Source organism: Cupressus sempervirens, chromosome 2 (genome assembly GCF_028749045.1).
Source record: "Cupressus sempervirens isolate cs-2001-9-10 chromosome 2, ASM2874904v1, whole genome shotgun sequence".
NCBI lineage: Eukaryota > Viridiplantae > Streptophyta > Pinopsida > Cupressales > Cupressaceae > Cupressus > Cupressus sempervirens.
In genome coordinates this window covers 317,967,116-318,111,294 of record NC_143119.1, presented here as the reverse complement: position 1 = coordinate 318,111,294, position 144,179 = coordinate 317,967,116, and the positions used below count along the sequence as shown (strand labels likewise).

The window sequence follows — 144,179 nt, the reverse complement described above, 5'->3', positions numbered from 1 at the left end:
TTATAGACCCTGAAATAGTAGAAGGGTCTAGCCTTATAGTTGACCCAGTGTCTGAATGGGTATGTTAAAGATGGGAAGTAGCTGCCCCCAGATGTATCTTGTTCTCATCGAGGTAATTTGAAACTGCAATGTTTCAAAACACCAAAAATGCCAATATAATTTTTTTCTAAGTGACAAAATATCAATTACAATAATTGCAAAATAATACAAGTAGCTATTTCAACATTGAAGTTGATGCACATTCAAAAATATATATAAATTAGTAGATGGTATCGAAATTTTTTATAAATGATGAATTATTGTACAGGAGAAAGTGCTCTTCAATAATATATTAAAAATTTAATGGTTAACATAGATATACTAGGGAAAAGATGGTGGGAACAAAAAATTGTTAAATTATTTTAAAAAATCAACTTTAAATAGCTATAATAGACAAAATATAAAATAATTTTGAAATTTTCTTTTTGATACTTCTAAGTACATGTTTCATTAACAATATTCTTTAAATTTAGATGGAAAAACATTTATTTGCAGTTATTTCTATGGTGGGAACTATAACCCTTAATTTGTTGGTTTTTTAACACTGTCAAAAAAGGTCATTGAAAATTATAAAAACAAATTTTTTTTTTATTTTTTTTAAATAACAGACATAAAATTCATCCTCTTATACACATTTTGTCATTTTACACTTTTTTTGTTGTTAGCCTTTTCCTTTGTAAAAAGGTGACACATGTTTGTACTTTTACCCATCATTATGTCAATTCTCTTCATAAGATATGCAATAAGATCAAGTTTCCAAAGGCACTATTAAATACCAATACTAAGAGTCCTTAATGACTCATCTCAAACACAAACACTCCCCCACAGAGGAAGCATCAAGAATCTTGTCCAAATAAAAGAAATAGTGCTCTGTTACCATTGGATTAATGCAATATGTGCATCAACTACTCAAAAGTAGGTCGGGATGTAACCCCAAGCATACCTCTCAAGTAGTCAAATGTATCTTTCAACAAATGTATCTTATCCTTTGTGCTAATATACTACAGTCTGATCTCTTTCTTTATAATTCTCTCTCAAAAAGTGATAATAGATATATAATTTTTTTTAAGTAAGACTAGATTCTTTGATATACTCATTGTAATTGTGTTATCAAAATATATGTTAATAGACTCTGTAAATTCAATCCCAACATCTTTCAATTTTTTCATCCATATAATCTGATTACAATTTTTTTTGATGCTACATACTCTACTTTTGTCATACTTTGTGTAATACACTCTTATTTCTTGCTTAGCCAAGAAACTAATCTTCCTCCCAAAAAAATGCTCCACTACTAGTGTTCTTTCTATCATCTACATTTCATTCCCAATCCTCATCAGTGTATGCACATAAAGTAAAACCATTTGATTTGTCATACCATAATCCCAAATTAGGTGTACCCTTCAAATATCTAAAAAATCTCTTTACTACTGCATAATGTGACTCTTTAGGTACGGCTTGAAATATTTCCACGATTCCAAATACATTAGATATATCAGGTCTAGTGTGTTTCAAATATTGCAATCCTCCAATCATAGATATGTACTTTATTATCTCAACAACAGGTGTTTCATCTTCGTTAGATAGTTTATGATAAGATACCATTAGTGTTCCAATAGGTTTACAACTTTCCAACCTAGATCTTTTCAACAAGTCTTTAAGATACTTAGCTTTTGATATGAAGATCCCATCTTTGTTCTAAATTACAATTTGTAATCCCGAGGAATACTTCATCTCACCAATCATATTGATCTCAAATTCCTTCTTCATTTATGTTGCAAATGCTTCACTTGCTTCATCATCACCTCCAAATATGATATCATCCACAAATACCTCAACAATTAGCAAGTCATTGTAAATCTCCTTGAAACATAAATTTCTATCAGCATTACCTTTTGCATATCCCAAACTTATCAAATACTTAAATCCAATCTTGCATACCAGGCTCTAGGTGCTTGTTTCAATCCATACAATGCTTTCTTTGATTTGGAAACCATATCTCCTTGATTTGTCAAAGTAAAACCATCAAGATTATCTATGTATACCTCTTCTGCTAGTTCATCATTTAGAAAAAATGATATGACATCCATCTGATACACTTTGAAGTTTTTCTTAGCTGCATATGCCAAAAATATTCTTATTGCCTCTATTGTAGTAACAAGTGCAAATGATTTTTCAGAATCAATTCCTTCTTTTTCTGAATAACCTTTGCATACCAGTCTTTCTTTATTTCTCACAACTTCACCTTGTTCATTAATCTTATTTCTAAATACCCACTTAGTTCCAATAAAATTATTGTCCTTAGGTCTATGAGCCAATTCTCATGTATTGTTCTTTTCAATATGCTCTTGTTCTTCTTTCATAGCTTTAATCCAAAATCATTTTTACTAGCTTCATCAACACTTTTAGGTTCAATCTAATAAATCAAACATGGTTCTTCTTGTACCTTGTTTCTTGTCATAACTCCTTTGTCTTTGCTTCCAATAATCTAAATAGCAAGATGATTCTTTATCAAATTTTTGTTAGGTGTCATAGCTTCAACCCTAACTTCAACTATAGGTTCAAATATTGGTTCGTTTCTCTATGCTTATTTTTGAATTTCATTATGCAAATCAGTGTTAGTCTCATAAAATAATTCTTGATCAACATGTTTTCTGGTAGGCCTTGGATTAGTCTCTTCATCAAAATTTTAATCAAATATTCTTTCGTGAATTCTAAACTTCTCATCAACTCTCACATTTGTTCTCTTGGCTATAGTCATAGTTCTCTGATTAAAACATCTATATGCTTTACTTTTCAATGAATATCCAAGAAAGATACCTTCATCACTTCTAGAATCAAACTTTCCAACATGACCATCACTCTTAATATAACAATTACTTCCAAAGATTCTAAAATACTTAATTGAGGGTGTATGTCCAAACCAAAGTTCATAAGGTGGCATACCAGTGTTTTTTCTAATTTGTACTTTATTCATAGTATACATTGTTGTATTTATTGCTTCTCTCCAAAAGATCTTAGATACATTATTCTCAAGCGTGATCACTCTTGTTGCTTTTGTCACTATTATGTTCCTCTGTTATGTTGTCTCATTTTTTTCAGGTATCTTAGAGTTTGAAAGTTGTCTTTTAATACCATTTTCTTCACAAAAACTATAAAACTCATTTGAAGTAAACTCTCAACCTGTATCAGATCTCAAACATTTAATCTTCAAACCAAATTCATTCTCAACTCTACTCTTAAATATCTTGAAGTTCTCAAAGCCTTCAAATTTGTCTCCAAGAAATGCTATTCACATCATTCAGATTTCTCTCCAAGAAATGCTACTCACATCATTCTAGTGAAATCATCAACAAGAATCATAAAATAACTTTCACCATATAATGTTTTTGTCTTAGTAGGACCACTTAAATTTGTGTGTGCAATCTCAAACTTCATAGATTTAGTGAATTTCTTGCTTGAATATGAGATTTTCTTCTATTATGGCATCACACATTCCTTACACACCATGTAAGCAGGTTTTACAATTTTAGGCAAATCTCTAACTACAAATGTAGTGCTTACCTTCACAATGTTATCAAAATTGATATGACAAAATCTCATATGCCACAAACAACTATCATCCACCTTAGCAACTAAATATGTCATCTCAGTAGGATTAAACAAAAATACATTACCTCTTGTACTTGTACCAATACCAATTAATGTGCCATCTTTGTCTTGATAATACTAGTCTTCTCTATAAATGTCAACTAATATCCCTTGTCCACTAGTTGTCCAACACTCAAAAGATTATGTTTCAAACCATCAAAAAAGTAAACATCATCAATGTTAGTCTTTCCATCAAGCTTAATAGATCATTTTCCTTTTATATAATAGGATGCATTGTTTCCAACTCTAAAAATTCCTCCATCATAGCTATTAAATTCAACATACTTATTCATATCTCTAGTCTTGTGATCAAAACAACCACTATCAATAATCCAATCAAATTTCTTCTTTTCAACTTGAGATACTAATTTTTTTCTTCTCTAACTTCTTTTTTTTAGGGATTTCTTCTTTAGTAGTTGCAAATCTTATTTCATCGTCACTTTCACTCAAGATTATGCCTTGCTACCAAATCTTCCAATTAATTTTATTTTACACACATAATTAATTGCTGTAAGTCAAGATTTCTTAGTAGAAGTTTCTACTAAAAAAAATGTAAAATCTTACTTCAATGCCACTATAATTCTCAAACCCATTATGGCCTTCACTTCTTATGAGCCATGATGCCAAAATGTGAAAAAAGAGGTTTCAACAAAAATTATGAAATCATGAAATGAAAAAGAAATATCAAAGTATTTGGTTTTGAAAATTTGTGAATATCTTTATTGATGTTATGTATGCCTAGCAAGAAATAAAGCAATGTTCAGTCAAATTTTAGCAATAATCTTGTCAAAGCTATGCATGTTTAATTAACAATTAAGCAATATCCAAGATGTTTTGGAAGTAACATAATCTAACGTGATGTGATGGATTCTAGGAGCATTTCTTCTCAAATAGAATGAATAGGTTACTTTGGTAATCAAAGACAAAGGGTTTTCATCATAATTATCATTTTTTAGACGCTTGATACATTGGAAAGAATATTCCAGATATTCAAAGCATGGATTGAGTTTTTATCATTGAGATGTTTATGAGCATTTTCCCAATGCAAATGGGGACCCCCTCTTTTTTTGGCTTAGTGACTTTTTGTGTGGCTTTGTTTATTGTAAGTGTTTGTTACTTTTTCTCTAGCTTGGTAGTAGTTTAATTCTCGTCGTCTCCTAGGTAATTGTGAAGTATTGTCAAGACCAAGTAGATCTTTTATCAATTTTAAAAAGCTGAATTTACATTATTTATCAAAAAAAAAACTTCATCTTTTCCAAGTTACAGTAACCTAAGTTCAAGAATTTCCTTCTAAGAGTTATGTACCCTCTTGTTTGAGGATAAAGAAAACTACGAGTCAAATCATGGAAGTTTATTTCCAAGTATGAAAGTGGAGTCTTCCTTGTCACAAACAGTTTTCCACTACTAAAGGAAATTTATAAGGTGAAAATAGGATGGGATTTCCTTGTACTTTAGGAAGTTAAATGTTGATGAAAGATGAAAGAAAGTGAAATCTTCATTGTTAGGTTAACTTTTCCACCCTTTTCACACTGAGAGATTCATCAAGTGAATTGAAAGAAAAGAGTTGAAAGTGGAATGTTTCTTCTCAAGATTGACTCTCCTCTCTAACGAAAAATTTACAAGCCAAAATGAAAGAGAATAGTGGAATTTGCTTGTCCACCAAGATATCCACCCTTAAATTAAACAAAATTTCCTTTTGTGCTGTGATTTTTTTCCCTCTAAGAAAGATAAGAAAAGCAAGAAAGATGACGAGATTATAATCTTCCAAGGGTCATATTTCCACCCTTGAAGTGCAAGGTGTTGATGACAAGTTAAGCGATGATAAATTGAATCTTCCTTTGAAGTATCAAATGTTTTCCCTTCACAAGTTTAAGAGCTAAATCAAAATTTCCTTGTGCGGGTCAAATTTCCACTCTTTAAATAGAAAAAACTCCCTTGTAGAGGTACATTTTCCACTCATTGAACAATAAACTTTCTTTTTAAGGTGGATTTTCCACTTGAGCAAAAAACACCTTGTGTGAATTGATTTTTCACTCCTTGAACAAAATATTTCCTTGTGGAGGTCAATTTTCCACTCCTCACACTAGTTCCTTGTGGGGTGTGAATTTCCACTATATCTAGGGTGAAATTTAAAATGCAAGAGCAAAACCTTTCTTTTATCGGTCGAATTTCTACCTTGTGTAAATTTTAAGGCAAAAATAACTAATACAATCACCTTCATTTTCTTTTGAAAATCAATTGTAATAACTAGTCAACCTACTTGAAGAAAAGAAAAAATTAAAATCAATAGTTTAGATGATGTACAAGGTCAGCCTTGAAAGCCTAATAAAGTGTGCCCTCCGAGGAGAGACCTATAGCAGAACATCGAATAAAACCCTTGCACTCATATTTGAAGTCACATATCGATTATAACCAAGGCAATGTTAGTATGCATGCAACTTCAATCTATTAAAGAGACATCTTTGAACTAAAGAATAGAATCCTATCATAAGGCCTAATCTCCCAAGGTATGAAATTAGATCAAGAAGGAGTGAGCATCATATATAAGCACAAAACTTTGCCTTAGAGGAGTACAAATCGTAGAAAAACTTGAGCATTTTTGTAAATAGAATACAAGGGGAAATGTAATTCAAAATAGGAATAATATGAATTTGATGGCACATGTCATATTAATGTTGAGTAGAGGTGGTTTTGGAGAATTTGTGTGTTTTGGGTTGACCTAGAGATTTTCACCTTATATTTATAGTTTCAAACATGAAAAAGTTTTTGATCAAGGTGGACCCACCTAATCATTAATCATGTGAATTTTGATCAAACGTGTAAATTACACTCTTAAGCCAAATCATGAAATTTCAATGCAAAATGAAAAGGAAAATAAGTCAAGTTGGTTGTCATGGGTAAGGAGGTGTGAACATGGAGATAGAAGCCCCTTACAAATAAACCAACACGCTAATTCAAAACATAAATCAATATCATTTCAAGGCAAAAAGGAAGAGTTCCCAACAAGAAGGTGAACTTAACAAAATTAAAGTCTAGATTGCAAATCAAATTTCAAGGGGAAAGGTAAAGTCATCAACAAACCATAACAAACTTAATCAAGATTTTCTTCAAGACTAGAAGAAAATTTCCAAATTAGCAATCATGTGCAAAACTCCTTGGCTTACATTGTGAAAATTTCTAATTCATTTGCATATGGGTGTGAAAAATAGAAGTAAAATAAAAAATTGAATCAAATTGAATGGGACAAATATGTTATCAAGAAAATGTTTCAAGTCTGCAATTTCACTTCATAAACTTAACACAAGTACCTTCTCTTATTTTGTAATGATCAATGCGTGGATATGTTAATAGAAGGTGATGCTTAAGTGAATGGACAAAGGGAGATGAGTTTGAGGATAAAGCTTGAAGGAGGAACCATTTCAAGGTCAAATTGTCATCAAGGAGAGACAAAGTTAGTCATTAGATCATTAAAGCAACTAGGAGTAGGGTAGGAGACAAAAAAATATTGCCAAGACTATGATGAAGTTAGTATACAATTTTCATTAAAAACTTGGTGGATCCTTGTGTGTTGCTTCTACATTTGCATTGATGCAGGAGCATCCTAGGGTAGTGGGAATCCTATATGCAAGAGCATCAAGCACAAATTTTGTGGATCTATGCTTCACACAGTTAGGGATATGTTTGAGACATAATAATAGACCTTGCCCTATGTGCACATAATGTTTGGAGTAATCGTGTTGGAGTTAGAGTTGTTTAGGTGACTATTGGTAGTGTGTTCCTATTTCCTAGGCAGACTTTGGAGATTGTTTCCACGAGCTTTAATCCATGCAAGTTATCTTGTGCACTCTTGGATTTGGATTGTTGGATGCCTCGTAGACATATACGTAAGGGCATGTACTGTTATGTTTTCATATGAGTTAGTTATGCATTATAAACTTGGGGCTTTTCCTATGTATGTATTTAATTTAGTTTGTCAAGCCGACTTGTGGCTTGAGTGTTTATTTAATGTAACTTGCTAGGTCGACTTGTGGCTTGGTTTAGTATAAGTAGAGAGTCATGTGATGTCGAGACGCATTCAATTCAACATGGAGTGGAGCATGAAGTAGATGAGAGGAGCAAAGTTCAAGAGAGTTAGTAGCTAAGTGTGGATTTGGGAAACAAGAAGGTTGCTTAGTGACTTGCAAGCACAAGCTTATATTCTTCTTGGGGTTTTCTACTAGATTGTGGACCTAGGCTAGCTAGAGTTTGGATCTTGCGAGGTCTTACAGAACTTTTATAGTAATTGCTGATATATTTGACCATAACTCAAAAGGCCTTATAGTCGGGCATGTTAGATGTAAATCTTATAATTCTATTATGAGAATTGGTGTTGTTTAGGATCTAAATCTATTTGATATTATTGAGTATGTTAGATGTAAATCTTATAATTCTATTATGAGAATTGGTGTTGTTTTGGATCTAAATCTATTTGTTATTATTTATCTTCCCTTGTGTGGTTATATTTTGGGGGCTAGGACATCTCCTTTGGGGATTCCCCTATTGTGTATTGCATCTTGCATGCTTTTTGCTTCTCATAGTTTTGTTAGATATCATTGATTGAAATGGAGAAATGTGAAGATGGATGATGAATTATCCAAACTTTTTGTTGCTTGTTAATTATAAGACACGTTGTAAGGTTAGTTTTGACTTGCTTAAATATTGTTTAATTCTAGATGTTCATTTAGATTGCACTAGTATTAGGCATCTGAATGAATGATTACAATATGAAAATCTTTGACATTCCCTTTGAAGATTGCATCATCTTTGTGTACTTGTTTCATTTAGTAAAACAAATCATCCAAGTATTATTCATTGATATCATTGTCCTTAGGAATAGAGTAAATTTGTCTAAAACCTTCATTCTTGTTGTCTTTTATTTAAAGATCAAGTCAAGTTAGCATTCCAAGTTCCACCTATTTTGAGATAAAAGAGTTGATAAATCAACGAAAATGTCAGTCAGTTTCGTCCTACTTACCAACAAGAAGACCCCATATTCATTGAATTATATCTAGAACAATGTTTCTAGTTCACATTGTAAACCTTGGGGTTGCTTCATTTGATCACAAATGTCATATTGTTTAGCATTCGAAGTTTTCTTGTCCAAGAGACAATAGGATACTTAGCATTTTATTTAGCACATTGGAGTGATTCCAAAACACACATCAATACTAGGTTGCTATTCAATTTCTCTGTTATATAAGCAACTTCATAAGTTTTTATTTTTCATCATGTTATCAAACAAGCACTTGTAGTTTGAGCACTTGTAGTCTAAGCACTTGTGTTCATCTATTGGATTTGAAGATGGAAACCGCTTGCTTTAAAAATCATAGAATAAAACATATTTGGTTTCTTGAGGAAATTTCATTAAAGAATTGTATTTGTGCTAGATTTTATCATTTTTTATTTAATTTATTCTAATTTATTGTTTATGCAATTCATTGCATAATTATTTAATTACATAAACTTCAAGTCACATGAAGACATCATTGATAATAATAAACAGATGCTTATTAGAATGGAATTTTGGATTGCAAGATGTTATAGGTATGTTAATTTGGAAGAATCCCACCACCTATGTATCTATATAATGTTCAAATTTAAATGTCAAGTTTTTTAATCTAAATAAACTTTAGTAGAGAAGGTTAAATGCACTCCCTAGAGTATCTTTATTATAATAAATCATTGTTCATTGAAAACTAGGGTTCTTAACCAAAAAAGTCATAAACATGTTAAGTATTTGTTACAACCACTCTTAGTTGCTACTAAATTCTTTTACTTAGCATTGTTCGCTAACTTAATCAACCAAGTAACTTTTATTTAATCTTGATGCGGTATTTCTACAACTCCATCATTCACTATGGTGGCAAATGCTCAATATCACAATGTATATTTGTTATTCCCATGAACAATTATGTTGCCAACTAGTGTCAAAAAGATAGTCAAGGTGAAGTAAATATGTTAGTCGAGGAACATAGTAATTGAGTCACTATGTTGCACGAGCAATGAAGGAAGTGATTGATAAGTGAATAGTTACCGAGCAAAAGACCTCAACTTGTCTCTAGACATAGATCATTGAACGGAGACTACCGAATGACAGCATACAAAATAGAATATTTACCGAGTGGAAAAGAGACCGCATATAAGTTTGATTTGGCACAAAATCTTATGTGAGACAAACATTCCAAGCAGGAAACAAGATTCCCACGAATCGAGACAAAGATTTGAAAAGATTTTTGAAGAATGTTATTTCATTGGTTTAAGATTTCAAGGCAAAAATTACCAATGAAAATATCGAAGACAAAGTATGGAATGATGGACTATTCTAGATCGTTGATTTCGATCGTATTCTAGAGTATTCCTAAACCCTAATTAGGTAATAGATCAAAGAGGCAAAAGGAAACTATTAGGAGACCTAACTAGAACATATTTATGTTTCTATTGAGAAGAGTTTTGAAGCAAGAAACAAGTGTTAATGACATAGGAAAGTGTTGAGCATATTAGAGGTTAGAGATTCAAGTAGTGGAAAGAGGAATTGCAGAACAGTTACAAGAGGTGATAAACAATTAAGTAGAATAGGGATTTGATCAACCAAAGTAAGTTGCTAGCATAGAAATTATTTCATGCTATTTTCTAATCATTGTAGTTCTAAATCCTTAAAGAAAGCAGACCTAAAAGTCTATACGTAAATCTCATACCAACTACACACTTAGAATAGTGTTGGAAAATTCCTTGAATAAGGTAGCTCTTAGCAAACTTGATTGTATACCCCTTACAGAGTTTACAGAGCAAGTCACCAGAAGTGACAAAAACATTGTAACCCTAACAAGGCATCCTCTTATTGTAGTGGTGATCGATTTGTGGGTACCATCCCCACCGCAATTTTCCCTCTGACCAAGGATTTTTGCGTGACCAAATACTTGTGTTATATATTATGAGTTTATATTTATGATTACATGGTTGATGCATGTTAGATTAGATAAGTTATTCCATTTACAAGTATTGTGGTAAATGTTATATGCTTACCGAGTTGTAGAGGAATCAAAGGTATTATCTAATTTGTTTAAGGTTAACAGTTTTAGAGGATATTGATTCACCAACCCCCCCCCAAAAGCATGCTACCTTTCCTAATATTAAAACAAATGGTATCAAAGCTCAATTCTCTTGTTAAAGGTTTTACAGTCTAAGAGTAAAGATCCGAGCCATGGAGAGGTATAGACTAATTAGAAGCTAGAATTAAGGAAGGCCATGAACCAAACCAATGAGATTAAAGAAAAACTGAAGCAATCATTGAATAGAAGGAAATTGCTCATCAAACCAGTGAAACAACATATCAGGAAGAAGTGATTGAAGAATTGTCTAATGGAAACATGTACCATAGTTGATCATCTAGTTGAGAAAAACCACAACCTCGCTGAGAAAATAAAATCATTAAAGAGGGAATGAGAGTTGCAATCTACAAGGATGTGTGAAGTAATGGGGCAAAAGAGAAAAGTTGAGGATTACAAGCAAATGATTGAGGAAGATAAGAGACAAATCACTTCAAGAATGGATGTTAAGGATGAAGAAATCACAAGGTTGACACAAAATCATTATGATATGGTCAATCAATTACTAGGTGAAAATCATGAGATTGACAGGAAGTTGGAAGAGATTGTTGAATTGAGAATAGAGAACAAAAAATTGAAGAGAGGACTAAAATTTGAGAAAGACACAAATGAGAGAATGAAGAGATCAAAGGAAAGTATCAAGATACATGATGAACAACTTAGAGCACAGAGGCGATCGTGAGACACATCTAAACTAGGATAAGATAAGATAAGATAATTTTATTAATGTCCAATAGGAGACCAACGAGAGTCTAAGGGACTGGAAATAGTAAAAAGGGCAAAAGCTAGCAGGGGGAGCACCAAACGATGTCCGCAAAAAGAGCATGAAAGAAAAACAACAAAAGAACCAAGAAAAGGAAGAACAATAGGCAAGAACTTCTCACAAGCGAGAAGAAGTCTAGAATGGAAAGGTGTGCATTAGAGCAATTAGGTGCTCTAGAAGATCGTCTCTGAGGTCTACAAAAAGTAGTAGTAGTAGTAGTAGAGAGACGTTGTCAAGTGTGATCTCTGCGGGGTCTCACAAATCAAGTGTGAATTGAGATAGTGCACAGAGACTACTTCAATCCTCGGTAAGGAACCGAAGGATTGGAGAAAGAGGTGATGAGTTGTGTAGGGATCGATGTCAAGCAAAGCTGGAGCTGTATAGTGTGCTCGCAAAGCTGCATGGTCTCTTGAAGGTAGAGTGCAAGACAATGTTGGTCAATATATCTAAAAAATGAGGGAAGAGACTGGCACTCTCTGAACAGACAATAGAATCTCTCTCGGATCTCATAGTAAATGGGACAACGAAAGATAAAGTGAGACTCGGTCTCAACCTCTCCAAAGTGACAAAGTCGACAGATCTCGTCCTCCCTCTCAATTTGGTAATCAGTCTCAATACGTAACCAGTGAGATCCCACTCTAAAAGATCCCAAGGAGATGCGAAGAGTGTGAGTCCAACAATGAGTGAGGTACAAGGGGTGTAAGATGATCCCGTCATGGATACCAAGGAAGTGTTTAGCATAGAAGGCCATACACGGAAAGAGCCCCCCTGGGGGATTCCTCCAGCTCGTGATAACATACTATCTATAGATGTCAAGTCTAACATGCTTGTTCAACTCCTTCTAGGGTGGAAGAAGGTGTGTTGGAGCATCCAGAGAAAACTGGAAGGGGGGAAGACAATCCAAACTAATACCAATTGAGCCCAAGAGGGTAAAGACCTGGGTGTACTAGCAACGAGACATGTGACTAGAGTTTCAATCCGCAACCTCCTTAGAGGAATAGTAAGCCAAGTAGGAATATTCATGACGACCGTTGGGGTAATTAGTGAAGCTCCAGAGTTAATGAAAAAGCCAAACTAAATCAAAGATAGTCCCCAATTTGAAAGGGTGGGCTCAAAACTTTGCCAGAAAGATGTTGGGCAGTGTGGATCGGTGACATTTGATAATGCGCCGAAAGAAAAGAGTTTTGACTCTCTCAATAAAGGCCTAGTTAGACTCTAAGAGGGAGGGGCCCCAAATAGTAGAGCAATAGAGGACAGTTGGCTTGACTAGGGAGTCAAGAAGGAACATCTTAGTGATGGTGTCCTGGACGTGGTGTTGAAAGCACTATCGCTCAAGAATAGCGAGGGAGTCGAGCCCCTTGTTGACTCAGGGCTACATGGCTAGTCTCAAGCTTAATTGAGGTCCAAAAAACTTAACCCCTAAGTAAGTATATGGAGATGCAATCTCAATCTCGATACCCTAAAAGTAAAAATGGAGGTGTGATGTCTTCAAACAATTGAAGACCATGACCAGAGTTTTGTCCAAATTTACAACTAGCTCATGTGAGTCATAGAAAGAGGCCAAGCCATCAAGGAGCCGCTAAAGACCATTAGGGGAAGATACTAGGAGAATCACATCATCAAGGAATAGGAAAATAGAGATCAACACTTGATGTAACAACCATCGCTAGGGAACGAGCAATCACGAAGAAATGCCTCAAGCTCATTGATGTAGATGCCAAAGAGAGTGGGGGAGAGAGGGGAGGCCTATTTCACCCCAAAAGTGCTCTAGATAAGGTCAGAAAAGCTCTATGGAATCCTGAATCTGCCCACAACTCACTCATATAACCTCATAATAGTTGTAAGGAGAATCTCTAAAATCTCAATGTCCCTAAGATGCTGAAAGAGAGCCGCTCAAGGAACAAATTCGAAGGCTTTATGAAAGTCAACAAAACAACAATAAACTTTCGTCAAGTGGTGGCGAGCCACCTCAATGATGGCCCGCAAGGTCAAAATGTGATTAGTGGTCTGAAAATCTGTATGAAACCCAGCCTAACCCCTAGTCCGGCAATATTGTTGATCGAGCTCTCTGGAAAGGATACCATTTAGCACAGTCACATACAGTTTGGTGAAGGTATGCCCAACCATGATGGTCATATAATTACTAGGGTCAGAAGTTGGCCCAGACTTATGGATCAGACAAATAATATGTCGTGATCAAGAGTCAGGGAAGCCGACGCAAACCACTCAATTAAAGAACACCGTAAGAAAGGGACCCAAGATAAAGATACCCAACTTGAAGAATTCAACTTGAAATCCTTCCTCGTCTAGTGTTATGCTACTGTTCATAACTCTAACTGCCTCACTAATGTGGGAGAAGGAGAAGAGGTGACAACAGGTGGGGGGGAGGACGAGACGGAGAGGGGGTTGGCCAAGAATATCATAGAGGGTGGAGGTATGGGAGGCAAGGGAGTGAAGGTCCAGAGTAGAGGGAGGGGGGTGGTGAGGAAACATGGGGCACCAAAAGAGCTTTGGAGACTGGAAAAACATGGCACAAAGGGATCTACACTGCAACAAAGTGAACTTTCATTTCTTGTGGCAAAGAAAGCAGTAGTAGTCGAGACTTAATTGAGAGGGAGAGGAGGAAGAAGTGGGTGGAGTAGAGCAAAGCATGCGGTGAAAGGATTTGCAATCCTCATCAAACCACTAGTTCATGGGGCAAGATTTGCAAGTGAGGCGAGAGGTGAGTGAGGAGGTATAGTGGGGAATGGAGAGAAGGGTAGACTCCCATAAGGCGAACGCAAGTGAGTAGAACATGGAGGTGACGTCCCCAGAGTCGGAGAAGGGATCCTTGAAGAGAAGTCATCTAAGGTGACAGATGAAGAGCTCTGTGTTGCCATCGGTGAAGCAAAAAGAAGTGAGAGTTGGGGGGGGGGGGGGGGGGGTAAGAAGAAGGGAGAGGTGGTGTCAAGGTTCCCTGAAAGGTGATGCTAAGGAGGGCATGATCAGCCACAGGAAGGTGAGAGATGGTAAAGCGAAAAATGAGAGGGATGAAGGAGGCAATAGATAGAACAAAGTCTGCAAAGCTAGCACCACTACCATGTGGCCAACAAGTAAAGAGCTCGGAGTTAGGAAAGCAAGAGAGCCCATTCAGGATCACTAAGCATGAGGACTCACAAAGCTATAGCAAATTATGACCATACAAAGTGAAGGACCCCTGACAATCGTCGAAGAGCCAATGCAGGCCCACAAAACTTGGATCAAAAGTAGTCGTACACATGGGATCAAACCTACGATCATGGAGGGGAAGTTATAAGTCTCTGGTCTGCGCATTAAAGTCTCCCAAAATGATGATGTCCTCTATGGCAGAGAATCTGGTAATGTGTTCAAGAAGGTCCTCATAGGGGTCCCCACCCTCAGTGTTTTGAACTGCATAGTACGAAGATGCTGGCAGGAAGTAGCAAACAATGATATAGGTATCTCTATAGAGCGAGGTCCCTCAATCAATGTGAATCCACATGAACCTGGAATGGCTGTCAAAGTGAACCAAGGAAATAGTATTGAAAAGGTGGTCCTGAACAAGACAGGTGACCCCACCAGAACTTCTAACCCCACCAGAGCAACTGACCTCGTCTCTAAAAGAGGAGAACCAGCGATAGCCAGTAATACTAGGAAAAGGATGCATGGGGCTCTCATGTGTCTCTATAATAAAAAGGTCGGCAGAACCAATATCATCAATAAGTAAGCCAAGCAAAGACCAGAGGATACCATTAACGTTTCAGCAGTTGAAGCACAAAGACTTTGTGCTCAATTGTCGTTGAGCACGTATTTGGCCTTAGAGGCCACCCTCAAAACCCAACCTATAGGAAAGGTGTCGTGGATTATTGCTTTAAGATTTTTGATGACTACATATTTACCCTCTTGTTGAGCAGCCACAATGAGGGCATGAGCTTCCTTGAGTTCTACCACCTATGATCGGGTGAGCTCCTCATCTAGGTAGATCTTATGGGAAAGAGAGAATAACTTTCTCTTTGCCCTAAGAGCTCGCAACCTATCAAAGAGGGAGAGGAACCAGATGAAGAGAGTGTTATCTGAGCCTAACCAACATCTGTCAAGTGTGTTGTCTGAAATGTCCAACGAATCCTTGAGGAAAGAGTATCCAGTAGTCAAGGGATCATCAATGGAGGAGAGACCACGAACCCGTAGTTTTAGTAACTTCTAAACACCTCAACACTTGAAAGGGGAGCCTCAACCGCAGAGTTGCATAAAGAAGCCCAAGAATTCACCTTCAATTCAATTTAAGTTAATAGTGAAGAATGCCTATCCACGATCTCCAATTGTTTCTCTTTGATAGTGTCTAACTCCCTGAGTTGCATGGTAGCAAAGTCCAGATTATCCTTGAGGGCTATAGTTTTAGCGACAAGAAATTGCACAGTATCACGTAGAGTGTGGTTCTCTGATTCCAACAAAGCCAACCGTTCGACGAGTTTAATAGAGTGAGGTTGACTGAGCAACAGCACTCTACAGGACAACATTAGTGGACTCCATTATAGTCAAGCAATTAATGAGCTGCTAGAGTGTAATTGGATCCGATATGGGTATCATGGCTCACAAAGAAGAAAGGTACGCCCGCAAGAAGAAGGTGCTCTTGGAAACTCACAACATTACCACAGACCAGGCATTCTGTCAAACAATTTACAGGCAGCTAACCATTCCAAGAGTTTAGTATGTCATGTGTCGTGATTCCACAATAGATGTATTGATGCACAATCCGTCAAACAGTTGGCACCCAATAACTTGTTTGAAGACGTTGGCAGTTAGCACCAAACTAGAAGTTGGCACAGAAAACATGGAAGGAGTGGTGTGGAACAACAATGGCAACTCCCGAGTGGATCACCGCTAGGGTGAGCAAAGCAGAGAAGACATCAATAGCTCATAGGTGGGTGGCTCGCGAGCGGCAACAAAAGGCATCGACAGCAGAGGGTAGAAGCTCACAAGTGGGTGGCTTGCGAGCGGCGACAAAAGGCAACGGTGGCAAACAGTAGCGGCTCACAGGTGGGTGGCTCGTGAGTGACGGCAGAAGGTCGCAACAACATAAGGCAACGGCGACAGAGGAAGGCTTGCGAGCAATCTCTATATGAAAACCTAAGAGAAACTCTAAGAAAAGCCATCCGCTACACCGAGCATTCCACTATCGAGAAAGGAGAATCATCCAAGCAAGTTGAACAGAGAAGTTTGTACACCAATCCCAAGCCAGAGAAACCTACATTTCATCATTGTGGTAAGCCTGGCCACATAGCACATACATGCAAGAGAGAAATTGGTAAGCCCAATGTTACTCCCAAGTTTGATGGATATTGTTATAATTGCAATAAGTATAGTCACCAAGCATATGAACGTAGATCCAAGTTTAGACAGTCACCTAAGAAGTATAAGTTCAATGTATATTGTTATACTTACAATAAATTTGGACACCAGTCACAAGATTGTAGATCACAGATAAAGTCTAATTCAGCACCGAGAAAGAAAGGAAATAAAATCAATTGGGATTGCAATACATGGTATTCTTGCTCTGCATGTGAAAAGTATGGCCATATGTGTTGAAGTTGATGAACGATCAACCCCACAACTCCCAAGAATCACTTGCATGAAAACACCTATAACAGAAAAAGAGAAGCAAAAGCTATGGAGGCTGAAATTCGCCAGATCCATAGATGAGACATTCTTGATAAGCAACAAGAAAAATTGTTATTATCAAAAGTGAATGAATCTCAACTGATGTTTATAGTGAGAGACTGTCCTTATAAAGGAGATCAAAACCTTAAAGAGGTTTAACCTAGGTTGTATCAAAAATAATTGATAACAAGAATTAATTATTAGATGCTTAAAGTTTAGCTTAAGCAACTAGAGTTAATTAGGAAATATTTAATTACTCTAAAACCCCCCCTTAAGATAAACTTAGGGAGTAGCTAAAACCCTAGAAACTACTACTGAAAGTAGAATTCGATCCCAACAACTAAGCCTGATGAGGTACCCAAGCACAACCAAATCTCTGAAAAGAGGAGAAATAGGGAATACCACATGGGAAAAAACCAACTCCAAAAAGAGATGGAAAAAATGTTGAAAGGAACTAGTGAAGGACTAAAGAAGCCTCCAAACTAGGGAATGTCCTAGAAGATAAAAACGAAAGATGATCACAAAGAACACCACTGAAGCATGTAGACGTTGCAAAGCTCTGTCAAAAGTAATTGCTGATCTGAAGAGCCTCCACTAAAATAGAACCTGACCAGGTAGAGAACATTGTAACCTACATCGAATTAAGATGCATAGAAAGGCAAACAATTGAACTCAAAGATACAAATGGAATAAAACACCAAAGCCTGAAAACTTGATCAATCGAACCAATGAAGCATGAGAAACAACAGAAGAACACCCCCCCCCCCCCCTAATGCAGGTAAGGGTGAGGTGATAGGCAACTGGAAAGTGGGCCAAAAGAACTGCATGTCAAGGAACCACAATCAAGATGCACAAAAGAGTACATATGTGTGTACTGAGGTGATCAATCTCAGACACATCATAAGGTTAATGTCACAGAAGGGACACTTACTAGACAAAGGAAGATGGCAAACAAAGGAAAAACATGAACCCCCCATGGCACTTTATCAGAGTAGTGAATGTACAATAAAGCACAAGACATAATGAATCCTAAGAATACATTAATCTGCATGAGTGTCCTCAAATGACACTGCTAGAATCAGAAGGCAAAATAAGGCAAACAACTTAAACGAAAATATAGATGCAATATGGCACTTTATCTCAGTGTGTTTGCAAGAATGCATACAAAAGATGTCTAAATAGATCAGAAGAGACATAAGACTAATACAAAAGATAGTACAAGTCATTATGAATCATCTGAAGTAAAGAAATTGATCCCCAGACTTGAAACAACCAAATTATCTACCAAAATGCAAAAAAATGTAGAAGACTAAATAAAATGTGCTTGGAGCAAGATCTGAAAAAACAACCAGCATCATTGGAAAGAGCTCGAAAAGTCCTTTCCAACAATATAAAGAATTCCCAAATCGGAGATCGGATGCTCAAGATAAGTCCCTCGAAGTGCAAAACTGAACTCCTGACTTTAATAGCAGAAAAAGCTATCAAAAAAGCATCAAAACTTAAAACTAACTATACCATTATGACAGCCTTGGAACCAGCTATCTAACAATATCTCGTTTGCAAAAAATGGAGTCTGTATGCACAAGATATGAGCAAAAAAGTGAAGGTAGGTCCAAACAGAGGCCGAGAAGGTGACAGTATATGTTGATGCAGTGCTGACATCAGCAAGTGACAAGCATAAATTTGATCATCAAAAAACTATGGAGGCAAAAATTGCCTGAAAAATTAATCACTTTACCAAAAATACTCACTGGAAAAAAATCCCAATTTGACGAAAAAGATAGGCGACACTGGAGAAAATTATTAGTACCCATAAGATCCATGTGACCAAAAAACATGGGTGATCCCACACCACATACTTCCATGCATAAACCACTCAATAGGAAACTAGTGGATTGATGATGTGAGCATGTCAAGCACAGTAAACAAGAGGCTCAGCATGTTGATTGGAAGCCACACATTACGTGTGCTCCAAAAATTTCGCTCAAACCAAACAAATCGACCAAACTTCAAAATTTTCGCCAATTAATTCCATGTCAAATGTCAAAATTAATGGCACTATTGACGAAGGGTGAAGTGTCATAACTAGTGGGAGCTTTACCAAACTCACAATGTGCATCCTCCAATCAAGAGAACAATGTCTCCATACTGCATGCAGTAACCAACCTGGGGGCCTATGAATCACCAAGTAATGGACAGAGTTCAATGGAAAACCAAATGCACATATCCATCGCATTTAATAAATCGATAGAGGCTCCAAACACGTCAGTTGATGGAGAGTCCAAACTCTCAAAAAATTGGTTGGGGTTGTCACCATGGGCAAGTGTCGTTGGGAAAAACATTGCCAAAGGATTAGATACAACCTACATGCACAAAGGACCCACATAAACATTGTCATCCCAAGAAAATTCATGTGATTGGAGAGTGTGATGCAAAGAGGTCACCAAGATAGATGCCCCATATACGTCCAATAAGAGCAGATAGAGGTTGCAAAGCCCTCAGGGTCCAACGCATTATAGGGGAGCCGCTTTCCCAAACAACAAAGGTTGCGGAGGAGCTGGAGACTGCAACAACAGCAGCAAAGCCTTTTGATACCATCAATAAGAACATGTGTTTCCAAAAACAATTGCACATCCATTAAACCATCAACCGCTAACCAAGAATCTGAGTTCTTCAAAAAACAAGTCTCTCCAAAAAAGATGAAGTCACTGATGGAGTTTTAAAAAAATTGCGCCTTAATTGGCATTGTCAAAGTTCGCATGTAAAGCTTGAGGTGCATAGGGCTAAAGAAACACTGCAGCATATACCTAAACTGAAATTCACAAAGACTACAAGAGAATAATTTGTTCCATTACCAAACTTGAAAAAGAATGCCATGGCATCACAAGAGAGGGCGTTGATTGGGCACGACTAACAGGAAGGAATAGGGATCACCAATAAGCCTAGGTTGGGATGAAGACATAGTCGCGAAGCCCAATAGCAAGTCACTCCTTCCAAGAAAATTGCCACCAAAAAAAGCTTTTACCAAAAATCATGCCAGTAATGTCAAAAAATGGAAAATTAGCAATCGAAGGGCATGCAAACTACCAATTCGACCAAGACCTCCGATAAAAGACTGACAATCCTTTGCTTGAAGCTGTGTTGGATGTGGCAAAGTTGACATGAGCAGAGCATATGGAGGGCCCAAAAACAAGAACTCCAAAGCCCATCCATAATTCAATAAATTGAGGTAGAATTCAAGAAGGGCATGCTAAAGCCAAAGTCAAATTGGCACGGGGCTCAAAAGAGCTGCAAGTACAGAGGGTGGGGCCCAAGCCTTTGAGAAAGATGATGACATGGGAGTCAATCTTGACCATGCCTCCTTTTAAATCACAAATTGCAGGATTGTTTCCAATAAAGAATTACAATCCCTCACACAAAAAAGCCTCCTAATTTTGACGACATACTTTTTTACAAAAAATCAAAAATATCATTGCCTCGATTTGCATGCCCATGGCAATATACCCTGGGTGCAAAATAAAAAATTGCCTTAGAAGTCAACAACGTCCAAACTGGACATATTTTATATGGAAATGGGGCTTTTCAAGCGCTCTGAGCTCAACGATGATGTCTGTTTGAGCTCACAGTGCTCCAAAAAATAGGTCCTCCCCAAATCCAATACAAAACCCTTTGAAAGCCACATATTTGAAAACTGATGCCAAATCTCTCAAGAACAAAAAAAGGGGCATGAAGAACTGGAGCTTTGATACCATGTTGAAGTTGATGAAAGATCAACCCTACAGCTCGCAAGAATCACCTGCATGTAAACACTTGTCACAAAAAGAGAGAAGCAAAATCTATGTATCTAACAATTTTAGCCTCCATAGCTTTTGCTTCTCACTTTATATGACAGGTGTTTCCATGCAACTTTTGCATTCTTGGGGGTTGTGGGGTTGATCTTTCATCAACTTCAACAATATTGCTACTAATTGCATGAGATTCCACATTGGAGGTAAACTTGGAAATTGGAGGAGTCCTGGAATGGTTTGTTATCATTGTCAAAAGTTAGGTCACTTAAGCAAGAACTACAGGTACTGAGCATCAGCACCTAAGGAAGACCCAAAAGGAAAAGGAAAAGTCAATGTTGATGAAGTATGAGAACATATGAAGAAGACATGAGGAAGAAAATGAAAGAAAATGTGACATCAAGTGCTATAGTTGGTGACACCTCATCCAATGAATTAGGTGAAACCTCCAACTCCAACTAAACCTTACAAGAAGGTACAGAACTACATTATCATTGATATATCTTACATTAGTTCCTAGAATATAATGGTATGAAGTCCAAATCTACATGATGAATGATGCATAAGGACAACTCATGGAGTTTGGTAGTTTTGCAAAGTTGGCAAGTCACACCAAGATGGTGAGTAACTAAAGCATGGTGTTTACCGAGTAAGTAATGTTGCAAGTAGAGATGATGTATTAAACGAGCTTGAGACAACTCTATAATGTTAACCAATAGTGTGATGGAAATGTTGTGACATATTAACCGAGCTTGAGACAACTCTATAATGTTAACCGATGGTGTGATGGAAATGTTGTGATTGAGTTATTTGTGGTAATCGAGTATGAGGTACAAAGCATATATTATACCCTAATATGCATTAACTTTTTTAGTAACTTTTTCAATAAAAAGGGGGGAAACAACTCATTTGGTAACCCTGCATTTCTTAGAGTAAAGAGCAAAATTGAGTGATTTATGTGAGTGGTTGATTGCAGAAGATTATGCATGTGAATCTATTGAGTAATCGAAGTGTGAAAGTGAAAATTAGTGTGAACTGAGTGAAGTGTAAGTGTTTTATTGTCAAAACCCTAACCTGTGTCAATGGCTTCAAGTTCTGCAACCATGAAATGAAAGACAAAGGTAAATTCAGTAAAATTGATCAAGAATGAAGCATGTGAAGAGTCAAAGTACAAATTATATCCTGAAGTCATAGTGCAAACTAACAAGGTGGGTGCATTATCTTCTATTCCACTTAGGGTTTTGTTGGAAAATGATATTTATTCTTTTTATCACTGCAAATTGGAAAATTTTGTAATTATGAGCTACAAGAATTGTATGAAAAAATGTGTTGATGGGAAGTTGAAAGATGAATTCAAACATATGGAGACCCAGGGTCTCACTCATGCCCTTCATTTCTGAGAGGAATTTAAAGCAGATTGGATTTGTATTATATTGAGTCAAGTCCACAATATGCAAATGTGGATGGATGAACCAATTAAGATTATAGGAGATGTAATTCACATGGTCATGAGTTATCCCATAAAAAACAAGGTTAAAGAAATTTGTATGAATTCCAAGCACAAATTTGAAAACAACATGAAAGCAGAGTGGGATACATGTGGATTAAAGGTTGTACCAATTGAAGACTTGGAACCGAAATTTGGAGTTTATGTTGTGGCGTACAAAATCCTTCAATCATGCAAACCCAATAGTGTGTCATGTGTAGCAGTTGACCTAGGCTACAAAATTGTAAAGAAGGATCACAAATATGACTTGGCCAAGTTACAGTTGAGGTAACTTGCAGAAACATGAAGACAATTAGGGTTACAAGGTCTAATACTTGCAAATTTGGCTCATTACTAGTATGCATTTTCTTTTACATGCAAAATTATTTTCCCTCAATTGGACAAGTTATTAGAGGACAAATATTCATGTTATATATCAAATCAACGAGTTTATTCAGACACTAGCTAACAACTTTGATAATATTATGACCAAGTACTTCAAAAAATTTAAGGAAATGATGAATCAAAGGTACAAAATTCCACCACAACTAGTTTAGAAATATTATGATAATACTTGTTTCCCTATTGCTACTGACAATACACTTGTGAAAGCAGTAAATCCTATAGTAGCATGGCTTGAACCCATGGATTACGAGATAAACATTGATCGGGCCACTAACGCTATAGAAGTTTTACTGAATGAACAAGCTAATAAGACAACCCAACCATTTGGAACATATGAACAAACTAAAGAGAAGATCAAAATGGATATTGTTGCACCCAATGTGCTTAAGAAAACCAAAAAAACGATAATGATGCATCTATTGGTTCATTAGACACACTAGTTGAGACTATTCCTATGATTACAAATGAAGAGCAAAAAGATACTAACATCGAGCAACATGCTCAAACAACATAAGGACACAACATATAAGAGAAACAAGACAATGCAAATACCGAGAAGGATGACATTGAACTTGACTATAATGCATAGATATAAGGCGACTCAACTGAGTCCAATGCAAATAAGTCTACTACAAGTGATGGAGCACCAACCCACGAACCTCCAAGTGAGGGAATTATTGGCCAATGCCAACAAAGAAGAAAAAGATGGAGGATTTGTCACTTTCGACATGTACACTTAACTACATATACAATCCTATGTTGTTATATCTACCCTCCAAGGAAGAACTTGAAAACAACACAAAAGAACAGTGGGATACACGTGGAATAAAGGATGTAACAATTGAAGACTTGGAATTGAGATTTGGAGTTTATGTTGTGACGTACAAAATCTTTCAATCAAGCAGACCCAACAGTGTGTTGTACATAGCAGTTGACCTAGGCCAGAAAATTGCAAAGGATCAAAAATATGACTTGGTCAAGTTACAGTTGAGGCAACTTGCAGAAAACATGACAACAATTAGAGTTGCAACATCTAATACTTGCAAATTTGGCACATTACTAGTATGCATTTTCTTTTACATGCAAAATTATTTTCCCTCAATTGGACAAGTTAATTGGAGGACAAATATTTATGTTATATATCAGGTCAACGAGTTTATTCGAACACTAGGTAACAACTTTGATAGTATTATCACTGAGTACTTCAAAAAATTCAAGGAAATAATGAATCAAAGGTACAAAATTCCATCATAGCTATTTGAGAAATATTATGATGATATTCTCTTTTTTGTTACTACTGAGAATACACTTGTGAAAGCAGTAAATCCTATGGTTGCATGGCTTAAACCCATGGATTATGAGATAAACATTGATCAAGCCACCAAGGCTATAGAAGCTTTACTGAATGAACCAACTGATAAGACGACCCAACCATTTACAACATATGAACAAGCTAAAGAGAAGATCAAAACAGATATTGTTGCACCCAAGGTGTTTAAGAAAACCGAGAAAATGATAATGGTGTATCTATTGGTTCATTAGACACACTAGCTGAGACTATTCATATGATTATAGATGAAAAGATATTGACACCAAGCAACATGCTCAAACAACATAAGGAGGACACAACATAGAAGAGTAACAAGACAATGAAGATACCAAGAAGAAGGACGACACTGAACTTGACTATAATGCACAAATACAAGGGGACTTAACCGAGTCCAATGCAGATAAGTCTGCTACAGGTGATGGAGCACTGACCCACAAACCTCTGAGTGAGGGAATTATTGGGCAATGCCAACAAAGAACTGCAAAGAAGAAAAAATGGAGGATTCGTCACTTTCGACATGTAGACCTAACTACATATACAATCCTATGTTGTTGTATTTGCCCTCCACACCAATAAAACAGAAGAAAGAAGAGAAACTAAGTGGAGAGCCTAAGAAAGCTAGTGGTTAGTACTCAACCGAGCATGGCTCTTGTACCATGTGCATAGCCTACAAAAGTTTATGTTGTTTAATCCATAGAACAAGGAGGATGAAACCAAGGAAGAAGTTGAACCTAAGAAGAACAATCTAAAAATTCAAGTTCCTATGCCACAAATAGTATCCCCAAGCACAAGCAATGTTGAAACAAAAGAAAAGGAGTGACAAGCATTCAGGGCCAATCTTGTAACTTTAGATGAAGTAATTGTTATACCAGTATGGGATCCAAATAATTTGGATAAAGATAAAAAGAGTATATACTTATGTGCAAGGAAAGCCAAGCAAGCAACGTTAAGGAAGGACATAAGAAAAAACAAGTATTGCATGATGTGAAAGATATCCTACTAGAAGTTGTGCCAAACATCACTTTGAATGAAAAGCACCAATATTAGATCAACTTGAACAAATTGTTGATAAGCTCAATGACCCAGAGATTGACACTCAATCAAAATTGGTGCAAATAGTTAAGATGAAGATTGAAAACAAGATGTTAGATAAACTTTCAACTGAAATTGTAACAAGAGATAACATAGCAGAGGTTTCTTGGCTAGAATTGGCATATGCATCTGGCTTTGGCTCCCGCATTCGGCTTCAGCTCCCACGTTTGGCTTCGGCTCCCACGTCCGGCTTTATGGCGATCGTTCTAGCTTCCGTTCCGACTCCAGCTTCTACTACTTTTCGGGCTAGGGCTTCTACTCCAGCTTTTGCTGCTTTTCGGGCTAGGGCTTCTCCTAATCCTAGTGGGGATATTTGTTCCCCAAGAGCTGTGGGTGGTTCAGCCATTTCCTATGCTAATGTAGTTGCTTATGAGACCGGTCTTGGTGGCCAAGCTATACATCCAGGGCTCTATGATGTTGTGCCTGTTGCAGTTAGTAACCCGATAATGATTGATTTAGAGCCTGATATTGTTGATGAGGTCTCTGTTTATGTGGATGATCTCTCCTCCAATGCTGTTATCTTTCGTTTTAAGGGTTTCTAGCCCTCTTGGTTGGAGCTATAGGCCTGGATCACTCGTGTTTGGAAGCCCTTCATTTCAGGTACAACTCAGATATACCCTATGACAAGGGGTTTTTTCATTGTGAAATTTGAAACTTTAGAAGATAGAAATGCAATCCTGCGTCGTGGTTTCTCAAGGGGGGGAGAAGTTTCCTTTGATGGCTAAACCTTGCTATAAGGAGTTTGACCCAGCAACAGAATCATTTAATAAGATTACTCTGTGGGTCAGGTTGTCGAATCTCCCCCTTCACCTTTGGGTGGATTCTGTCTTGGAGGTAGTCGGGGAAGCCCTCAGGGACTTCTTGATGGTAGATACTACATCTTCCAATGTGTTTAGGAAAACGTATGCTTGCATCCTGGTTGAGATCGATGTCTCCAAGGGATTGCCTAAAATGATTACGTTGAAATCCTTGCATGGCCCTTGGATTCAGCCTCTTGATTATGACGGAATCCTCTTCCGATGCAGGATATGCCACAAGACCGGCCATCTTGATGCCTACTATTCTGAAAAATCTAAACCGAAGAAGTCTCCTTCTTAATGGAATGGGGTCTCGAATGATCACTACATAGTTCAAAAAGATTCCTCAAATGTGAATGGTGACTCTTCTCAGGACACTGTGGTGGCGGACTCGACTACTAGTTCTAATGGCACGATTATCCCTACAATGGTGACCTCTTCTGATCACCTTCTTCCAAATTATGTCTCTAGCAATTTGACTGTTGCCCCACCTGTGACTTCGTCTCTAGATTTTGCAACCCCATCTGTTGTTGATTCTTCTATTGTGGTTTGTTCCCTAGTTGCGGGAGTTTTAGGGGATGGTTGTGGTGTTGTTGACTTTGCAAGGTAGAGGGCAACTGGTTTAGTGGATGGATGGACCACAGTAAAACGTAAAAAGGCTAGGCCCTCCATTCCTTTTGATATAGCATTGCATTCTCAAAAGTTGGGAATGAAAGGGAAAGCTTGATTGAAGTTTCCCCTTTCTTGGGTTTTCCTGGCTCTTTTGGCATGTTGTTCTTTGTTGTCTGACATGGTAAGGGACCTATTGTATATTCTTCTTTTTACCATGGGGTTTCATGTGCCCGTTCAAAACCTATTTGTATGGTTGATGAGTACTGTGTTATTTGCGATGCCACCCTGGTCACCATGTCTTATTGGGTGACCTATTTCACCTTTGGATTGTAGTTTTGTTTGGTTTGGGCTTCTTTGAAAATTTTATGATTTGTAAAGAATTTCAAGCTCCCTTCAAAACCTATTTTTCTTATCAAAAACTTTCAACTGAAATTTCAATTCAACAAGTGACATTATCCACTTATGTTACCAAGATGGAGATGATTGTACATAATATTATTACTTTGTTTTAGAAATTGTGTGATATTATGTTGTAACGATTTAGAATAACTGAGAAGGGGGGTGAATCAGTTATCCTCAGGTCCAAACATACTAATTCATCTTTTAAATACTTCACACAACTTAAACAAACTCAGATATCCACTCAATCTCTATAGCATATCATCAGTGATTTAACAATGCATGCAATATCTTAACTCTTTATCTCTATGTGTGTCAACTACTAGTAAATAAACTACTGTAAAATATAGCATGCAAAACAATAACATCCATATTAAAAAACTATTAACTTAATATCGTGTTCCCATTTGAAATTTGCATGTTCCCGCTCGCCACATTTGATCCGCCCAACGCTCTGCGCTCAGTCCATGGCCCCTCCCAGAACCCCTCAAGGGTTCCACTTCAGTCGGCTTCAGGGTCTCGTCCTGCTGGAGGAAAATCCTTTGCAGATGTGGTTGCGTTCAAGGCTTTCGTCCATGGTTTGGGGGTTCCCGCAGTGGAGCATTCGATCTTGCCCTCGGTGGTGAATCCCATCGTGGTCAGCTGTCTAATTCGATTGGTTTTGGATGATGAAATCACTGATGAAAGCTCTCTCACAGCTGCGGACTTCTCTCGAGAGCCACTATCTTCAAATTCCAAAAATTTTGGTCTTCACTTAAGGCTCTTCACGCTTGGATTTCCAAGCACTGGGAACCTCTAATTTTGGATTTTGTCCATATTTTCCCTGCGGCTAGGGGTTTCTTCATCGTTAAATTTGATGATGTTGAAGATAGGAAGGCTATTTTATGCAATCGCTTCAGTTGGGAGGGGCATTACCCTATGTTGGCCAAACCCTGGCACGAGGGTTTCTACCCTGCAACAGAATCATTTGCTCATATGCCTCTCTGGATTAGACTCCCTAATCTCCCCCTTCACCTGTGGCTGGATTCGATTCTTGAAGCTATGGAAGATGCGATTGGTGACTTCCAAATGGTGGACTCTAAATCTTCTAATATCTTGCATTCTACTTATGCTTGCATTCTTGTGGTGGTGGATATGTCGTAGGGACTACTTGAGAAGATCAAACTTGAGGCCCCTAATGGTTCCAGGATTCAAACTCTAGACTATGAAGGAATTCCTTTCCGTTGTAGGGTCTGCTCCGGGACTGGTCATGTTGTTGCGTGATGCCCTGCAAAAGTTAAGATATCAAAGAAAAGACCCTCTTAGTGGTCTAGGGCTTTGGTTCAGCATTACTTGGTCCTTAAAGATGATGATCTTAAGGATGTCCCCCAATCTGTGGCTGTTGAGGGCGATAGTTGCCCTGCTTTAGCTAGTCCAAACATTGATTTATTGGAGGATATGGCAGCAGTAGGTGACAGTTGTCTTGCTTTGGCTACTCCAAATCTTGATTCGTTGGAGGATATGACGACAGCGTGCTCCCCTTCCTCTGTCGTTCGGGTTACGTCGGTCAATAGTTCAAAAGAGATCTTACCTGCTTCTCTGGTTGGGTCAGTTGGCAAGGCTTTGGTTTGGAAGGAGGCTTCTCGAGTGGAGGAAGGTTGGACAAAGGTTAAAGGCAAAAAATACAACCATTCCCAACATTCCTCTGACCATCTTCTTAGATCTCACTCTTTTGGCGATAAGAGGTCTTAATTGTTTTGAGTTGTAATTGGTGGCAAAAACACACTATGTTATCTGTAGGGCCGCCTTGGTCCCCCTTTGTGGGTTGGGGACCTATTTCTTCTTTTGTCTTTAGTCTCTTTATTAGGGCTCCATTGAAAATATTTTGTGTAAAGGGTTTCAAGCACCCTTCAAAACATGTTTTCCTTAATCAAAAACAATAACATCCACAAATGATAATAACACTTTTGACACCAGGATTTAACATGGAAACTCAATTTGAGAAAAAACACCAAGTTACATGCTACCAAATTTTCACTCTTTTGAAGTGAGCTCAGTTAAGAGCCAACCATGTTAAAGGTTATACAACACGTTGTTAAATGTAACCCTACTAAAAGATTTAATCACCCTATTAGGAGTGGCCTTGTTAGAGGACTTTAGAACATTCCATTAAAATGTCACATTGATTAAAGGATTTACAAAATGATTGTTAGGTCAACCTTGATTAGATGATTTTGGATTGATACAATGGTTAGAATGTACTAGTGGCTTTGATCGGTAAAGTACAACTCACTTTGCAAATTTAGATCTCCATTGGCTCATATGTTGGTTCACTAATTGGCCTTCATTCACATCTCCATCATTGATCTGCTTGCTTGGCACCTCCTCAAGTAATCACACTTCACCTTTGTTGTTCTCCTCTTCACAACTTCTCCTTAAGATCACCAATCAACAACCAACCAACCTAGAAATTCATTCCTTATGCCTCCTTAAATAGGTAATTTTGATCTTTTGTCGCTTAAACATTACTGTCGATCTTAGGGTTAGGTCAGATTTCTTGAATCCTTCCATATTGTTGTTCTTCTTATTCTGGAAACTTTTGATCAAATCCTTGCCTTTGATCATGTAACAAGCTCTCCTCATGCATTAAATATGCCAACTCATCAATCCTTATCTTCCACACACTTTGACTAACTCAAAATTCCAACTGTGTCGGCCTCAAAATCAAATCTTTCTCAAACTGTAACTTTTGTTGTCACTCGGCAATCATTGTGTTCTTCAGCTTGATCACCACTGTGTAGCTCAACAATCACTATACTTTCCTCATTTGGCATCAACATGCTCGCTCGGCCATTACTACGCTCGATCACAATTACACTTCTTCGTACATTTGCTCTGCAATAATTATCACTCGGCTTGAATTGTTTCGCTCGGCTTCTACTTAAGTTCCTTAATCTTTTGTTTCAATTCCTTCATTGACCGTACAACACTGATACTCAATCAAGCTTATCTTTTGACATGTTTCAACTCTTAGCTTCATCCAATTGTCTTCTACTCTTCATGTATTGATTGAACAACACATTATCTTGTCAAGGACTAACTTATCAAGTGCCCGTTGTATTTCATGATACTTAACACATCTCAACTCAACCTTGCACCAAGTCATCTCATGGTCTCTTCTTTTGAAATCCTCTTCATCAATCAAATGATATGGCACTCTACATTGTTAGTAAATGTCTCTCCAGTAGGTTTGACACGATGTCTTACCAATAGATTTGACATAAATGACAACATAACATTTGCTCCAATGTCTCATATGCATGATATGAAGGACAAAATTCAAAAGGTGAATGAAGATATGAAAGTCAGTGTTGATGCACTAAATGTTGATCCAAGTGCAACATCATTACACTATTCTTGGTAAGATTTCTAACAAGTTTTCAACATTAATTGATGGAGAAAGAGAGCAAACTTAGAGCAGAAATTAATGATGTTCAAGCTTTGTTATTACCTTATTTTGAGGTTATGCAAAATCATGTTAAGATCGCTAAAGAGCTCGTAGTTGCCCCAAGCTTATCCATTGTTGAACACATGACAAATCATAAGGAGTTTCTTGATCGCTTTGGCTTACATCCAAAATAAGTGTTTTTGGTTCCAGTGTCGAAAAAAGGGGGGAATTATATGATATATGTTTATATGTTTGAATGTATTATGGAAGGAGTTATAAGGAGCCAATACTGCACACACAAATAGTTTTGAAAAATATTTCGAAAAACACAAGTTATACTGAGAAAGCACCTGTATAGGGGGAGTTATATAAATTTTCAAGTTATTTTGAAACATAAAATTTTTGCCAGTAATGTCAAAGGGGGAGAATGTTATTCCCATAAACAATTATGTTACCAACTAGTGTCAAAAAGATAGTCAAGATGAAGTAAATATGTTGGTGAACATAGTAATCGAGTCACTATACTGCTCGAGCAATGAAGAAAGTGACTCATAAGTGTATAGTTATTATCAAGTTCAGTACTCACCAAGTTACTCTATACTTATCGAGCAGAAGACCTCACCGAGCTATACAGAGATCACTAAACAAAGACACTACCAAGTGACAACATAAAAAACAGAGTATTTACTGAGTGGAACAAAGACTACATATAAGTTTGATTTAGCACAAAATCTAATGTGAGACAAACATACCGAGCAAGAAACAAGATCCCACAAATCGAGACAAAGATTTGAAAAGATTGCTTGAAGAACGTGATTTGATTGTTTTATGATTTCAAGTCTACAAATGACCAATGAAAATATGGAAAGAAAAAGTATGAAACGGTGGACTATTCTAAATTGTTGATTTCAATCGATGATGTATTCTAGAGGACTCCTAAACCCTAATTAGGTCAGAGATCAAAGAGGCAAAAGAAAATTATAAGATGACCTAATTAGAACAAATTTATGTTGTTGTTGAGAAGAGTTTTGAAGCAAGAAAGAAGTGTTAATGACAAAGGAAAGTGTTGAGCATATCAGAGGTCGGAGGTTTAAGCAGTGCAAAGAGGAATTGCAAATCAGTCACAAGAAGTGATAAACAATTAAGAAAAAGTGAGATCTAATCAAGCAAAGTAAGTTTCTATCATACAGATCATTTGTTGCTACTTTCTAATCATTGTAATAGTCTAAATCTTTGAAGAAGGTAGACCTAATAGTTTGTATGTAAATCTCCTTACGGAGTACACACTAAGAATAATGTTGTAAAAATCCTTGAAGAAGGTAGATCTAAGCATATCTAATTGTATACTCCTAACAAAGTAAGTCACCAGAAGTGACAAAAATATTGTAGCCCTAACAAGGCATCCTCTTACTGCACTAGTGAAGGATTTGTGGGTACCATCCCCACCACAGTTTTCCCTCTGACCAAGGGTTCCTGTGTGACCAAATACTTGTGTTATGTGTTACGAGCTTATGTATATGATTAAATGGTTGATGCATGTTAGATTAGATAAGTTATTACATTTACAAGTATTGTGGTAAATGTTATATGCTTACCAAGTTGCAGTGGAATCAAAGGTAATGTCAATTTTGTTTAAGGTTAAAAGTTATAGAGGATACTAATTCACCCCCTCCCTCTCAGCATCCTACCTTTCCTAATATTCCAACAATGTTTACTCTCAAAAGTGAGCTTCCATAGGTAGGATCATCTCTAGCCCCATACCTAAGCCTCGAGGGTTCACTTTCGATGAACCTGCCAATTTATCCTCTTGTGGGAGGTCAGAGGCTTCGTAGTTTTCCCTAAGAAGAAGCTTACTCTCTGTTCTCAATGAGATCTTTGATCTCTCTTTAGACAGATAATTAAGTATATGTTATTAACTTAGTTCGATCACTGTAAAAGATACCAATTGCCAGCAAGTGTTAGTTCAATACCCATCTTTACACAACTTATAAAAATGTACACGGTTGTATCAAAGAACACACATGTACGACTATCTCAAGCATACATCAAATATATGCAAAGGACTAGCTCTTACACACCATATGTACACAAGATGGATAGCTCAAGCATGCATCACATACACATACACCAGATTACAGCCAACATACACCATAATGAGAACAGTGGTTGGATTATATATTAATCACAAAGGCAATAGTAACAAGCTAATACAAGCATCAGAAATAACATAGTGATGAGCTCATACATGAATCACAAGGAAAATAGTTATTATTTCAAATATGCATCACAAATAACAAAGTGACCGACTCATACGCGATGGCCATCTATACCACATCTTGGAGAGAGAGGGAGGGAGGGAGGGAGAGTGCCAATGCATTGCACACTACACCGTGGGTTTCATTCCTTTTTCCTGGTCTTTTGTACTATTTGATACTTGGGAAGGGGACTCAATGCATCCCATACTGTACCAAGGATTTTTCCTCAACCCAATAGGGTCAAGTACACCATCAAACACCTGGGAAGAGTTTTCAATGCATCTCATATTACACTACAGGTTCATCCTCAATTCCAAGGATTTCCACAAATAGTGAATCAACGTAACCCAACGAGTTCCAACTACATTCGCCTATAGGTCACAAGCGGCAACTATGTCCAACCAAGAAGTAGCTTCTGACACATACCACTTGGTGACTTTAGTGATATTGGCATCTATGTTCTTCACAATCCTAAGTAATGCCTAGCATTAATCACGCCCATGATACATGTGACTGTCAATAAACCCTTTTAATACCATGATTAGCTCCAATTAGTGTTGCCCACATTCTAAGGTAACTACATGACCAACTGTTATTATGTCAAATCTCAGGTACGCCTAGAAATCATCCACTTTGTAAACCAAGTGAACGGTGGTTAATTCAAAAGACAAATCAGTAACTATAGAGATATGCCATTAGCATGATTCAATGATAACCTGCTAATTGTTATCATATCATATCCAAGGTAGCCTTGGTGACTTCACCTCTATGAATCAAGTCACTGTTGACTAATCCCTTGCAATAGCCCAAACATCTATCATTGGTATGGTCCAATGATTGTCAATCTTTGCATTAAAATCTTAGTACTTCACTCTTGTAGGGGTCATACATAGTAAGAATCATGGTGCTAAACAAATGGATATGTATAACACATTCAATTAATTCAAGATTGTATGCATAGATTTCTATAAGCCAAGGGTTAAGCTTCACAAACACATAACAGACATAGAACCAACACAAGATGGCCTCCCTTAAAGCCTACAAAAGAGAGAAGGTTAAACAAGAAATAATTACAATCTCTCAAGTTAAATCCCTAAATCCTCCCCCTATGGACTTGAGGTCACAAGGGTATCCTTCAACCGTCGCCTACGTTCCTGCTTCTAAACGAGTCAAAGTTACATGTAGCTATCCTTATAGACTCACTCAAAGGAAACTTACCACAAGTTCCTAAAGTTTGATCATATTGATCTTGCATAGGATTAGTACTCAACACAAGATTACCACGATTCCTATAACCCATTAGATTAAATGAAGATGTGGACTAATTTTATACCACCCTAACCCATTTTCCAATGGTATGAGATGCTAAAGTTCTTGTAACCGATGTAATAGATAGCTATTTAGTTATACTCTTATGACATTGATAAGTTCTCTAGCTTGGTTATTATTACATATTTATCTTAATTTACCTTTAAACCAACTTCATGATCATTTGTATCGAATAAAAGTCAAGTTTTATCATTAGCCACTTTCATATCCCCATAAGCTTTCTTTGAGAGTTTTTGATATGAGATAACATTTATATAGCTATCAAGGGCATTCCCACCTGATTCTTTGTTTCTCAAATCGAAAATACAACACTTCAACTAGATACGCTGAAATCTCTTATTACAGCTTGCCACCTTAATTATTCATAATTTAACACAAATATCATAAAACCTATTATAGATTCATCTATATCACAATGATAAAACTAGTCATCTCGCTCGATGTTTGACATAGACTTGGTGCCACCTAGTTTTCATGAAATCTCTAACACGCCAATGTAATCAACTCAATGTCTGCTTGAAATCTTGAATTGTTAGACACTCAAATAATGTATTCTTGACTCAACTAAATTTTTTATTTAAGAATTTCTCATAATCCCAACTTCTCAAGTTCTTCAACTCCAAGCTTGATATTATTTGACTCTAGATTATGACTAAATTACCAAGAAGTGTGCCAATTTTCATTTTGGATCAAAAATAAATTAAGATTTAATTTGTAATTCTCTCCCAATCACACATAAGCACAAACCGCTTTTATTTAGTCATTTTAGCTACAACAAAAGATAATTCAAAGTTCATGATACATCTTTCGTCTGTACCATCTTTTATTCCTTTCCAGTTCTCTTCAATGCAAAAAGAAAAGTGTCAAGGGGATAGGGTAGACATGGCAACTACAACTACATTCCTAAACCTTTAGTCGAAGATTGCATGATTTACATAACGTGGATGTGACGAAAAGGCCTTGTAAACTTCTAGTAAATGTGACTAGCACATAAAAAGCCAAATTCAACTCCCTTGTCCACACATTCTCTGTGTCTGAGATAAAATGAAAGCTTTGGAACTATGTATGGACCTCCATCCAACATTATAAAGGTGAATATTTGTCACCTCATACACCTATGAACCATGTTGGCCAGGCTCTTACCAAAAAAAAAGACAACTAACCACACCTCTTCGATAAAGATATTCATTTTTTATTAGGCACAAATGGCGTAAAGAGGAAACGTAAACAGTCAAAATTCTTAAAATATTGAAAAGATTACTCCTTAAGTGCCAAAATGCAAAATAGGCCAGCATTCCGATCTTGCCAGATACAATAAGGATTAATATATTGAAAACTAAAATATACGAATAAATCCATTTCAACTTCTCAGGCAAGCAATTGGTTGATTTGCACATTTTAAATAATACGTCAAGTACAAAAGGTGGAAAATTGGTAATAAAAAAAACTAGGAACCAGAGTCGCCCCATTATAAATAATTTGTGGATGCAATTATTAAAAATAATTTCAAGGCATTATATGAAAAAATTTCACTTCAAGATCTTGCATGGAGAATATATTCAAACAAACCCACAAGACCAAAATAGTTTTTTCTATGAGGGCTACACAATTGAAAGAAAAGCTAAAATTTAGCATGCAAAAAACTCCATAAAACCTTCATTTGATAAACTATCAAATAAATAAATGAATGAAAGATTTTTAATGACGTCCACCAAGCCATAAGCCTAAGGGACCCACATAAAATTCCTAGTCAGTCTGATGTGATTTCTCCAGACTGTCTCTTTTGTTGTGAATCTGTGTAAGTGGAATGGCCCCCTTGAGCAGTCTTAGAATCTAAATTATTAGATTAAATAAACATTCTTCAAATTCTATCTACATTATAGCTAGAGTAGATATTTCAGTGTCTACTCTGTGAGAATCCCACACCAACACCAAAAGTAAAACTTTGCAGCGGGATTTTTGAGCAAGTCATGACAAAGCAGTACACCTTGATATCAATTGTAATCATCAAAGTCAAAATTTAGTATGGAATAGAACTAAATGATCCCTATCATTTGGTGTGCTGTTACATAAGGAAAACAGAGTGCTAGCAATAGTGTCATTGCATTGAATTGAATCCCAAGCATCATTCAAATTTTTCTATACCATCGCCGCAATGAACGTTTCAATTTTTTAGACAGTGAAAATCCAACAAAAATACCAACAACAAAAGTCGCCAATGCGATTTTTGAGCATGTCCATACTGAAACAGTATACCTACAAATTAAATGAAGAATAATCAATAACCATTTCTGGAAGCTAATACCTGTCTATGTACTTGAACTTCTATAGGAAAAGAAATTCTTATATAAAGTAGACCACATTACCATAATGGCAAAAACCCCATAGAACAAGTCAACTCAAAACATAAAGTAATCAAAGGCATTTCTCTGTTAACCGTAGATGTGCAAGATAGATCTGAAAAAACACTAAGTTACCAGATTCTCTTGCCCAGTGCCTGGATGCAGAAGCAGTGGTGTTCAATGGAAGAGCGGAGTCAGATGCATGGGAAGCTCACAAGAGGGATTGCAGCTCCCTGTGAATGCACATGGATACACATCCACAGTGAGCTGTAACACTCCCTGTGAGATTCCCTTAGAGTTTCCAGCCCTAATCACACGAACTTGGTCTTTGTAATATCATTGCTGACCTGATTTTTATCTTTGAGGTCTATTGTATTGCCGATACACAAATCACCTTTTTTACTTTTACTTTAGGGAATGCTATTTATCTTTGAAGATAATTGCATCATATTAATGGTCATATTTTGTCCAGTCGCTGAATACTGGGATTATGGCTTTCCATTTTATATTCCAGAGTTCCTTTCATATTATCGCTGCATTGATTTGCTGACTGATCTATTAATGAAATCCTTCACTATCATCGCTTGGTGAATTTAACATCGATGTATGTCTCCAATTGTTTAATCGCTGGAACCATTACTTGCTATGACAGTTCATAAAAGAAATCGGCATACTTATAAATCTATAAGTATTTCCTTGATTTGAATCCTTCCTTTTTTGCAAATCATTCTTTTGCCGTCTAACATAGATTTTCCTTAGCAAATCATTCTTATGCCGTCTAACACAGATTTGGCATTTAATATTGATCTTAATCAATGATGATATATATACTATCAAATGTAATAATTCTGTATGTTTCTTGCATTTTCTTTTGTGTATATATATATATGCACCCCGAAACACTTTAAACAAAAATATTCACGCATCCACATACCAGGCACCCAAATCATAACTTCTGGAAAACATAAACAACTACGACAGATTGTCCTCTCCAAATGAAAACAAAATAAATCTATATGCAAGAGGTCTAGAATGCAGTTGTAACATTGACAAAAAATATCTTATTGATGATTACCGTTCAACAATCACAAGAAAATCAACGACTTTTAAAGTTGGAAAAATTAACACAGATTTGGCATTTAATATTGATCTTAATCAATGATGATATATATACTATCAAATGTAATAATTCTGTATGTTTCTTGCATTTTCTTTTGTATATATATATATATATATATATGCACCCAAAACACTTTAAACAAAAATATTCACGCATCCACATACCAGGCACCCAAATCATAACTTCTGGAAAACATAAACAACTATGACAGATTGTCCCCTCCAAATGAAAACAAAATAGATCTATATGCAAGAGGTCTAGAATGCAGTTGTAACATTGACACAAAATATCTTATTGATAATTACCATTCAACAATCACAAGAAAATCAACGACTTTTAAGTTGGAAAAATTAACACAGATTTTGATGGGGCTAGAGAGAGCTCTTTCTAAATAATGATCTAAACATCTAAAAGTATTGCTGCTTCAGTTAAGGGCTTGATGAATCATTAGAGAATAACCAGATTCTTCATTGTCTCGTAGTTGTTCAGAACGGCAATGTCTACTACTACAGACAAAGTTTTAATGATTCAGTAATGGATCAAATGAATAGAATTTGGAGACTGACAAAAACTTAGTGCATCATCCAAGGTGAAAAACAATAACCATGCCAAAGACAGCATAAGTTGCACTGTGCCATGAATTCTGTAACAATCATCCTCAATCAGCTCGGAACACATGTTCTGCTTGGTAGTGGCTAACTCCATTTTTAACTTGTTAATAAAATCAGGTGTGCAAAAACATCTTTGTTATAAATCTTGACCAGATGGAAATATCAATGTAGATGCGTAACGAGCTAGGAGAAAGAAGAGGTAAATGAATGACAATCTTGCAAGAATTCCATCTAGAAATGCAATCTATGAAACTATTTAGAAGGTGGAGTCTTCCCAAAACTTAGCAGAGTTTGATGGGCAACTAATTTGTCAACAATGCTCAGTAGAAACAATCACCAGTGATAGCATTTCACATACTGATTTTTTTAATGGAGAAAGTGAGTTGGAAATCCAACCCTGGTGGGAATGCTGCAAAGTGCACAGGGGCTACAGGCACAGGTGCGTCAAGTCAGGGTTTGCAACAGGGACCAGGTGATAGTACCCTGATCACAGAGGATGCTGATGGTGGCAAGCCTCCTGGGGATCCACTAGATGATGTGGGAAAGAAAGGGCATGAATCCCATGACCGAGCAGAGATTTCCAAGATGATTGGTTCACTGGCCAAGCCAAAGAAATGGTCTGCGCTATTCGGAGTCAAACCAATGGGGAGGTCCTCTTTTCCTGAAGTTACAGTTACGGCGTTTTCAATTTTTGTCCCAGATCACTCGGTTGACCACTCTGTGCCTGCTGTGGAACTTTCATTAGTTGGTAAATTTCAGGGGGCTCAACCGAATATTGAGGTGGTCAGAGCTTTTGCCAAAAAGAAATGGCAGCTCAAGGCCAACTGGATATCGCTGCCCTTCCTAAAGGGTATATGTCCAAATAAGGAAGACCGGGAATATGTTTTATGTGGGGGTCCTTGGATGTTTGGCAAAATGGCAGTGGCTTTCCAGAAATGGAGCCCAAAATGAGATTACAATGATAATTTTTTCATTTCAGCTCCTGTTTGGGTTAGGCTCCTTGGTCTCCCACTTGAGTTTTCGAATGAAGAGGTGTTCAAAGGGCTGGCTTGATCCTTTGGGGAGTTGTTGTCCATAGATCCTATGACAGCTTCAAAGACAAGATTAGTTTGCTAGGATCTGTCTCAATGTGTGTCAGTTAGATAATCTCCCTTCACTTATCAATATTGACTCTAAGCTAGGGAAATGGGCTCAAGAGGTTGAGTTTGAAGCCCTGTCACTTGTGCGCTTTGTTTGTAACAAAACAAGCCACTGGACCAAGAACTACCCGAAGGAAGTTAAAAAGGTGGATAAGAAAGAGGTACCTAACGAGAAAATTCAAAAACCAGAATTAAAGAAAATCTCGAAATTGAAAAAGGATGACATGGTCATGGCTGAGAAAGTCCAGCAAGGGGAGGGGTCGTCAGAATCGAAGGAGGGGGAAAATGCTGAAATCCCTTTTGCTACTGATCACTAATCAGCAGGGTGGGGATCAGAAGGGTATCCAGAAAGATAGTGAAGAACATACTATAACCCCAGCTCCGGCCAAATTGATTGGCTTTGCTGGAAAGATTGAAGAAGTGAGCAAGGAACAACATAAGGAACATATCAATGTGCTGGAGGATGAAATAAATGAAAGCATTGGATCCCAAATGGAAGGCCCTCTTCATGAACTTTGCGTCCATTCCTTGATGGTTGGAAGTCAAGTTCCCTCAATGGTTGAAGAAACTCAATTTTCATGGGAAAGAAAGAGTCTATGCATGAGCAGAAGCGATAGTGGAAGAATCATTTCAAGAAGCTCAACAGTGTAACATGCTTGTGGGGGAATTTGTCCCTCTTTCATCAAATGACAGGCTGAAGGAGGAGGAAATTTCCTCAATACCAGATACTATTTTCTCAGGAAGTTGGGAAGATGAAACATCAGACAGAGATGTGGAAGATCTGCCGATAGAACCAGGAGAGGAACAGTGGCACAAACGAGGTAACAGAAGAAGAAAGAAGAAAGCTACCAACAAGGAAGACTCGCTCTCTGCACCCAAAGGCAGGCATTACTACTCAAAGTATGAAACCTGATGTTGGCTCCCAGAAAAGAGGCCCGGGTAGAAAATCTAAGATGAAAATTAGGGAGTCAGTGAGTAAGCAAGATATTGCAGATGGAAGGCAACGTTACCATCCAAGAAGCTTCTACTAGAGCTAAAAAATGAAAGTTATATCGTGGAACATTAGGGGTTTGAATGCCCCACATAAGCAGAATATTTCAAGGAATTTAGTTAGAGATTATAACCTGACCTGATTCTCATTCAGGAGGCCAAAAGGTCAAGAGAGAATGTAGAAAAAATTAATCTTTTTAAGAACTGTAGTGTTGCTGGATGTAGTTCTGAAGGAGCCTCTAGGGTGTGATTGTGGTTGGAATCAACAGTATATTCAAGGAGACACTTTGCATTCTGAAGGAAATTTAGTAAGTATCAAATTTATTCATATTTGAGATGGTTTCTCTTGGGTTTTGTACAATGTCTACGCTCCTAATACTAAGTCTGGTTGGATTAAGTATTAGAGATGGCTAGAGCAGAACAAGACTTCTTTTCTGGATTATCCTTGGCTGCTAATGGGGGATTTCAACTCTCATCTTAAGGATAGTGAGAAATTTGGAGGGATTGGGTCTCAAAGTCATTTGGAAGGCAGGCTTGACCTTATGGATTTTATTAATAGACAAGCTTTGTTGGATGTGGATTTGCAGAGTTAATTATACCTAGTCTAAGAGGACTGGTACGGCTCTCATCCAGGTATGTTTTGATAGAGCTCTTATTTCAAGTGATTGGTACAATACTTATTTATGTTTGTTAACTTCCATGACTAAGGTAGGATTAAATCATTTTCCTATCTCCTTTGTGGCTGACCCTATTGTGGTCAAAAGAAATTTCCCGTTCAGATTTGAAAAACTGTGGCTTGATCAACCAGATCTCATTAACAGAATATAGGAATGGTGGCAGATTGAGGTGGAAGGTCTGCAATGTTTAGGGTAGCTAAGAAGCTTAGATTTATTAAGGCAAAAATTGAAGTATGGAACAAAGATGTTCATGGGGACATTTTAAAATTGAGAACTCCATCAAAGCTCAACTGGATGAAGTTCAGGAAACTGTTCAGAAAGAAGGAATTCCCTAGGAATTTAGGAGGAAGGAAGATGAGATCTTAGTGAAATATCATAATATTATTGCCAAGGAGAAGATTTACTGGACAAAGATCGAGATCGCTTTGGCTGAAAGCTGCTGACAAGCACAGAAGATTCTTTCTCATGACAGCTTTAAAACATAGGGCTGCGAGAATTTCCAGTATCAGAACTGAGACTGGCAGGCTTGATAAGGAGAAAGACATTTCAATTGCTATGGTTGACTATTTTTCTTCATTACTATCTAAGGATAGGAATCTTGATATTAATAACCAGGAAGATTTTCTCACGGCCATCCCCTCTCTTCTTAATGAGGATCGTAAAAAAAAGCTTGCTGAAATTCCTAGTGCTGAAGAGGTTAAAAAGGCGGTCTTCTCTTTTGAAAGTGAGAATCTTCTGGCCCAGATGGCTTCCCTATGTTCTTTTTTCAAGCTTTTTGGCCAATTGTATGTCTGGATATCTATAATGCTATTAAGGAGCTCTTTGGATCTAGATCTGTGCTAATCCCTAAGAAGCCTAGTGATGATACCATGGATGCTTTCAGGCCTATTAGTCTCTGCAATTCTGTTTATACAATATTTTTCCAAAGTGCTTACGATGAGGTTGTTGAACCTCCTCCCCGCAATTATCTCGCCTCAACAAAATGACTTTGCGCCTAGGAGACAAATTTTGGATTCTATTATTAAGGTGCAAGAAGTGATTCACTCTGTGCATAATTCTGATAATCAGGGTTTCTTTCTCAAGCTGTGTTAATGTTTTAGCATCAGTAGAAGTAAATGATGCCTATCTGATATACTAATCTGTGTTTATGTTTCCAGATAAATGCTCATTATATATATATATTGTTTGGATTAAACCTATGACATTATTGGCTGAGAGAACATCGACTGATTGTGTTATATATCAGCGGAGATCATAATATATATGTATGAGTGTATGTATGTATGTCTATGACTTACATAAGCTACGGGACATGACTTTGTTGTAGCCTCTGTTGGATTGAGTTTATTAAAGCCACCTCATTGATGATAAATTGTCCTTAAGATAAGTATCTTGTATATATAATATATATATTATATATATGTGATATATGTAATATAATATGTTTTATGCATTATATATTATTATATAATAATATAATAATATTATATATATGTTAAAAATGAGTTATACATATAGTTATTTATAAACTAAATGGTGATGATTAACTTTAGAGACATTTCTCTTGAAGAGACATGTTTCCTCCTCTCATATTTATATAAGATCCAAGTCTGCATTTGGAAATTATCAATTACAATTGCAATGAAAATACATTTGCAGAAACGATCTTAGTTATTTTAACATGGTATCAAAGCCAAACTGCAAATACATAAGTAAATAAAAGAGCATTAATAGTTAATAAAGATAATATCAGGAATTTTCAATTCCAGATGTTTGGAAATAACGAACAATGTACAATATTAGAAATATCATAGCACAAAGCATACAAGCATCATAGCATAGAGCATACAAGCATCTTCAGATCATCGACTGGAAATTTATATCACTGAGGATAAAAGTCACGATACATACAAAAGATCAAGATGCATATTTTATCTTTATCGAAGAGGATATAATGCAGAACACACATCATACAGATCAGTAAGCAATCAATTAGGGGAGAGCATTTAAGAGATACTGAACTCCCTTACCATACGTTGAGCCACCGAATTAAGGTTACTCCCATTGCATGGGACACACAATGAACGAAGGATGATCACGTGGATTCTCTGAGACACGTCAATTGGTTGGTCAAGACCCAAGTCACGTCGCAAACCAGCCTACCCAAGCTATAGGGTCACATCAGGGATGTAACATTGGATGATCCACATGAATTACGCACTGACAGGAAAGATACGTTGCAAGGTCTAACACTTCTTGCATTTTCGGAGGCAATAGTAAGAGATCATAGTAGATACACATCATAGATACAACAATGTGTATTATCATAGAGAATAATACACACAGTTTGAGATTACAACGTTGCAGGGGTATCCATATTGAGATTGCAACATATACAACATCACTCCTTGTTAAGTCGAAACCTTATTGCACAGTATATAGCCACTGTAGGGAGATGGGGACCCATTGAAAGGGCAAAGATATGCATATGTCAACATTGATTGACACATTCAATCAATTGGGAAATAAAATTGACTGGTATAAAAGATGGAATGACAACTCATATTATCACGGAAGCCACCATGGATGATATGAGAAGGGAAATCAAAACTTCACTTCACATCGGGGGCAATGAAGAGTCCCAGTCCTATGTCGTTACCTCTGCAGGAACGCATTGTGGCCCTGGAATGGGCTTTGCAACTCAATCTCTACCCGACATCTAATCCCTGGTTGTCCAATCGACATATATAACATGTATTCAATGGTGTCACTGTTGTTGACTAGAATATTGGGATTGAATGTGGTACAAAGAAGTACAAAATAGAATAAGTGACAAGACGACGGTTAATGAAAACCACATCGAGCAAATCGTCTCTCAACACTCCAAGTCAGCTCATCTCTCACAAAAGATCATACAAGGGGAGTAAATGATAGTAAGAAGTCGGTCTACAACCTACTAAACTTGAATTGAAGGGGCAAGGATCGATTGATATAATTATTACACTCAGTCTAGAATCATTATAAGGAGGGATCTATGACATAACCATCAAGGGTAACTCTATCGGATCAAAGGAAGTCAATGGGCCTTATACTCCATTCAACTAAACTCTCCATTACGTATAGTGACGTCATTGGTAAGGTATGTATAAAGATATGTTTTTAGACATTTTATTATATATTATATATTTGTTACTATACCATATGAGATGCTATAGTTGAAATTATATGTTTGATAATATATAATATGTTCTATATATAATATTTTGAAATATGATATTTATATATATATAGATATATATTTATATAAATATCATATTTCAAAATATTATATACAATCATTCGAAATGATATTTGATAATTTGATAAAATGTTTGCTTATTTATATGAGAATATAAAAAGTAAAATTCAAGTATAGTTGTATGATTAATTTTAATTTTATATAAATGATGAATTAACATAATTTTAAATATTTTGAATTATACATGTGCTTATCTTAATTACATAATTGCATGGATTGTAAAAATCATATTACATTGAGGATAGAGAAAATATTATGTAATTTCTATTATCATTATGGGGACTAATATATTATTCGGTTATGTAAATTTTTTCTTTTAGCACTTCCTTATTCATTTTTTGAATTTCATACTCATTGTTAGTTATTTGATAATCAAATAATATGTTTATATATAGATTAAAATATATATATTGGAAATTGAGTATATATGTTCTAAGCATATAAGATATTTATCTATATTTTATTAAATGATCTTATATAATTATTTTTTATTTTTTATCATTATCGTAGTCTCTCTTTCTTATTTGTATGCAACCAAGAGCTATGTGCCTTGATCTTTTCCTTCGAGATTATTATTGTAGGAAGAGAAAGAATGACATTTCAGGCAACTTTGAAAGAAAGGGAGCAAATAGAGGATATGATTTTGTCTACCGTCAGTGATATCGATCATATTGATTGAGAGGGAGTAAACCAATGTTGTGATAGAATCTTCAGTAATCGATAAATTATAACAATCAAGAGGACTGTAGTTCATGCAACTATGTGAATGGGCCTACCCTTTTGTGTACATCATAAGAAAGTTGTGACTTTAGTTAAACTATCTACGAGTCTCTATTTGATAAATGAAACTTGACGCATGAGTTGTAGAGTCATTCAAGTGGCACAATCATACTCAATCAAGGTATTGGCATATTTGGATGAAGTTGTGTTAGTTTCTACTATTAAGCTTAATGAATGTTTGGAGCTTCAATGGATGGAAAGAGAAAGTTATGACTTTGAAAGAAGTTGTCAAATTTGATGTGATGTTAAAGAGTACAATGATATAAGAGTGGGAACTTTACATTGTGGGGGGGAATAATAGGCAATGTTTCACTCCCACTTGAACCATCCTTAGAAAAGGAGATATTCCATAACCCTCACGGGCAGATAAGTATTCTTATCTTTTGCATTTATCAAAATTTGCAGTCTCTCTCTCTTAATTTTAATTCTACACTACTATAAAGGTTATTTGCTTTGATCTTTTCCTTTATATTTGAGGATATTCTTATAGGAAAAGAAGGTCGGTGCTTCACATATGCTACCAAATATTGTGCAAACTAAATCTAATGATAGTAGTTCCAAAGACCCTGATGATCAAGATGGATAAAGTGTGGCTCTTGAAGCATCTTTGATCATTGAGATTATAAGATTCTTTTACATTAAGAGGGAGTATGAAACTTTTTTGAAAGCAATGTTGGAGCTTAGAAGATTGATACTTAGAGGGAGTCTAGAAATCCATGTGGGTGATTGCATGGTGTTGATGGGCCTAATCCTATGTATATCATGAGGGAGTAATGAGTTTGACAGGCATCCTTGGGTAAAGAGAGTTTCTGAAGAAGTAACAAGAGGACCTGACTTCCCAGGATCGATGTTCAGAGGGAGAAATTTTTTTGAGATACAATCCTTTGTGGATGATATCTTCTCTATGAGGAGAAATTCTCTATAATGTGTTCTCCTCTATGAGAGGGAAATATAAGGTGAAAACCTTTTTTGTACCACCCTATGACTAGGTTCATGGTAGTTACTATTTCACATATGATATGTAATGGAAGATGACGATTTTTCATTAACATATATAAACTAAAGGTAACTATTATAAGATGACAATCTTGTAAATGGTAGACATGTTATCATGGTTCTTTGGGCCGGATTTTGCCGGACATCATGATAACTAACAAACAGAAGGTAACTATTTGCAAGGTGACGATCTTGCAAATAATAGGCATGTTATCATGGACATCTCTAGACATTGCTTCGGGCAATTAGAGATCATAGATAACGAATTCATGTTATTATCATGGACATCTCTAGACATTGCTTCGGGCAACTAGAGATCATGAATAACAAATTTTATGTTATTACTATGGACATTTCTAGACATTGCTTCGGGCAATTAGAGATTATAGATAACATTTCCATTATGGTTACTCTAGATATTGTTTCAGACAATTAGAGATTATAATGTATATTATGATAGTGTTCATAACTTGGTGATTTTTGTTATCTGACCTATAACTGTTTCATTGTGTGAAGAGCAGATAAAGCAATCAGGTATTCTATACTGAAATCCAATAGTGTATTACTTCTCCATTGCTAAAGAGGGAGTGTTAATGTTTTAGCATCAGTAGGAGTAAATGATGCCTATCTATATACTAATCTATGTTTATGTTTCCAGATAAATGTTCATTATATATATATATATATATATATATATATAGAGAGAGAGAGAGAGAGAGAGAGAGAGAGAGATTGTTTGGATTAAACCTATGACATTATCGACTGAGAGAACATCGACTGATTGTGTTATATATCAGCAAAGATCATAATATATATGTATGAGTGTATGTATGTATGTTTATGACTTACATAAGCTATGGGACATGACCTTGTTGTAGCCTCTATTGGATTGAGTTTATTAAAGCCACCTCATTGATGATAAATTGTCCTTAAGATAACTATCTTGTATATATAATATAGTATATATGTGATATACGTAATATAATATGTTTTATGCATTATATATTATTATATAATAATATAATAATATTATATTATATTACATATATGGTTAATATATTAATATTATATATATGTTAAAAGTGAGTTATACATATTTATAAACTAAATGGTGATTAACTTTAGAGACATGTCTCTTCATGTCTCTTGAAGAGACATGTCTCCTCCTCTCATATTTATATAAGATCCAAATCTGCATTTGGATAATTATCAATTACAATGGCAATGAAAATACTTTTGCAGAAACGATCTTAGTTATTTTAACAAGCTGGACCTATTGAAAGCCTATGATAGAGTTGACTAGAATTTCTTGTCTAGGGTCTATTGTGAGGTTTTCACATCATCGCTCCAAAAAGTTTTGGGAACCCCTTTTTCGGGCAAGCCTTGGCAATTTTGGCAGTGTCGAAAATTTTTCAGTTGCCTTCGCAAGATTTGGAGTTGTCCAGAGATTTTCATTTGACGATTTTACACCTTGGACGCCTTGGGGCGACGAGGGATTTGATTTGTTCTCACCCGATGCAAAACTTGATTTTTCCGAAACATGTAATTTTGTCCTTAGACCAAACAGAATTCAACGACAACATTTTTTTCGATGGTTAAAATGATATCTGACAGGATAAAGTTGCAGATTTTGGACTTGGATGGATTCTTGAAAAATTGATATAATTGTATAAGCTTGAGCATTTTTTAAATGAATTTGTTAGATTTAGTCGTTTTCGAAAATCTTGAATTTTTTGGTGAAAAGGAAATTTTTGATAGTGAAATTGAAGTTGGAGTTTGAATTTTTGACTGCCAAGAAAAGGATTTATTTTGTTAAAAATTTAAAATTACATTGCAAGATTGAAATTGGATTAAATTGCAAAATCTCATTAATTGGGTTGAAATTTTGCCTAGAAGATTTTTGAAATGATTAAGGAAATTGGTAATTTGGAATTGAAAATCAATTTTGGCTTGCTAGATTTGATTTTAATGATATTTTAATTACCAAAGCATTGTTAAATGAAAATTTTGACATCTTCTAAGCTTACCTTGTTTCTATTTTGCAAATTCGGATCAAACTCGCAATTAAATGGACCAATTTCACTATAGGGCTAAGTAGCTTAACTTTGCTTCCCTCCAGGCAAGTCGGCCCACTTGGAGAGGCAAAAGTTTGGTATAAGAGGGACTCCCCCCCTCTTATTTCCTCATTCATTCTTTCCACCTCCTCTTGCAAGTTGGAGTAATTTTCTTCTAAGGGGTGAATTTCCAGCTAAGGCAATTTTGAAGTCTTCTTTTCCACTGATTGGCAATGATTTCTTCTTCTTTGGATGGGCAATTTCTGCTCTAGGGCGAATTTGAAGGAACAGATCTGATTTTTTGCGAGTTAGGCGATTTCAGCCCTAGGTCAAATTTGTGAGAGAAAGTCTGATTTTTTCCTCCTTGGCAGCGATTTCTTCTTCCAACTATGGCAATTTTATTTGGTGAAGAGGCAAGGTGATTTAAGGTCTGATTTTTTTGCATTTGTGGGAGTGGAAAGGGCAGATTTTGCAAACAATTCATTTGCTAGGGCACCATTATTTGCAAAGACTGAAATTTTTGAGATCGAATCCTAAGGTAACGAAGAGGCCTGGTTATTGGTGAAGGTAGATATAAGGTAAAAGTCTCATTCATTTTTAGAGGTGAAGATTGGTTTTAAAGGCAGATTCTATTCCTTGCTCTTGCTTGGTTCGTTTCCCTTATCTTCTTCTTGCACTTTTTATCCACCACTTCATCATTTCCATTGATAGGCTGAAATTGGGAAATGTAAGTGTAGATTTCATGATAGGACACTTGGAGAGGCAAATATAAGCTAGACCACCCTAGGATTGAAGTTGGGAGATATAAGTGTAGTCCATCCTAAAGTAACAAAGAGGCAGAAATAAGTGGTAGTCTCACCCCTAGGATTGAAGTTTGGAGATCGATAATTGTAGAGGTGAAGATTGGTTTTAAAGGCAGATTCTATTCCTTGCTCTTGCTTGGTTTGTTTCCCTTATCTTCTTCTTGCACTTTTTATCCACCACTTCATCATTTCCATTGATAGGCTGAAATTGGGAAATATAAGTGTAGATTTCATAATAGGACACTTGGAGAGGCAAATATAAGCTAGACCACCCTAGGATTGAAGTTGGGAGATATAAGTGTAGTCCATCCTAAAGTAACAAAGAGGCAGAAATAAGTGGTAGTCTCACCCCTAGGATTGAAGTTTGGAGATCGATAATTGTAGAGATAGGACTTGGAGAGGCAAAAATAAGCTAGATTCCATCGATAGAAAGGAGGTTGGAAATTGATAAGTGTAATCCATATCATTTAGAACTAAGGGGCAGAAATAAGTGTTTAGGATGGTAGATGTTAGTGCAAGCGAGAACCTAAAGGGAACGAATACCAAAAAAGATAAGGAAGACATGATGCCTAAAACCACCTTCTCAAAAGTGAGGCGAATAAATGATACCAATATTGGCACGGTGAACATAGTACAGTTGAACAATAGATTGAAGGAAGGACGATCCCCCATGGCAAAGAAGATCTACAAGAGTGGAATTGTGCACGCAACGGCTTTCCCTCCTACCTTGCCTTGTCCGGAATTGGTAATGGAGTGCATCCCGATTTGATATTGTTACCAAGTCCATCATTTTTTATGAAGGGAAGAGAGTGTTAGCTAACATCAGTAGACAAGTGGTCAAGGAAGTATTCAATATTCCTTAGCATAAAGCCATGACAATGGTAATGATGGATCAAGAGGCCAAATTTTTTCAGGATAATTAGGAGGACTACTTTATTCATCTAAAGAAAAATTGGTTACACGAAGGCAAGAAGGGAGTTACCAAGTCATCAAAGCTCACCAAGTCAGATTTCAAATTAGAATATGGCGACCTTATTGTGCTTCTCAGCCGGATCATGAGCGTGGCTCAAGGTATGCAATTCGAGAACTCGATGTATTACTTTATTGATGAAATTGAAAATGAAAAGAGTAGATTTGATTGGGCTAGAATTATAAGTGAAAATCTAGAGTTGCAACTTAGGACAGTGCAAAACCAAAAGCAATTCTACATGGGATCTTATCTTTTTTATCTAATTGCGAGACTGTATGAAAATCTTGCACTTAAGGCCTTAGGAGTGATTGGCAATGGGCCAAGGCAATGTTTGGTGCATGAGTGCTATCCACAGCTTCATTTGCACAACACCAAAGATTATAAGATGTTTTATGATGCCTTTGCCATGAAGACAGTAAGGATATTCCAAGGGACACCTGCTAGAAGGCTCTCAACGGAAGCAGAAGTAAAAGTTAAGAAGTATGGGAGTTGGTTCATCCAATTTTCGCAATTCACATATATTAAAGTAGCGGGAAGTGCAATTTGTCCCAAGAGACTTCAAAGGCACCACCCGACAGGATAATTTTGATGGAGTTGGCTAGGCAACTTAAGCATTACGACAAAATTATGTAACTTAAAGGTGAGATAGTGATTACCTTCTCATTTGGAATAGGCAATGATACTTGCCCCAATCCTGTCGCCTTTGCAGCTGCAGAGGAGTTAGAATGGTATCATCTAGGATGGTACAGAGCGAGAGAAAGATTCGATCTTAATGGTCTTATCAAGGCATCTCATGAAAACACATTCAAACATATTCCTACTATAGAAGATTTTTGAGCCAATGCACAGGATGACTTTCATGTGAGGAAGCTAACTTTCTCAAGATTGTCAGTGGGCATGATGAGGGCAATCAGATGGAGAGGCCTTCATATTCTCGATCAACTAGACGATGATGAAAATGTGCTAAGAGAAGATTATGATACAGTGGATGGAACAGAGTTGAGTTCAGTGGATTGGGATGATCATCAAGATCCTTCCTTAGAGGCAATTACAAGGACCGTTGATCTGCACACTAAATCATGGTACAGTGAGAAGTTAAGGCAATTACAAAGTCGTAAGGTACACCTTACTTATGAGAAGATGAAACCAAAGGGAGAAGGTCCACCGGAGTCGGTCAGACAGAAAGGTGGAGGCAGTAGCCGGCAACAAAGAGCAGTTAAGAGCAAGAAGAGAATTTGGAGGTTGAGAAAAGTAAAGAACGTCAGGAGCCTCCCACAAAGAGACAGAATGCAGCACCGTCAAGGGAGAGCATAATTGAGGCTAGGAGCCAAGAGGTTAATACAAGTAGACAAAGGGTCACGGTAGAGGTGAGCTCTGATTTGGAATCAAGCAGTTATAGCAATAGTATCGAGCACTCTCCTCTTTCAGAGAACCAACATGGAGATGATGTGACAGTGACTAGGGAAGAAGAGGATAGGCCAATTGATATTGAGGAAATAAGCCAGGTGCCCAAGGCTGTTGGTGATGCTTTGTTAGTTTAACCGAATTCAGATTTGGGGAGATGCACTACACCGCTATGGTTAAGGTTGTTACATCCCAATTTTTGACCTAATTTAAAATATAGTCGTTGAAGTTCACATAAAGTTAGTTGATAGTTAAAAATTTGTTATAATCCTACGAAATGGTAAGATGGTTAGTCGTTATAATTTCATGTGAAGTTGATTATTTATCACGAATTAATGGAATTGAAAAGGCGGTTAGTCGTTATGATTATTTATAACTTGTGATAATATGATTTAACTGCAGAGAATTTCTTTGTAGGATGCACGTCAAAGAGGTGGAAGCATTGTCAGAAAAGAATTAGGCACAGGAGCATCACCATCACTGGGTAAATGGGTTGATGACCTAGTGACTTGAACATCAAGATACAATCGATGGAACCGCATGAGCTATTAAATAAACATGTAAAACATAAAATAAATTAATTAAAATATAATACGTACCTTCAAGGTTTGATTGATTTTTCTCAATATTATTTTAATTTAATACCTATGTACATAGATGCCATCTCACAAATAAATCTGTGTACGTAGATAAATATAAAGAATAATAGTTTCGATTTTAAACCTTCAAACTTTCTTCCTTATTTGAAACCGATTGAACACTTGGCATTTTAAACTGGCAAATATTCTTTAAGTTACGAAAGCCAAAGAGTCTCCTTAGACCTTTTTATATCTTGAGTTGGGTGAGACAAAGGAACAAGAACTCTCATTCCCGATTTCCTTTTAAAACTGCATTTTTTCCTTGCTTATTACGGCTCCCTTAATCGATACCTGCTAAATATATATCATATATCTACAAGACTATTAAACTCTTTTCCCATTCATAAGCAGTGCCATTTTAATACTCTGTCGTATAAGTTCTGTTAATTCTAAGGAATAAGTATTTATGCACTTTGGTTACGTCTTTTTCCCTTTTAATTGAAGTCAAGAGAAGAAGGGGACATCATTTCCAAACACCCAACTACCCTGCTTTTGCTACGCTTTTCCAACATTCTGCCAAAAATCGTGAGCGTTATTTTGGTTGGAGCTATGACTTGATCTTTGCAAGTAAGATGTGGCCAAGTAGCTAAGGGTTCAACAAGACAATATCATCAATTTGTCCAGGTTTTGTGAAACACCCAAAAACAATATTTCCAATTTGATTTCCTTGTATAAAAAGTACAAGAATATCAAATTTCATAGCAGCAAGTTTCAGCATTTATCATGATGATATCTTGTTTGATTTTACAAATTGAACTTCTTTTAATTTAGTTTTGTTCATGGCAAGTGATAGCCAAGTAACCATAGTATGGATCCATAAACCATTATGCCAATGGATATTAGAATTAAACAATAAATTCTGCAATCTTAAAGAATATAATCTCTCAAATCACAAGCCGTAAAAGCTGGAAGTACATAATCAATCATGTTCCAAACATAGTTGTATACTTCTTATCATTTCCTATTGGGTTCCAATTTCCATAACAGCCTCACTGTAGTTATAATCATCGAATAGAACCTCTTGAGAAAGAGTTATTGAAGATGCAATAAAATCATGATTTAAATATACAGTTTGAAAATCAGAATCAATGATATTTCTGCTAGTTTTAAAGAACATATTCTTTCAAGTCACAGTTTGTGATAAGCTGGAAACATATAATATTCTTTTATCAATTAAGAATCAATCGAAAGAGCGGGTTGCTCTGAGATTCAAACACCTGGGACTCACCCGGCTGTATAGCCAAAGAAAAGGGTGAAGACGTGAGAGAAAGGAATCTGCAATTACATGAAACAAAGTCAAATGTGACATAACAATGTTTATTGTTTTTAAAAGGAATCATTTAATAACTCATGCATGATCACGTTTATTGAATTCTCCTGCTATCAAGTCGAGTGGTGTGATTAGATACCAGAATGCTCAATAGATGACAAGGTGTTCCATGTCTATTTTGGGTAGGGAGGGTATTTCTCGTTAGAGATTGTGTGAGGATAAGTTATGGTCCAATGTTGGGTGGTTAAGCCCCTAAAAATGTTTCCCCTCTCCACAAGATGTCAAACATGTATCAGATAAAGATAAGTTATGCATTCAAACGTTTGTCGAAAACAGTTATATTTACTCTTATGATGTAAATTCAAATAGAAATAATATTAATTGAGTTGTAACATCATTACAATTATTTCTTTAAAGCACCTCCCAGTTAGATAGGTTGATTTTCTAACTGAACGAGGAATATATTTATTTATGAGAGAGATTTATCTAATGGAATTGATATTTCAGTCTTTCATTTATAAAATTAATGTTTATGAGCATAATATCTTCTAATCTTATGTTATTTCCACAGTTAAGCAATCGAAAGAAAAGGAATGATATAGTGGTAGTTGATGCCCTAAACGATCCAATGGTAATTGATGCCTTAAATGATACAGTGATATGTGAAGCCCTAAACGATACAGTAGTATCTGATGCCCTAAATGATCCAATGGTAATCGATGCCCTAATTGATACGGTGAAGCATCCCTACAATGATTTCTCGGTTCAAATTCCATGGTATGTAGATTTTAATTTCCATAGTAAATTTATTGATGGTGTCTTCAAATGTTAGTTATGAGTTTTCCATTTAAGTAATTGCAACTGTTAATCTCATTCACATGAACATAACTGATATAACTGTCTTCCTATGAAAATGAAGTAATAACTGTATTTTTTTGAATATGTTAGTTGTTAATTAAGACCCAGGAAAACTGTATGTTACAAAGGCTAATGCTTATGCCATGAGGCGAGGTGGTACCTGTCCGAATAATTGAAGATATTCAAAGGTTAGTAGAAAAGGAAGATAGTAAGAAACAGAAACATATTGCAAAAACGGTGGCAAAGGTAATCAAAAAGCGATGATGAGGGTCACCGAAAAGTTCAAATTGCTATACCAAAGGTTAGCAAGGCAATGGATGAGATTGTAGCCCAGGAATATGGTATAGTAGAGCATAACTTGGGAAGAATCACAGATGACATGGAGTGTGAGGAGATCTAGGAAGGCATGGTTTAGATTAGAGAAAGATTGAGGAAGGCAAATGAGAGGATTCTAAAGTTGGAGGCCAAAAACAAGTATCAGATAAATTGTCAGCCTATCCAACAGTTGCATCAGGCAACCCTTCCACAAGACAGTAGGAGCAACATAGAAGAGATATCGGCTCAGCTGCGCGAAATGAAAGATTGGATCAATAATATAATTCAAGATGGGCAAAATTTCTTGCCTTCCTTTATCTCAACATTCAAGTCATTGGTGGCTATTAGAGACAAATTCGAAACATTTGAAGGGGAGTGGAAGGATTTCCTTTCAATCAAGGACTTAGCCATTCCCGGGTTATAAGCATTTATCAAGCTACTGGAAAGATATTTGGAGAGAACCAAGTTGGTAGATGAAGGAGGAATGAGTACTATGGAATTTTGGTTTGTTGTCTTGACTATCAGATTGAGGATACTTGAAGAGATACAAAATGAGATTGCACAGCACAGCCTAGGCATTAACACTTCCATTTCAACCATGATGAGCGATATTGGGGCTACACTTGATTTTGAACATATCAAAGAGGAGAACGTCAATGAGACAGAATTTGGATCAAGATTGGATGAGTTGGGGAAGATTGTCATCAAGAAAAAATATTTGGGCACCCTTGCCTCCCTCAATGCCTTTATCGGATATGCGAAGGAATATGCGAAGGATCATGAGAAGACACTGCAAGTAGCAAGCAACATGATGAATTCAATTGAGCTCAACATGAAGCATACGCTTTGCCCTCCCATGAAGGAAGTCAATGACAGGCTAGCCAAGTTCATTGCCTTGGCTAAAAAGATGAAAGAAAAGGGTAGAATTATATTAGAGGATCATTTGATGTAAGCCCAAGTGGCAAATTCTCCTTCTTGGGTGGGATAGGTGTTTAATTCTGATTGGTGACCATTTTGGTGCCTTCTCATTGGTTGCCCATTTTTTTTATTCTTTCATTGGTCCATTGATGATGTGGCATCTTCTCATTGGCCGATGCGGTGGCAACCCTAATTAGGGTTTCTGGGATTGAATGTGGATCGTTGATTTTGCCTCTTAATCTCTACCATTGGTTGTAATTTTGGACCCTATATAAGGCCATTTGCTATCATTTGTAAAGGGTTGAAGAAAATTGTTGCTTAAGATGATACCAAAATTGCTTCTCTTATCATTGTTGTGACTTGCATGGTGATAAGAACACTTGGTGTTATTGCATGGTTTCTACTTCCAATAGTTAGAGTTAAATTTCCTTGAAGTTGTTAAAGTAGATTTTATTTCAAGAAAGTTGTTAAGTAACAATAAAAGTAGATGGATAGTTGTATGCTAATATTAGTGGATGTTTAATAGGGATCTATAAACTAGGCCACTAGCATCCTAGCGGCTGGTTAGGAAGTTGTAAAGACATGAACTGGCTTCCAACTTAATTATTGAACACAACTTATTTTCTTTGCAATTTCCGAACAGTTTATAATGTTTGCTTTATTTTCAATGAAAAATTAGAATCAACAATTTTAAGAAGTTTTGAAAAGATAATAAATTATAGCCATATTAAACTTCAACACTTTATTTTGCAAGTTCTTTGAAAGCATACATCAAAAATCATAAAATACAGATATGGCACCTGGACTGCATTTATTCAATCAAACCGTATTCCACAGTATGCTTCCTTATTGATTACGGTGACTCCTCAATGCCCAGCCTTTGCAGATGATAACCTTCTCTCTAGTAGCCCGCATCAATGATCAACAGCTATATGAATTACGGCCAGTAGGGAGACCAATTGGAAGGCGTGACTCCTCCTTTCTTTGACATGATTTGTTGGGTAATATCGCAAGCCTTTAGCATAGACTCATGGCTCTTTGTCAATCGTCCCAACTCAGTGTAAGGGTTGTAATTTGCGTCTGAACTTCCAAGAAATGATGCCTAATCCCTTCAATATGATCAGCCTACATTACAACCTTGGCTGCAGGTATATATGGAACAGCAGACACACAATATTAATTCCGTACTCCTACTCAACTTCTGAGGTAGAAAAAGATGAGTCTCCACACTTCAGAATTTATCAAAACAAGATTCTCCAAGCCACAGTCACACACAGTAGGAGAATTCAGCAAACATCGAATCCACTGTACTTCAACAGTGGAATGAAAACACTTCTCAGCTACAGTGATAAATAATAGAGAAGTTGGGCAAACTTAGTCATACCTCAACAGCTAAATTGCAAAAGAAATTTCAAACCCTTATATATAAGCAAGGGCATACAGTTAAGAACCTAGGAAAAAATCACAAAGGCACAAAATCAAATATATAATCAAGCGTGTTTTTCCCAATGAAATGAGCTCTCATTTATAATCTTTCATTGGCCCAAAGTTTTCTAAAAAACTCCACCTCAAAAATTGTGGAAGTTTCCCCAAAAAACTCAACACTTGCTTTAAAGAAATATCTCTTAAAGTCATTATTATAATAATAGAAACATTATTATAATAATGCAATCCAATGATTAATAACCAAATAAGAACTCATGCAATTTATCACTTCATTAACTACAGGTGACGACCAACTACTGAAGCCACCCACTGCACTGCCAAAAATAGCAAGTGTCAAAAATAGACTTACTAAAAATAGCAATCCACAATTGAGACCCCCAAAAAACCTTGTCAGCTCACGAGGGTCGCTATGATGCGTTAAATCCATCAACTGTGTAGACCTGTCAAAATTAGGGACATTACAGTCCTCCCTCCTCAAGATTCCTTGTCCTCAGCAATCCGGCATCATACAAAGACCTCCATTGGGATCCCATAAAAAACAAGTAATGTCCCTGTCCTCACTGAACCAACAGAATGCCAAAACCATCAACAGAACCAATAACATGACTTGCAACACAACACCAAGTACTTGTGCCGGTGATGTAAAGGTCGAAGCATCACTAACATACAAATCCTTAGGAGATCTCAACACACTCTCCTTCATTATGCCTACCCAATCATCCTACAGACGATCCTTCTTAGGTTCACACCAACTTTGTACCCAATGCCAATCCTGAACACGTGAGTCAAAAACCAAACTATAAATACTCATCACAGTATAAAACCTATCATCAGTATGACCATCTTCATTGACATCCTCATGCTGTTGTGATGACTCATCCTCGATCACATCAGAGTAAACTTCTATTTATCTCTATAAGAATTTTCCTTAGGGCAAAATTCACCCAAGAACTAAGAACTCAAACACAAGCACAATTGTAGACCAGAAAGAGTATGATCAGAATATCGATATGTATTCGATTCAATATCAATGAAAGTACACTAGAAGTGCCTATATATAAAGGCCTCTGAGATGCATCTAGAATGCCTAAGAATCAGTAACATGATAAGTCATACAACTAGGCATATGTCCACCAGATATGGGTTATCCTTCATTATGCACAAGAGTAAGTGTGATGATGAGAGGATAAGCCTACAAGGGTGTAACACGCAAATTTATATTGTAGACAACATGTGCCAAAAAGGGAGTGTGAATAACTATGTTGTCTACATGACAACTCAATGAATGATGCAAACTCCAATGTTGTAGACACCATGTGTTGAATTAGAGTTGCATACTTCTATGTTGTCAACATGACAACTCATAAAGGTGCGCAAACTCCTAAGCGTCTCACAAAATAAATAATAAAATAATACATTAACCTAAGTAAACTTAAGTGTAAATAGTAAATACGTATTTACACCAACAATCTCAATTATTATGTATTTGATGTTAATTGACTAAATGATGCATGAAAAAATCATTAAATCCTTAAAAATCTTTAAATTTCATGGGTATTTCGATTTTCCGAGTCCTTGCAGAGTTCGATCACTGAGTTTGAGTTCGAGTTAGATTTTGAATTTCCAAGTCAAAGGCGATTCCAAGTCCCATAACTATGCATCAAAGTGCTCCAACGTCATCTTATTAGCATATTGTTGTAACTCAGTCTGTTGAGGTCGTCTCTCAGGTGCCGACCTTGCTCTGGAATGCTCTCATTTTTGAGTCAAGAACCTATCAAAATTCAAATGATCCTTAATAGCCTATGGTAAAGCATCCCACTTTGAAAAGTGTGTCAGCACGTGATCAACAAAAGAAGCAGCCTCGAACTCAATACTAACTACATCCACCTCAAGTCTCAGAAACGTGGGCCTCTACGGCCTATCATGAGTACCAGTATGTATGTAAGCTCTGTTAACTAATCCACCACCATCCTCAACTCAAATCCGATCTACATCTTTGTAGCTATCACCACCTCGAGTTCTATCCTCAACTCGAGATCTAAGAGAACCAACAGAAACATCCCAGGCTCTCTCCCTACTCCATCCTCATGGAAGTGCTATCTGCTGCAAAGTATTAGACAACTGTTGCAGTACACCTATCATTTGTTGTCCGATTGCCAGGTTCCTAAATGTTTGCATAGCCTCTCTCTCAAACATCAGCATCTCTAACTCCAGACCTGCCTGAACTGCCTAGACTACCAATAGAACCAAACTGTATCTCAGGTTCACCTTCCCTGGGTGGAGAAGTATGTCCTCTTCGGGTGTAGTGCATACCCTGTACAAACCTCCTATCATCGGCCATGATAGACATATCAAATCAAATACTAATTGCACTTCGAACCAAGCACTGACCAAACTGAGCCCAATTCCTGCAAGCTAGCAGGAAACCGCTCTGCACCACTGTAAAGACCTGAACTAGCTTCCAACTTAATTATTCAACACTAATTATTTGCTTTGCAATTTCCGAATAGTTTATAATGTATTTACTTCATTTTCAATGAAAATTTAGAATCAACAATTTCGAGAAGTTTTGAAAAGATAATAAATTATAGCCATATTAAACTTCTTCAACACTTTATTTTGCAAGTTCTTTGAAAGCATACATTAAAAATCATAAAATATAAATATGGCACCTGGACTACATTTATTCAATCAAACCGTATTTCACAACATGCTTCCTTATTGATTAGGGTGACTCCTCAATGCCCAACCTTTGCAGATGAGAATTGTCCCTCTAGCAGCCCACATCAATGATCAGCAACTATATGAATTATGGCCAGTAGGGAGACCAATTGGAAGGCGTGACTCCTTTCCTTGACACGATTTGCTACGTAATATTGTAGGCCTTTAGCATAGACTCACAGCTCTTTGTCAACAATCCCAACTCAATGTAAGGGCTGTAATTTGCATTTGAACTTCCAAGAAATTGGCGCCTAATCCCTTCAATATGATCAGCCTACATTACAACCTTGGCCGCAGGTATATATGGAACAGCTCGCACACAATATCAATTCCGTACTCCTACTCAGCTTCTTAGGCAGAAAAACATGTCTCCACACTTCCAAAATGTATCAAAACAAGATTCTCCAAGCCACCGTTACACACAGTAGGAGAATTCAGCAAATATCGAATCCATTATACTTCAGTAGTGGAATGAAAACACTTCTCAGCTACAGTGATGAACAGTAGAGAAGTTGGGAAAACTTAGCTATACCTTGTTAAATATAGTGGATCTCTGATAGATAAACAATTACAAAATAATGCTTGTAGATAAGTTCTGAATTAAATTATGCAAAATATAAGTACTTATCTCTAACTGTGACTTGCAGCAAAATCTTTGACAGTCTTCCTCCTTCAACAATGGTTAATGTACTAGATCGCTGTATAACAACAGAGGTGAAGGTGATAACAATAATATTAAATAATACTGATATTTCTCTGCAGGTACTCCGATGCCTTGGATTGATGCTTTTCTCTGCAGCAGTGAGCATGTATATATATATATATATATATATATATATATATATATATATATATATACGCAATGAAGGACATGACCCCGAAGAATCATGTCCCTACATGGCCCAAAAGCCACGTAGGGACATGCCTCTTCGGAGGCATGTTAGGTACTAATAACTGCCCAAAACAAGTTTATAATCCATCGCCCGATAATACATCAAGGGCTCGATAGTAATCAACACATGATAAAGGCAAAGCACAAGGTATGAAACCTAATACAAGCAAGACATTAAAGTCACTGATAACATGAAACCCGACCAATATAAGTTGGTCAACAATATGGTTTCTTTACTGTCAATAATCCTAATGCATGACAAAGGTGTAAGAATATGTATATGTATGCATACATTAATATGGATATATGTACATATACTTTTATCTTTGTGGTGCATAGCAAACAGTGGTAGCATAATTCTGATGCTTATATCTCTGTGATGCATAGCAGATAGCAGTAACATAATTCAGATGCTTATATCTCTGTGATGCATAGCAAACAGTGGTAACATAAAAGATTCATGTTTTGCTTCTTTTGACGCTAAACATTAACATACCTCAGCAACTAAACTGCAAAAGAAATTCCAAACCCTTATATATCAGCAAGGGCATATAGTTAAGAACTCAGGAAAAACCACAAAGGCACAAAATCAAATATATAATCAAGCGTGTTTTTCTCAATGAAATGAGCTCTCATTTATAATCTTTCGTTGGCCCAAAGTTTCCTAAAAAACTCCACTTCAGAAACTGTGGAAGTTTCCCCAAAAAACTCAACACTTGCTTTTAAGAAATATTGCTTGAAGTCATTATTATAATAATATAAACATTATTATAATAATGCAATCCAATGATTAATAACTAAATAAGAACTCATGCAGTTTATCACTTCATTAATTGCAGGTGACGACCAACTGTTGAAGCCACCCACTCCACTGTCGAAAATAGACTTACTAAAGATAGCAAGTCCACAATTGAGACCCTCAAAACACCCTGTCAACTCACGAGGGTCTCTATGATGAGCTAACTCCAACTGTGTAGACCTGCCAAAATCGGGGACATTACAGAAGCCTTACATGGTAATCTAGTTTTTTTCCCTTGAATCATTGCATTTATGGAGGTAGAACTGCTGGTAAGCTTTCATCAGATTTGATCCCCGTCCATTCGCTAATCTTTCCATTCATAGGAGTAGAAGTAAAACAGCAAGTAGTTCAGTAGTTGGAGTTCATTCAAGAAGAAAGTTAGAAAGTTCGAGCATTGTTGGTGGACATACCCTCCATCATCACCATCAACGTCATTTGGCACTAAAATACATTGCAAAGCTAGATTTCATCACCATCACAGCAAAAGCCCAACATCCCTGAATGAATAACGTAAGCCCGCCTACATGATTAACCAGCAAATCACATTAATATTATTGAATTAGTATCCACAAGTGTAAGGAACCTTGGAGTTTTTCTCATGTTTCTCATGAGTATTTACTTTTCAAAAGAGGGTTGAGTGTTTGATATTCCGTATCAAGTATTCAATTCCTATATGTTATGTAGTGGTACAAAAATGACATCAACAGGGTCCTCGGTGCCTTTGGTTTTGGAGATAGATTCATCTTGTTCTTTAGCTCATAAGTACACCTTTTGTGGCAATCATTGTTGATGGGTCCTCCACAAGATTAATTTAAGTTTTAAACATCTTGCGGTCTTTGTCAAAGGGGTCCATATCACCAATCCTTTTTATCATGATGGCCAAAAGTCTTGGAAGATTCATCCATAAGAATGTTTCTAAGGGGCTCATCCAAGGTCTTAAGCCTGTCTCAAATATTCCCTCCTGCTCTCATGAACAATTTGTTGATTATACCATTCTTATGGGCTCATTAACCATACAGGTAGCCAAGATGATCAGAAAAGCTCCAGAGTCTTATTCCTCTACTAGTGGACAGCTAATTAATTAGGATAAAAGCTCCCTTTTCTTTATTAACACTCCAATGGCTAGGCAGCAAAGGATTTCCAGAATTATTGGGTGTGCTATTGGCAATCTCCCCTCTTCCTACCTGGGGCTGCCTCTTGGTTTGAAACCCCCTAACTACTTTTGTTTATCTTTGGTGGAGTGATTTAGTAGGAAGCTTGCAGGTTGGAAAGGGGCTTTGCTCAAACAAGCGGGTAAACTCCATCTCCTCAAGGCTACTCTTCAAAACTTGCCTATTTATGCTTTGAGTCTCTTCAAGATCCTCTCTAAGATTGCGGAGGTTATTGAAAGAATCCAAAAGCATTTTTCCTAGTCAAGGGTCGAAGAGAAATAGATTGGTTTTGGATGCTTGGGAAAAAGTATGTATATCCAAGAAATGGGGAGGGTTGGGCATTAGACCTAAAAGATCATAAATAAGGCCCTTCTAGCAAAACAGGTTTGGAGAATTTACAGGAAGGCTCAGGAAGGAATCAGATAGTCGAAAAGCAAGTATCTTGTCTCTTTCCCTTTGTTATCTTATTTCCTTGGGTCAAATATCAAAGTCAATGGCTCTTTATTTGGAATAGTTTCCAAAATGTGAAGGCTACCACCTCCTTTGGTTCAAGATGGTTGCTAGGGGATGCTTGATAAATAAAATTTTGGGAAGACTGTTAGATAAGGGATAGTCCCCTGTGCTCTGAACCCTCATTAATTCTGTCTATGGAGGTTTGTATTCAAAGAATTGATCCTAATGACTGATTTGGATATTTCTCTAAAACCCATAACTATGGCTCTGAATGTTTGGCAAGAGAAGGATAATTTTGAGAATTTTTTGATCTGGGAAACAAACTCTCATGGCAAGTATTGTGTTTCATAGGTAACAGCTATGTTGGTGAATCAAATTGGATCTCCCCCCTTTTGGGCTAAAGTTTGGAATAAGTACCTCATCCTAAAGATAAACTTATTCTTTTGGATGGTTCTTCAAAATGAGATTCTCACTGTGGATAACTTTCACAGAAGAGGCATGATCATTCCTAGCAGATGTACTTATGTAAGATGGAGGGGATGGTGTTTCATCTCCTAGTTTCATGTTCCTATGCTTGGGAGGTTCGGCCCCTAATTTTACAAAGGCAGAAGCTATGCTCGATTTTCCTTGGGTCTTTGACTTTTTTGTCCAAAGGTAGACAACGGATGTTCATGTGGAGAAAACACTTTGGTATCCAGTTGCCCCTCGTGTTGTTTGGAATACATGGAAAGAAAGAAATAATAGTCTTTAGAGATGTCTCTTTGCCTTCTCTAATTATATCAGAAAAAATAAAAAACCCATTAAAGAAAATTACTTGACTAATGTCAATCCAGTGTTGAATTTTGAGGCAGGAGTGGTATTGGTAATTCCAAGTTGGATGTCTCTAACAATAAAAGGAAGCCAAAAAATGTTAATTCCCTAGTTGGACTAAGATTAATTTCAATGAGGCCGCAAAGGGAACCCCAGGTATAGTTGGTTGTAGTGGAATTGTTCGGGATGATAAAGGTGTTAGAAAGTAAAGTCCACCCACAAAACAACAAAGAGGGAGGGGGGGGTGAATCAGTTATTAGTAATATCGTAATACTCTCCCTTAATGGTCAATCTATCTTCAAAAAATGGAAATTTGCATGTCCTCAAAAAGCACAAAAGGTAGCCTCAGGTTGATTAGAGAGGTCTACATGTTCTGCAATGTTGGCCTGTGGCTAAGACCCTCACTGCTTCAATCTCAGCCACAGCCCAACATTGCAGAACATGCAGACCTCTCTAACCAACCTAAGGCTACCTCTTGTGTTTTTTGAGGACATGCAAATTTCTATTTTTTGAAGATAGATTGACGATTAAGGGAGGGTATTATAATATCATAATAATCTGCTGGATTGCAAATGTATACATGCTTCTTTGTGTTTAGCACTTGAATTTTATATAATAATGATAATGAAAAATTATGCAATGCAAAGAATTTATTGTAAGAACTAACAAACTCTTTTTTGACCCAATTCTGATTTCCTTGCACAAATGTCCATTCTATAACTCTAATTACATAAAAGTGACCATTGGAAAAAGACGGAACTATTCTGAGACTAAGTAGATGACTAAGATGGGTCTTTATCCTTGTTAAAGGATTGGGCTGAAAATGCTTGTTCAGAGGAGGATGAAAGAGCACTACTACCAAACTATTGTTTCCAATGATCCTGCTGTAGAAGTTTGGTGCACAGATCTAAGAATTTCAGGTCAACATTAGTTGCAATAATGTTGAGTGTCTCAATATAAATCTCATAGGACGGTGGTAGGCTTTTCAGAGTAATGACCACCATATCCTCTTCCTCCGTAGTACGGCCAGGCCTCAACTTGATCTCTAATGTCCTTAATCTTTAGAAGATGTTCCTGTAAGGACATGTGCTCATCCATAATAATAGAGAATAGCTAATTTTTCATAAAGAAGGCTTTGCTTTTATTTGATGTCTTGTGGAGATCCTTCTGTGTTGTCCAGATCATTGCAGTTGTCTTGCCAAACGGCACTTGAGGCAGTTGATCATCAGTAACTGAAAGCTTAATAAGCATAACTGCTTCATGGTTACGCTCATCAAACTTCTCTTGAGTAGCATCAAATGTGGTAGGACGAGACTCGGTACCCACAACAAGTGCCTCAAGAGTACTCCAAGATCGTCATCATTCTCTAATTCCAAGAGTTGTAGTTCTTTCCGTTGAAACGCTAACTGCCTTCCAGCATGAGACTGGTGATATGCCATTCTACATTTTTCAATTAAAAATGTGAAAAAATCAGTGATGGCACGAACTTCAAGATAGATTGACGAAAGACCTAGAAAATTTAAAGAGACCCAAATAAGAGCTTGAAAAACTAACAAAGAATCTGAAATTAGATTTTGAATTCGCTAGCTCAAAAATTGAGGCATGAAAAACAATGCACCCAAAAGAAGTGAAACTAACCCAGATGAGATCTGCAAAAATCCACTAGGAATATGCAAAAAAATTGTTAATCCGACACAAGAATCGAGGGGTTTCAAAAAAACCGTAGTCGGATTAAAAAACTTGAAAAATTATGCAGAGTTCTTGAACAAAGGGCAGATTTGGAAAAAAGGGCAGATTTTAAACCATGCAACACAAAGAAAATTGCAAAAAAAAATTGGACACTGAATCCCTAGTCGGTTTTCGAAAATTTTTAACACTATCAAATATTTCGAAAATTTTGAACTAATAACTTTAAAATGAAATTTAAAAATTTTGAAGAGGCCAGGAATTTGCTCTGATACCATATAATATTACAATATTAGATAGTTTATATTTTCTCTCTCTCTTGTCTTTTACTAATGGTCACTGTTTTTGTAATGTTTCCATAAACTCCTATGTTTCTTATGGAAACTTTCTTTTTCACTCTACAAGAATGTTTCTATTTCCTCTCTTGTTTGTTATAGAAACATTCTCTTGTATCTAATATATATACATCATTCACGATATTTGTTTAATAACACATTCATTATTTTACCATAGTATGGTATCAAAGCAAATTCTTGGCCTCTTCAAAAAAAAATTAATTTCATTTTGAAATTATTAGTTCAAAATTTTTGAAATATTTGCCAGTGTATTCAAATTTTGCATCTTTTTTTCCCTCCAAACCCAACTAGGGATTCGGTGTCCATTTTTTTTTGTGCTACATGGTTTTAAATCTGCCTTCATTTTTCAAAAATGTCCTCTGTTCAAGAACTTTGCAAATTTTTTCAAGTTTTTTAATCCGACTACAATTTTTTCGAAAACCCTCGATTCTTGTATTGGATTAACAAAAACTTTGCATATTCTTGATGAGGTTTTGCAGAATTCAACTAGGTTAGTCTCACTTTTTCCTGGGTGCATTGTTTTATGTCTTGATTTTCGAGCCAGCGGATTTAAAATCTAATTTCAGATTCTTTGTGGGTTTTTTGAGCTCTTATGCAAGTGTCTCCTCAAATTTTTTGGGTCTTCCATCAATCTATTTCGAACTTCATGCCATCTCAAATTTTTCATGCTTTTTGATTGAAAAGTGTGCAATGGCAAGTCTCACCAGTGTCATGCTGGAAAGGCAAACAGTGTTTCAACGGAAAGAACTATAACACCTGGAAGGAGAGAATGATGACAATCTTCGAGTGCTGTCTATTAGAGTGGGGTTGTCGTCGCACGAAAAGACCGATATGTCATCAATGCTTGATACAACTACTCAACTTATAGAACACAGCTGGCAGTTAAGCCGCACAAATCCTAAGGGAAGTGCTGAACATTTTTCCAACAATCTCCCCCTCAGCCTTACCCAAGGGCCTAAGGATTCAAACCTGTGACCAAGCTCTGATACCACTTGTTTAAGTGGGGTTGTCGGTGCACCAAAAGACCAACTGTTAATGCCTAATAGAACTACTCAACTTATAGAACACTGGAGGCAGTTAAGCCCTTGTCACGAATCCTAAGGGAAACAGTTAACATTTTTCTAACACTGTCACCTTGAGGCACTTATTCTGGTTATTGATATTCATCCTACCACAGTTAATGCTACTCGAGAAGTTTGATGAACGTAATCATGAAGCGATTATGCTTATTAAGCTTTCAGTTACTGATGATCAACTACTTCGAGTGTCGTTAGGCAAGATAGCTGCAGAGATCTAGACAACATTGAAGGATCGCTAGGAGACATCAAATAAAAGCAGAGCCTTCTTTTTGCAGCTATCCTCTATTATTATGGATGAGCACATGTCCTTATAGGAACATCTTCTAAAGATTAAGGACATCAGAGATAAACTTGAGGCCATTGATCGTACTATGGAGGAAGAGGATATGGTGGTCATTACTCTGAAAAGCCTACCACCGTCCTATGAGCATTTTATTGAGATGCTCAACATTAATGCAACTAATGTTGACCTAAAGTTCTCATATCTATGCACCAAACTTCTGCAGCAAGATTATTGGAATCAACAATTCGGTAGTAGTGCTCCTCCGTCCTCTAAACAAGCATTTTCAGCCCAATCCTTTAACAAGGATAAAGGCCCATCTCAGTCATCTGCTCAATCTTAGAATAGCTCCAAGAAGAAGCAAATACGGTGCAACTATTGACACAAATTTGGTCATGTGATTCAAGATTGTAGGACTCGCATTGCTTTTGACCAGCGGAAGCAAGGAGGGTCTCAGCCACAGGCCAGCATTGCAAAACATACAGACCTCTCTAATCAACTTGAGGCTGCCTTTTACACTTTTTGAGGACATACAAATTTTTATTTTTTGACAACAAATTGACTACTAAGGGAGGGTATTACAATAATAGATAATTCCTATTTTCTCTCTTCCCTCTTTTTCTAATGGTCACTCTTTTTGTAATGTTTCTATAAACTCCTTCTATTGGTTATGGAAACTTCCTCTTTCACTCTACAAGAATGTTTCTATTTCCTCTTTTGTTCAGTGTAGAAACATTATCTTATATCTTGTATCTTGTATATATAGATCATTCATGATCTTTGTTTAATAACACATTCATTATGTTACCATAATACAGCTAAGCAGCAGAGAAATGTCAAACAATTAAACAATCAAAAAAATTAGAGTTAAGCTATAACCGATCAGGGTTATTTCACAAATCCTTCGTTCTAGCATTGTCTAGTAACTAATAGCCTAGGAATCTGAGAGCAATCATACTCATATTAGATAGGAGGCAATAAGTCGTCTTCTTATGGTTTTATCATTGAAGTGTTTGTGTGACAGCTGCAGATCCAAATTTCACACACACACACAAGTATTTAATACTCCCTTTTGGAGCTGTGTTGAGATCTGGAACATAGTGTATTTCTGATTTCGGTTTTTCGAAAAGAGTTATAGAAGGATGCAAACCCTTGCTGCAAACAAAAGGAGGTTAGGATGAAACTTAAAGCCTCCTTTATGAAACCCTATTGTTTTTTAATCTTCAAACCTCAAGATTTTCTAACAAATGTTGATCATTCTGTCACTGTTTTCAGAGAGGGCAAAGCTAATTAGAGTGTTGATCGACATCTCCAGCAAAGATAAGATATTTCCAGACAGCGGGTTACCAATAACAAGCAGAGTGAAGAGTTATTCAACTTCCAAATTAGCCATTAACAGCTGTAGCAATCTCGTTATGCCTAAGATTCAGAAGACCCCAGTAATAGAAGGGAAACAGGTCACTCAAACCTTAGGAAGCAGCTTACCTGGGCAAAAATCACTGTAGAAACCACTGTTCGAGGAACTCGGAGGGTCATTTTGGCAGCAACCTGCCTAAGAGAGACCCCAACGGACCTGGGCAATTATCCAGGGACAAATTAAGATGAACAGACCCACATCTACAGATGCTGGAGAGAGGACACCTGATCAGTAGTACGAGGTCACTGTATGATGGTATTCATTTCTCTAGATCAGTTTGGTGGCAAATTCGAGTCTCCAGCACCATGACAAGGTCTTGGCATGACTTGCTAGTTTGGAAGGCCCAACATGCATACAACCTAATTTAATATATATGCAACAATGATTTGTAAAATCTGTAATCAGTTTCAAACAGTTGTAGTAGCTCAGAAATTTAATTATGTTGTTCTCTAAATTACTGAGCGCACTCTTGTGTCAAATAAAATTTCATATTTAAGGAAAAAATTTAATGTGATTGGAAGGGAGATGGCAAAGGCGTTTGTAAAATCTGTAATCAGTTTCAAACAGCTGTATTAGCTCAGAAATTTAATTATGTTGTTCTCTAAATTACTGAGCACACTCTTGTGTCAAATAAAATTTCATATTTAAGGAAAAAATTTAATGTGATTGGAAGGGAGATGGCAAAGGTGACAGAAGCAGAGTGAAGGCAGCGACATCAGGAAGCAGAGCAATGGAGACAAGGGCAGAATGGATGGAGGTATGACCAGAATAACTATAAGTGTAGATATAGATCCGGTCCGGGGCAGCGTCTTCCGTGGGAGCCACTGCCTCGCAGGGGTTTTGGCGAGTTCAGAGTGAAATTCAAACACGATTCCAAGTCTCATCACAGCCCGCTTTGAAACCAGTGGGGATATTTACAAATTGTGAATGGGGAGAAAGGCAGTTTCAAAAATGTTGAGAAGAAACTCTGGCGATTGCATGCTGAAAAGCAGCCTCTGCCAACAGAAAAAGAGAAGCTGGTGATAAATGACAACAAGGTTATTGATATCAAGATTGATTCAAATTCCTAGAAGGCGTCAATTCAAAATTTGAGGGATAAAGCCTTTTTCTTGAAATGGGGTGACGGCTGGCCTGCTTTTCAAAAGATCAGAAATAGGGTGGATTCAGAATGGGGTCGCATGTGTCTATCAAAACCTTGACGAATGGTTTTTTCAGATCATCATGAGAACGGCACAAGAGAAAGACCGCATTTTGTTCAACAGCCCATTCATGATGAGTGGGATCGGATTCTATATCAAGGATTGGATCCCAAACTTCAACCCTAAGGTGGTTGAGTTAGAAGAAGTTCTGATCTAGATTCGCCTGTACAATCTCTTGCGCAAATATCGGACAGAGGACACTTTACAAGTGATTGGCAATTGCGAAGGAGAGTTTCAGCATGCACGCATGGATCTGCATCATATGGAAATCTCATCCAATCCTTCCAAAGGCTATCGAAATCTGATCCTCGGAAGGTATTTGGTGGCAAGAAGTGCACATTGAGGAAGTCCCTAAGAAATGCAAAACGTGTAACAATTGGGTGCATTTGGAGGCTGAATGTATGGTCTCGAAGAAGGGGAAGGGTAAGGAAGCGGAGGCTCTAGAGGAGAGGCTGGCAAATCAGCAGGAACAAAATGCCATGAGAGACAGCTTTGGGGTTATGAATTCCCTACCCAAAGATGAAGTGGCATATTGTCTAAATCAGCAACAAACAAATCAGAATGTGTCTGGTTCTGGGCACGTTGGTGTGACGAATGACATAGAGGCAGAAAAACCTTACTATGTATTTGTCGCTGATGGATTCGATCTCTCCCCCGTTAACCAAGGGTGTAAAGTTGTTGTGGCGTTGGTTATTATTTGATTGGCCTCTGACTTCTCTGGTACCTCATTGTCAGGTGTTGTGTTGAAGATCCGACACCGGAGGCAGTTATGCATTTTGAAAATTCTGGCAACTGCACAATGGCCCTGGAGTTGAATCTTGATCTAGACATGCCAAGGTGTCTAATCCAATATGAGGCGTCAGCAGAAAGGGTGGAAGCATCAAGGGTTGAGCCTGACCTTTGCGAAGATATTTTAAGAATCTCAAAAGAAGTCAGGATTGAAGAATTCTGCTCAATCAAACAATTGGAGGCGAAGTCTTCCAAAGTTATTTTGGGCAGTCAGAGATTGAGAGGCACGAGGTTGATCCAACAACTTCTAGAAGATGTTGGGAACATGGAGGAACTGACCAAACTTAGATCAGGGAGGGACATTGTCTCACCTAGGCGGCCATGAAATTCCTTACTTGGAATGTCAAGGCCTGCTATGCCCTTGACAAAAAAGCGTCTAATAAAACAAGCCTTTGATCAAGAAAAAGTTGATGTTGTTTGTGTTCAAGAAACTAAGATAGTGGCGGAAATTGCAGTTAGATTGTTTGGGATGCAACAGCAATGGTCAGGTTCTTTCTGTTGATGCATGTGGTGCGTCTGGGGGTTTAGGAATTCTTTGGAACCCTAGGATGGCTGAGGTGGAGCCAATTGCTAAGGCAAGGAATTGGCAATTGGTAAAGTTCTGCTCTATGTCACTCAACTTCACAGGGTTTCTGGTAAACATGTATGGGCCTGTCAAATCAGATGAGAAGAAAGCGGTCTGGGATGAGATTGCCAGTTCAATTCAGAGTCATTCGATGGATCCGATCATTATGGCAAAGGATTTCAGTGCCACTCTTTCCTTGGCTAAGAAGAGAGGTGGGAAGGGTGTGGTAAATCAGGTTCAGTTAGACTTCCTGGTTTTTGTGGTCCAAAATGGACTCTACGAAGTATCAGCATAAGGGGGATCCTTCACTTGGACAAATAATAGATCTGGTTTCTCACATATTGTGGAGAAACTAGACCAATTCTTTTTAGCTAGCAATTAGAGTATTTTGCCTCTCCTCTTTGAGGCATTTGTTTTGGGCATTTCTAGATCTGATCACTTCCCAGTTGCTCTAGTTATTCAAAAGGATGGTGTCCCTACGCAGTGTCCATTCAAGTTTGAACACAAGTAGTTCAAGAAGCAAGGATTTATGGAATAGGTGGCTGCTTGGTGGAGGCACGCCCCAAAGATTGATGGTAATCTAGCATGCCAATTTTTTGAAAAACTGAAATTGATCAAGCAAAACCTTAAAGTTTGGAATAGGGAACAATTTGGTGACATTTTCAAAGAAAAATTTTCAATTGAAAGTGATCTTGAGGCACTAAACAATAAGGTATTGGTGGAAGGATGGATGAAATTGATTTTGCTACAGAAAAGGATCTGTTGGATCGCTATAGTGAACACTGAAATCCTTCAAAGGGAAGAAGTCTTTTGGAAACACGAGTCAAGGGAAAACTAGCTCCAGGAGGGGAACTGCAATACAAAAAAAATTCATTGCTCGGTCAAAACCCATATAAGTAACAATAGGATCCTTTCTATCTCCCTTGAGGATGGTTCAGTCACAAATGATCTTGTGCTCATTAATCCGAGGGCAATTGCATTTTACAGTAGGTTATGGAGTTCAGAAGATTTGGACAATAGGCGTAAACAAGAGCAAATCCTGGAAGTGATTCCAAATTCGGTCACAAATGATGACAATAAAATGTTGATGGGACATGTTACATTGAAGGAGTTGAAGACTATGGTCTTTGAACTTGGAGGAGACAAGGCTCCAGGTCCTGATGGTTTTCAAGGACTTCTTTATAAGAAATTTTGGAATATGTTGAATGAGGAACTCCTTGGAGTGGTGGAGGAATCATGTAAATATGGATTCATTCTAAAAGAATTTGACAACACTTTTGTGGCCCTTATTCCCAAGCAGGAAAAACCCTCATCCCTTGATGAGTTTCACCCTATTTTGCTTTACAACACCATATAAAAGATCATCTCAAAGGTTGCAACAAACAAACTAGAGATTATACTCAACAAGCTAATCTCTCCAAAGCAAAGCGAATTCACGCCTAAAAGAAACATAGTGGATGGAATTATTGTTTCTCACGATGTAATCCATTCTCTTCGATCCAGCAAAAAAGGGTACATGATGATCAAATTGGACATCAGCAGGGTGATAGGGGCTTCTTGCTTCAAGTCATGAGGAAATTTGAGTTTGATGATGGTTGGCTCAAATGGGTTGGTGGCATGATCTCGGGTTACAAGGCGTCGATTTTGGTTAATGGTAGCCCGCAACAATTATTTGGCACATCTAGGGGCATTCGGCAGGGGATTCAATATTTCCTTTCCTATTTATCCTTCAGGCAAAAGTTTTAGGCAAGTTCATTGACAAAAAGAGAGTTAATAGGCAATGAAAAGATATTTGCATTGCTAGGGGACTCGAGGTCACAACGTATTCTTAGTTCACAAACGATGCATGCTTTTTCGATTGGGCCACCATGGCAAAGGCTAGAGTAATGAAAAGCATTTTGGATGCATACAGCAGGGCTTCTAGACAATGTGTGAATTGAGGCAAGTCGGAAGCTTTCTTTTTCAATATAGAAGCTAGCTCTCAGCAATCCATAACTAGAATTTGTTGTGAAGTTTTCATATCATCGCCCTAAAATTTTGGGGACCCCCTTTTTCTGGATCGCCTTAGCGAAATTTTTTCGGAGTTGTCCAAAAGTTTTCGATTTGGAAATATTACACTTCGGACGCCTTTGGGCCAAGAGGGATGTGATTGGATTTCTTTTTTTTTTCACCCGGTCTTAACTTGATTTTTCGAAACTTGTAATCTTATCCTTAGGCCAAGCAAATTTCAAAGACAACATTTTTTTCGATGGTTAGAACAATATTCGACAGGGTAAATTTGCAAATTTTTGGACTTCGACGAATTTTGGAAATTTGATATAATTGTATAGACTTGAATATTTTCAAAATGAAAATTTTTAGACTTAATTGTTTTGGAAAATCTTGAATTTTTCGGTGAAAGAGATATTTTTTGATAGTAAAATTAAAATTGGAAAATCAATTTTGGATGCTAGAGAAATGATTTATTTTGGTTAAAAAATTAAAATTGCGTTGCAAAATTGAAAGTGGATTAAAATTGCAAAATTTCATTAAATATTGCCTAGAAGATTTTTAAATGTTGAAAGAGATTGGTAAATTAAAATTGAAAATTGATTTTGGCTTGCTAGAGTTGATTTTTATGATATTTTAATTACTAAAACGTTTTTAAATAAAAAAATGGGCATCTCCAAGGCTGTCCTAATTTAATTTTGCAATTTTTTATCACAACCGGCAATTAAATGGGGAAATTTCACTATGGGCAAAATAAATTTTAGCATGGCATTTAAATTTGGACCATTAATGACGCACTAATTTAAATTTTCTTTCCTACAGGGCTAGTCGGCCAGCTTGAGGGAGCAAGGAGATTGTGGTATAAGAGGGCTCCCCACTCTCTCACCTCCTCATTCCAATCTCATCTCCTCGTCTATGTTGAGCGAATTTTCTCTAGGAGGGCAGCTTTCAGACTTGGACGATTTTCCTTGGGTGGATTTTCCTTGTTTGGCATCATTTTTTCTTCTTCCATAAAGGCTATGATTTCTGCCCTAGGCGATTTGGGAGCAAATCTTGATATTCTCTCTTGCTTGGGTGATTTCTTTAAGTCCGATTTTCTTGCTAAAGGCTGCGAATTTCTGCCCTAGATTTGGGCACTTCTATTTGGTAAAGGAGATACATGATCTAGGGTCTGATTTTTGGCAAAATTTGGGCAATTTCAAGAGGTCAAAGTTCTGACTTTTGCTAGGGCATCATTATTTGCAAGGAGGCTTGACATTTTCGAAGTCTGATCCAAACTTGAAAAGGGCCCGATTATTGGTAAAGACAAAATTAAGGTAAAATTCTACTCATTTTAGAGGTGAAGATTGTTAAAGGCGGATTCAACTTCTTGTTATTGCTTGGTTTCGTTTCCCTTATGATCTTCTTGCATTCATCATCCACCACTTCATCATCCCATTGATAGGTTGAAGTTTGGAGAGATAAGTGTAGATTTCATGATAGGACACTTGGCGAGGCAAAAATAAGCTAGACCACCCTAGGTTGAAGTTGGGAGATATAAGTGTAGTCCATCCTAAGATAACGAAGAAGCAGAAATAAGTGGTAGTCCCACCCCTAAGTTGAAGGTTGGAGATTGATAAATGTAGAGATAGGACTTGGCAAGGCAGAAATAAACTAGATTCCATCGATAGAAAGAAGATTGGAGATCAATAAGGGCAGTCCATATCATTTTGAAAAAAGGGGCAGGAACAAGTGTTTAGGATGGTAGATGTTAGTGCAAGCAAGAACCCAAAGGGAACGAATACCAAAAAAGACAAGGAAGACATGATGCCTAAGACCACCTTCTTCTTGAAAGTGAAGCGAATAAGTGACACCAATATCGGTATAGTGAACATGATCTAGTTAAAAGAAAGGTTGAAGGAAGGACAATCCCCCATGGCAAAGAAAATCTACAAAAGTGGAATTGTACACGCGGCAGCCTTCCCTCCTACCTTGCCTTGTCCAAAGTCGGTAATGGACTGTGCATCCCGGTTTGATATTGTTACTAAGTCCATCATTTTTTATGAAGGGAACAGAGTGTTGGCCAACATCGACAAACAAGTGGTCGAAGAAGCGTTTAATATCCACCAATACAAAGGCATGACAGTGGTAATGATGGATCAGGCGGCCAAGTCATTTCAGGATAATCAAGAGGCTTTCTTCATTCATCTAAAGCAGAATTGATTACACGAAGGCAAGAAGGGAGTTACCAAATCATCAAGACTCACTGTGTCAGATTTCAAATCAGAATATGGTGATCTCATTGTACTTCTCAACCGGATCATGGGCTTAGCTCAAGGTATGCAATTCGAGAATTGGATGTATTATTTTATTGATGAAAGTGAAAATGGAAAGAGAAAGTTTGATTGGGCTAGGATTATAAGCGAGAATTTAGAATTGCAACTTAAGACCGTGCAAAATCAAAAGCAATTCTATATGGGGTCCTACCTCTTTTATTTGATTTAGAGGCGGTGAAAATTGAAAAGTGAATCTCAAGGAAGAGTGGATTTCAAGGAAGAGCAAATTTGGAGGAAGTTAATTGAAATTATTTGAGGCTAGAGACCAAACGGATAATTCAAGTGGACAAGAGGAGAACGTCAATGAGACAGAATTTGGATCAAAATTGGATAAGTTGGGGAAGTTTGCCATCAAGAAGAAACATCTGGGCACTGTTGCCTCCCTCAATACCTTTATCAGATACGCGAAAGACTATGAGAACGATCATGAGAAAACACTGCAAGCAGCAAGCAACATGACGAATTCAGCTGAGCTCAAGATGAAACATACACCTTGCCCTCCCATGAAGGAAGTCAACGACAAGCTAGCCAAGTTCATCACTTTGGCTAAAAAGATGAAAGAAAAGGGTAAAACTATGTTAGAAGATCATTTGATGTAAGCCCAAGTGGCAAATTCTCCTTTTTCTTGGGTAGGATAGGTGTCTGATTCTGATTGGCTACCATTTTGGTGCCTTCTCATTGGTTGCCACTTTTTCTTTTTTTTATTGGTCCATTGATGAGGTGGCATCTTCTCATTGGCCGATGGGGTGGCAACCCTAATTAGGGTTTCTAGGATCCAATCTGAATCGTTGGTTTTGCCTCTTTATCTCTATCGTCGGTTGTAATTTTGGCCTCTATATAAAGCCATTTTCTCTCATTTGTAAAGGGTCGGAGAAAATTGTTACTAAGATAATACCAAAATTATCATTGTTGTGACTTGCATGGTGATTAAGAACATTTGGTGTTATTGCATGGTTTCTACTTCCAATAGTTAAAATTAGATTTCCTTTGAAGCTATTAAAGTAGATTTCATGTCAAAAGTTGTTAAGAGTAAGAGTAGATGGATAGTTGCATGGTGATATTAGTAGATGTTCGATAGGGATCTATAAACTAGGCCACTAGCATCCTAGTAGCTTGTTAGGGAGCCTTTCGTGGTAAACTAGTCTTTTCCCTTGAATCACTGCATCTATGGAGGTAGAGCCGCTGGTTAGCTTTCATCAGATTCGATCCCCGTCCATTTGCTAATCTTTCCATTCATAGGAGTAGGAGTAGAATAGCAAGTAGTTTTCATTCTAAGAAAGTTAGGAAGGCATAAGTCATTTGAACACACCCTCCATCATCACCACCATCAACATCATCTAGCATTCATACAAAATCATCATCCCCATCACATCAGAAGTCCTAGTTATCCTTGAATGAACAAAGTAAGGCCACCTATGTGATTACCAGCAAATCACATCGATAACCGCGCTAGTATCCACAGGTGTAAGGAACATTGGAGTTTTTTCTCATGTCTTCATGAGTATTAACTTTTCAAGAGAGGAATTCAGTATTTCATATCCCATATCAATTGTTCAATTGCTATATGTTATAAAGTGGTACAAAACTGACATCAACAGAATTTTTTGGCTTCGAATTGGTAAATTGCCCAGAAAATTCCTGGTAAACCGCTCTTTGAAGGCTTAGGAAGATATGAGCATTGAAAAGATTTGATTGATGGATGTTGTTCTCAAACAGATGGTTGCAAAGGTCATTGGCTTACACTTGTTGGTCGCCTGCTTATGCTTAACTCTATGATTTCAGCAATGCCAATATTTTCTATGTCTTGCTTTAGGATTTCAAGGAAGGTCGTTAGGGTAATTCAACAAAGCATGTGCAATTTTTTGTGGAATGGTAACCATAGTCAAGACAAATTTCCTCTCATGTGTGGGAGAGAGTTTGTCAACCAAAAGGTGGAGGCGGTGCAGGTCTGAGGGATTGAAAGTTACTAAACACAGCTATGTAAGCAAAATTAATTTGGCAAATGTACTCACAACCGGAGCAGAGGTGGGTCAAAGTACTAAGAGCTAAATATTTGGATAGCATGGAACATGAAAGGATCCTCACTATTGCCAACCCACCAAGAGGGTCAGTCCTTTGGAACTTCCTAATCAGTTGCAGGAGTCTCATTACCGACCACATCACCTGGCAGATTAGAGAAGGATTCCGGGCTAATTTCTGGTGTGATTCATGGGACGGTCACCAAATTTTGAAAAGCATGTATTTTCCATTGACAATCATAGCAGAAACTAATAGAGCTTGGGGGCCAAAAGTGGGGAATTTCATTGATCAGAATTCCATTTTTACTAAATCTATCAGATGCAGATCACGCAGAGCTCTGTGTAAAAGTATATGGATCCCTGATAGAGAATATTTCAGTGTATACAAAGTACTAATTATTCAGATCTGATATATATATATATATATAACAGTATATTAGATTTGCTATGTATTCTGAAATGTATCTTGAAACTGATATAACTGATATTGAGTGTGAACTGCTGCTGAAGATCAGTACATTACCGATTTAATTGATGACTGTCTCAGCCGGCGGTCTTAGTATTAATAGAGGAGTTCATATCACCATAGGACATGACTCTACGTGGCCAATGGCCACGTAGGGTCGTGTCCCTACATGGATCATGACCCTGACTAAAACAGGAACTAGCCAACGGTTGAATAAAAGCAAGCCCGACACAAATGAGGACTTCGATATACTTTAAGGGATTATAATATGTTTTAATATATATACATATACACATCTGTGCATGTTTACGCATAAACTTCTGAGACAAACATTTGTAAGTATATGAAATACATCAGAATCATATTTAGAGTGATAAGTAGGAGATAATTCCACAGCAAGTCAAATTGTGATATTACTGTCCTAGTGTTTCACCTCTGTGAGCATCACCTAGATCCAATGAGTGCTAAGTGTTCCATTTATTATCATGAGAGGTGAATTCATGTTGAATCACTACTCATGAAATATGGGTCAATGAGTTCGACCAAAAACTACACAATTAAATCTTGATAGCAATATCATAATTTGACTTGCTGTGAAAATTATCTCCTACTTATCAATTGATGAGCTTAAGGGGCTTTCTAATGAATGGTTCATAAGGCACAACACTTGGTGAAGGTTTTGCAAATGGGGTTGCAAGCAGAGTGGGTTTAACCATAGAGGAAACTCCGTAGTTAAACACGCTCAAGCTGGAGTAGTACTCGGATGGGTGACCTCCTAGGAAATCTCGATGCTTCACCTCTGTGAGCATCACCTAGATCATCCAAAGAGTGCTAAGTGTTCCATTTAGTATCATGAGAGATGGATTCATGTTGAATCACTACACATGAAATATGGGTCAATGAGTTTGACCAAAAACTACACAGTTAAATCTTGATAGCAATATCAAAATATTTAGAATGATTCAATATGTATATATATATATATATATGAGAGAATCACAAGATCATATACTTAACATGATGTGTACTTCACTTATGAAGTGTGGTTGGCGCTAAGGATCAGGATGTTGTTAGATGGTGTGGTTCATGTAGACACCTAAAAATCCACGTGAAAATAAAGTATTTTTATTTTCTGAAAAAAATCTCTGATGACATCATCATTTATTAATTAATTAATTATTTAATTATTTAATTTATTTTTATGCCATTAAATCCCTTTATCTTAATTAAAAATATTTAATTAAGGAATCCCTCCCAAAAATGTTTAAATCTTATTTAAACATTATTTCCTTATTTATTAATTATTTAATTAATAAATTAACCAAAAATCTCAAAATAAATTATTTATTTATTTTTTGTCCAAAACTTGGCCAATTTCCTTAAGACCACTAACCTCTTCCAAAATCTTCTAAATCCTTCTTTAATTTTGATTAAAGGCTAATCCCATCATTTCCTACCCCTAATCCCAACTCAAAATATTTAATTAAGATTAAATATTAATCCTCATATTTATTAAAAATATTTTAATAAATATTTTCTCAACCTAAACTCTTGAAATAAATAAAACTTTATTTATTTTCTAAAAAATCTTATTTATCCTCATCCTAAAAGCCTAGACTCTTCTAGAAGATGTCAATTCTAATCCTAATCCCCTCCTAACCTTGTCACATTCCCTAAACAAGGTTAGCCAACTCCTAAGCTAATCCTAATCCCTCTTCTAATCATGTGCACAACTTAAGCAAGGGTTAAGACTTGCTAACCCAAGCCAAAGTCAATAATCTCATCCTCCTCCCAACCACCTCTAAGCCAAAGTCAACAATCTCATCCTCCTTCCAACCATCTTTATTTATGACCCAACCATCTCTATTTGACCCAACCATCCCCATTTATGGCTCAACCTCCCTCATTACTCCTTTGACCAACCGATATCCTACCCTCTCACATCCAATCACCTTGTGACATGTGTCACCTCCTAATTGGCTTTAAACAAGCACAATCCATGTGCTCCCCTTTGAGTGCATCCTAGCCCTCCCTTACCATCTTGCCATCCTTGCATCCTGACTGTCCATCCTTCCACCCCTTGGCCTATAAATAGAAGCCTCTCCCTTCACTAAAATCATCCACTTTTGAAGCAAACTTATAATGCTATTTTGAGAGCCTAAAAACTACCAAAATACTATTATAATGCTGAAAACCCTCCATACCTTCATTGTTGAATCATTCATCCACACTCATATTTGATTATCACTCATCCATTTGGAGCTTGAGCACATCGTGAGCATACATCCACTATCCATCAGGGACATAGCTTCGTCATCATGAGAAGCACTTGAGGAGTTTACCATCTTTGGTCTACTTTCCTCAATTTTGTCTTCTTTGGTCTTATCTTAAGTGTTTATTTGTTTTTAGTATTGAGAATGCTTTTTATAGATTAGTGTTCATTTTACTCTACTAAAATAGGTGATACAGTTCAAAGAGTGGTAACTATTTTGTATAGATTGGTTCCTCACTTCTGGAGAATAACCATAGGTTAGTCAATTGGGAGCACGACCTATGCTGGCATGGGTCGTGCTTGCCAAAGGCAAGGGCATTCTCCTGGTTGGCTAGAATTCACGGGCTCTCGCAGGGCATCATCTAATGAGAATGGGGTTTGCAGGCCCATTTAAATGCATTCTATGTAGTAAGGATGAAGAAACAAGGGACCATGTCTTTTTCAATTATGAGTTCATCGGTAAGGTTTGGGTCAACACCTCTGCCAAACAACCTAAGGGATTAGCTGACATCTTGGCATGGATGACAGTAGTCATCTACCTTTGACTCTAATTGGAATATTATTCCTTCCATGGTTCTATGGGAAGTCTAGAAGGAATGAAACAGATGAATTTTCCAAGATAAGGTACGGTTAGAGGGAGCAGTATCTGAATTAGTCTCTTTAGCAACCTCAAAGTTTAACCCGAGCAAGACACCTTTTAACCAAAGGGATACTCACATTCAAAGGATGTGACCCATGGCGAAATTCAAACTCGTTAATGGGCAGTTGAGGGATCATCCTCTTCAAACTAGAGCAAAGAAGATTAACTAGGTCCCACCAGATTCAGGATGGATAAAGATTAATTTTGATGGGGCATCAAACGGTAATCCAAGTCCCTCTAGAATTAGAGCAATCACTAGAAATGAAGATGGTAGTATTCTTTCACTAGTGGCTAAGCAAGTTGCAAATGGAACCAAAAACCAAGTGGAATGTTTGGCCACCGTTGAGCCAACTCTGCTTGGGCTCAAGTTGGGGGCTAGCAAATTACACGTTGAAGGAAACTCGCAACTACTTATAAATGGGATAGCTAAGGAAATGATTTGACACATGGTATCTGGATAAATACATCAGACATATCCAAGATTTGTTGGAAAACATAGAGTTTAGAATCACACATGTAGCTAGGGAGGTTAATGCCCTAGAATATAGTTTATCACATGTTGGGGTAAAGGGGTCACTAGATAACAAATTTGAAATTTTTCAAAACTATAGGAACATATCTACATCGGATCTCGATCTATCAATCCATTGCTAGCTCACGAGGTGGCAATTCATAATGAAATGGAGGTTGGCTTGGATTGCATACTATAATGAAAGTGAGTTTAAATTGTGTGAGTCTACAAATTCAAATAATGATGGTGTGTACTTCAAAGCGGTGTCATTTTGGAGACTTTTAGGATTTTGGTTTTGAAACAATCACCAATTTCCATTCTTTTGCATTAGAAGTGGATGACTCTACTGGTTTTGTGTCGTGAGTGGTTTTTAGAGCATGGAGACCAATTTCTCATTGAAAACTATGGGGCCCTTTAAAGGAGCAATCTCTTTGAAGCGGCTTCAAAAAGTCTTCAAACTGGATGATGAGGCATTCTAGGAGGCATTGAGTTGATCTTTGGCAAGGAATGTTTAGAGAAGGATTGGAGGTTGCAGTCCAATTTTGACATCTCATCCTTATTCTTGGCTCTGGCTTTGATGGTGGCAAATAAAACCAGAAGTTGTATCGCTAGGAAATGTTTGGAACCCAAACGGGGTGTGGGTTTAGAGGAAGTTGTGAGCAGGGTTGAGTGTTGTTATGTGGAGCCTAATCAAACTCAGAGGCTAATTTCTCCCTACTTCATTCAATGCAATTTTCCCCCCTGATTATTCTACAAGGGTTTCCTTGCAAAGTCTTGGGGTAGAGCCCCAAGCGCGCTCCTTGTCACGATATAGGGTGGGGATGAGGGGCAATACCCCTGCGGGAGTTTTTGAGGGCAGCCCCTCGAAAGCTCAACTGACTTTATTATTGTAAAAGGCATTAGTTGATTGAGGATCTACTGCAAATGTACTAAGCACTGCCATAATGTTTTGGTATGTGTTTTCCAATTGCAGCCACCTCTTATAATTATAAGAGAATGAGAGAATAGACATATCCCTTCATGGGACATGTCTATTCATTAACATAATTAAAATCTCTTAGTTATATATTATATATTATATATTATGAATATATAATATCTCTTAACATAAATATTATATATGTGTGTGTATATATATAGATATACACATCTTGATGTAATTTATCCAAGTAAAGTTACAAAACATCAACACTCCCTCTTAGCTAGGACGGATAAACACATGACCATATATTAACTCAATGTAATATACAAATATCTTTGATCAGATAATATTCAACATTTTGATATCACATTTGATATCAAGAGTATTGGTCTTCCAAAATATCAACACATGATATTCACCAAATACTCAATTAAGGTTTGATATCACATTTGATATCATGAGTCTTGGTCTCCCAGAATATCGACATTCGATATCCACCAAGTACTCAAAAAGTTTTGATATCACATCTGATATCAAGAGACATCACATCTGATATCAAGACTATTGGTCTCCCAGAATACATGATATTCACCAATTACTCAAAAATGTTTGATATCACATATGATATATGAGTATTGGTCTCCCAGAATGTCAATGATATTCACCGAATACTCTCTAAGCAATGGCCTTCCAGAATGTTGAGATACACTATATTCACCAAATATTGTGAGTAATGGCCTTCTAGAACATCAAGTTGTGTGATATTCACCAAGTACTCTATGAGTAATGGCCTTCCAGAACATCAAGACGTGTGATATTCACCAAGTACTCTATGTAATGGCCTTCCAGAATATCAATATGCATAACATTCACCATGTACTAAAAAAATGTCTATAAGGTATGTGCACACGAATTCTCATAATGCCTACCATATAAACATCCACTATGCAAAGAATAATCTATCATGATCTACATAGACATCATAAGGTATCCATCATGATAGAAAATTAAGTTATTGTAAGATCATCACCTTTCAGTAACTTCTACAAATACAAGTGACATCATTTGGAAGTCGTCACGACCTCATGATGTACATAGGGGGTAAGCCCATAAAAATTTCATAGTCACGAGGTATATTCATGAATCACAATCCTCTTGACTACTACAATTTATTGATCACTGGAGAGTATATATCAACATGGTCTACTCCCTCTGAATCAATATGATCGAGATTATTGAAGGTTGACTGAAGCATATCCTCTATCAACTCCCTCTCTTTCAAGGTTGACGGAAGCATATCCTCTATCTGCTCCCTCTCTTTCAAGGTTGCATCTAATGATGTCAGGTTCCCTCTTAATCTCAATCTCCCTGTTCCTTTCCTTCCTCCCTATTTAGGCGTGGGACCCAACACCCTTGATATGCACAGCTTGTATCTCCCATAACCGGTCAATGTGTCATTGGCTGGTCATACTCTCTACAAGATGTTCCATTCCATGATACTCAATCATCACAATCAGCACCTTTTATTTCCTCATGGGGCCCGCGGTCCTTTCTTGTAGTTACTATGAATGGGTATCGTCTTCTTGATCAAATTGAGCCCCATAATATGTTTCCTCCCTATCTTTCATCTACTTCAAAAGTACTTGAATCGAATGTTTTGTAATATGGCATAACCCCTTTGTATAGGTGCAATAATATTTTGTACGGAATACGACAAAGCGGTCTTCATTTGATTTGTTTGCACGCCCTTCAACGTTACTGTCTTTAAATCTGCAAAGTGTCATTTTGAATATGTTTCCGTATAAATCTCGATCAAGTCACGTTGGGGATTTAATAATCACCAAGTATGAAATATAGGCATCTATGAATACTACGTAGGGGCAAACGGTAACACAGGGTCACAATGAGTGAAGAGCCATAGTATTAAAACTATGCAGATTAAAATAAATATAAAACAGCCACAGCTCGAAGCGACAAGAAAATTGAAGGGTAGAAAAGTAAGGAATCAGAGGACGTATAAAAGACATAGCTTCCATCCCAAGGTAATTGTTATCTACCAAAATTTCACCTTGTTAAGTTTGCAAAAAACTTAACCTTTTGGAGACACGTGGAAACATTCCAAGGTTGTGGGTAAACTATGGCTGGAATGAATCTCCGGGTTCTAGGCTGGCTTCCTATCTGGTAAATCACTCTATACTACCTGAAACTGATTCTTTTTTATGGAGGAAAAAGGGAAAAGGATAACAGGAAATAAAGATCTAAATCCTAAGGGTGATGCACCAGAAAAAGTTATCTTTAAGATCTAACAGATAACCAGCACATAATAAAAACAGTAACAAAACTCCTTTGCACAACTTAATAATCAGGATCCTTGCATCAATAACTGATAAGAAGGCTAAAATAACAGTTTCTAAATAGAGAATAACTTACTCACAATCCAAAACTGCCCTATAACACAACTTTCAACCTGCAAAAGACTGAAACAATCATGTGGAAGGCATCAACATGACACACAAACACAGAAAAAGAGAAAGCACAAGCTGAAATTTCTGTCCAAAAGTGTTGCCAATCTGTATATCTCTCTGAATAATGGGTTACCAAAGGTCTCTGCTCCTGTCAAGAAGTCTAAAAACTTACAAAAACAAAAAGCCAGGCAGAGAAAAGAAGAACCTCCTGCAAAATGAGCCTTCAACTCATACATATGCACTCTCATCCAACTACATTTTGAAAGCCATAAATGTTGGGTCGGATTCAACCCTTAAGGCCAAACTTGAGCCTTTGAAAAGACTTCAAAAGGTGTACGAAATAGCCCAAAAGGCATGGTCTGATAATATCATCATAACTGCCCCTCATAAATGCAGTTATTATCTCCAAGCAGGCTCCAAAAAGTCTCCAAAATACAATAACTCTCTAGCCTTCAAGTCTTACCAACACACTTCGCAAAAATATCTCAAGATCCTTCTAATTTTATTTTAAAAGTAAAATAAATATCTTATTCTTATCATTAATATTAAATATTTTGTGATTTAGTTATCTAGTCAATATTGATTAATATCAATTAGATAAATAAATCATAAATTGTTTAATATTTAAATTAATATTATTTATTATAACATTTATAATTTATATTTCAATAAGTATTAATTGCATTAATAATGTTATTAAATGATACGTTAAATCACTTAACATTATTAATCCAATTGATATTTATTGAATTATAAATTATAAAGTTTATAATAAAAAAAAATTTAAAAAAGTAAAAATAAAATAAAATAGAAATATTTATTATAGTATTATGAGTATTGTTCTAATATATCAATTGGATTAACAATGTTAATAATTTTACTTAAATGATTTAACTCATAAATCACTTAATAATATTGTTAACATTGATATATTAAAATCACACTCCTAATACTATAATGCATATTCTAAAATACTTATCTTACCTTTAAAATAAAATTAGAGAGATATTTTTGCAAAAGTCATGATTAAAGCCAAGCAAAATTGAGAAGGTTCATGGCATGAAAAAGAAGACTTGGAAAAGAATGAAAATATCCCCACAAAAATCAATGGGAAAGAGAAAGTTCTAGAGGTATCCTACGAATACCCTAAACCACATCAAAACTTCTCATTTTATACTTTGCAAATTGTGAAAGATGAGCTCTCGCCGCCATGAAGGAAAATGAGGGTTTTGTGAGGAAAATCAGAGCCTCCTACGCGTTTTTTCATCCCTTTTCTGCGCTTTTGCTGGGTCTTCTTTTGTGGCCGTCATTCATGAAGCCTGTTGGAGAAATCATGAAGGATCTTGCTGGTTCTTTGAGTTGGCCGCCATGAATAGATTTCTTTCTATTTTGATGAAGCCATCATGAAAAACATCTGCTGGCACTTCAAATTTGGACTCCACTATGACTTGCCAGAAACATGGTAAGAAATTTGATGCATTTTTTTTGTTGTTTGAGCGGCCATTACATTCTTAGATGCCTAGAAGGAATTTGTTGGACGTGCATAACATATATCTTTCAGTTTTAAAATGCCTTCACACGGGCTTTTGTTGTTCCTTTCCTTGTAAATGCCGTCATGTATGTTGATACCGCCACTGTGAAATATTTGTTGGAGCCTCTTTGAAGGGTTTACTATTGTCTTTTTGCTGACGCCATGAGGGTTTGCTGTTAAAAACGGCCATTGTGGACATTTCTTAGCTATAAAATGCCACCTTCTCCACTTAGCAATTTGTAACGTTTGTTCAAAAACATGCCATGAAAGATTTGCATTTCTTGACATTCAAATTTGTTGGAAACACGTTGTCCATCTCTTGTTGTATTCATTTCATTTTTTTGAGTTTTAAGTTGTGCTAGATCTGGATCATTTCTATTTGCAGCGGATAGCTAACCTGTAGTCATTCGAATGTAGCCACTGTTCAGCATTCCATGGACACGTGCTTCAGCAAATATATTCAGTCCCATATTTAGATTTGTATGTACAACAAAACTCGTGACTTCATCGAAGCAAGTTGCATTAGCACCTTGCTAATATCATTAGTTTGAGTGAAGGCTGTATGCAGCATTTTATTTCTTCTTAAGGCAATCTGGAATAAAGGTGCCACCCAATAGTGAGATTGTTGTTGAATAAAGTTGATACTTGGGAACTGGACTGCAATTGGTTACATGTATCTCTTTTGCTGTATTTTATGTTTAATTTGTTTGTAAAAGCTTCCATGCTGCTTGACTGAAGTATGATTATGGGATATATGGCATTCTTTTATCAAACCCTTGATAGCTTATAGCTTCAATACAGCAATTAATGTGCCAAAAGTTCTCCAGCTTGTAAACTGATTGATAATTGTACTTGTTGCTAAATTTTGTTGTAGCTGTCTATCTGTACATTAACGAAGATCACATTGTTCCCACTATGAGCTCTTGTAATTTGGCTTCCCTTCCATTCCTTTTAAGCTGCCTTTATGTTATAGATGTTGATGGATCTCTTTTTTACACATTTCAGAATACTCTCTGTCTTTGCATGCTGAAATGATGCTCTCCTGACTGTTAGGATACTCTGATTTTTTTGATGAGGTATAAACTGTATTTCACAAGGTTCGAGCACGGCTCGTGACACTCATAAATAACATTTATTTCTATTTCATCATTTCATTTCAATTTTACTGCTAATTTTTTTTAATGATGAAATGCATCAACAGATAGAGTATGTATAGGAATAGAGATATGCAGTCATTGCTTCGATCCTTCGGGATCTAACATCAGTTTTCCCTCTTTTTTGCGGCTCTTGGAGAACGTGGAACTTGGAGCTGGACGAGTACGCCAGGGAAAGAGTTCATAACCAGTCAAAGCAATAGGCAATGACTGGTTATCTCTATTCTCATTTCTTTCATTCATATGTACTTCTGTTTGTGTATTTCTTTATGACAGAAAATAGTAGACTAAGCTATACTCACAGCTTGTGTGAGATCTTTCCTTTCAGCATATCAATTCACTTCATTCTATGTAAATATCAGTTGTATTTTTGAAAATAAAAAAAATACAAGGACATTTATATTCTCTTGGCACACAATGAATAACACTTATGCATTTTTGTCTTCATAATAAAATTTGTCTTCTTACTAAAATTTTACAAGCATGCAAAATTTTAGTAACAGTAATAAACATAGAAAACGTTGAACAAAGCTTTTGGAAGGAAGAATCCAAATTCAATATCCATTTGGGCATGATTCATTTCCGAGAGTCTATCCGCATTTTTTAGAATTATATGAAAAAAGTCTTGTGCAACGTCAACAGCTCAAATACTATTGATTTGAGGAGGAATTTAGGAATATCTTTGGCTGAGACATCATTCTCGATAATTAAATCTCTAGAGTTTTCTTCCAATTTCCGCCTTGTAAAAAAATTAGATCAGTCAGATTTACAAATTCTCCAACTATGCTCTGATACCATGTTAGTTGATCGAGAATCTACTGCAAATTTAATAAGCACTGCCATAATGTTTTTGGTATATGTTTTCCAATTGCAGCCACCTCTTATATTCATAAGAAAGTGAGAGAATGGATGGGACATGTATGTTCATTAACATAATTAAATCTCTTAGTTATATATTATATATAATATCTCTAAATATATATATATATATATATATATATATATATATATATATATATATATATATATATATATATATATATATATATATATATATATATATATATCTTGATGTAAGTTATCCGAGTAAAGCTACAAAACATCAACAAAAGGCATTGGCTGCTAGTTTTCTATTGGACAACTTTTCTAGCCCTAATTTGTAAGTGGCAAAAATATTCTATAAAATGGCCTACGGTTATGAATTTCATAAAGTGTGATGAGATTGTAGCTTCTTGCGGCGGTATTGAACTGTAAGGGATTATAGATTGTAATCAGGTTGTAATCACTGGATAATAAGAATATTGGGCTCGTTGTTGATGGGCGTAGCCAAGGGAGTGGGTGAACTATGTTAAATCTTTGTGTCTTGTGTTCTCTTCTGTGTGGTTTATTATTTTCTAATATTGGTTAAATATATGTTAAATCTTTGTGTCTTGTGTTCTCTTTTGTGTGGTTTATTATTTTCTAATATTGGTCAAATATGCATGTAATTGTTATTTTTGTCTCTTTAATCCTAACACTGAGCTAGGGGTCAAGCTACATAAGGGTAACCAATCTTGCAGGCTCATTGACGAAGGTCTAGTGGAGTTGCAACCTTTGCTTGTGTGATCATCTGCTAACCCAAGGGAGGTGCACTTGGTTGGTGGAAATTGCTTTTTAACCTGCGTTCTTGTGACCAAGCGGAGGCTCTAGGGTTTGGTGGTTGCCACAAAAAACGAAAAATTACTCAAGTGAAGTCCTCAGTGCCTATGAATATGGAGGGTCGTCCACTTGTTTGCCATCAGCTCCCTGGAAAAAGTCAGAAGGAGATTGCAGTTGTGAGTAGTGCTGCTAGTATGAAGCTAGGATGTGGCTGTGTCAGGGCTGTGTGGTGGTTCCCGGTCTTCTGGTGTTCAAGGGGCTAAGAAGTTTCCCAATTTCTTCCAGGATGAGGCGTGTGCCTGATTCAAGTGATTTGGAATGGCTGCCATGATCTTTTTGTAATGGGGTTTTTTGGTCTTTTTTGACAATGTAATCGGATGAATGTACCGGCTGTATGGGTAGTAGCCATAGGCCTTTTTGGTGCCTTTGCACAGTTGCCACCAGTTGGCGCTCACTTATATGTAACTTTCATTCACATATTAATATAATCTATTGTGTTACCGATCAAAGAAAAATCATATTTAAGTGTGCTGCTGTGAATTCTTGTGGATGGTGTAAGGGTAAAACTGGAATTAGTGATTTAAATTTAAAGTTAATTTTCAAACCCTAGGTACATCTCAATGGTATCAAAGCAGCAGTTCTGCCAGCCTGTGGATCTGATTTTATGAATTCAGATCTACAATGAACATGAGCGAAAAGTAACCTTGGAGAAAGAACATGGATTGGTGAGCTATGTTCTTGCCAAAGAAAGAAGGCAGAAATTTTTAACAACTCTTGCAGAAACTTTGTAGCAGCCTTAGAACTCTAAGTGCATTTAGCAGAAGCAGCCACAATGAAACCATTCGAACGACAGGAGAGCATAAGTTGAAAATAAATGAATGCAAAACAACTAAACACTGTAAATATAAACAAGATTCCGCTATTTATAAATCCAGAGTCACCTATGATGAATACTTGGAGATATTCAAAGAAAATAGAAGAGAGTTGAAGAAGGAAAAGGAAGAAGTGAAGTCCAATTTGGGCTCCAGGTCGGAAGCATACAAGAAAGAACATAAAAGATTAAGGCAAGATATTTGGAATGCAATACCTTTCAAAGAGTTTATGGATCTCAAGATACAAGTGTAGATAACAAGAAAGGAAATGACAAAATTGTTAGCAAGAAAAATGGGGAACACAGACCAAAGTTCTGAGCACCAACTAATTTGTGTTGTATTTATACCCTAGAGTCAGTTACACAAAGCAAGCAAGGAGTTAATCTGGGAAGTGTTCTAACTAATTGACAGAATATTTAAAAACAGAACATCCATAAGACAGAGCATAATACAAATGGAACTCCGCTATATTAATATTATCAATGTTCAGTCATGTATATTTATTGTCTTATATCTCCTATTACATCGTATATAGTATATACATCTCTTCTGTTATTCTAGTGTCATCTCTTCAATCTTCCTTATCCTGTCTTCTTATATTAGTATTCTGTTACATTTTTCACTATAGAAATGCCTGGGTGATGGGGTGTGACCTATCTACTCTATTCTTATTCCAGATGATGCCTTCCCAATATAAAGCTCCACAAGCTCTTTCCGGTGAAGTGCAGTAGGTTCTTCAGTGATTACATCCGCCCTTGCTCTTTTCATGCCAACGCAATCCCCACTTTCAAAACGTTGGCATGTCCTTAAGTCAACTCTACTCTAGATTCGTACTTAGTGTTTTAGTAGGGTTCCATTCACATAGCATTTAGAATTGTTCCACTCAATTTCATTTGTATGATTGCTCCAGACCCCATAATGCTATTGATTTGATAAGGGCCAAGCCATCAAACCTTTCATTTTCCTTGTTTTTTTAAACTTAATGACGAATAGGAGTGTCATGTCATTGACTTGTAATTGTTTCGATTTGATATTCTGGGCATGCTATGGTTTCTGCCACCTCCTTCCTGTTAAGAGATGATATTTCGCAAGTTGTTTCACCTCATCCAATTTGTAAACTTGGTAGATGCAAGTTGAGAAGTACTGCAGGAATCTTGATATCCTAATATGTTCTATTTGCATAACAGATCTTAGTTGAAATGGCTCCAATAGTCTTGTTTAGTACTGTACTAGCCCCATTTGCTTGCGGATGGTAGGGTGTAGTGCAGTTGTGAGTAATCATTAAATTGTCCAATAATTCCTTAAATGTTTTATTTACAAGTGCTTGGCTTGATCAGTGGTTATGCTCAGTGGGCAATCAAATCTATTGATTATGTTATGATAAAGGAATTTGGCAACAATGTATGCAGTGCAATCTTTGGTTGGTTCAATTTCAGCCCAATTTGTCAATTAATCAATACTAATGATGATGAATCAAGCCTTGAAAAATTTAGTCAGAGGGTCTAAGCGTCCAATGAAGTAAATGATCCATTTTCCAAATGGAACTTGTGCTAGAATTAGATAAAGGGGCATTTTCTCTTTGGCAGTGTGAGGTCCTGTTTGTTGACAGTTGTTTTTGGTGTGATTCTTAGCATCTTGGTATAAATTAGGCCACCAGAAGCCAGATAATAGGATCTTCCTAGTACTGATGTCTCAGAAGTTATGTCCTCTGAGAATACCTTTGTGTGCTTCTCGTAGAGCTGGCATTGTATTCAAGTTCATATACTACTCTTCGAAGAATTTCATCTCTTCCTTTTTTATTAGTACTTCTATCAATGTGAAAGGATGCGATTTCTGTGGTAATAGTCGTTCTCATATGTCATCATGTCAATAGGTATTCAGTGTTCACTTGTAGAAAGTAATGCCCGTCCAATATCACAATTATTTTAAACAAATGGGTGCCAGATAGGTCCTCCTCAACCTGCTTCAGTTCTGTTGAGAAATGAGGATCACTTGCAAATATAATTGCATTGCCTATAAGATATATGTTTTCCAAATGCATTCATCTCTATTTGTATGAGGAATAAACCAATAAGAGACATGTCCCTTCACGGGACATGTCTATTAATATAATTAATATATTAGATAACTTAATCAAAGTAAAATATATATATATATATAAATTTTCCTCTGATCTCACAAGTTTATCCTACTAAAGCTACCAAAACATCAACGCTAGCTAAGGGAGGATAAACATGAATAAATAACAGTTTTAAGGATATCTCAGAAGATTTTTCGTCATTTGGTATGACATTTAATATCATAAGTATTGGCCTTCAGAATATCAACATATGATAATCACCAAATACTCAAAGTAATGGTCTCCAAAATATCAACACTTGATATTCATCATGTATTCAATAAGGTAATGGTTTGTATAACATCAAAATATGTTATTCACCATTATAATTTCATATTTGAGTATTGATCTACAGAATATCAACGTATGATATTCACCAAATACTCTTTGAGTAGTGGTCTCCAGAATGAGATGCAAGATATTCACCAAGTACTGTGAGTAATGGCCTCCAGAATATCAAATCGTATGATATTCACCACACACTCTATGTAATGGCCTCTAGAACATCAAATTCGCATAACATTCACCATATACTCAAAATGTTTATAAGATATGTGCACATGCATTCTCATAATGCTACCATATAAACATCCAGCATGCAAAGTATAATCTATCATGATCTTCAGAGACATCATAAGATATCCATCATAATAGAAAATTTAAGTTATTGTAAGATCGTTACCTTTCAATAATTTTTATAGTTTCAAGTGATGATCATTTGGAAGTCGTCACTTCCTCATGATGTACACAGGAGGTAGGCCCATAAATAGCCACAAGATATGATCATGAATTACAATCCTCTTGATTGCTACAATTTATTGATCATCGGAGAATCCATCTCAACATGGTTTACTCCCTCCAAATCAATTTGATTTAAATCACCGAAGGTTGACTGAATCATATCCTCTATCTACTCCTCCTTTCAAGGTTGCCTCTAATGAAATGTTAGGTTCCCGTTGAATATCAATCTTCTAAGGTCCTTTACCTTAGAACAAAAGTCGGACTCCCTCTTTTTCCTACAAGAATAATCTCGGAGGAAAAGATCAAGGCAAATAACTCTTATAGCACATGTTGAAAAAATAACAAATAAGAGAGAGAGACTACAATAATACTCAAAAATAATAAATTGTTTTGCATAATTTATATAAAGACTATTTCAATAAAATATAGATAAATATCTCATTTAAATATATGCTTTGAATATATATGCATATATTCAATCCTCAATATATATATATATATATATATATATATCTTTTAAACATATTATTTGATGATAATATCAAAACGAATTTAAATCCCACATATCATTATATTTAAATAACACATTAAACATCATACTTACCTTTCAAGAATTGGGCACCACTTCATAACGTGGCTTGCAAAGTCACCTCCACCACTTTAACACTTAAATGGATCAATAGGGATTGGAAATTGAGAGGTCTATGGTTAATCTATCTTTGTTACCAATGATTAACTAATTGTTCATATTCGGTGCCTTCCTTCATATCGTTCACAATTGTCAAAATAACCCCCTTTGTACTTTTTTTGAACGTATGCCCTTATGTTGCACATTCATTTTTTGTTAACTTTGGTCAATGTAATAACCCCAACAAGTTATAACTTCTTCAAACACCAAAATCTTCTCTAGTTCAATTGTTCGATATTTTGTCAAACACTTTGCAAGCAAGCTCTGATACCAATGTAATATCCTCTTACAATGAACTAATATGCAAGTGCAATTCTTTTGGTATTTTCAATGCAAATACATGGAAACCAGATATGAAATGCAAAACAATTGACATACAATAATGACTACAGTAATGCCAATATTTGATTATGAATTATCACAGCAATATCATATGTTTATGAAGAACAATGATAACTACTAATAGGTACCAGAGGAACCTAATAATAGTGATGCCCAAGAATGGAAATGAATCAAATATAGATACTAAAACGCAGCATCGTGCATGCATACTGTAGTAGCCAAAATCTATTCTCCAATTTAAGCACAAATAGAACTCTTGAATTGAAGCTCTCTTAAATACCAAATTCAATGGATATTTCACCACCTCAAATGGCTGCAACGCTGAAGAGTTGACGTTCTCCAATGGCTGACTGAAATTGGAAACCTTAGTTTCTTCTCACAACTTAATATCAAATGCAATTCACCATAATCGGATACAATAATCAGATGATAAACAATGAAGCTCTCACCACTATTTATACTTTTTCTTCACCTTTCTAGAAGGAAAAAAATATTTAATAATTGCATTCTCTAAAAGTTTCTCCCTTTCCAGCAATTAATGTGCTTTTAGGAAATTAAATTACTAGAAGTTTCCCCCTTCCAATAATTCATGCACTCGCTAGAAGCTTCTCTCTTGCAATACAATAATTAATAAAATATTTAATGATTGCAATTACTAGAAGTTTCCCCCTTCCAATAATTAATGCACTCTCAATTAATTAAATTAATTAAATATAAAGTCACCTTTTTATTTTAATTTATTTAATGACTTTATAAGAAATTAATTTAATCAATTTCTCCTTATTTCTCCACTTAGCCTTCGGAGAATGTCAAGGCTAAAAACTCCACTGAGATCCTAAAAGGATGGGGACATTACAGTCAATCACCTTAGTACATATGTGTTTGCCACTCCACATCACATCCTGTGATGTTATAATTGTTTTCATATTGATGTAAAAACGGCCTGAGCAATAATCTTATATTACCCTTTCCATGAAACATAACTTGTGTCATTTGTGTTGACTATAGTCAACAGTAAGGAGTCCATCGATGGAATTATTACACACGAGACTAGTTATAGCCGATAATAAAAAACCAGCACCAGTCTCACAAATAACAGTTCACGATAATTGATTTTGTTAATAACTAATTAGAATGAACTGTCAGCAATATGGAAAGTATGGTCATGACTCTTACAATGTGTAAGTATGAGCTAGATAATGTACAATGAAAACACAGAGGAATTTGAAAATGGATTACAGAAGAAAAGATAATTGCTTGGCACCCTTTGATAACCAGTATTAGGCACTTGTCATTCACAATAATGGAGACATTGAGACTCATAGCAGTCAATCAGGATACAGATATATATTTAGTGAGAATACTGTGTGTTATTTGGGCATCTGATGTGGGTGTGGGTCAATGCAAAGTTTCAGGAATTTGTTCTCTCAGACCTATATGTCATTTGTATCAATGCTTCTATTAAGAGGCTTGTCATAGGGACTTTCATCAGATCAAAATCATAGCACCATTGCCTTGCAAGATTTAATATTAATCTTCGTAACCAGTTGTGCTATTTCATTTGTATCAGATTGTACATTATATAAATAAAATCAAGTAAGTTTTTATTGCATCCATCTATACTTTGTCTCTGCAATTTCTGTTCTTATAGTATTCAGGTTTTTAAGATCTTCCTTTGGCAGTAAAGCTTTCTTCAAGGGAACCTGCCTCTGATACCATGTTGAGAAATGAGGATCGCTTGCAGATGTAACTGCATTACCTGTAAGGTATATGTTTTCCAAATGCATTCATCTCTATTTGTCTGAGGAATAAACCAATAAGAGACATGTCCCTTCATGGGACATGTCTATTAATATAATTAATATATTAGATAACTTAATCAAAATAACATACATATATATATATATATATATATATATATATATATATATATATATATATATATATATATATATATATATATAATTTTCTCTGATGTCACAGGTTTATCCTACTAAAGCTACCACAACATCAACAAGTTCTTCTATTGTGTCAATGTGACCTTGATTAATTATCCCTAGTTTTACCATGATATTAAAATAAAATTCTTGGAATAGTAAGAAACATCTATACGTTCTTCTTTGAATTACTGACTTATTTCATAAAAACTTCAAAGGATCGTGTTCTCTGTTGATATATTTGTTTAATTTCTGCCCTTCTTGATGAGCTTCTGGAACCATCAAAGGTTGGCATGGTGATCTTTTCCAATTGGTGTTGAATGTCCTTCCTCACTTTATACCCTTTACTCACATGACCTGTTGCTTTTTTCATCTCATAAAAATATCTGAAGTTAGATCTGCCCATACAACAGGACCCAAGGCATAGTATGCATCATGAAATTATGACACTTCTTCCTTTGAATCAGGTTGTTTTTCCTCTATAATTACTGCCGCTTCTTTGTCCATAAATTTAGCCCTTAAAGTCTTGATGTTGGTTCAAGCTTTCTCAGCACCTGAATTGCTCCCTTCTCTTTTTGTATAGGTCTATCAGTACTCAGCTACAGGCCAAATCTCTTAATTGTTGGACCGTTCCCCAAATAGTGTCTCTTGCATTGGTCAACATTTCTTTAGTCTCCTTCAAGAACTCCTGAAGATCTTATTCTTCTACATCCCCCATGGTCTCCTTCTCATGAAGTTGATAGCATTGTACCCCGTCAGACATCAAGAAGTTCACAGGTTGGCATGTCAAAAATGCTCTGATGCCACTGAAATATTCCAGCTTGTAAAACTAGGATTTTTAAACAAAACTCTTCACAGATTAGGCCCAAAAGTGAATAAGAGTTAGTTTTCCTCAAATCAACCTATTACTCATTAAAACAAAAATTTCTCAGAATGTATTCAGATCCTATGTTTCATTAGACTTAGTTTTCCTCAAATCAAAATATTACTCATTAACAAGAGTTTCTCAGAATGTATTCAGATCCTATGTTTCACCAATCCACATCTATTCATTGTTCAGGGCAATACAGCTAAATGCAAATCTTCTCAAACCGTTCATCATCAATTTTCACCAACCAGAATAGCTAATAGCAGGTTCACCTCTTCAAGATGAGTTTCCACCCGAGTTCTGAGGTAGGTCCTGAAAACTGTGTGAGAACTGGAACTCAAACCTGTGCAACTACCCTCAAGATGCCTTTGGCTCTAATTGTGAGGCCTCACCCCAACCCATCATAGCATAGATATTTTACTTGCATTTTGATATTCAGGATTTGGACATTTTGACATTTATTCGAGACTTAGATGGACAGTGGCTTATATTATCTATTGGTTTTGGTATTTACAGTAGTTGATTTCTATCTATGAGATGTATTAAGAACCAAATTTTTGTATGGGATGATCGAACAAATATGGATGCAACTTTACACATGGTAGGATAGAAATTAGATTATGATGTGATGCAAAATGTTAATTCGATCATGTTGACTTAAGCTTAAGGGTGATATGCGGATTTGGATATTTTAATGTTTGAATGTTTTATTTGAAATGATTAAGAAAAGAGATTTAATTGAATTATGTTAATATGGATTACGTAACATTGGAATTTGTATGCATTTATGATATGTATTTTATGTGACATTCTTTTGGACTACTGATGCTCAAGTTTAGTGTGCAGGAAGTAGAACCATGGAAATTTATCGAGGAAACAAGGTCCAAACTCATGTGAACACGGTTTAGCCAAGGCAAATCTTTGGAAGATTCAAAAGCCTCGTTGTGATGTATTTTATTTCATAAATGTAAGCTTGTGTGTGTGTGAAAATTTTAATCTTAAAGATGCATTAGGGACATGTCATGATAATGTGTAATGTGTTTTAATGTGTCGCTTGACACTTGTAGATTGTTGTGTGTTAATGACATGTCACCTAGGGTTTTGGTCATGGTAGCATTTAACCCTTCAACTAACTACATTTTTTAAAGATTTAGTAAACCCACTTGACAAGGAATGGGATGAGTCAATATCAAAGAGAAATTCGAATTCAGACTTGACTAGGGTTTTAAAGGGTCATTAGGTGGTCCCAGAGTGTCCTTTGTGTGAAAATAAGCTACCCATATGTTAGTATAACATGTTAGGGGCCTAAATTTGACCATGTTAATGCTTAGCTAGCCTAGGGGGGCCCTTTACCAATGCATTCTTCCACCAATTCGAAAATTGAGTTGTCAAATGAGTTCTTACCCATGTTTCCACTAAGTCAAAAATAGCAAACTTGGGGGCAGACAAGGTTGTAAGAGGTAGTGGCTTGATGTTTTTGCCAAAATAGATAGTGGGAGAGCCTTTTTAGGGGGACTTCGACAAACTAGTGGGGTGTTCACCCACTCTCTAAGTTTAGAGACAGTTAGGTTTTTGGATGGGAAGCTAAGGAGAAGGGAGCTCTTCATCAACCATCATTGGGAAGCTAAGGAGAAGGGAGCTCTTCATCAACCATCATTGCCTTTAGCTTGGACCAAGGTTGGTGCTCAAACCATGACTATCTTTTGCATTTGCATAATGAAGCAGAAAGCATGTATTATTGTATTGGGCATTATGCATTGTCATTGTGAATCTTTGTATTGTGTTGTTATGGTAAAATTTTGTTTTGTGTTACAAATATTTTCTTGGTTTTCCTTCTTGATCTCTTTGTTTATTTTTTGGATGTTGAATTGTTAATGGATGTGAAGGCTTCACTCAACCTGGGGAGGGAAGAGCAGCCTTGGTGAAGGGTTTAGTTGGGCTCAACATTGTAGTTGAGAGAGGTTACCTCATAGTGAGGAGTAGTTTCTTCTTTCATGGAGTATGGGCTCCATTGAAGCCATATGCCTTTTGTGTTTTGGGAGCAATAAGCGGATTGTGTAAGGAGGAGATTTGTATGATAGCCTTGAAAGGCAAAAATGCAATTTCAGTTTGATATTTGTATTATGGATATGGCATTCTCCTCTTTGAAGAGTCCACCTTCACCCAATGTATTCATGATTCCAATGGTGAATCAATGTGCAAGCCATAAGAGGGATTATTAAGTGTTGTGTTGTGTGATTATATGCATTAGCAGATGTGTGTGTATCCCATTTGGGCTTTGTTTCCTCAGCTGGGTGGCCTCTTGGGAGGCCTAGGATGGGAGGTGAGCCTCCATGGTTCCTAGTTTTATGTTGTTTTTGAAGGTTTTGTGAGCATGGAACCTATGAAGAAGTTAGGATTTGCTCCTTGACATTGTTGAAGAATCAAGTATTGTGAAGAAATCAATCCTTTCCATGTCATCTAGTAATGTGATATGATATCAAGCTTCCATTGTTGTCTTTGAAATGTGAGAGGGATTTACTCCCTATTGTATATTATTGTAAATGTGTAAAGTGAGATTTGATGTTATGTATATAGTTGGCAATGTAAGGGAAGATTGTATCCTTTCCATTGTTGTATAGGGAGGAAAGAAATATTTCCATCTGAAGGAATATCCATTGTTGTGGAGCCCTTGTTGAAGTTCTTGATTTAGACTTTAGTTACTTGTTCTTATGTAGATTCATGTATGCAATCAGTAGTTAAATCTTATGGAATTTTCATGTGAGAGGATCATTGTATTAATCATTCATTGTAGACTTGAGTGAATTTGTTGTAAGGTTCTCTGTTATGTATTTGCTATAATGGAAATAAAAGTACTAGCATTGCAATAGTTCATCTGTATGCATGGGAAATTATTCATTTTGTCTCCAAGCAATTCCATATGTAATTCAAGTCATCTGTAGAAAACTTTAAAGTTAAATATTGTACATTAGAGTGTTAACTTTGAGTTATTCAATGCTATTAAATCGCTAGACTTTATAGATGCAAAGACAACACCAACTTTAACGCCAAAAAAATCCTCTTAGTTTCCCAATAGCAATGGATGAAATTAACTTCAAAATAAGACATAATAAAAAAAAAATCATATGAGAAAGTATGCTGTAGACAAACATTCTCTCCTTTGGAAATTGTATGAGAATGAGAAATAAGTTGATGCCTATTACAGACTAATAAAAAAATCAAACAGAATATACTTGGCCTCTCTTCCTTGGGTAAGCCAATAAAGTAATAATAGTCAAAAAAATATATTAGACCAACATTATCTAGTTGAATGATTGGGCTAATGCATTAGTATCTCGTGACTCCCAAGAAAGAAAAATAATTATTATAAAATAAAAAAAACCTACTTCCTCATACTAGACCTGCTCCACATGTGAAAAAAAGGAAGCAAGGCACATGTTTTAAAAAAATTTTAAAAAAGGATAACATACCTACTTTACCCCTTCTTCCCATGTAACCAATCCCAAGTTCAAGGCGCCATTTTCTAAGGAGCATGTTAAAAAGTTATTAAACCTGGCACCTACCTAAGTGAATAATCACATCCCTATGGATTCCAAGTGGCACTGCCCCCCATGCATAGTACAGGCTGCAGCCCTAGGCCTGGAAAGAAAAGGGCTGTTGGCCACTCCACCCTAGGCACCTAAGGAGGGTCATAATTGATGGGCCCCATGTCACTTCATGCCATGGAAGGAGGGAAGTATTTGCTGGTCACGTAGGTCTGTTTGGGTAGAGAATTCATTGGTAGTGTGAATAGGAATTAAAGTGAATGTATTTTTAGTTAGGTTTGAGGATGAGTAGAAAAGTTTGGGGGTGAGGGGTAGTATTAAAGTATGTGTGTTATGTTGGGGATTGTATGGTTAGTTTAGTATGTAATGTTTTGAGGGGAGGGGTAGTTAGTAGGAATTTAATATTGGTAAAAGTAATGTTAGTGAAAGTTATTTAGTATCAAGTTAGGTAGGCATGAAAAACATTTTATTTAGGATTAGTATAGTTTAATGTAGAGTCTAGTAGGTATTTATTATCAAGCTAATTTAAATTAAATTTTAATAATATGAAATTGTTAATGGGTTGTAGGAGTCTTTAGGATTAAACTTAATAGTTTATAAGTTCAACAATCAAATTTCAGTATGTGGTCAGGTTAATAATATTGGCGTTTGAACATAATAATAAAACAATAATTAGATATAATAATTATAGTGAATAAATAAATTAAATTATATTGGCAAAAGGGGTGGAAAGGGTAGAATAATAGACTAGAATTTTATGTAAAAGAGAGATATCTGGCCTAGTGTTCAACACAATTAGAACCTATGTGTATTCCTCCACGATCCCTAGAACTTTGTTACAGACTTGGTATATCATACAACGTTGGTTCCAAATATGGAAAAAAATATATATATATATATAATAATAAATAAAATATTGTATTATCATCTAGCGGTATATTCTCACTTAGACTATAATTAATGTAACATTGTGAAATCTTATTGACTCCTCTGAATTCTTAGAACTAGAGCTCCGAATGAAAGGAATCTTCCTACATCACCATTAGACTATTTATCCCCAAGTTGCAGGTTATCATTCAAACCATGATACCTAAGGTCGGGTTGAAACATTAACGTTTCCTAGAAGTCGTTAAGGATCTTTCTCTATGTTACTAATCAACTTAAAGGATTACCTTCAACTTAATGATTGATGAATGTATCATCCATATGTACTCAACCTTAACGCAAGAAACATGAGTAGAATTAATTCAAACATTGGATAGTTCGTTAGAGTAATCGTAGCAGACATAGTTTGTGATGTGGTTTCCTATAGTTTACCTTTCAAAAAAAAAATGTTGATTGTGTTTTTGCCTTGTAAAATTTGTGCATGACACTGAGTGAACCTGGTATCACTCTCACACTCCCGCAATACCCTACTCCTTAGTAATGGTGCAATTTAAATCAGGAATAATGCATCTAATATCAAGGGTGTAAAACTATGCAATAATGAACAACAAAATATTTAACAATGATAGGAGCTACAATACCCTATGTTACTGGGTTCGAACCCTACCACCCGGATTCGGGTCCAACTCTAGGTCCGCGACGGGTCTGTATTCATCGCGGATCCACTACAGGTCCCCACAGGATCCATATTTCGGCTTGTGAGTACATTAGGGTTCGCACCAGCGCATACCCAAGCGGACCCACATACCAAAATACGAACCCTGTGGGGACCTACCAAGGACCCAAATGAACCCGAGCGGATCCGCAAAGGTCCCGTAGACCCACAACATGGGACAACATATAATGAAAAAAAAAGACTAAAAATAATTATTTTATTATTATTTTGGTAGCCCTAAAAGGAGCCTAATAAAAAACATTTCACACAGTCAATCTCTCATTTGTTCTCTCATTTTGGTGTGCCCATTTTGCAAGTTTAAAGAGAAGGTTGTAAAGATTGTTTGCAAAGTCTTGAATCCTTCCAATAATCAGTGTTGAGTGTTCCAAGTTTGCATTTGATCCTTCCTTTTGCTTCTTTGATTTTTAGTTTTAAGTTCTTTTACTGCTCTAAATTTTATCAAGTTCTTGTATAAGTTTTAAAATATGTTTTTTTTTTTTTTTTTTGTTATAGATTGTAAGAATGAGTGGTCAAAGCTCATTGGGTGGGGAGGGATTCCATAAATTTAAAATTGATAAAGGTTCTCCTTTGTGGAAGTATACAACAAGAATTCAACAATGTCCTGGGGGGGAATATATGAAAATGCAAGTTTTGCCAAACCCAATAAAGAAGCTCCTATTACCAAGTTAAGCATCATTAATAGGCCCTGGGGGTAAAGGGTTCAATATGTGTGAGGGCTCAGATACAGAGAAGAAGCGATTGTTAGCTGCTCAAATAGCAGCCATGTTAAAAGAACAAGATGTTGATAGGCTAGTGTCAAGGAGGTAACAAGAAAAATCAAAGCAAAAACCACCAACACTACCCTCTCAAACAACCACTAGACATCATCCCTTCTTACCTATCCCTTCTACGAAGAAGAAGACATAGAAATACCCCAAAGCACCACCTACAAGAGAGCCACATTAGATAGGGCATTTCAAATGAATTGAGAGAAATTATTGATGTAAGGTTGGGCATTGCCTCTTTGTGAATGGTCTTCCATTCAATCTAATGAGATCACCTTATTGGACAGAGATGGTGGAAGTCCTAGATATAAAAAGGTGAGAATCACCTTATTGCATAGTGAGAGAAACAATGTAAACATCCTTCTCAAACCAATAAGAGAATCTTGGATCCAAATGGGGGTGACTATTGTGTACGACGGATGGAAAGATTGCAAAAACCGTCCATTAATAAATGAGATTGTTACCTCCCCCAAAGGGGCAATGTTTTTTAACGCAGCTTATTGTGAAGGGAAAGAGTGCATGATTTATTGCCCATATTCTCATTGAATCCAGAGTCTGTAGGAGTTGATAATGTTGCCCAAGTAGTAACGGACAATGCTAAAGTTTGTAGGGCAGTGGGTACTTTGGTAGAAGCACAATATGATCATATCTTTTGGACACCATGCGTTGTCTACTCCTTGAATTTGGTAATGGGAGCAAGTTGGCACCCATATTGAATGGGTCAAAAAAGTATATGAGGGTGAGGAGATCCAAATGTTTGTGACAAACCACCATAAGTCACAAGCAATTTTCAGAACTTCAACCCACTTGGAATTATTAAAGGTAAATTTTAGAATTTAATTTAAGCTTTATTTAGTTTAGTTTATCATTCTGTGTCATACTTTACATAATTGAATAAAATATTTTGTGGTGTTCACATATTTAAAATTTGTTATTAACTTACATTAACATTGTATTAGGTTGTTGAAACTCGATTTGCTTCAAACACAATCATCCTTAGATGACTTGTGAGGGTGAAAGATGCATTGTCCCAGATGGTTATTGGCAACCAATGAGGTGTTTGAAAGGAATCGAATTCAGCAAGGGCCCAAAAGGTGAAGGCAATGATCTTGGAAGACGATTGGTGGGCTAGGGCGGATTATTATTAGAATTCACCGAGCCCATCACGTCTATGCTTCAGTTTTCTGAAACTGATGAGCCTTGTTTAAGAGACATCTATGATGCTATGGACTCCATGCTAGAGAGAGTTAAAACAATAAATCTGCATTTGTATACAATACTCTATCCTTGTTTATTGAGAGATTTTTATTTTTTATTTTAATTAACATTACATCAAGATAACTTACATGAACATCATTTGACATCCCAGGTCATTCATAGGAGAGAAAATGATCCTGAGGACACCTTGTACAAAAAGGTGGAGTCAATTGTTCTTCATCGCTAGAACAAGATGACTAAACCTTTACACCTCCTAGTATATGCACTATCTCCCAAGTATTATAGCGGTCAGAAACCTGCTATTCCTGGTAGAGTGCCACCATGCAGAGATCCTAAGGTTGCTAGTGGTAAAAGACAGCATTGAGTAGGCTCTTTAGCAATCCTGAGGTGGTATCAAATGTTCGGAGAGAGTTTGCACACTTTGTCTCAGGAAAAAATGCAGACCTTAACGCAATCAATGACCAAAGTAGAATGGATGGCATTGGATGGTAGTATCTACATGGTAAAGATTATATGTACCTCCAGCCTCTTGCCATTAAGATCCAATCACCGGTAACTTTTTTAAGTGTCTTTTCCTTTTTTATGGCCACTTAGCTTGTAGAATTAGCACTCTTAAATTTCTATTGTATTATAATTTCTAATGTTTTTTAATTTTGTTGTTTGTCTCTCTATGTTGCAAGCTCTTTTGTTGTTGAGCAGAATTGGAGTACATACTCCTTTATCCACTCAATGAAGCACAACCAGTTGGATTCCAAACAAGCAAAGGACTTGGTATATATTCACAACAACTTGCACAACCTGTCACGCAAGGATTCAAGATACACGTAGGGACTAGAGAAATTGTGGGATTTAGTACCCAAGTTTGGTGACTTTGATATGATCATTCAAGATCTGGCTAGAGCTACCTTACTAGATGTTGAGGATGATAATGATATAGCAGCATCTGGGGCTAGTGGAATTGGTTTGGGTTCCAATGATGAGGATTTGGATATAGTTGCAACCGAGGATGAAGCTATTGATCCCTCTTTTTTTGATGACCCATTTGACCCTCGAAGGGCATTGATACTATGATTGTTGATAAACTATTAAACACTTATCGTTATGATTGTCAATTTCATTCATCATTATGTTTCAAACTTTATTAATTGATGAACTAGACTATGTTTTGAAAATTCATTTTGCAATTTAGTAATTCAATGTATGATTTTCTTTACAATCATGAACATAAATTAATGAGTGTAATGTCCCCATCTTTTTAGCATCCTAGTGGAGTTCTTAGCCTTTACATTCTCCAAAGGCTAAGTGGAGAAATAAGGAGAAATTGATTGAATTGATTTCTTATAAAGTCATTAAATAAATTAAAATTAGAAGGTGACTTTATATTAAATTAATTTAATTTTCTAAAAGCACAACTAATTATTGTAATGGAAAGGGGGGGGGGAAGCTTCTAGAGAGTGCATTTTCTAAAAGTACAACTAATTATTGCCTTGGAAAGGGGGAAGCTTCTACAGAGTGCAATTAAATAATATTTTATTTTCTTCTAACAGGGTGAAGGAAAAGAATAAATAGGGAAGACAATCTCATTTTTTAGCATAAAATGTGTTGCCATCCACTCTTCCAAATAGCTTGTGGAGCCAAGGGTTTCTGCAGTTGTTATATTGATTGTTGGGAACGAACACTCCCATTGATTTGCATAACTGAGGTGGTGAAATATCTTCCAAAGGGTTGAGACTGTTGGAGAAGACAAACCAGTCTTTTCATTGTGCCAAATTTGTGGCCTAGGGCTAGCTTTGTGGAGTAAGGAATAAGTTGGAATTTGCTACAGTGACTTGCTACAGGAAAATTCATATTTTTGGAGCAATTCCAAGTTTTTATCTACTACATTTTGCATTGTTTGAGAGTAGATATTTAGGGCATTAGTAGGGTTTGTAAAATCTATTGTAATCTGATTTATATCAGAGTTTTATATCAGAATTTGTTGCCCTAATGTCTTATTGATGTAGATGCATATTCTCCTATTTGTAATTAGTGTTATTCAAAAACAATTGCATCTTCATTGTTAGATGTTTGGTGTGTTCTTTGGAAGCATATTTATTGAAGTTTGGCATTTAGAAAGCAATCAGAATTTACATATGCAATATATCTCTTGCTTGCAAAGTGTTTGACGAATGTCAAACAACTGAAGTATAAAAGAATTTGGTGTTTGAAGAAGTTATAACCAGTTAGGGTTAATACATTGGTATTAGAGTTAAATCCAACCATCCTAAGGGTTTAGCAATCACATACAGCCACCCGAGGTTGGCTCTAACAAATTTTCCACTCGCAGGCAAGCTTTGTTTGACAGGGAACAAGATTTTGACAAACAGCCAGGCACCATGGGTGACAAGCAAGAGCGTAGCCCAGCAAGAGACAATAGGAATGAGGATCAGGAAACAAGGGAGTTTTTCAAAGCAATCGTTACAGGACAAGAGCAGATGGCTCAAACTTTGCAGGCACTCACCACCATGGTTGAGCGCATAAACACACAAGACAGATGGAATTAAGAACAAGGGGTTAACAGGAGTGCAGTAGGATCACCTAAAGCTCATAGAACTCTTTCCAGAACAACAGAGGAATTATTGGCACTACAAGTACGAGAGAGAATGACTTTTGAGAGGTTTGTGAACCAAAGAAGAAAACACTACCGTGCAGTCAAACAGAATAGGAGACCTCGTGCCAAGGATAATGAATTAAAGTGTGCTACAGGGAAGCTTTCCTTGACTACATTTGATGGGAGTAGCAGAATGACAACGCAAGCTTGGATTCACAAGCTTGATACCTTCTTAGCACTGAGACCTATGATAGAAGATGAGGCGATAAAATATGCCACGCTACATTTAGAGGGAGTTGGACATGATTGGTGGTACCATGGGATGGTTACCCTTTAGCATAACCAAGTAACTTCATATCAGGACTTCGTGGATAGGTTGGTAGAGAGGTTTGATAAGAAGGATCCAAAAGTCTACTTCAGGAAGTTGGCCCAGTTGAAATAGACAAGCGGATTGGAGTATTTCATTAGTGACTTTCAGGGGCTATTTGTTATGGTGCCAGATATATCAAATAGAAAATTGGTTGTTTTGTTCATTGAGGGACTATCCAAACCACTATGGGTTGGGTAAAAGCCTTTGATCCATTCAATTTACAAGAAGCAATTAAGAAGGCTAGAAGTATGGAACAAGCAGCCCCAATAAGTAAATTTCAGTAAAAAGGTGCATCATCTAGCAAAGACAAACCATTCTTCAAGAAACCTGAGAGGAATGAGACAAAGGTTGAAAATAAAGATAAATCATTTGCTCCTTTGGATAGCAAGACATTGAATGATTTAAAGAAGAAAAAACTTTGTTTTTATTGTAAAGGACCCTGTGACATGAACCATGACTGTCCTTTGAGGCCAAAGGGGAAAGCAAACAGGGTTATGTGGGCTTATTATGAGGATTCTGATTCTGAAAATTCAGACCAGCAATCTAAAAATGAGGAATCAATTGAAGAAAAGGAAGACGGATGATATTGGTGATGAGAAGACTAAGGGTAGACTTAAGGAGGCCCATCTCACTAGTGTACGACAAGAGGAATCATTCAGGATGAGAGGGGTATTGGCTGGTCAACGAGTTATTACTTTGCTTGATATAGGTGCTACTCACAATTTTATTAATTCCAGATTGATTGAGAAGCGTGGGATACAGACAGAGCAGTTTGAGGGTCTGAGAGTGGGGGTAGTTGATGGCTACATCTTCAAATGTGACAGGAAGATTACAAGTCTGCCCCTAAGGGTCAACAATTTAGATTTCAAAGCAGATTTTTATGTTGTTAACATGGGTGATACAGATTTGGTCTTGGGTATGACTTGGTTACATGACATAGGGGAGTTCACTCTCAATTTGAGAGATATGGAGATGAAGTTTCAGTCAGAGGGGAACACACATATATTTAAGGCCATTCATGACAGTGGGTTTAGGATGATGTCTTGCAAACGCATGGAGAGTTTATTGAGACATGACCAGGTTGAGTGGGCAACCCGTTGCACTTTAATGCCATCATAGGGGCAACAAAAATTAGAATATCACCTAGACATACAGGAACTAAGAATCAAGCACTACAAGGTTTTCAGTGAAAGACCACCAGGTAGACCTCCAGATAGAGGTATTGAGCATATTATTCAGGATGCTAAACCTATCATAATCACACGTTACAGGTATCCAAAGAGATTGAAGGATGAGATCAAGAAAACCATCAAGGAACTACTTGCTATGGGGCACATTAGACCGAGTAACTTGCCTTTCACTTCTTCTGTGATTTTGGTGAAGAATGATGGAACTCTTAGGATGTGCATAGATTACAGAGTCCTGAACAAGAAGACTATAAAAAATAGGTACCCCATTCCACAGATTGATGAGTTATTAGATGAGCTACATGGAGCATGTTTCTTCTCCAAAATTGATTTGAGATCAGACTATCATCAAATCCGAGTCAGAGAGTAGGATATAGAGAAGACGGCATTTAGATGTCATTGTGGCCATTTTCAATTTGTAGTTATGCCATTTGGGTTAACTAATGCTCCAACTACTTTTCAGTCCACAATGAACAGGGTTTTTCAGCATCAGTTGAGGAAATTTGTGTTTGTCTTCTTTGATGACATCCTGGTGTATAGTAGGACATGGGATGAGCATGTGTAGCACTTAGACACTGTGTTGAGCATTCTAAGCAGGGAGTCATTGTATGCAAAGGAGTCCAAATGTGATTAGGGATTATCAGAGTTATTATATCTGGGTCACATTATCAATGCTCAGGGAGTACGCATGGATCCCGAAAAGATTCGTGCTATTATTGAGTAGCCTACTCCAATGAACTTGACACAGTTGAGAGGATTTTTGGGGTTGTGTGGGTTCTACAGGAGGTTTGTTAGTGGATGTTCCAGGGATGCCGCACCCTTGACGAACTTGATGAGAAAGGGGGGCTTTATTATGGACTCTTGAGGCATAGGAGTGTTTTGATAAATTCAAGGAGTTGATAACTTCTTGTCCAATGCTAGCATTACCAGATTTTAGCAAACTATTTGAGTTGCGCTGTGATGCCACTGGCGAAGGTGTTGGAGTGGTGCTTATGCAGGACAAGCACCCGATTGCTTATGAGAGTAGGAAGCTCAGGGGGCCTGAGAAGAGCTTCAGCATTTATGATAAGGAAATGTTGGCCATAACGCATGCTTTGGCCAACTTCAAGCAGCATTTAGTGAGTAGAAAATTCAGCATAAAAACTGACCACAATAGCCTGAAACATTTCTTGGGGCAGCGAGATCTTAATGACATCCAACAAAAATGGGTAAGTAAATTACAGGCATATGATTTTGATATTACCTATTTCAAAGGGACAGAATGTAGTAGCAAATGCCTTGTCACGAAGACCCCACTTGAGCTTGATGACAAATATATCAGAGGATTGGAGACATTTGATCCTTGCAAAGTATGCAAAGGATACATGGGCATCGGGATTCATTGATGGATTGATCCAAAATAGTGATTTCATCCTTGTGAATGAGATCATCATTTACAAAGGGCGCATTTATCTGGTGCCAAGGTCAAAGCTGAAGAGGACGATGTTGAGAGTTTATCATGACTCACCTATGGCAAGACATCCAGGTTTTTACAAAACCTACTGGCAGATTCATGAGCCTTTTTCATGGAAAGAACTCAAAGATGAGGTGTTGCAATATGTTAGAGAGTGTCCTACTTGCCAGCAAAATAAACAGGAGCACTCTTACCCAGCCGGCTTACTTAAGCCATGTAATATCCTCCCCTGATTTGAACTTTGACTTGTAGAAATTTAACTTAAGGAATATTGTCAAACACTTTGTATGCAAACTCATAAAGCTAATTTCCTCAATAAATTGCTTTCCAATGAATAGATTTACGAACAACTATGAAGTGACATTAAAATGCATAATACACATCATAACATTTTCACAAACACTTGGCACACATTCAACAGTATATGAAAAATTTGGAAACTCTTTCAATCTGCTGATAAAAGGGTGATTTTTAAATGTAGATGTGCACTTACAGCTGCCTTAAAGGCTGCAACAACTATTCAAACTTGTATTCAACAATTATTATGCAAAGTATCAAAATTTGACAGAAGAAACCTGGAATTAGTTGCCGTAGTATTTTGCAAATGTAGTCGGCAACCCTCCAAACTTCTAATCAGCCGGAAAAACAAGTAAACTTGATACCAACACTATTCACGCCGTACTGTAGCAAAATACTGTTCATGCCGACTGTGGCAAAATACTGTTCATACGGTACTATAGCAATAACTAACTTCAGATCTGCACCTCAAACCCTTGTAAATTTCTTTATGCGAACGCCCCAAATGAAACCCAGTGTGTTTCCTGAAGTGAAAACACCCTTGATCCTCCTGACTGTGTCTTCCAACAGCGAAGAGAATGCTAGCAAAGAGGGATTCCGTCCTCCAAGCCCGATAATCAGATATCCAGCAACATAACATTAATCTTCATCCAAGCATACAAAAAAAAAAAACTCTTCCATTTCTTTTATAGTGTTCTCACAAGAGCTCAATCCTTCGTTTTCTCAATTTGGGATAAAACATAACTCCCTTTATGTACCTTATGTCTCCAATGTGTTATAAAAATAAAGGGAACTCTTTTAATTTAAATATTTCCCACAAACTATAGTCTATGCATTAATAAAGTTAAATATTTAAATTTAACTTTATAAAATGGCTTTATCAATGCATAACAAATCTTATCAATGATAAATAAGTCTTCCTGTCGATTTTAAACAATTACCATCGACATACCACTGTAACTGAATGTCCGGCCATGTCCAAGATGACTTACTATAAATAGTAAGTATGCCCAAAGTTGCCTCAGAACCCCTCAGAAAGACCTGCAACTGAAACTGTCTAGGCCAAATGGCCTCTAAGCCCCTTTAATGTCCTAGTTAGCCTACAGGACTATGGGGAAATAGGCTAACGACAACATCATGCTATGAATGCTAGAAAGGGGACATTACAAGCCACTTCTGATTCCTGACAGGAAGTGGGAGTGTTTATCCATGGACTTCATCATAGGACTGTCAAGAGCCTAGGGTACAGACTGTATATATGTTGTTGTTGATCAGCTTACAAAGTTTGCCCACTTCTTCCCAATCAACACTACATACACTGCTACACAGGTGGCCGATTTATTCTTCAAAGAGGTATTTAGGTTGCACGGTTTACCTCGGAGCATTGTCAACAACAGGTATAGCAAGTTTATGAGTCAATTCTGGCAAGAGTTGTTCAGATTTTGCGAGACAGAGCTCACTCCGAGTACTAGCTACCACCCCCAAACAGATGGTCAGACAAAGATAGTGAACAAATGGGTGGAGGGATACCTCAAGAATTACATAGCAGGGCAACAAAAGGCTTGGGTTAAGTGGATATATCTATGTGAATATTGTTATAATTCCACTTATCACATGTCTATCCAAATGTCACCATTCATGGCATTATATGGATATGAGGCACCAAGTTTCATGGATTTGTTGTTATCAGATAGTACAGTGCCCAGTGCTGCAGACTTATTACAGGAGAGTCAAGACATTGTGAAGGCTCTTAAGGATAATATCACCAAGGCACAAAATCAACCACAAGGCACAGAATCAACAGAAGCAATATGCTGATCAGAAGAGGACTAAGCGGACTTTTGAGGTAGGTGATATAGTAGAGTGGTGCCGAAAAACTTAAGCCACATTATTATGGGTCTTTTAGGGTGATTAGGAGAGTTGGAGAGGTGGCTTACGAGTTAGATTTACCGGCAGAGAGTAAAGTCCATAATATTTTTCATGTGTCGCGTCTCAAAAAGGCATTAGGACACCAGATTGTTCCTTCTACAGTGCTTCCACCCTTGGATGATGAGGGGAAATTGGTTTAGTACCAGAGGCTATCATTGAGTTCAGGAAGAGGAATTTGAGGAGACGTACCATCAGGGAGTACTTGATGTGGAAGGACCTGCCAATAGAGGATGCCACTTGGGAAAATGAAGAAATTTTGCAGCATCCAGAGTTGAGATTGCTTGGGGACAAGCAATTTCAAGAGGGGTGGACTATAATGTCCCCATTTAGCATCCCAGTGGAGTTCTTAGCCTTTACGTTCTCCAAAGGCTAAGTGGAGAAATAAGGAGAAATTGATTAAATTGATTTCTTATAAAGTCATTAAATAAATTTAAATTAAAAGGTGACTTTATATTAAATTAATTTAATTTTCTAGAAGCACAACTAATTATTGTATTGGAAGGGGAGGGGGGGGAGCTTCTAAAGAGTGCATTTTCTAAAAGTATAACTAATTATTGCCTTGGAAAGGGGAGAGCTTCTAGAGAGTGCAATTAAATAATATTTTATTTCCTTCTAGAAGGTTGAAGGAAAAGAATAAATAGGGAAGGCAGCCTCATTGTTGAGCATCAAATGTGTTGGCATCTACTCTTCCAGATAGCTTGCAGAGCCAAGGGTTTCTGCAATTGTTATATTGATTGTTGGGAACGAACACTTCCATTGATTTGCATAACTAAGGTGGTGAAATATCTTCCGAAAAGTTGCAACTGTTGGAGAAGACAAACCAGTCTTTTCATTGTGCCAAATTTGTGGCCTAGGGCCAGCTTTGTGGAGTAAGGAAAAAGTTGGAATTTGCTACAATGATTTGCTACAAGAAAATTCATGTTTTTCGAGCAATTCCAGGTTTTTATCTACTACATTTTGCATTGTTTGAAAGTATATATTTAAGGCATTAGTAGGGTTTGTAAAATCTATTGTAATTTGATTTTTTGATTTATAGCAGAGTTTTATATCAGAATTTGTTGCCCTAATGTCTTATTGATGTAGATGCATATTTTCCTATTTGTAATCAATGTTATTCAAAAACAATTGCATCTTTACTGTTAGTTGTTAGGTGTGTTCTTTGGAAGCATATTTATTGAAGTTTGGCATTTAGAAAGCAATCAGGATTTACATATGCAATATATCTCTTGCTTGCAAAGTGTTTGACGAAATGTCAAACAACTTAAGTATAAAAGAATTTGGTGTTTGGAGAAGTTATAACCGGTTGGAGTTATTACAATGAGCGAATATTTAATGTTTATCTTTGGCATTTGGCATTGACCAATGATGAAGCAACATATATTCATGCTATGAAATGACTTAGTTTTGCAATTATGCATGTTTCTCTTATATTTTTGTGTGTATAAACACACACACACAAGAACCCACCCACGAACCCAAATGGGGGAAAAAAATTGCTTCAATCCATGAACCTGAAGCTGAATCAGCCCCCGATCCTAAATCGGCAATTTACACTACATCTACTGCATGTCTGATCTCCAAGTTTGCATATGAATATCTGAAGCATTTCTTTAATGCCAAAACACTCAAAAGTTCTTCAATACCTTCTTAAGCTACCTCAACCTACATTGATACCATGCAAATTAGGCCAATTAAGAGTTAACCACCAAGACAATAGGTCAGCCTTAGAGTCCACTTATTATTAATATTTATTTATTAAAAAAAATAACACTAAGTCGGCCCAAAATGTAATTGCAAAATATTTAGTAATTTTATTTATTAAGATTTTAACTATATAATTATTGGGGCCAACAGCTAGAAATCAAGATTATTACAATATAGGAGGTAATGGATAGTTTATTATCATTGTATTGTGTATTCTATTTTTATTGAAGACTACTAGAGGTAGTCCCCACAAAGCAGCTACTTTTGAAGATTGCCCCCTTAAAGTGACTTACTGGTATCAATTATTTGCAACATATTTCGTTTCATATTCTTCTTTTGTGCGGACTAATCAATTAAAAATGGTACCAAACCTTATCTTATATAAATTATTTCACTACAAGTATTATCAGAGCTGATCTTGTGCAAGTCATAACTTATTTTATTGCACATATGTTCAAAACGAGAAAGATATAGTCTTGTAAAAACTTAATGGAATACTTGCATAAAAGTAGCCTCCTACATCAAATTGGTCCCCCAATTGATGAAGACCTAATAAACTATATTACCATTTTTTATTTAAAGTGGAGAAAGGATGCAAATTGCTGATAAACAATCATAAGTTCACTGATGGAACAAATAACATTGTTAGCACAGCTGCCAGACAGCAGTATAGTTTTCTGAAGAAACCTTGAACAAGTGGAAGGAACCAATGGGAAAATAAAAAAGGATGATATGCAAAGATTTTGAAATGCCTCTATGTGCAAGTATGAGGTGCATCAGGCTCGTTAGTCGCACTCCATGAAGATGCAGAATAAGATAAGGAAGCGGTTTCGCCATGCCTCCATATGTAAGTATGTATTACAAGATGAGCACAAGTGGCACTCAAAGAAGTTTCAGACTTAGATGCATTAAAAGCTTTAACTGATTTCAATAATGAAACATATGGCTTCCATTTTCAATTTTACACCGGTAATGCTAAGTGCCCAAAAACTACAAAAACATAGTTATGATATAGGAGCAATAGGCTTTCATATTCCATTTCCGTACGTAAAAGAAAATTCCTTAAAAAACTGTGTAATAATATCGAATCATCTTTTTAAATCATGCTCCATGATACATTACGGGGATAACATACGCAGCAAATCGGCCACAAACGACTTAAGTAGAGCAGTGAAACTTTTATAGTACAACTAATAACGACACCTGAAGGAAGCCTACTTTTTGAAAAAAGCTTTAACCCAACAAGGAAAAAGGCTATAAATGAAAAGCACGAAAAAAACATCGTTCCCTAAATCAAAAACCAGAAAACCCTAACATTGTCAGTGATGGCATCTGTTTCAGATGATATGGACAGTTCCAAAAGAAAATTAGGAGCACTAGAGATTTCTATACTTGCATTATGAAACAAGGAGCTACCTGGTTGGCCTGTGAGCGATGATTACGGAAGAATCCGAAATAGGCATTTTGGAGGTGCGTGCGTTGCCAAGATCGACTTGTTCATATTTCTCACGCGCCAATTCAAGGAAGCTTTCGCTCAGACTAGCCGCCTTTTTTGGCATAGCTCGGTTATTTCCGAAGCATCGAATGCGAAGGATCGTATTATGAATTTATGACTACATCCGGCTTTCGGTGAAATATTAAGAAATTACTTTTAAGCCCAACATCAGAGCGAGTCGCAAAGCATCGTAGTCCTTGCCATATGTGTCGTAGTTATAGTGTTGTAGAGTGTGGCAATAAGGTCGTTTGGTTGGTGGAATACGATCACAATAGGAATAGAAAATTAGAATTCATTTTTAATTCTCTATCTGGTGCGCCAAATCAGAATTGGGAATAGGAATACGTATTTACATTTTGCCTCAAAATGAACATTTGTCCATTCTCCAAAATACTTGTAATTGGAATTGTTATTCTCATTCCCATTTGGAATTTTTCTTATTTGAAAATGTTTTCAAATCCGCTTCATTATAACTACCTATAGGAGCTCCCCAAAATGAAAAATCATGGCCATTTTCAAACTAATGATAATGAAAAAATATATATTTTCCTCGGATTCTACTCACGGAAGACCAGTGCACAGTGGCCAACGAATTGCTCAGTAGCGTGATTCGATCGCTCAATGTGGGGATTTGGATTCACCTGCTTTACTATTTTTTGCTTCAGATTCTTTTTGCAAACACCATGAATTTGTTAAAAATAAGCGTGTGAAAAGATAAAACCCTCTATAAATTATGTAATTTCTTTTTCATTCATAAAATATAATGGTGTTCGAATCTTCAATCTTCAATTCAAGTTTATGCAACCAGACAAGAGATAAATGGGATTGGATTGTAATTTCCTATTCTCATTCCCCATTTCCATTCTCATTCAAATTTTCTCTTCTAATTTCCAATTCCTATGCCTGCAACCAAACGGACTCTAAAGGGTTGAGATGGAGGAATAAACTTTCTAATTTGAAGGAATGCAAAATGTATTAGAACAATATTTTTTATATCTTTTGATCTTTTAGAGGTTGAACCATCTTTAAACTGTATTAAATTTAATTGTAATTGTATATAGAACTTAAGAATTAAAGACAGTGAAGAAACATAAACGGTTACATTGTGCATTAATGTTTGTAGTTGAATATGAGTAGATAAGTTATAGCTCATACCAAGTGCAAAATTACTTCTTTTATCATTAGAATTTTAATAGCAATGCCTTCACCAAAAAAGTTACAACAAGCTCTAAATTGGAAAACTCAAAAGTGTAAAAGAATTTTAGAACAAAATGGAATTCTTTTACTTCAAGAGTTTTGAGACTAGAAAGCATCTTCATAAGCCTTCAAAAAATGTTGTTCAATTTCACTAAAAAAATCACGCATACATTACAAGGCAACACATTTCTTGCATTATTGGTTTTTTCATGAGAAGTCTTGAAATAATAAATAAAATTTCTACAATATTAATTTGAATGCAATTATAAAGTTGTCATAAATGCGATGTAATGTGTTGTGAACAAATGGATCATTGAGATCTTGTGCAAGGTTAAACAATACCAACTAAAACCCTAACAAAAGCATAAGTATGTTATAATTAAATTCTACATATAGAAAAGATATCCACAATTTAAATTGCTTATTCTTTATGTCTTGGAGTCTAGAGTACAATAAATTTTATTTTATTTTTAGCATGTTTGCAATGTAAGAAATCAAAAACCAATTGTTTATCCTAAAAGAAATAATTAAATGATTAAAAAACTAAAGAAATTGAAAATTACCAAACAAAAATAATTTTTTTACAAATATTTAACATCAAATAATTCTTTATTTTTAAAAAAAACTATAATCAATTGCCATCTTTATACACTATTAAATATTTAATCAACATCTTGACACCCAAAAATGATATAAGAAATTTCAAATTTTAAATACATAAACAATAAACATAATTGACGTACAATAACTACCATTTTAAAATTCTTTATAATATTATTTGGCTTTTAGTTTTTAAAAATCTTTGTTACATTATTTAGTTTTTATTACTTTTAATTCTTTTAAAAGATAATGCTTTAAGGACAAAATGAATCAAAAAAAAAATTGATCGATAATAAGTTATATTTTATTAATAATAGAAAGTTACATAACAGAAGTACATTATCATCTTCATGTTTTGAAATCATCTTTCATCTACTACCTATAACCCACCCATACTTACAAAAGTTACATCTGTTATCAAGGTTGCCCACTAAACATATATGAACTATTATAAACAAAGCTTTAAAGATAATGACCCCCTGACCCACTTTCACTTAATAAGATAAGAAAACTATATCAAACATGTCAAAAAACCTGCTACAGGGTGTCATCTTTTGATTGTTTCAACTTCTTCTCCACTACGAAGATCCTCGATCGATCTAAATCTGCCATCCTTGGACACGTTGAGGCATTTATTGCCTTCTTGAGCAAAACTTCAAATACCCCTTTTCATATCTTATGTGCATAAACCGCAGGCATCAAAAAGGAATATGAAAACCCTCCTGACCAAAAAAAAAAAAAACTTACATCCTCCTTTCACCGTTGTCCTCTACACACTCCTCTATCTGAACGCAGCTTTCTTGGAATGACCACGTTGAAAGTTACACATTATTTATGTTTATTAAACTTCATTATCGCATCTTTGAGAGCATTCCACATTGCTCAGTGTTCATTAACATAAGCCTCTCTATCCATTTGACCACGAGGCCAGTTCACAAACGGGAAGACGCCTTTCTCCCTTCCTCTTCATCTTTATATCTCTCGCTAAAATCAAAGGCCTAGCCTGGGTGAGCCCATTCCAACAATGATTCCATGTTTGGAATTAGGGCATCTTCAAAAAGTTGCTTCATTACCTTGCCAACAACTTGTTCATGCTCACCGACCTCTAAACCCCACGCCGTTGTCATAGTAGCAATATCGACCTAAACTTTCCATCTATGCTCTGCTTCTTGAAAGAGTGGACCCAATGTTGCATGTAAATCTTCCACCACTACTTGAGATGGGCATTTAACCATCTTTTTTAATCTTTGGTCTGCAACTCACCCATATAGTGCTTTCTATTGTCGTTGGGTTTTAAACATAAATGTGGGCTCCATCGCTACTATTCCAAAACTTGCCAACTGCTAAAAAAACACTTCGCTCTGTGTTTCTCCTTTTCTTAACAAAACAAGATTCATGCTAAGCTGACACTATCACTTCAAAGATAATTATTTCCTTGCATTTCTCTTTAATATAAAATCCTGTGGTCACTCCTTTAAAAGATTTCGTATACTTGTGAAGATTGTAGATCTTTATAAAATTGTGCCAATCCATCTGCTTCATTAATTAGTTGATTTTATCATCCTTACAAATATGTGTGCTTAATAATTTAAAAAGTACTCCTTTCAAAATTTTCTTCTCTATCCTTACTATTTCATCATTCAACGTTAATGCCCATTTTGATAGCATGTCTGCATCTTTATTACCTTCTCTTCTTATGTGGGATATTTTGAAGTCTTCAAATTTAGTTAATTCTTTCTCTATGAGATTAATAATTGGTTGCAAGTGCCATGCATTAACACTCAGCTTGGAGATTGCCTGCACTATAATAAGAGAATCACCTTCCAAGTGAAATCTTTTAATCCCCTCCTTGATGGCTAATTGAACTGCTAGTAGAGCTGCTTGGCATTCTGCAATATTATTTGTTCCAATAGGAAGTTTTTTCGCTCCTATCATAAGAAAGTACCCTTTGTTGTCTCTGAAAACAATTCCAATCCCTGAAATGCATGGATTTCCTTTTGCAACTCCATAAAAATTTACTTTAACCCAACCTTCCTATGGTGCCTCCCATTCAATCTTCTCTTGCCTCACTTTTTTACTACTAGTAACCAGTGCTCCTAATGGTGATTTGAATCTAATATCCGGCCACAAAATCTGCATAAGTCTATCATCTTTTGTAAAAGGTATCTTCATTGCTTGTTTCCTTGTAGCCAACACACTAATTGTTTCTTCTATTGCATTAATTATTCTGCTTAAACATCTCCTCAAACTCTCTTTTTCACCCCTAAAAATCCTCTTATTTCTTTCCTTCCATAACTCCCATATAATCAGAGAAGGAGCTACTAACCATATACTTGATAGGGTTGATTTCTCATTCATCCTTTGCCATCCATCAAAGACCTCCTTTATCATCTGAGCTCTTGGGCCTTGCCAATGCAATTTAAATTGAACCATATCCCAACATTTTCTTGCATATTGACATTGGATTAAAAGATGATCTATGGATTCTTCTTGTCTCTCACATAATGGGCATCTAGATGGGCCTATAATATCTATTTTCCTCAATCTTTCTGCTATTAGAATTCTCCCTTTATAAGCTAGCCAAGCAAAAGCTCCAGCTTTAGGCAAAGCATCCTTATTCCAACATAGATCTTTAGAAATAAAGTCTTCCTTTCATGTTTTAGCTAAAATATTATAACCTAATTTGACTAAATATTTGCCTGATAAAGATCCACACCATATAACTTTGTCCATCCTCTTAGTTAGCATCACATTCCTATCTTTGAAAATATGATTCATCTGCACCTTCTATTCTTCTATCAACTCCTCCCTCGACACATCTCGCTAGCACCATTCTTTTCCAAATAGGCCTTTCTTTTCAATCAAATAATCTTTAACTAAATTACCCCATCTTCCTTTAAAGCAAGATTTCAGTTCATTATTCACATTAGCTTCTCCTAGAGCTATCAACCCATTCCACGAATCTTTCTAGAATTTTGTAAATTTCCCATCCCGTATTTGCCATGAGATATGCTTAGTTATCACTTCTCTACAAGATAATATAAAGTTCCATATAGTTGAACCTTTTGGAGGGTTCTGGATTGTAAAAATCCTATGATCTTCCATAGAGTCTAGATAATTACCTTTTAAAACTCTTACCCAATAAAGTTGTGGGTTCTCATATATTGCCCATATTAATTTCGCTCCAAGTGCTTTATTAATTAAATTCCAATCTCTCAAACCTGCACCCCCTTTCTCCTTGGGTTGACATATTTTTTCCCATGCTAACAGTGGAATCTTGTTATCTTCATTGGCTCCATTCCAAAGAAACTTTCTCATTTTTCTTTCCAAGATCCGTACCACTTTTTTTGGAATATCAAGGCAGACATTGCAAAAACTGGCATGGCTGAAATTACTATTTGGAGCATTAATATTCTGCCACCCAAGGACAACCACTTACCTTGCCATCCTTCCATTTTCTTTTGGCATTTTTCAATGAGCTTATCCCATAAATTAGCCTTGTTTCTTTCTACAAAAAAAGGGATACCTAAATACTTGTTTGGCATTAGCCCCATTTTTATATCCAAAATTCGGCATATCCTACATTTAACACAATGAGGAGAATTGAAGAAAAAAATCTCTGACTTTTTCCAGTTTATAAACCGTCTCAAAATTTTACCATATAGCTCTAAAGTGTTTTTCATCACTCTTGCTTCCTCTAGACTCTCTACTCCTGCTAAAAAAGTATCATCCACAAATTGTAAATGTGTAAGGGGTTCTACTGTTTCTGTGATTTTTATCCCCTTCCATAGACCTTGCTCCCTTTGTTTCTGTATCAGCCTTCCCAATACCTCTGCCATTATAATGAAGAGGAAAGGTGATAGAGGATCACTTTGTCCAATACCCTTTTCTTGTTCAAAAAATCCTTGAGGGCTCCCCTTTATCAAAATTTAAAAATGAGGTGTTTCTATACAACTTCTCACCCATTGGATCCATTCCTTGCTAAAACCAAATCTACTAAGCACATCCAACAAAAATCTTCGGTTCACCTCATCATATACTCTTCTTATATCTAATTTGACCATCATATTTTGAGTTTTTGAAGTCTGAATGGTGTGCACTGCCTCATGTGCCACAACTACCCCTTCAAAAATTGATCTCCCTGGTAGAAAATTACTCTGCTTTATAGAAATGATAGAGTTAAGCACTTGCTTGAGTCTATTTTCCATTACCTTTGAGATGATCTTATAAATTGTGTTGCATAAAGAACTAGGTCTAAAATCCTCAAAGGTTCGTTGTAAATCCTTCTTTGGCACAAGAGCTATAAAGGTATTATTGATATCTTTTAGAATGAAACCACCTTGTCTACAGTCCTCTGCAACTTCCCATAAATCTTTCATGAAAATAGTGCTTAATTTTTGAAAGAACAATGCTGGAAAACCATCAGGCCCTAGGGCTTTTTCCCCTCCTAAACCTTTTAGAGCTTGAACAACTTCACATTCTTTGATTGGGTCCATAAGAGCTTTGTTTTGAGCTTCGGTTATCACTGCTATAATGATATTCAAAACCTCCTCAATCTCTGATCTGTCTCTTACTACTCGTTGTACTTTATGTGAGAAAAAATTAATGGCTTCTAAATTAATTTCCTCACTTTCTTTCTTTAAAACACCTTCCATATCTTGAATTTCAAATATTTTATTTGCTACCCTCCTAACTTTCACTGAGTTATGGAAGAAAGTGGTATTTCTATCCCCATCTTTTAGCCACACTTCTCTATATTTCTACCTCCAATATATCTCTTCTTTATTTAAACAATCATCCAATTCCTTTCTAAGCAATTTCTCCATTTTAAAATCTTCCTCAAACATTCCATTTTCTATGACTTTGAGACTTAGAGTTTTTAACTTCTCTTCAATATCCTTTTTTTATCAAAAATGTTACCAAAATGTTCTCTATTCCAAATTTTTAATTGCTCCTTTAGAAATTGCAACTTTTTTAAGAAAATAAAAGCTTTGTTACCTTTTCTGGGAGGGGCATTTTTCCACCAATCCGTAATCATTTATGAGAAACCTTCTGCTTTCAGCTACATTGCTTCAAATTTAAAGGGACATCTATCCTGAGTTCTTTCATCTTGAATCCAAAGAAAAATGGGAAAGTGATTTGAACCTTGGTAAGGAAGAATTTCAACATCACACGACCAGTTTGCCTCTGCCCAATTTTCGGCCACTAAAAACCTATCCAACTTTTCTGCTATATGCACAAAACCTTCTCTTCGGCTAGTCCATGTGAAATCTCCTTTTTTTAAAATTTATATTTACTAATCTCCTTTTTTGAAATTTATATTTACTAATCCATTGTCATTGACAAAGTTACTGAAATATTTTTGGCTTTCAGAGAGCCATCCTTTCCCCCCTTTTTTGTCTTCCAGATTTAAAATAGCATTAAAATCCCCACCTAATATTGTCACCTCATTAGAAAGCTCTTGCACTTTTTCAGCTATAGACTACCATAGCATTCTCTTCTGAGCATTATTGTTTGGGCCATATACATTTATCACCATAAAGGACCAATTAAGATGTTTAACATAAACCTTTGCCCATTGCCAATTTGTATTTGAAATTGTCTCTGAAATTGTAATAGTTTTTGGTTTTCATAGAATCTCCATTCCTAAGCTCCCTGTACACCTATCAGCAAGCATTCCCATATTCTGAATTTGTTTTTAAAGGTAGAAAAATTGTCTTCTTTTATCTTAGTTTCTTGAAGAAACACTAGATCCAGTTTCGATTGATCAAGGCACCTTTTGATCAATTGAATCTTGTCAAGGGCATTGTAGCCCCTGACATTCCATGATAGTGTTTTCATGGCCCCTGGGAAAAGGCTAAGCCTTTTTCCAATCTCAGTATTTTGGTTTGACTAGCTTCTTTGTTTGCCATTTTCAGCTTCTCTTTGATAAGTTTTGGACCTCTTTTTCTTTGGCTTCCTACATTAGGCTTCTTCTTTTTGGTGTTGGTTTGTTCTAGTGATCTTTCTTCCTGTATTCTTGGCATTTCTGATAAGCCAAGATTATTTAAAAGGCCCTCATCAATGGGTGAAACCTCCTCGTCCTTTCCACTACAGTTGTCCAAGGCTTCCTCAAAAGATTCACTTAGATTTCTGTCAGGGGAGACTTCAATGTCTTTAAAAATTGTATCATCATTTTCTAAAAGCTCTATTTCTCTTAGAGTTTCAATATTACATACTCTTCACCTATTGGAAACTACTTTTCATGCATATTGGGATCTGCATTCCTTTCAGACAGCCTATTTAGACTAGGAGGATAGTTAACCTTCCTTTGTTGATCTCCATCTTCTACTTGGTTTCATCCTTGCCTTTCATTTTCCCTCTAATCAAACCCTTGTTCCCACAGAGTCTCTATTGCCACTTGAGTGGAGTTCTCTTTTTCCCCTAGATCACCCTTCTTCTCTTCTCTACTCTCCATACTCCTTCCTTCTACTTGCATTTGTTTTGAGGGTTCTTGGTTATCCACTTCATTATTTGTGTGAGATGGATAACAAGTTTGTTCTTCCTATTGTAGCAGACATTCTTTCAACTCTAAGACTTCTAGAAGTTTATCTACCTCCAAGCCTTTTCCTTTCCTATTTTTGAAATTCTAGAAAGCCTTAGTTTGAGTACTATTTTCTTCCCCTTCCCATATTTCAACCTGCTGCTTCCAAACACCATATTTCGTGCTTAGGTTAATAAAATATGGGCATGGATTTCCTTCCTTCAAAAGGATTAAGAGTCTCAGATGGGAAGATGAATAAGTTTTATTAAGAACCGCCTCTAAACTAACATAATCTCCTATTGTGTTTCCAATATGTTCTAACACCTTATCTCCCCAATATTCCACTAGTAAATTGTGAAGATTGACCCAGATAGGAAATGACTATATTTTTTCTTTGCTCGGGTTAAAATTTGGCATCTAGTCCTTTATAATGATACCCTTTCCTTCCAGTAGATAAGGGCCATTGTTCAGAATGACATCTTTATATGCTCTACTTGGTGCTATTCCCATATAGAAACCATTTGTTAGGGTTTTTAATCTACAATTTACCCCCCATAAAGATTTGCATCCCAACCAAATAGTTCTAACTGATGGCCATGTTCCTAGCCATTTAAAGAAAAAGGCTTTCTCTCTTAATTCACCAACCTTTCCAAGCCAGTTTTCATTATTAATGTGAATGATGGACATTACCTCATAACTAACATTCTCTTCTGGCTTGTGAGCTGGATCTTCCTCCATTTCTTTCTCCCTCTGTAATGGACACCCAAGAATGCCCAAAAGCTGAATCAACTGCTGAAATTATATTAATTCTAAAAATGTTGCAATCAAGTACAAAGAGATGTATTCCAAAGGCCAAACCCTAAGGGAATGACGTCTAGAATGTTACAACAGAGAATGAACATCCTCTATTGCCAAAAAAGAGTGTGATTCACACATCCAAGCTCTTATCAAATGCAAGTCATAATCATCTGATACAATAATCCCATGCTAAACAATGAGACTGTCACCCCTATTTATCCTATTCCTTCACCCTTGTAGAAAGAACTAAAACATTTATTAATTGCAAGTGCTAGAAGCTTCCCCCTTCCAATAATTAATGCACTCTCTAGAAACTCCTCTCTTGCAATAATTAATTGTGCTTCTAGAGGCTTCCACCTTTCCAATAATTAATACACACTCTAGACGCATCTCCTTTGTAATACAATAATTAATTAAATTAATTAAATATAAAGCCACCTTTTAATTTTAATTGAATGACTTTATAAGAAATTAATTTAATTTCTTCTTATCCTCCACTTAGACTTTGGAGAATGTGAAGGCCAAAAGATGGGACCATTACAAATCCACCCTCCTTGAAATTGCTTGTCCTCAAGCAATTAAGTAACATAATGAACGTCAACCGCCACCTGGATCCCAATTGAAGTAATATGTGATATCCATATGGACATTAAACAAACTAAAAATGAACATCATTAGGACCAACCACATGTCCTGCAAGTTAGCTCCCAAAACTTGTGCTGATGAAGTATAAGTTTGGATGTCACCAGAAGGCGGCTCCATAGAAGATCTATGAAATCTCTTCTTCCCAACTGCTGCAACACAAAACTGAATCTTTGTAGATGGTGAAAACAAAGCCCAACTCCACTCAGGAGAGTGATCAATATCGACTGCAAACATCAAATTATCATAAGACAATGTGGCATCCATGTTGAACATAGTACTATTGCAGAAGTGAACATCAACACTTTGTTGATCAATAGTATAATATGACTTTGTCACTATATTACTCACCTCATTAGCAATAATAGGTGTACAATGATCATCAAAGCACATATCTACAACTGCATGCATACTACTAAACTCCTTGTTGGATGGTTCAACAGACACAGAAGTGGCTGCTGATATGACAGTATCCTCGCATTCTCCTAATCCCATCATTGTTGCATCGCCATCCCCTGACAAAGCTTCATATGTGGACTCCTGACTATCACCAATAGCATAGCCCGGTGGTGTCTTGATCCCATCTGAAGAATCAACTACCTTCTACTTTGGAGCAACATACAAATCGTCAATGTTGATGCCCATCTTTTTTGCCATAATTTGCAACATCATATCCATTCGCCTATTTTGCTCCTGTTGCATACGACGCCCCTTCTCTATTGTACCCAGTAATCTAAATATTACATTTTCTTGATCTGGATTGATATACATTTTGTCAAACACTTTTCTCTCTATCCGGCTATCTATAAGATCTCCACAGGATGGTAGGACTAACAACTCTGATACCACTGTAATGGACACCCAAGAATGCCCAAAAGCTGAATCAACTGCTGAAATTATATTAATTCTAAAAATGTTGCAATCAAGTACAAAGAGATGTATTCCAAAGGCCAAACCCCAAGGGAATGACGTCTAGAATGTTACAACAGAGAATGAACGTCCTCTATTGCCAAAAAAGAGTGTGATTCACACATCCAAGCTCTTATCAAATGCAAGTCATAATCATCCGATACAATAATCCCATGCTAAACAATGAGACTCTCACCCCTATTTATCCTATTCCTTCACCCTTGTAGAAAGAACTAAAACATTAATTAATTGCAAGTGCTAGAAGCTTCCCCCTTCCAATAATTAATGCACTCTCTAGAAACTCCTCTCTTGCAATAATTAATTGTGCTTCTAGAGGCTTCCACCTTTCCAATAATTAATACACACTCTAGACGCATCTCCTTTGTAATACAATAATTAATTAAATTAATTAAATATAAAGCCACCTTTTAATTTTAATTGAATGACTTTATAAGAAATTAATTTAATTTCTTCTTATCCTCCACTTAGACTTTGGAGAATGTGAAGGCCAAAAGATGGGATCATTACACCCTCATCGTTGTTTCCACTGGTTGCTTCGGTGTGTAGAACTTATGAGCAATCTTGGAGTAATCAAACTTATCGAACTGTCTGTAGAGCAGGTCACTCCTATTCCTCCCATTTCCCCATTTCCACTCATTCCCTCCATTCTGCCTTCTTTGAGGTGGGTAAAAATGTCCACGATCATGATAGAAGGGTTTTGCTTGTTGCCCCCCATTCTGCCCGAAGTGATTCATTAGCCATCTTCTATTAATCTGATCTCCATAGAACCAACCTTCATGGCATCTAAAGCCTATCCGCCTATCTGCAAAATACTTAGACAACCCTCTTCAAGCAACAGACGACCATTGCCCCCATCGTTCAAATCTCAGTTTCTCCTGCTCGTGCTCCGTCCTCTTCATTCCTAGACCAATTTGACCATTCTATATAAATGAATCAAAATTTTACGGGTTAGTACATTCTATCATTATTAATTTGACTAATGGTAAGGTAAAGTGTGGTGTGACATATCTTTTATAATAATGATATCAATTGCACAATTAATACCAAAAGTTAGAATTTTAAATTTTCATTGATTTTTGGTTTTAAAAATTAAATTTCTCCATTACTATTTAGTAAGACCTAATAAGATTTCAATTAAATACTATTCTTATTTTTCAAAAAATAAAATAGAAATGTTCAAACTTTAGAATTTAAATTCTCAAATTCTTGAAATGGTAAAGTAAATGTAATGTCACATCATCTTTTATGATATTTTCAATCATATTAATTGCACAATTAATGCTAAAAGTTAGAGCTTTAAATTTTTTTTGTTTTTTTGGTTTCAAAAATTATTTTTCTCCCTTACTATTATTAGTGAGAGCCAATAAGATTTTAGTTAAATAGTTTTTTTTTCCATTTCAAAAAATAATAAAAATGTTCAAACTTTATAAAAAAACTTAGAACCTAAAAAGATACTTGAATCTTATTGGTTAAACTAATATATTTTATAGTTTTTAATTGCATCTAATGGATGCAATAGTATTCCTGCCTATGGCAAGAACTAATAACTAAAAGACATTGAGGCTCATCCAATAAGATGAGCTATTTCGGATTAATAAATGATACTATGAGTTTGGATATTAAAAATTGGAATATGGAATGTCAAATTGGGAAAATAAATGTAATAAATTAAAGTGTTCTATGTATAAAGGAGAAAAGTAATTTGATGTATGAAAAAGAGTGTTTTTATTATTTGCATTTCATTTTAACATTGGAATGTGTGGTTTAGGATTGAGCATGTGAGTTAAAGTAATTTTCATGTATATGAATGTGTGGGTTAAAGTTATTTTAATTTTATATAAATTACTTTTCATTTTTATAATCTTATCTTTCTATTTTACCTTTTTTTTTGTTGAGTTTGTTTCTATTATTTACAATATCTACTTTGACTCAAGAGAGTTATTAGTTTGTTGTATGAGACTTCTTCTATTGGGTCAATTTATGATAAAATATTGTAAAGGAATTGTGCAAATATTCTTGTGTAGAGCGATACAAAATATTTGTTTACATACTCTGATTGAAATGTTACCAACATGTTTCTTTTGTCATTGTGAAAAAAAAATAAAAAATTGATTTTATTCAATGGTGAAACGAGTGTTATTTAGTGCTTTTTAAATATAAGGGCATAGTAATATATGACTAAAATATTTGTTTAGTTAGCAATGGGTGGGAAAGGAATGGACAAGATCTGCGAAATTTTGAACTTGCATTTTAAATTTTAAGGGTGAAATTTGTGACCAAGGGATTAATGATGTGTTGCAAAAATGACTCAATACATAAAAATGGTCAAATCAAGTGTATAACAAAATGGATAGGAATAGGTGTCAGGGAAGGTATATAATGAATCTCCAATCTAAAAATAGTGTATATTTGGATAAGGTGATGAATGGTTGTATGGGAAGTTATGTAAACAATTGAATGTGGAAAGGAGCTCAACTTTGCACAAGATTAAGTTAGTCATCAATATATAATATATTATGTCATCCTCTTAAAGTGGGTACAAAATTACATCATAAATGAAAGGGGTAGGAAATTTGCACCATTACATTTTGTCCCCACTTTGAGGTTCATCTAAATCTTATAGGAATAATGTAACTAAAAATATGTAGCTTTCACAATATACATGTAATTAAACATTTAGATATAAAAGGATGACCAAGGGTCGATATATAGTTATGTACAATGGTAAATGTTACTGTGTGAGTCCATCTCATGATGTGTGTTCTCTTATAAGTTGAAAACAAGGTGAAGAAGGCTTGCAATATTAAATTGTACATATGATAGGAAATCTAAAGTTAAGACTGCCAAATATGATTGCATATTTGACTTAAATATAAAAATCACCAAACCACAGAGATGCCAAATTTAAATGGATAAAACCTTTCAAGAAAAAAACTCCACACTAGAAAGAGGATACAATATTATTAATCTTCAATTATTCATACAGCCATACACTTCATTACTATCCAACTCAACAATACATTGATACTTGCAAGAACTCGATACATTACTACCATCCCATAGCTCTTATTTATAGAAAATCTTGAGAAGAAAAACCACTATAGTGTCAAGAAACCACTAATAAAAACTTGCACTTAGGTTAAGGGGTAACCAATAGACATAATAATAAAATAAAATATTTTAAATGACTCCAACATGGATGCCTAACCCATAACTACTAAACTTCACTTTTTGGGTGCTTTAAACTATGTTATGACTTCAACTCACCCAAAAGACAACCTTTCACCTTCTAAACTTGGTTCTGAATGCATGATTCTACACATTTCCAAAGATGTAAAAGGTATAATTGTCCATTTTTTTGCTTATCTCGATCACTAGGGCATGTCCACCTCTTAAAAATGCAATTACAATATTTTATTTTTTTATGAGTAAAATGCTAAAGCCAAGGTTAATTATTATTACTTGTGGTAATTAATTATTATTAATAGTTAAGTTTGAGTAGTCTTGAACTCGAGACCTCCAAGATAAGAGGCTCACAATTTATTGTTGTGTTGCAGGCTGTTGCCTACAAATGCAATTAAAATTTAATTTATGATACAAGTATTTAATATTTTTCGTCTCGTGTCCTTGAGAAAATATTCCAACAAACACGGAGACACATGAATGACATAAGATTACAAGGTTAATGTCAAATCCTATCCTAACATTCTTTCACTTGACACTATACACTGCAATTACATTCAAGATATAGATAAATTATTGTTGACCTTTGAGGTGATTGATCAGGCAAGTACTAAACACTCATCATGTATCCTCATTGGGGTATGAGGATGCAACCCTTGAGGATAACTTTTTAGTTAACGTGTCAAGCATTATTATAGATTGACTTGTTGAGCTTTTTTAGGTTAGTTTATTAGCCCACATTGGTAAACTACTTAAAAGGTCTACAAATAAGTGGAATTGTGATGTGAAATAATCAAATTGTATTTTTCTCTTTGTTGGATGATAAAAGTAGTGAATGCTTATTCTCTAGAGAATGTAACCCATATTGGATGAACCACATTAAATTTTTGTGCTATTTATATTTTTGTCTTCTCTATTTTTGTATTATCTTGATATTATTTATTGCTCATATTTGTCTAAATTATAGCAAGCGGTATCAAAGTAATGTATATTTTACCAATTTGGCAAGAAATCTCATATTTGAATGGAAGCAATGATAGATAAAGACAACCTTAAGATTGATAAGTTCAACAACCATAACTATTGATTGTGTGTGTGTGTGTGTGTGATCTATAATCACACACTTAATAAGTCATTAAATTTATTAGTAAATCCTCAAATACTCAATGAAAGACATAGAAACTAATGAAGACCAACTTCTTGCTCTCTATTGAGGATGAGTTTGATCTACCTATGAATTTTCTCTTGTATTATGAGCCTAGACCAGTGACTTGACAGTCCTAAAATGTGAGATCCAATCAAATATAATGCAATATAATGCAATTAAGATGAAATTTATGCAATTTTAAAATTATTTATTGAAATTAAGCTAAATTGATATGCAAGTAACTAGCAATGAGTTCTGTAAACAAATTGGCAACATGCAAATATGATAAAATGTAGATATGAAATGACTTGAGTTTCCTTTTAATTATTTGGTATTATTATTAGCTAAGTTTGAGTAGTCTCGAACTCAAGACCTCCAAGATAAGAGGCTCACAATTTATTGTTGTGTTGTAGGCTCTTGCCTAAAAATACAATTAGAATTTAGTTTATGTAATACAAATATTTAATGTTTTTAATCTCATGTCTTTGAGAACATATTCCAACAAACATGGAGACACACGAATGACATAAGATTACAAGGTTAATTTCAAATCCTATCCTAACATTCTTTCACTTGACATTATACACTGCAATTACATTCAAGATAGATAAATTATTATTGCCTTGATATTATTTATTGCTCATATTTGTCTAAATTATAACAAGTGGTATCAAAGCAATGTATATTTTACTATTTTGGCAAGAAATCTCATATTTAAGTGGGAGCAATGATAGACAAAGACAACCTTAAGGTTGATAAGTTCAACAACCATAACTATTGATTGTGTGTGTGTGTGTGTGTGTGTGTGTGTGTGTGTGTGTGTGTGTGTGTGTGTGTGTGTGTGTGTGTGTGAGAGAGAGAGAGAGAGAGAGAGAGAGAGAGAGAGAGAGAGATCTACAATCACACACTTAATAAGTCATTAAATTCATTAGTAAATCCTCAAATAATCAATGAAAGACATAGAAACAAATGAAAACCAACTTGTTGCTCTCTATTGAGGATGAGTTTGATCTACCTATGAATTTTCTCTTAGATTATGAGCCTAGACCAGTGACTTGATAGTCCTAAAATGAGAGATTCCATCAAATCTAATGCAATTAAGTTGAAAGTTGTGCAATTTTAAAATAATTGATTGAAATTAAGCTAAATTGATATGTAAGTAACTAGCAATGAGTTCTACAAACAAATTGGCAACATACAAATATGATAAAATCTAGATATAAAATGACTTGAATTTCCTTTTAATTATTTGGTATTACTTTGGATAGTTTAGATTCATCCTTAACGCTTGGTTAGATTCATCCTTACTTGATCCATGTGATTGATCCTTGATTGGGGAAAGTTAACTTGTTTATCCTTTTGTGGCAAGATGTAAATTAAACAATTTAATTTATTTGTTTTAATTAATAAATCCAACCATGGGATTTAACTATCTTGATTTCATTAATTAGGCTTGGTATATTAATTAATTAATTGTTCATATTGATTAAGCTTGGGTGTTTGATTATTTGATTGACCATTTTTTGATGAATTATGTTAGTAAATTTGATTGATCATACTAAGATAATCATAATATTGTTTTTATTAGGGTAATTTTTATTAATTATTGATTTAGGCCTCTCAATTAGACTAGCCATTTTCAAGTGATTACATTTTCCCTTATTTGAATCAATGTACAAGGAATGCATGGATTTAAAGAATAGATTGATGTCAAATCAAAAAACATCTTGATGTGAACTAGTGAAACTATTCCTAACTAAAAGTTGATTCCAAACTTGAGTGGACAAAAATTAATTAAAGATTTTATGATAGCACTTCCAAACTTGATCGAATAAATACCAATGCAAATCCCATAATGTTCATCTAAATGTAAACCAATGAAACTAGGCACTTGTTTGATGATTGATCTTAATGTTGAAAAGTAAAAAAAATTGGCATGGTGCAATTAAATTGACCACTGTTGGAAATATTTGAATCCTAAGGTTGAACCAATGACCATTTTGATGTGGTCTGATGAAATTGATTACCATGAAAAGCTTAATGTGGATGATTGACTTTATGTGAGTATTGATGAAGCTAACTATCTAAAGACAATACCAATTCAATGAGATGCGATGAAATTGATATGCCCCCATTGATCTAATAAGTTTGAGAGATCTAATAAGGGTTATGATGAAATCACTCATTCTGAGACTTACTTGATTAATTTGGAATTGTCAACTTGATATGATACTAGATGAAGTTGATGCCCCTACTAATGAAAATTAATTATTGTTTTACTGTTTAACTTGATACGATGATTGATGGGACTATTTTGATGAGATACCTCATTAAACTTGATAAATTTTGATGTGATTAGGCCTCCTCATGTGCAAAATCAAAATTAGATATTTATTTTAGAGTTATTTAGAGTGAAAAATTTGTTTGAAATGGATATGGATCTGATTTGGATCACATAGTGGATAAGTATTTACTCATGCATCTCTTGTTAGCCCCAACAGATACTAGTTGATAGTGGGATATTGCTAGGTGATGATGCTATGAATGTATGTAAGAGAATCATATTAGGTTGTTATATTATCATTGATGTTAAATTCTTAGTTGGATAGACATCATGCTAACTCAGGAAAGTACCATATCATTAGATTGATGAAGACGATTTGATTAATGAACACGATGAAGTGAAAATTGATATGTAAAGTATTCAATGGGTACTTGAATGAGCTAGAAAATGATTATGTAACATTGGTTTGATTAATCTTATTATATTTCCATAATCCATTAGAAATATAATTTTTTCTTCTGGATTTGATTGTGTGTTTTTTTAGCATCAACATTTCGAATCACACTCTGTGATCCATCATTAGGATAAAAGAATGTAAGAATAGAATAGTATGTAGATCAAGCTAGACCAAGGGGGATTAAAAGAGGAAAGGGGTATAGAAAGTGAGGTGAACTAAAGAATATTTGACTAAAAAAGTAAACCTCTTTTAATCCCCCTTGGTCTGGCTTGATCTACATACTATTCCATTCTTACATTTTCTCATCTTGATGATGGATCACAGAGTATGATCTGAAATGTTGATGCTAAAAAACACACATAATCAAATCCAAAAGCAAAAATTATATTGGTTTGACTATTTTACAATCATGTATTATTGAGAAGTATTGAAGATCACAAGCTTAACTAAGTCACAAGGTTAATGAAGGGAGTATGTATTCACCGAGTGATTGCAGTATCGCCTGAGTGATTGTGAAGAAGAAAAAAGGAACTTAGTATTTCCCAAACAAGTTATTATTATCAAGTTATATGTTTCTTGAATAAATGTAATATTTACCAAGTGACAACCAAATGAACAAGTTTGAGAAATTGGAATCTGAGGTCAACTTTTGTTAGAAAATTGGAAAGTTTGAGAAAGTCTAAAGTGAGAGTCAAAGTTTGTTACAAGATCTATGATGGAGAAAATTCAAGAAGGTCTGACAAAGGAAATTAAAGAAGGATAAGGACAGACAAAAAATTCTATGTAAAGTTATTTGTTTATGTGGCAAAATTCATTGTATGAAGAAATTTTATAGTAAACCAAAGATTGACAAGTCTGATTAAGTGGCAAAAGATAGAAGGATCTAGAAGCATTAAGAAATTTATTTAAGGAGGAGAATGAGATAGAGTTAGGTTGTTGATCTCATGTTGTTTTCTAGAAGGAAATCATGAAGAAGCGTTATAGCTATAGTGAGTGTGAACTATTGAAGAAAGTTAGAGAAGGAGATTGTTGAGCCAAGCAAACCAAGCACAGTTGAGAGAAGAGAAGAAGAAGAGTTTGTGGAAGATGCAATCATCTGAGTGAGTAAAAGAAAGAGAGAAAGAAAGGTCAAATATTTAAACAAGAAAAAGTAACAAATCACTTTATATTGTTATTGTTTAACCATTGTACCAAAAAATCTCGAAAGTACCAAGTGGATGTAACAAGTCTGTGAAATCCTAAATGGCAACATCAATTAGTGGTGTTTGTAAGTCCTTTAAATTAGACCACTCCTTTTAGTTAAGGACATGGAGTGATAAGGTCTAGATGACCTTTTGGTGAAATCCTTTAACCAGGTCACTTTAATGAAGTGTATGTAACCTTTAACAAGGTAGTCTCCTAACAGAGACCACTTTAGAAGAGTAAACTTTTTGGGTTTCTAGTCCTAGGTGGTTTTTCCCTTAACAAGGTTTCCACATTAAAATATTGGTGTCAAAATCGTGTGAATGCTATTTGTGTTGCAAGTTATTTTACAAGTTTTAACATTTTACTGCAACTCAATAATAACTAAGATATCACTAGGTAATAACTGGAAATTTACTGTCAGATGGTAATGCAAGGAACAATTTGATAACAATTCAAAAAGAAGTGGATGCATGAATTAAGTATTAAGTTGGATTTGTCTACTAAGTTATTGGATGTATTATTTTTTATTTTCTGATGGTGTTGAAAAGTTTGAAGATATTGTGAGATAACTGCTTCACCCACCCCCCCGCCCTTCTCTCAATTATCTAACAATTTGGTATCAAAGCTGAGTGCTTGAAGAAAGAATTTTGAAGGTACTTAAAGATCAAGGTGTATAAGAGAGAGTCACTAGAGCTAAATAAGGAGAACTTTACCTCATGGAAAGACCGAATGAAACAACATCTTTCTAGTATTGGAGATAATGTCACACACTAATTGGAGAATAAATATGTCACACCTACTAGTCCCCTGATTGTGGAACAAATGAATGAAAAGAGGAATCATTATAGTATGATGATTGATATTGAATCTTCTCTCAATGATGTTGGATTTGATGATGTCAAGAATTGTGTTAATGCAAGGAAAATGTGGAATAAATTGTAGCGTGTTTATGAAGGAGATGCCAATGTAAGGAGAGCCAAAGCTAAAAGCTTGAGAGATAAGTATGATGGTATGAGAATGAAACAAGGAGAGAATGTCACACAATATTTCAACTGAATCAAAGATTTTATGAGTGCAATTAGAGATGTTGGAGGTGCCATCTTGTATTATGAAATTGTAAGTAAAGTCTTGAGAATGCTTTTGCATGTTTATGCTATCAAAGTTTCTAATATTCAAGGAGTAAGAGCTATGCCTAGAAATAATCTAACACTTGATGGTCTAGTTGGTTGGTTGAATGCATCTAAGTTGAGTAATTATGATAACAATATGGTTATAGTTGGAAATGTTTTTAAGTCTTCACTAACCATCAATAATCCAAAAAAAGAATATAAAACTAAAGAAGAAAGTGAGTCTGAAACTGAAGATGATCTGGATGAGATTGAAGCATTACTTGCAAGAAGGTTATCAAGAGGTAAAGGTAAATACAAAGGTAAAGTGCCCTTGATTTGTTTCAAATGAAGTAAGGTTGGTCACTTTGCTCCTAAATGTCCTAACTAAAGCAAATGTGACAGAAATGACAAGATATATTACAACTACAAGAAGAACATGGATTGCAAAGACAAAGGCAAAAATTCATGCTACATTGTTGAAGAATAACACACCAAGACAAATTCTAATGATGAAAAGGAAGTAGTTGAAATGGTCTATGTTGCAATAAAGGAATATATAAATGGTGAAAGGTGTGAGAATGAAATTTTCCTTATTTCAAATGTTACTAAGAATGACACGTAGATTCTTGATAATGGTTGTTCACATCATATGACTGGTGATCTAAGTAAGTTTGAAAACTTTGAAGAAATTGATGATTGTAGAACTCTTAAGTTTGGTATTGATATTCCATACTCTGTGAAAGGTAAAGGATCACTAATGTTGAATGATAAGATCAGATGTGATGATGCATTTTGGGTTCAAGGACTCAAATATAATCTCTTGATTGTTTCTCAATTGAATAACTCATGTCACAAGCTATAATTTGAGAAAAAGAAGGTCAAGATCTTTGATGATGAAGGTGATCCAATTGGAACAAGAATGTTGTTAGTGTAAATAATTATTATTTACACTTAAGTTTACTTACCTGATAAATGCATTATTTTATTATTTCTTAGGTTAGACACCTAGGAGTTTGCGTACTCATATGATTTGTCATATTGACAACACAGGAGTAAGCAACTCTAGTTTAGCACATGGTGTCTACAACACTGGAGTTTGCATAATTAACTGAGTTTTCATGTAGACAACACAGTTATTTGCACTCTTAATTAAGCACATGGTGTTTACAACATAATTTTGCATGCTACACCTTTATAGGCTTATCCTCTCATCATCACACTTACTCCTGTGGTTAATGGAGGATAATTCACTTCTAGTGGACATGTGCTTAGTTGTAAGACTTATCAGTGTGCTGACTCTTAGATATTTAGAAGCATTCCAGAGGCCTTTATATACAGGCACTCCTAGTGTATATATCATATTAATTATATTGAATTGAATATCATTTCGTTATTTTGATCATACTCTTTTGGTCTATTGCTGTGCTTGTGCTTGAGTTCCTTGGTCTTGGGTGAATTATGTCCTAAGACAAATTTTTATATGGTATCAAAGCTATACCAAATTCTTACATGGTATCAGAGCCATAGGAGTGTCATTTCATAGCCATTGGTGATCTGAATTAAATCTTCAGATTATAATACCTGGTGTGAAACCTGCGGTATTGAAATAATAATAATAATAAACAAGATTGCCAACCAAAAACTCCCCTCCATTCTGTTCGAAATATGAGTTTATAAAAAGATGGAGGATCTCAAGGGTCACTAAAATCCCCTTAGAAAACGAAAATGAAGAGTCATTAAATGTTTAATACAATTAAACTTATTCAAACAATCAAAATTATCAAAAAACTATATAAAAATTTAGGTCTACTTGGACAATGCATAACTTTCTAGTCCTAGCTCCGATTTGTAAACCGCTTACTTCGTTGGAAAGCTGGTCAAAAACTCTAGAACCAAAATTCAAACATCAAATCAAGATTGGATGTCCCCGAGGAAGATTGTCCCAGAAATGCTCCGAAGGCCTTCAAAAATGCAATTTACTGAGACATAGAAAAATACCGAAGAATTTTATTATTTTTGTATTTTTTTACTGCCAACCTGATCAATTGGAGACCATTCTTGCTTCACCTCTCCAAGGACACCTGAATCTAGATCCAAAGTATCTGCAGATATTGGGAGCGTCTAGAGCTAAAGCGTATGCGTTCAAAGGATTGATTCTATGAATTTGACTATAAATTTTCCTATGTTGAGCAATAGTCAAAATTGAGACAATTTTTTTTTTTTGCAAATTGGCACCCGAAGGCCTGATTTGTAGAATCGGTATGGTCATTTCAGATCTTTGAATTTAATTTTTAGATATGCATATTTTATTATTCAATCTCTACAATTTCTCTGCATTATTTTTTGGATCTGCAAATTTTTTCTGGAATTTTTTTGGCCATCAAGCCTGTAGAGGAGAGATTTTTTGCAAGACAAGATTGGAGCTTGCTGGTGCAAATTAGATATTGACATCACATTCAGAAGGTCAAAAAAACCCCATTATGACATACATCATGCATATACAATAGAGAATTCCTCCATGAAATCACAAAACATGACAATAAATCAATTTTGGATATTGTTATTCTGATAATAAAAAACCCCCAAATCAACTTTTGTTTCACCAAAATCAAACATTTTAGGTGAAATTTAGAGTCATTTTATTTTTGGAGGTGCGATGGTGGCAATTTAAGAAAAATAACAATAGAGGTAATTTTTAAACAACGATATCTCCCTCATACAGACTCCTTTTTCTGAGCATTTTTTTTGGTTTTGGGGTAGAATTTCATGATCTACACATTGGTGCAGGATGTTTGACCTCTCTATTCCTAAATTTTTCTACAAGTCACAAATCCTGATTTTTGCCACTTCAAATGCTTAGTATGAGCTCATTTGGACACATAATAGGTTTTTTTTTTAAGTGCATAATTTTTTGTCTACTTTCCAGATCTACAATCAGATTATAGGCTTCTGTGGACAGAAATACTGCTTTTAGAAATAGGCCCTAAATTGGCTATTGTAATCGCACTAAGTATAAACTGCCAAATCATACATCAGGGGGGGTTTCTTTGACTCTCTCTTTCATTTTGGGGGGTGCATACATTTATTGATCTCATGGGGTTTTATTTCACATGTCAGTTTGGTGTTAGATCGAGGTTGACAAAAAGGAACTATCGCAAATGGAGTGCCTTGATAATTGATCATCTAAGAAGAGAGCATAAGGAAGTATTTCCTTATCTATGTTCCAAAGAACTACCCTCTAATGATCTGACACCTATTAAAATAATTTTAGATGTCATTTTTCTAGTATCAGTTGTGATTGCTTTGAGGTCATTAGGAAGGATAGTGATCCTTATGACATTTGGATGGCTCTTTGGAAAGCATATGGATATCCTATAGTTCCTCCATTTCCATAAGACATTCTATCTTTAGTCACTCCAGTCATAGTACCTTCAACTCCAGATGAGATCATACCTCTTGATGCTCTTGTTGCTTCTACTGATCCAATTCTAGCCATAGATGCTCTTGATTTAGTGCAACAAGAAATACCATGTATTCCTACTTTAGCTTCATGGGATGACTTCCTTCTAGACGTTGTAGGGCTGTTTGTGGAGTCTCACATTGAAGATGTGGGAGACATCATTGATAACATCAATCTTCTCTTTGTTGAGGAGTCTTCTTCACTTGTTGCAAGGGAACATTATGACCCTCAACCACTTGAGCTTTCTCTTGAGACTGACTTGATTGTGGACATTTCTTTACAACAATTGGAGGAGAACTCTTTCACTTTAGAGGAGACATATCAATCTTTGGAGATTTTATTCTAGTTTCCTCAAACATCATATTTTTTGAGGATTCTTCCTACCAATTGGGGAGCACTCTACTACACCTATAGCACCATTTCTTCCTATACAAAGGAACATCATTCAGCTTTCATGGTGCAACTTCTTTAGTCATCAAGGAGTTTCTTTCATGGGTGTACATTCATTATTGAGGGGAGGAACCATTGCTTCTTTTCCTACATCTTCCTATCAGGATGCTTCATTGTCTTTGGAGTTTGATTCAATTTCATACATGGACATGTTACCTTGCTTGCTGCCTTATTTTGGGCATCTACTAGATTGGTTCATGGCATCTACACTTATCAAGGACTTGTCGACATACGAGCAAACTTTAGAGGTAGCATCCATACCATACTACATCTGGATCCCTCTTCCATCTTCCTATCCATAGTGGGAAGAATATTTGCACCTCTACTTGGTGTATCTTCTTCCTAAAGGGAGAAATGTTGTTTGTCGGCATTGGATTTTCTTTTTTTTTCAAGCACTTATCATTATGAGATCCTTCACTAAAGGAGGGATTTCATGGAGGGATTCTCTATTGTATATGCACGATGCATGTCATAATTAGGGGGTCTTGATTACTCCATCCATTCATGCATCTTTCTTTATTGTACTTATCTCTCTTTTTGGTGGAGGGTTTTTCCCATGAGTTTTTCCCTCTTTCTCCATTTTTTAGAGAGATTGCATTGCATTGTATGTACAACATTGCATTTGTACATGGGTACCTAACATGGCCTAGTAGTTGGGACCCATTATGCATTTCATCATAGCTTGTGTGCGCTTAAGTGCATTCCCCTAAGTTGCACTTAAGGGGGAGTGTTAGTGTAAATAATTATTATTTACACTTAACTTAAGTTTACTTAAGATAAATGCATTATTTTATTATTTCTTAGGTTAGACACCTAGGAGTTTGCATAATTAACTAAGTTGTCATGTAGACAAAATAGTTATTTGCACTCTTAATTAAGTACATGGTGTCTACAACATAATTTTTCATGCTACACCTTTGTAGGCTTATTCTCTCATCATCGCATGTACTCCAATTCTTAATGGAGGATAATCCACTTTTGGTGGACATGTTCTTGGTTGTAAGACTTATTAGTGTGCTGACTCCTAGGCATTCTAGAAGCATTCCAGAGGGCTTTATATATAGGCACTCCTAGTGTACATATCATATCAATTATATTGAATTGAATATCATATTGTTATTTTGATCATACTCTTTTGGTCTACTGTTGTGCTTGTGCTTGAGTTTCTTGGTCTTGGGTGAATTATGCCCTAAGGCAAATTCTTACATGGTATTAGAGCTATACCAAATTCTTACAAATGCAAACCAAAGGTAATTTATTCTACCTTGATCCTATAGCTGAAACATGTTTATTTGCTATAATTGAGGATGTGTGGTTATGGCATAAAGATTGTATCATGTAAACTTTGAAAATATGGTGAAAATCAGTGGAAAGAAAAGAGTCTAGAGGCTTACCAAATTTACAAAAATCTAAAATTTCTATGTGTAAAGAATGTCATCTCAGTAAGATGACAAATTTTATTTTTCTAGCAAGACACACACTTCCAATGATATTCTTAAATCAATGCATACTGATTTCTATGGTCTAATTGGAGTTGACAATTACTATGGTGATAGATACTTTATATTTTTTGTGAATAGTTATTCAAGGATGATGACTCTAATCTTCATGAAAGTGAAATCACATGCTTTTGATATTTTAAGTGGTACAAAACAAGAGTTGAAAAGGAAACTAGTAAATCACTAAAATGTTTAAGATTTGATAGAGATGATGAATTTATGTCTGTTAAATTCACTAAATTTTGTGCTAAGAATAGTATCAAAAGAAGTTATATGCACCAAGGACTCCAAAATATAATAGTACTACTGAAAGGAGAAGTAGATCTATCATGAATTGTATGAGGATAATGATGATTAAGAAGGAGGTAATGTGTACACTCTCAACCAAGTTCAATTGAAGAAATGAACAAAAAGACACCCTATGAGTTGTGGTATGGTCATACATCGAATGTAAGCTATTTCAAAATATTTGGAAGTAGATGTTACATTCACAAGGATACTAGGAATGGTAAACTTGATGTTAATGGTGATGAAGGTATATTCCTAGGATATTCATCTAAGAGAAAAGCTTACAAATGTTTGAACAAGGCTACTAACAAGATGAGTGAAAGTTCAAACGTAAGATTTGATGAGTTTGCAAAAATAATTGGTTTGGAAAGCAAGAAAGAACCTAAAGACAACAATAATTTCATTTATGCATATGAAGATGCACTAGATACTCTACCCAAGTTACAACACAGGCCTATCAAGCATCAGATAGTAGCACCCAAGTCTTAGACAGTTATACTCGAGCACTAGACAATACAACCTAAGCAAGAAGTTGAACCCCTACTGAGTGAAGAAAATATTAGGACACAAAGAACTGAATGTGTATTGGCCAAATATGTGGGAAAGAACCATTTACCTAAATAAATAATTGGAGATAGAGGTGGTGGAGTAAAAACAAGAGGCAAACTAAGAGAAGGTGTGCCTTTAATAATTGATTTTGAGATGTTTAATAGTTGATTTTGAGACTAAATTGATTAAAGTTGCATTGGATGATGAATTTTGGATTAATGCTATGAATGAAGAGATTAATCAAATTGAGAATAACAATACTTGGATACTTGTATCAACACTTGTTGATAAGAATGTGATTGGAACAAAGTGGATTTTTTAAAACAAACTAAATGGGAATGGAGAAGTTGTAAGAAACAAAGCTATGTTGGTCTGCAAAGGTTGTGCACAAGAAGAAGGAATTGACTATGGTGAGACTTTTGCTCCTATTGTAAGATTGGAAGTTGTAGAGTACTATTGGCTTATGCTACATACAAGAAATTCAAGGTACTACTTTGAAAACATTTGGGATGGATTTATCTAAACTAGTTGGTACACCTATGGTGACTCGAGTGTAATTGTCAAAGGAACCAACTATTGGTGAAGTTGATCAAACACAATACATATCTATGATTGGAAAGCTACAATATGTTGTACATAGTAGACCAAATTTTTCCCTAGTTGTTGAAATTGTTGCAAGGTTTTCATCTAATCTAAGGGAAACACACATGACTATTGTGAAAAGGATATTAAGATATCTCAAAGGAACTAAAGATTCTAGCCTATAGTGTAAACAACAAGATGAATTTAATCTTAAAGCCTACATTGATGCTGATTAGGATGGAAATTTTGATGATAGAAAAAGCACAAGTGGAGGATCATTCTTTTTCAGAGAAATTTTGATTACATGGATAAGAAAGAAATAAAGTTGTATTTCACAATGTACTACTGAAGCTGAATATGTTGTTGATGTAATCAATCATTCAAATATTATAGGGATTAAACAACTTTTGGAATGAACATAAGAAGAAGTAACTGGGCCTGTCACTATTTATTGTGATAATACAAGTGCTATAAATATTTCAACAAAAAAATCAACAATGTATGCCGAGACAAATCACATTTTAATCAATATCATTACTCGAGGAGCAAGTACAAGAAAATAAAGTAAGACTTGACTATGTAAAGTATAAGGAATAAATTGTTGTTATATTTACCAAGCCATTGCCTAAGGGTGTATTTGAGTATCTTAGAGGTAAATTGGGGCTTGCCCCTATCTAAAATTCACTAGTTGAAGTTGTTTTATACATCAATTCATGGATGAGTTGAAATATATTTTGGAGTTGATGCATAAGTGTTCACACTTTAGGAGCATTTTTTAAGTTTTCAAGTTAACTGTGACGAGTCTGATGTAATCTGTACATGCAGGGTACAAGGGTAACTACAAGGTTTTATAAGTTTCATGGTGAGATTTATAATGACCTTTGGAATTTTTTTCAAAGGGAGAGAAGATATTAGACAGAGATAAACAATGAATTGAACGATGAGAAAGGGGCAGAAGTATATAGATGAAGAACAATTATGTCAAAGGGGAGAGAAATAGTGAGAATAAAATAGAAAAGTCAAAAGAAAAGATAATAAAAATATAAAAGGAGAAGTCTACCCAATGGAGGAGTTTCTATAGAGATAAAGATGACAAAAGACTGAACCTGAAACAAAATTGTATGTTATGTGTTTCCATCAATACCAAAGGGGGAGATTGTTAACCCCAACTAATATTGTAATTGATAGTGGGAGATTTTTAGGTGATGATTCTATGAATTCATGTCAGAGAGTCATATCAATTGTTATATTATGCCACATGGGACCTTAGAAAGAATTATGCCACTTATGTGAGTGGTTGCCATGAACTTGAGCTAGAAGAGGACATGGCTGAAATTGCACATATGTTGGAAAAAAGAGAAGAGAAACTAGGACAATGAGCATACATCAATGACATGCTCGACATGTTTTGTGGCCTTCTCCCCTGAGGATTGTGAAGTTTTCTTTTTTGGTCAACATCATAAACATTAATGAATGGTTGTAATTAGTTTAAGTCTAGCAATTTTTGAAAGGGTATGAAGCTTTGTTGCACCTCTCCATTTACTATAAAGAGAGGTACCGAGACCCAAATGAAAAATAAAATAGATCATACCAACTAATATAATATAGTAGAATATATAAATAAGGGCAGAACACATGATCAAAATATCTATACAATGTTTTGAGTGGATATCGCAAGCAACCACTACACTATTGTACCCCTTTTTTGAAGTTAATAAAATACTCAATTTCTCTCAAAAATTGTGCGAATCATCTTTTATTTTTATGGATTGTCCTCTTGGATTTATATTTCCATTGATAGATTGAAATTTAATACATTCTTTTGATAATTTAAAATTCACAAACTTTGTGTCTTTTATTGAATTGGTCTTTCGAGATTGAAGTTAAAAACAATGGAACCAGGGCCTGTAATCAAGTTCTTTATCTAGTGATTGATGGTTGGCATGTATAGTCTGTAAAGGGTTTTAATGTTCTTAAAACTCTATTGAATTGGCTCTATTCTACCCAATCAGAGTAAGGACTAGTCTAAATTGATCTCAATAAAGCATATTAGCAATTGAAGTTGGTGGAATTCTTTATCATACTCAAATAATTTGCAATTCCTAAAACCATACTTACCTAAGCACCTTCAAAACATATATTCAATAAAGTATATAACCAAACATCATTGATTGATGTTATCCCAAGAACATCAATCAATAAAATATGCACAAGTCATAACAAACATTTCCATTAGGTATACCCACATAGGTTAGAAGATTCTAAAGTAAAGAGGGTTTTGTCTTTTAGTTCAAACTCTAGTCATTGGCTAACTCGTGTTTGATTTTCTAGCATTGAGCAAGAGAGGCTCATAGGTTTTCCAACTAACAATTTGACGAACCAATAGATTAGCAACTCTACTGGGAACTATCCATCAAATAAATTGGAATTTTACCTAATTTGATTTACAAAAGATTTTAATTTTTTTTTAACTTGTCCTATCTGACTCCACCAACATATTGGAAACCTTGCTGGGGATAATCGCTCATAATTAAACATTATGAAGTTACCAAAGATTTAGAGTTTCAAAGTTCAGAAAAGAAAAGTAGTTTTGATACGCTCGACTAGAGAGAACCCAAAGGACCTAACATATAAACAAT

At 35.8% G+C, this 144,179-nt stretch overlaps 1 long non-coding RNA gene across 1 annotated transcript; it reads right to left on the bottom strand.

Annotated features, from left to right (window-relative positions):
* Positions 1-35,829: 35,829 nt before the first annotated feature.
* On the bottom strand, positions 35,830-114,868 carry LOC149572381 (uncharacterized). Its single transcript, XR_016359913.1, has 2 exons — positions 114,579-114,868; positions 35,830-36,426 (listed from the first exon to the last, which is right to left on the bottom strand). It is a non-coding gene; the product is annotated as an uncharacterized LOC149572381 (long non-coding RNA).
* Positions 114,869-144,179: the final 29,311 nt, after the last annotated feature.